The 134532-nt window shown below is 45.2% G+C and overlaps 2 protein-coding genes and 1 pseudogene across 6 annotated transcripts in view; all 3 read left to right on the forward strand.

Annotated features, from left to right (window-relative positions):
• Positions 1–6702: 6702 nt before the first annotated feature.
• Positions 6703–82632, forward strand: LCMT1 (leucine carboxyl methyltransferase 1). 4 transcript variants are annotated; one of them, XM_002755980.7, is made up of 11 exons: positions 6703–6966; positions 23653–23744; positions 26970–27091; positions 37311–37387; positions 48400–48461; positions 59700–59802; positions 66354–66474; positions 73469–73570; positions 75057–75148; positions 79151–79248; positions 82401–82632. In XM_002755980.7, exons 1-11 carry the CDS (start codon positions 6854–6856, stop codon positions 82421–82423), a joined length of 1005 nt encoding a protein of 334 aa, XP_002756026.3. In that variant the 5' UTR covers positions 6703–6853; the 3' UTR covers positions 82424–82632. The 4 variants fall into 4 exon arrangements, with proteins under 4 accessions (XP_002756026.3, XP_035123116.3, XP_009007591.3 ...); XM_035267225.3 differs by lacking the exon at positions 37311–37387 and having other exon boundaries at positions 59700–59786; XM_009009343.4 differs by lacking the exons at positions 48400–48461; positions 59700–59802.
• On the forward strand, positions 34966–36667 carry LOC100397553 (elongation factor 1-alpha 1 pseudogene; annotated as a pseudogene). Its single transcript, XR_089512.7, has one exon. The product of XR_089512.7 is annotated as an elongation factor 1-alpha 1 pseudogene (transcript).
• Positions 82633–121940: 39308 nt separating the features above from the next.
• AQP8 (aquaporin 8) overlaps positions 121941–134532 on the forward strand; it is a 13342-nt gene continuing 750 nt past the window's right edge. The window contains exons 1-5 of the mRNA XM_002755982.6: positions 121941–122051; positions 122181–122428; positions 125547–125673; positions 128720–128934; positions 131807–131941. Coding sequence (XP_002756028.2) covers positions 122040–122051; positions 122181–122428; positions 125547–125673; positions 128720–128934; positions 131807–131941 — 737 coding nt within the window. The 5' untranslated portion in view covers positions 121941–122039. The remainder of the gene's footprint in view (positions 122052–122180; positions 122429–125546; positions 125674–128719; positions 128935–131806; positions 131942–134532) is intronic.

The following is a 134532-nucleotide window of genomic DNA, read 5'->3' on the forward strand; positions in this document are numbered from 1 at the left end:
TGCCTCTCAACTTTAAGTGATTCTTGTGCCTTAGCCTTCCAAGTAGCTGGGACGACAGGCACATGCCACTATGCCTGACTAATTTTTGTATTTTTAGTACAGATGAGGTTTTGCCATGTTGCCCAGGCTGGTCTTGAACTCCTGGACTCAAGTGAATCACCTGCCTCAGTCTCCCAATGTGCTGAGGGATTACAGGCATGTGCCACCGTGCCAGGTTTGAAAATTCACTGACAAGTTCTTTTTTTTCACTGACAAGTTCTTAATAGGCATTTGTTGACTGGAATTGGTAACTGAATAATGAAATTCATAACTAAACAATTCCAAGGTAATTAAATAAACAAATGACACATACAGAAAACTCATAAGGAGAAATACAAGTATGAGGACACATTCATTTCCTCCTTAATGAAAAAACTTGAAATAGCCAGCACATTTTAAAAACATATATAAGCAACTAAGGTGGTGGCAAAAGGTGATACTCGTCATGTCGTGCATAATGACATGCATCAGAGTGCAGCACCACTTTCTGGAGAATAAATTAAATGAGAGCATTGTCATTTCAGGAAATTTGGCAATACTGTTGAAAACAAATATTTACTTCCTATAAATGTAGGAATTCTAAACTCTACAGAATTAATCGGAAAAAAATAATTAAGGATGGAACAGATATAATCATAATAATGGTGACTACCACATCAAACAGAAGGGCCAGCAAAGCCAGCTGGATGACAATTATGAGTGCAGCTGAGAAATAATCAGCACCTGATGACGGTAACAGGCAGGACGGCCACTGGGAAGCAGAGACCAAGTCAAAAGATAACCAAGGAGGCAGCACTGCCAGACCACAGTAACAGCCAGGGAAGAGAGGACAGAGGAGAAACAGGGGGACTGACAAGTGAATAGGGAGTAGCATGAGGGCATTCAATACCCGAGGGCAGGGGTCAGCATACTTATTAAGGGCCAGAGAGTAAATACTATAGGACCTGTGAGCCATAGAAATCACTATTCCAACTATGCAACCCTGTTGCTGTAGTGTGTGGCTGTGTTCCAAAAAATCTTTTTTTATAAAACAGGCAATGGGCTAGATTTACCCTACAGGCCAAAATTTGGTGGCTTATGGGCTAGAGAACAGAGGGAAACGAAGCCAATTTGAGGATGAAGTTCACGGGTTCCATTTCATTTTATTTTGAATATTTTTTATAATAAAATGAAAGAATAGAGACAAAATCTCTCTATGCTGCTCAGGCTGGTTTCGAACTCCTGGGCTCAAGTGATTGTCTTACCTATGAGTTTTAAGTTTAGCAGGCCATGTCAGCAGAGACATTCAAGATGGAGATGACAGCATCACTCTAGGGACGAAAAGATGCCAGCACTGGAGGCTTAAAACAGACGCATCAACCACAAGGTGACAGTTATGGAGCTGAGAGCGCCCAAGGAAAAGATGAGAAAAAAGAGGAGACCAAGGACATCTCTCTGTCCCAATATAAGGATGAATACCCAAAGTTACTTCAGATCACTATGGCCCTGGAAAGGTAGTAACATTACAATCTCACCTTTTAAATTCCTACTTTTAACATATATATATATGTTTGTGTGTGTGTCTGTGTTTTTAAACTCCTACTTTTAATATATGTGTGTGTGTTTAAACTACTTTTAATATATGTGTGTGTGTGTCTGTGTGTATATATGTATGTATGTGTATATATATATATAGATAGATAGATACAGATAGATAGATAAAATATATACATATGGAGAGAGAGAAAGAGAGAGGGAGAGAGAGGGGGTGTCGCTCATTGATCAGGCTAGGCTCAAACTCCTGGCCTCAAGCGATCCCTCCCATCTTGGCCTCCCAAAGTGGTAGGATTACAGGCATCAGCCACAGCACCTGGCCACTAAACTACTTTTAATGACAGCTCCTATTTTTAAAGTGGGGCTTTCATTCCCTTTTCCAAGATAAAAACAATTTAAAGTTTCAAATTTTTCTGTGAAGAAGGATATTTCCCACTGGAAAACAAAGAAGGTCCAAAAGAAAGTGCCTATCAAGTTGTCTGGGTTTTGTTTTTGTCATGAAATCTTTTATACACAAAAATCATATAGCATATACATGAGGTATAATGAATAAGTATAAAACATATGTACCCAGCCACATCCCAAGAATTAATTCATTACCAACAACACTGACAACTTTTCATACCATCAGCATTAATCCCCAAACCAGCAGTAAAGCCAGCAGCCCACAGCCAGATAAAACCTGCAGGTATGTTGTATTTGGCTAATACAGTGGGGTTTTTTTTTTTTTTTTGGTTGCCAATATTTAAATACCAAGAAACTTCACATGGAAATCAGCACTCTGGAGTATCATTAAAAATGGAAGATGCGGCTACACCACACCCACATTCACCATGGCAACAAGTGGCTAGAACCGAAGAGCAGCTCTGCCCTCTGAATGAGCAGGTACTCACCAGTTCACTGCAGTCCCCCCATTCTCTACGCAGTCCCCCCATTCTCTACTTTCCTGCAACCCCTCCCACTTTACTTATTTTACTGGCCCTTGCACTTGAGTTAGTGAACCCTGCTTATACACTATAACTGTGGTTTCCAACCTTTTGGAATATGGAAAATATTATCGTAAAAAAATTTCACAGACTCTCAATAGGTACTTTACTAAGACAGGTCCACAGTCTCTATCCACCATTTTGAAATCCAAAAAGTTCTAAAAAAAAAAAAAAAAAGTATTTTTTTTGTAACTTATGTGGCAACAAAAGTTGACCTGAGTTGACAAGAAGCTATGTATAATCTTTATGCATCCATAAACTGTGAAAATACTCCTACATTTTGGTTTGCGAATCTAATAAAAGAAAAAATAGAAAATATTCCTACATTTTGCTATAGTAACAATAATAGGTTCGATTATCGCGTGTTGTCCCAGAGCTCACAGTGAGTATTATATAACCACAACATATGTGCATTATTACTTTTAGGAAAATCTGAAACAGTCTGAATTCTGAAACTTAGCTGGCCCCAAAACTTCCAGATAAGGGACTGTGAGTCTTCTGCACTTTTACTATCTAACTTTAAGGAAAGACACACACACCAGGAAAATAGGAGTATGATTTTTTTCTTTTTTTGGGACAGACTCTTGCTCTGTCATCTAGGCTGGAGTACAGTGGTGAGAGCTTGGCCCACCGCATCCTCTGCCTCCTGGGTTCAAGTCATTCTTCCACCTCAGCCTCCAGAGGAGCTGGGACTACAGGTGCCTGCCACCACGCATGGTTCATTTTTGTATTTTTAGTAGAGATGGGATTTCACCATGTTGGCCAGGCTGGTCTCAACTCCTAACCTCAAGTGATCCACTCACCTTGGCCTCCCAAAGTGCTGGGATTAGAGGAGTAAGCCACCTTGACCAGCTAGGAGTATATTTTAAAATGGGTTTGTACTACATTAATTATTACGGCATCTCCAACAGTTGAGAAAGGGAAATAGAATGATATAGACAAAACATCCTGTTGTGTGACAAAAACTTGTAAACTACCCAATAAGGCCATGAAAGCTTAGACTGAGAAGAAGCTGCGATGACACAGGATTTCTTTCCACCCCTGCTCTATACAGAGGTTGGATAGAATCCACTCAGACTGAAGCAAAGCACATATTACCTACCTCTTCTCAGAAATACTGTTGAGAGTTCCCCTAGAAAAGGCAGAGTGAAGATCAGTGGGAGGAAAGGGACACAGTGGAGTGGGTGCAGGATACAGAATGTTATTGCTGGCAACATAAGGATAAGGTTTGCGATCATGAAATACAGGAAAGGCTGACTGGAGGAAGAGAGATGAGAGTCATTCAATGTGGCAACAGGGGACTGTTCTGGGATCAGCAGGTAGAGACACATTTTTGACTCTGAGAATTCAGTGAGGTAGTGAGTCCTCCACTCCTGGAGAAAGTCATTAGATCTCTGTAATGAGAATTTATAGCTGCTTCAGAATCAGAAACCTCGGTTTGGGTCCACAGCTCTGACATTTACTAGCTCAATAATCCCTTTCCTTTAATCTCTGCCATCATCCTCACCCTTAAGTCAGGAATAAATAACATCAGGTCTGAGGCTTGTTGTGAGAAAGGCGTGAGATAAATGTATGCAAAGCACTTACCTTTACAGCTTCACAAGCACAGATGTTTAAAGAACATTAATAAACATTCGTCCTTCCCTGGTAAAGAGGCAGCCCAGTTCCTGTACTCAAAACGACATGGGATCTACCATTTAGAAGCCCTCATTCAAGTCTTGCCTCAGCCACTTGATAGCTGTGCAATTTGGCAAGTCACATTTCCTTGTCGGTAGGTGACAACCAAGCCAGGAGGTTTAGCACAGCACTTTGTAAACTAAACCACCATAAAATTGTTGATAAGTATTACTATTAGACCTTTTAAATTAAGAGTTCAGTAAAGGGACTGGGCATGGTGGCTCATGCCTGTAATCCCAGCACTTTGGGAGCCTGAGGTGGGCAGATCACTTGAGGACAGGAGTTCCAGGCCAACATGGTGAAACCTTGTATCTACTAAAAATATTAAAATTAGCCAGGCGTGGTGGCAGGTGCCTGTAGTGCCAGCTACTTGGGAGGGTGAGGCATGAGGATTGATTGGACCTGAGAGGCAGAAGTTGCAGTGAGCCAAGATGGCACCACTGCCCTCCAGCGTGTGTGACAGAACAAGACTCCCTCTCAAAAAAAAAAAAAAAAAAAAAAAAAAAAAAAAGATTTCAGTAAAGGGAAAGATGAGCAGCTCTTCAACAAATGCAAAGAACTGAGTAGTATCAGGGTAAGGTAAAGGGAAAATAATAGGAACTGTTAAATTCTGAGTCCTTCCAGACAAGCTGTTGCCAACTGGTGACCCACAGAAGCATTTTCTTTACTTCCATGGGTGTAAGAGTGGTTGTTTAATGCAGATTTCAGGCCCTTCTTGAAAACTACAAAGGTGGACCACACTGTGCCTAGAGCCCCTTTGGTAGGTCCTGTTTTTCTACGTCCTGTGAGACCCTCCCCTGGCCCAAGTCACTGATTTTACTGGCCTGGCCCTCTAGGCATTTGGGTTTGTAACTTTGGCCTTCTAAAAACAACTATTTGGAAAAGCATTCAGACCTCCAGAGGAAACTCTGATCACTGAAGAAATCAATATCGAATGACACACTCCCCACCAGAGCCCAGGCACTATGCTCTCTTAGTTATGTTCCTCAAATTCCTTCCTTTTGACATGTTTTCCTTGTATCTTCAAGTTCCTCATCCCAGTGTATTCCTTTCTCCTGTTTGGGTTGCCACTTTTCCCAAAATACCATCTGTGTCCACTGAATTATCTGTATCTAAGGGTTTTTAAGAAATAGAAACTTATCTTTCAGGCCAGGTGTAGTGGTTCACGCCTGTAAACCCAGCATTTTGGGAGGCCGAGGAGGGCAGATCACGAGGTCAGGAGATCAAGACCATCCTGACCAACATGGTGAAACCTCATCTCTACTAAAAATACAGAAATTAGCTGGGCGTGGCGGTGCGTGCCAGTAGTCCCTGTTACTCAGGAGGCTGAGGCAGGAGAACTGCTTGAACCCGGGAGGCGGAGGCTGCAGTGAGCCGAGATCGTGCCACTGTACTCCAGCCTGGGTCTCAGAGCGAGACTCCGTCTACAAAAAAGAAAAAGAAAAAAAAGAAACAGTACCTTATCTTTTTTAAGCAGGACTATGAAAAGCACATCATGACCTTTATTGCTTGCCTTATTATTATCCATTGTCGCCACCTGCTGGTGACAGTGCCCCAGTTTACCTTAAAGAACCAGAACTCCTTCACTATGGCTTGAGTGGTGCTGACTTCAGCCATTTCTGGGGAAAGAAGTGCGACCCAGAATAATTCGGAGCCAATCCTGGGACTCTGGTCATAGTGACTGGGAGAAGAATATTCTTCTCTCACTTTTCTTTTTTTTTTTTTTTCGAGATGCAGTCTTGCTCTGTCACCCAGATTGGAGTGCAGTGGCGCGATTTCAGTTCACTGAACCTTCACTTCCCGGGTTCAAGCAGTTCTCCTGCCTCAGCCTCCTGAGTAGCCAGGACTACAGGCACCTGCCACTACGCCCAGCTAATTTTTGTATTTTTAGTGGGTGGGGGGTGGGGGGTTCACAGTGTTGGCCAGGCTGGTCTGGAACCTCTGACCTCAGGTGATCCGCCCACCTCGGCCTCCTACAATGCTGGGATTACAGGCCTGAGCCTCGCGTCCAGCCGCTTCACTACATTTGAAAAGCAATTTTGTGTGCTAAGCCCTCAGCATGGTCGCTGGCAGAGTCAGCACACAACAAAATTTTGTAAAACTGAATGACACTGAGCCCGGACTGAACGGTAACAACATACACTTGTTGCTTCTGGGTGGATTCTCTACCCTTTGCCCGAACGCTGAGGATTAGGTTAGCTTTTCCGCCCTGAGTTAATTATAGCTGTAAGATGTCGTGGCGGCAAGAAGAAACCGAGGCACCTGTGACTACACTTCCCCGAAAGCATTGCGGTACTCGGCTTCTGCGGTTTAGTTTCTTTTTCTATCGTCAAATTTCCGGTTTGTGTGGGCGGTGCCAAAATAATTATCCAATGAACAAGTTCGTAGGCTGAGAGGGCGGGATAATTGCCCAGCGAGCAACTCCTCAGAGAAGCCAATAAGCGGAGAGGTTGCTGGGGCAGCCGACGTGGGCGGCGTCACTGAGCCGCGCCAGCTGGGCCGGGGGGAGACGACCTCTCGCCTCCTGCTTTCTGCTCGTGGCTCGCGCCGTCTCTCGCCGCCTGTCGATCCCGCTTCCATGTCCCTGTGCGACACAGCATCCCGGAACCTCCACGCCCATGGCCACTAGGCAGAGGGAGTCGTCCTTCACCTCCTGCTCTTCCACCTCGAGCTGCGACGCGGACGACGAGGGTGTGCGCGGCACCTGCGAAGATGCTTCCCTGTGCAAGAGGTACCTGCCGGGTGGCTGGGTTCGGGGCCTGCATCGGGGGCTCGGGCGTAGTTGAAAGGCGGGTCTGCCTCTGAGGAGCACGCTCAGAGGCCGGCAGGGTTGCAGCCCCTGCCTCCCGCGATCCTCTGTTCCCACCTGTGAAGTGCACAGAGCAGTGCTTCGTTTAGTTAGCGAATCCTTTCTGAGCTTTTGCTGTGAGCCAGGCAGGGGGCAAGCCTGAGTACCGTGGATGGGAACAGGCCCCTGAACCAGACAGACGGAGTCTTGGCCTTCTCGAAGCTAAACGCTGCTGGAAAGGCAAACGTGAAGCAAATAGTAGCTCCAGTCTCGATGGGTTACGAGGATGAGAGGTGCAGGTTCTCTCTTTTGTAGGTTGCATTCTATAGGGAGTTGGTATGACCCCTGTTGTGCACCTGAAACTCAGGACAACGAGGGGAAATAATCCGCCCAGAGCCAGGCAATACCTGTTTGCAGAGCGAGTACCACACTTAGTCTCCACTGTTAAGTGTGTGGTGGTGGGAGTGGGGGCGCAGCCAGCAGAGGTATGTGTCAGAGAATGAGAAAACATGAGGCTTGAGTGTCCCCCATTATTCTTTCATTCAATAAAAATTATTGAGACCTTACTTTGTGCCAGGCCCTTACTTTGGGCTGGTTAGTAGGAATTCAGTGGTGGAAATACACCAAGAACAAGAGAGACATGGTGTCAGACATACTGGAAATCACAGCTTAATTGGAAAAGAGAGACAGGCAGCGAATGATTACCTATGAAATACATAATTATGATTTTTTTTGTGTTGAGTGCTGACAAATACAGCAGTGCCATTAGAGTTTGTAATTTGGTCTGTGATGTTTAAGGTGAGAAGAGGCTGGGCACGGTGGCTCACGCGTGTAATCCCAGCACTTTGGGAGGCTGAGATGGGTAGATCACGAGATCAGGAGTTTGAGACCAGCTTGGCCAACATGGTGAAACCCTGTCTCTAGTAAAAACACAAAAAATAGCTGGATGTGGTGGCAGGCATCTGTTATCCTACCTACTCAGGAGGCCGAGGCAGGAGAATCTTTTGAACTCCGGAGGCAGAGGTTGCAGTGAGCCGAGATCTCGCCATTCTATTCCAGCCTGGGTGACAGTGCAAGACTATGTCTCAAAAGAAAAAAAAAAAAAAAAAAAAGTGAGATAAAAAGGCTGTTCAGAGGAATGTGAACTGTTGAAGAACGCAAAGAATGCTTTTAAGTTGGGAGAAGGAGGCTGAGGCCATGTAGTGATTGTGGAGTGGGGAAAACCAGTGTGTTAGATTAAACCTTGCACTTTTTATAGGTTCTTGGGGACTAACCACAGCCATTCAGAGCATGGATTCTGGAGCTAGACTCTGTCAAACTGAGCTTTGCCACTTATTGGTGGTATAAAGTTGGGGAAATTACTTAATCTTTCTGTGGCTCAGTTTCCTGATCTGTAAAATGGGGGGGGGCATAGTAATAATGCATCGTAGGTGGGTGTGGACAAAAATGATATTTAATGTTAGTAGAGCACTTGGAGCAGTGTTTGGCACGTAGTCTGTGTGTTGATTGATGAAATAAATACACAAGTGTTAAAGTCTTAGAGGCAGTCCCTGGTGAAACTTGTGAATTTGAGTGGATTATACTCAGCTTTTTTACTTCTCCTCCTTTCAGTTGCTATTGGCCACAGCTATCTTGGCTCACCTTAACTTCCACCTCCCAGGTTCAAGTGATTCTCCTGCCTCAGCCTCCTGAGTAGCTGGGATTGCAGGCGTGTGCCACTATGCCCAGATAATTTTTGTATTTTTAGTAGAGACAGGGTTTCACCATGTTGGTCAGGCTGGTCTCGAACTACCTGATCTCAGGTGATCCACCTGCCTCAGCCTCCCAAAGTGCTGGGATTACAGGCATGAACTACCATGCCCAGCCTAGTCTTTTCATTTTTAAACAGTGATTATAAAGGTAACCTTCTTTTTGGGTGTCAGGATTAAATGAGATTATTGATGCAGAGGATCTGGCACAAAGTGAAACCCTCAGTAAATTATTATTGCTAGTTTTGATTCCCCTCCAGGCTGAATATCATTTGGTTAAAGTTGCTGAATGTGCAGTAGCTGTGAGTCAGGGTGGTTCCTGCTGCCCTGAGTGAGTTATGGCTATAAAATAAAATAAAAAGCCCATCAGCGTCCTGAGGCATCTGTAATTCTTTTACTTCTGTTTAGTTTGCTTCCTCCTTTCGTACAGAGTCCTTCTGGAGATAAGGAGGATGTGATCTGTCTGGAGAGTTGCTGTGCCGGTGAAATGTGGAGTGCTTCCAGCAGTGTTTGGCATACCGGAGGTGTTCAGAGTTGGTAGTTACTGTCATCATCCCCGCCCCTCATTGTCATTGAATCCTTGTCATCATTATGATCCTGGACTTGTGGTATCAATTAGAAGTTTTCCAGCTGGATATATTAGGTTTACACTAAATCCATTTGCCTCAGTAGGTATCAGTTGAGCACTTCTCATGGTACCTCACTCTCCCTCCCTTCTCTGCTCTCCTTATGATGTCCATTACTCTATGCCCCAGAGTTTTTTTCTCCCCTGTTTTGTTTACCTGTGACCCATCCATTCCACCAGCCCCTCACTGTGTCCGCTACAGTTACCACCCGATAATCAACATTTGCTTCTATTCTATTAGCCTCTCCTTAGCCATTCCCTCTCTCCCTCCCTTTGCCTTCTCCCTGACCCTTCCCCAGGGATATCCCGTTCTTGAAGCCCTCTCCCGTGGCTCCTCCTTCTCATCCCCTGTGTATCTCAGGATCAGGGGTTTGAGCTTTGTGTCCTCCCTGTGTGTGTCCCCCCATCTCATTTCATGGAGATCCTTCCCGCCCAGCTGGAGCCCTCCTGATTGCTGCTGTTTACTTTCTCTTGATCACTCACCTCATTCATGGAAGACTGGGGTGCCTGGTTCAGAGTGTCCTCTACCTCAGTTCATGACTTCACCTTAGGTGACCTCAGCATCCAAATGGAGCCTATGACCAGGGAACTCACTTTCTTGAATACCTGGTCTGCAGCGATCACCTCTTCCCATCGGATTCTGTCACCCATTCCCGCTGTGATACTCTGTGTTTTTATCCTGATGCTGCACTGCCTCACAGATGAGAGTGCAACACTCTTTAGCCCTGACCCCTCTTTCCAAGTTGCTTGGCCAGTTATTTCTATTTCCCATGCTGTGCCCATTTCTTCTTAGCACCTCAGTGGTTTTCTCTATCTTTTAGGTAATCCCGCTGCTGTTATCTCTCCATGGATTACTTGGAGTTCACCCTTCATCCCTTAGTAATTCTGTTGACAATGTGTTTATCTTCCTTACCCTTTGGTCTTAGTAGACCCAAAATGCTGGTTTAACCAAACTATCCATTTTTGCCTTGAATACAGGTGCTAGAAATTACACAGTAGAGTGGCTTGGTGCCACTATGAATTCGTGTCGGCCAACCTCACCTGTGCCCTTCACAGAACCTGACTATCCTAGTTTGTTTCTCAGATCAACTCACTCTCCCTTTCTCCGGATACTTAATTGAGACATTTTTGACTTTCTTCAGACTTCTGATTTACCCCACTCCTTCTTTAGTCTCAAGATAATGTCAGTTGTTGCTCAGCATAGAAAATGGGATCCCTCAGAATGAGACTCTCTTAACCTCCCCCAAGAAACTCTTTTTGTTTTGTTTTGAGAGGGGGTTTTGCTCTTGTCACCCAGGTCGGGTGATCTCGGCTCACTGCAACCTCCATCTCCCGGGTGCAAGCAGTTCTCCTGCCTCAACCTCCCGAGTAGCTGTGACTACAGGCACCTGCCACCACACCCAGCTAATTTTTGTATTTTTAATAGAGACAGGGTTTCACCATGTTGATCAGGCTGGTCTTGAACTCCTGACCTCAGGTGATCCACCTGCCTCCGCCTCCCAAAATCCTGGGATTACTGGCATGAGCCACTGCTCCCCGTTTTCCCCCAAGAAACTTAACCATCCTTTTGTACTGTTACAGTTGTGGATGTCCTCCAGTAAAGGCCACCAGAAACACTCTGTAGTTAAGCAAGTTGCTGTTGTTCATCTTCTCCTGATCATTCACCTCATTCATGGAAAATTGGGGTGCCTGGCCCAGAGTGTCCTCTACCTCAGTTTATTATTTACCTTAGGTGACCTCGGCATCCACATGGAACCTATGACCAGGGCACTGACTTCCTTGAACACCTGGTCTGCAGTTATTACTTACACAAGGAGGGAAACGTTACACCATGAGGAACTGTGGGGCACGTCGCTAAGAGGATATTAGACCTTTAGGATCTGTGCTTTGGCTGTGATTTGAGGGAAAGTCAAGGGATTTTCTCTGTATTAAGTACAGAAAGGAGGTGGGAAAATTCTGTCAACCAGTAGCCGAATCTTTTCTAGAAGATTTGGCTGGAGTAAGGCTAAAGCTGTAACATGTAAAGAAGCCACAGTCACTTGTATCAGCTGGGAGAAAGAGATGTCTGGTATTCCACGAGTGACACGGCGACCTTGCTTTTTTCTCTGCTTAGACAAATGACGAGGTGGTCTCGTGTAGCCTCCTGTCATCAGTGCTGCAGAGTGCCCTCGTGTGTGTGGTCTGCGTGATGGTTTATGTCCAACAGGAGAACAACATGGCCTTCCTGTGGGTGTCAGCCAGCTTCCAAGAGCCTGGCCTACAGCACCAGGCCAGCTCCTCAAGGTCACTGCTGCTCTTCTATTTTCCTCGGTGGAGGAGGTGTTAAAGAGATAAACTGGCAGTCTTAGCACTTTGAGAAGCCAAGGTGGGCAGATCCCTTGAGCTCAGGAGTTCAAAACCAGCCTGGGCAAGGTGGGAAAACGTCCTCTTTACAAAAAAAGTAATTAACTGGACGTCATGGCATGTGCCTGTAGTCCCAGCTGGCTTGGGGCTGATGTGGGAGGTCACTTGAGCCTGGGAGGTCGAGGCTGCAGTGAGCTGACGTTGCGCTACTGCACTGCAGAGTGCGTGACAAAATGAGACCCTGTCTCAAAAAACAAAAAAGAGATAAACCAGAAACTGGGGTTTGCCAGGCAGAAGACAGTAGCAGGAGCAGAGACATGGAGACTGGAGTAGAGTGGTGTATTAGGCGAACTTGACAGAGAGTGGGGAGTGGGTAGCAGGTGAGAATTTAGAAAGCTGCACGGACATGAATCATGAAGGGTCCCAGGGAGTATGGGTTTTCTCCTAAGGGATTTTAAGTGGGGAACTGATACGATCTTTGTTTGTGTTTTAGAAAAATTCCAAGCAGCTATGTGGGAGAAGGGTCAGTGACAAAAGGGGCGTGGTGCTCGCTTTTCCACGACCATAGCCCTTGCTTGGGCTCCCCTCACTCACCTGATCTGTTGCAGTGCGTTCTTATCTGCTGCCCAGGGTGATTGTCAGAATCGCAAATCTTATTCTATCACTCACCTAAAAACCTTTCGATTCCCTGTCAGCTACAGGGTCAGCATCTGCATTTTGTTCCATGACATACATACTGTACCTTTTCATGATCTGCCCACTCTAGCCTGATACCTGGCTGCCAGGCAGACATCTCCACTTGGATGTCTCAGTATTATCTCCCGTTCACTATTTCCAAAACTGCTTAATATCAGTGCCTTGTGTTCTCCCTACTATCCTCAATCTGCAGCTTAGTGAATGGTGCCATGGTTCATTGAGTTTACAAGTTAAGGCCAGGTGCAGTGGCTCATGCCTGTAATCAAAGCACTTGGGAGGCCGAGATGAGCAGATCACCTGAGGTCAGGAGTTCGAGACCAGCCTGGCCAACATGGTGAAACCTATCTCTACTAAAAATACAAAAATCATCTGGGTATGGTGGTGTGTACCTCCAATCCCAGCTACTTGGGAGGCTGAGGCAGGAGAATCGCTTGAACTGGGGGAGGTAGAGGTTGCAGTGAGCTAGGATCGTGCCACTGCACTCCAGCCTGGGCAGTTTTTATTTTTCAAAAAAAGAAAAATATTGGCATCATCTTGGAACTGCCCTTTTACTTTCCCTCTTGTGTAGTCAGTCACCCAGAGCTGTTAACTTTATCTGCTAAGTGTTTAGGGGATAAGAGAATTATTTGGCTAAGTAAGAAAAGGAATCGACCTTCCTCAACCTCTGTTTCTGCCGTCTGATCTCAGCTATGGAACTAGTCTCCCAAATGGGTCCCCCAGTCTCTCTTACCTCCCTCAAATCTGCATCTCACACTGAAGCCAGAGGTTTGTAAAAGACCCATTTGATTGTGTCACTCCCTAGCTTAATGACCTCCTGTTGCCATTAGAAAAAGACCAACATTTCTTACGTGGTCTACAGGGCCCAGCCTGCTCTGTCTACTTCCCCAGCCTCATTTCATACCACATTTCCTCCCTGCCCTCCGCCCTCCTCTCAGTTCATCGAATGTGCCCTGTTTCTTCCATCCTTGGGGCCCTGGAGCATGCCTCCTTCCCTCCCTTGCCTGATTAGTTCCACATCATTTCCTAGGTTAGTGCATTCACTCCACATTCTTTGTTGAGTGCCTGCTTCGTTTATGGAGGTCCCATTCTAGACCCTGCCAATGCAGAAGTGAGCCAAACACAGAATCCAGCTCCAGCGTTGGTTCCTGGAGCAAGTCTGGGCGGGGAACAGTCAGGAAACAAATCAGCACCATCTGTAGTGTGTGAGACAGTGGGAGATGCAGTGGGTGTGTTGGCAGGAGCTGTCATCTGAGATGGCGTGGCCAGGAAAGGCCTCAGTGAGATCAGTGCAGAGGAAAGACTTGCAGGGGCCGGGACTGAGCCCTGTAGGTATCTGGGGAAGTAGTGCCCAGCAGAGAGAATAGGAGAGTAGAAAGGCCCTGAGGCAGGAGCTGGCCTGACCTGTTCCAGGAGCAACAAGACCAGGGTGAGTGATGGGGAAGAGTGCAGGATGGATTTGGGAGACCACGGGTGCAGGAGGTGGGGGCAGATGTTGCAGGCCATGCAGGGGAGGCTCTTGTAAGGACCTGACTTTTCCTCTTAGTGGGATAGCAGCTGTTGGAGCATTTGGAACTGAAGAGCAAGGTGGCGGGGCTTGGGTTTTATCAGCATCGCTTCAGCTTCTCTTAGGAGCAGACTGCAGGGGTAAGGATGGAGGCAGGATCAGTTAGTTGGCTGTGGGGGTGTTCCCTGCAAGACAGGCTGGTGCTTGGATCAGGATAGTGGTGATGGAGGTGCTGAGGTGCATCAGATTCTGGGTGCATTTTGAAGGTAGAGCTGATGGAATGTTCTGGCAGACAGGATATTGGGTGAGACTGAGGGGCTCAAGATGACTCCAAGATTTTCAGCTTAGCTCAGATGTGGCTCACTCCAAGAGGCCTCTCTGACATCCACAGACAAGATCTAGCTTCTCTTGCGTGTTCCTATAACACCCTGTGCGTCTTCTTGGTGGTCGTTGGCCCAGTTGTAATTTAGAAAGTGCCCAGTGTTCATCTCTGCCACTGGAATAGACACAATACTGAGTACACACCATGCCTACTTTATGCCGTGTGTACAAATAAGTATTTGTCAGCTGGCCATGGTGACAGGAACTGAGCACACACATTCGAGATTGAATTTCCTGATGAATTCTTAAAATTCTGGTTTTCTGTTTTACTGTCTTTTAGTGATCTATATTCTAGAAAGCTTACCAGTACTTATAAGGCTGAAATATCATTGCAAAATGACATTTCATTGTGAACATAGAACTTAATCTCATTTTCAACTGCATGGAAAAATGTTCCCCCGTTTAGCAGGTCATGAGTCTCTCCACAAAGCTACTGTTTTCCATGGTACTTAGCCCAAGGCCTTTCCGGCACCCAGATCGCATCATCTTAGCTATGTTAGTAAGTTCGAGATTGTGATCTGAAATATTTTCAAGGCAGGTGCTGCTTTCCAGCCCCAGAGAAGGCATGCCCCTTCAGACCTGGAACATTCTGTGAAACACAAATCAGCTGTGAAACTTGTCTGTCAACAAAGTGAAATTTTATGGTTTTTGCTTTCTTTTTTCTTTCTTTTTCTTTTTCTTTTTTTTTTTTTTTTTTTTTGAGACGGAGTCTCGCTCTTGTTGCCCAGGCTGGAGTGCAATGATGTGATCTCAGCTCACCGTAACCTCTGCCTCCCAGGTTCAAGCAATTCTACTGCCTCAGCTTCCTGAGTGGTTGGGATTACAGGCACGCACCACCATGCCCACCTAATTTTGTATTTTTATTAGAGATGGGATTTCTCCATGTTGGTGAGGCTGGTTTCAAACTCCCAACCTCAGGTGATCCGCCCACCTCAGCCTCCCAAAGTGCTGGGATTACAGGCATGAACCACAGCGCCTCTAATTATACCACTGCACTCCAGCCTGAGCCACAGAGTAAGACCTCATCTCAAAAAGAAAACAAGGCTGGGTGCAGTGGCTCATGCCTGTAATCCCAGCACTTTGAGAGGCTGACGTGGGGAGATCATGAGGTCAGGAGATCGAAACCATCCTGGCCAACATGGTGAAACCCCATCTCTACTAAAAATACAAAGCTTAGCCAGGTGTGGTGGTGGGCGCCTGTAATCCCAGCTTATTGGGAGGCTGAGACAAGAGAATCACTTGAACCCAGGAGTTGGAGGTTACAGTGAGTTGAGATTGCGCCACTGCACTCCAGCCTGGCAACAGAGCAAGATTCTGTCTAAAAAAAAAATTTTTTTTAATTATTGTTTTCTCTTAAAGGGTTAATTTTTTAATGACAGAAGTGAATTCTTTTTGTCTCCGTAATGGCTGTATTAGTTTGTTCTCATATTGCTATGAAGAAATCCCTGACTGGGTAATTTATAAAGGAAAGAGGTTTAATTGACTCAGTTCCCATTGCTTGGGAGGCCTCAGGAAACTTACAGTCATGGCAGAAGGCAAAGGAGAAGTAGATACCTTCTTCAGAGGGTGGCAGGACAGACTGAGTGCAAGCAGGGGAAATGCCAGTAGCTTGTAAAACCATCAGATCTCGTGAGACTCACTATCATGGGGATGGGGGAAACAGCCCCCATCCAATTACCTTCATCTGGTCCTGCCCTTGACATGTGGGGATTATAGGGATTACAATTCAAGATGAGATTTTGGGTGAGGACACAGCCAAAGGGTATCAGTGGCCTAATAGGAGCATATTGTCGATGTCATTTCACGGAGATCTGCTTCATTATTTTTAAAGACCACACAGTGTTCTGCCACAGTATCGTACTTTGGCCACTCTTCTATTGTTCATCATTTAGGTGGCTCTGTTTTGCTCTAAAAGTAGTGTTGTGATCAGCATTTTTGCACTTTTGTGTGAATTTTCCTGTGAAACAGATTTCCAGGGAGAAGTTTCTGCAAAATGCTTCTTGAAAGGGGGTAATGTCAGTTGTACCTACCCATGGTGAATACAATGCTAATTATTGAATCGTCTCAATTTCTTTTGTTGTTTACCAGCTACTGGGTAGAAAATAGGCTGTCTCCTTAATTTCTGTCCTATAATGAGGCTGAGCATTTAAAATCTGCTCACTGTCATTGATATTTCTTATGTGAACCCTCTCTCCTGATTATTGTTTTTGTTTGATACAGTGTCTCACTCTATCGCCCAGTCTGGAAAGCAGTGGCACAGTCTTGGATTACTGCAGCCTTGTCCTCCCTGTTGGCTCAAGCAATCCTCCTGCCTCAGCCTCCCGATAGTTGGGACCACAGGCATGCACTACCATGCCTGGCTATATACATATATACAATGGTTTTTTTTTTAGAGACAGGGTCTAACTTTGTTGTACAGGCTGGTCTTGAACTCCTGGGCTCAAATGTTCTGCCTTCCTTCACCTCCCAAAGTGTTGGGATTACAGCTGCGAGCCACTGCTTCCAGCCCATGTTATTTCCTGTTGGATTGTTTGTTGTATGTTGTTTAGTTGTATTCTTGTAACTGATTTGTGAGAACTTTTGATTTCAGGCATAGTTATCCTTTGCCTCTGCTTTGGTTGTAGTATTTTCTGTTAAGCTGATGCTTGTCTCTTGTTTCAACTTGCACAGTGCATTCATAATTCAGAAATTGTAAATCTTTTCTCTTTTTTTTGAGTCAGGATCTCCCCATATTGCTTAGACTGGTCTTGAATTCCTGGGCTCAAGTGATCCTCCTGCCTCGGCCTCCTATGTAGCTGGGCTATAGGCACTTGACGCTGTGCCCAGCTTCACAAGTTGTAAATCTTTATGATGCAAAATCTGACAATGTTTACCTTTATAGGTTGTGGGTTTTGGGCAATGCTTAGATTATTTCCAAGTATTGTAACTTTTTATCATTTTTCTGGTTCTGGCTTTATGGTTGGATTGTTTTATTAGTGTGTTGTAAGGTTGCAGTGTTAATTTTATCCTACATCATTAGCCATTTGTCCCCATACCAGCTATTGAATGGTCTGTATTTCCCCATTGATTTGAGGCAACACTTGTATTATATACTAACGTCTTTTTTTTTTTTTTTTTTTGAGACAGTCTCGCTCTGTTGCCCAGGCTGGAGTGCAGTGGCTCAATATGGCTCACTACAACCTCCGCCTCCTGGTTCAAGCGATTCTCCTGCCTCAGCCTCTTGAGTAGCTGGGATTACTGACATACACCACCATGCCCAGCTACTTTTTGTATTTTTAGTAGAGAGACAGTTTCGCCGTGTTGGCCAGGCTGGTCTCCAACTCCTGACCTTGGGTGATCCACCCGCCTCAGCCTCCCAAGGTATCCTCCCAAAGTGTTGGGATTATAGGCATGAGCCACCATACCAAGCCTTATACATTAAATTTTTATTTACACTTTAACATTGCAATGTGTGTTTCTTCCTTGACTTCCTATTAAATTGCGTTCTTTTTTCTTTTTTGAGATGGAATCTTGCTCTGTCACCAGGCTGGAGTGCAGTGATGCAGTCTTGGATCACTGCAACCTCTGCCTCCCAGGTTCAAGTGATTCTCCTGCCTCAGCCTCCCGAGTAGCTGGAATTACAGGCATGAGCCACCACGCCTGGCTAATTTTTTGTATTTTTAGTAGAGATGGGGTTTTGACATGTTGGCCAGGCTGGTCTCAAACTCCTGATCACAGGTGGTCCCCCTGCCTCCGCCTCTCAAAGTGCTAGGATTACAAGCGTGAGCCGCTGTGCCTGGCCTAAGTTGCTTTCTTTCAGTCTGATGGCTCAAAATGTTGACTTCCAAAGTTACTTAGTTGTAAATTGAGTCAGCACTCCCACAGCTTGTTTCACAGGGGTAAGGATAGGTTTTTACTAGGGAACTGCAGAGTATTCTTAGTTCATTTGAGCAGCTTTGCTCCAGGAGGGAAGAAGAAAAAGAAAGAATAACAGGAAAGGATATCTGTCTCTCAAGAGTCTATTTTCTTTCATCAGGAAAGCCGTATCTTTTCAGGAAACTCTACTCAGTAGACAAGTTATTACAAAAGAGTTTAAATGTTGAAAAAATTTAAATATGTTAAAAAATTACAGTAAGCTAAGATTAACTTATTAGATACAGAAAAACTGTAAAAATTAACATAGCCTGAGTGCACATTGTTTTGAAAGCTTTAGTGTATACCACTGGGGGCGATGGCTCACGCCTCTAATCCCGGCACTTTTGGAGGCTGAGGCGGGTGGATCATGAGGTCAGGAGTTCGAGACCAGCCTGACCAATATGGAGAAAGCTTGTCTCTACTATAAGTACAAAAATTAGCTGGGCATGGTGGCTCACGCCTGTAATCCCAGCTGCTTGGGGGCTGACGCAGGAGTATCACATGAGCCCAGGAGGCGGAGGTTGCAATGAGCCAAGATCATGCCACGGCACTCCAGCCTGGGTGATAGAGACTCCGGCTCCAAAATATGTATATAAATAAAAATAGTGTATACCAACGTCCTAGGCCTTCACATTCACTCACTAGTCACTCACTCATCCACAGCAACTTCCAGCCTTGCAAGCTGCATTCATGGCAAGTGCCGTGTAGAAGGGGATAATTTTTTATCTTTTATGCCATATTTTTACTGTACCTTTTCTGTGTTTAACTATGTTTAGATATGGTACTTTTTTTTTTTTGAGACAGAGTTTTGGTCTTTTCACCCAGCCTGGAGTGCAGTGGCGTGATCTTGGCTCACTGCAACATCTGCCTCCTGGTTTCAAGCAATTCTTGTGCCTGAGCCTCCCGAATAGCTGGGATTCCAGGAACCCACCACCATGCCTGGCTAATTTTTATATTTTTAGTAGAGTCCAGATTTCATCATTTTGGCCAGGCTGGTCTTGAACACCTGACCTCAAGTGATCCATAGATGTGGTACCTTTTCTAAGTCAGCTGTGTTTAGATATGTATCACTGTGTTATAGTTGTATACATTATTCAGTACAGTGTGCTGTAGAGGTTTATAGCCTAGGAGGAATAGCCATACTGTGTAGCCTAGGTGTGTAGCGGGCTGTACCATCTAGCTTTGTGTAAGTGCACTCTATGATGTTTATGCAACAATCACCTAACAGCACATTTTTCAGAATGTGTCCTCATCTTTCAGCAACACATGCCCTACATGTACATGTACACACACACACACACACACACACACACCCATTTAGGCAACTCAAATGTCATGAGTAAAAAAACAAGTGTGTTTTAAATCCAGGTGGCTATGTTTGAATAAGTTCCCTATGTTAATAGAATTAAGTTCCACAGCTGATGGAACTGACTTAACCTTGATCTATAAAGCTGAGCCTGCCTTGTAGGGTCTTATGAGGGTTCCTATTTGTGTGTATTCATATTTTGTCAAGCATTTGGCATAATGCCTGGCGCATAGTAAGCACTTGGTGACTGTCGATGAAAGAAGTAAATGAGGCTCCAGCCTTGATCCTTAGAGGCTCGGTGAGCAGGGAGGCCCCTTCTTATCCTTTGATGCCTCAGATGAGGAAATGCTGTTCGAGGGGATTTCACACCTTTCAGAAGAAGGCCCCATTGTTCCAGCTGACCCTCAGGGAGATACGACTCAGTCAGTAAATGCTTCTTGAATGAAGCATTAGGTGGTTGGACCAGATCAGTCTTTCTGTGGGAGGAAAGCGAGGTGATTTTTGGAGGTACACATATGTTTACCATTTTCATAGTTAGCTTTTCTTTACAGTGTTGTGTTAGCGGACAATGTTAGGCAGCACCTGCGACCTAAGTATTTTTAAAAAGTGAGTGATTTAAAGACACAGTACATTGAACAGGTGGCATGTGAATGTCTTGGAAACTGAAAGCATTTATGTATTGAAAGAAGATGGGGACAATCTCCAAGGTCTTTCCAAACCTGAGATGTTTGATTCTTTGAATCTGGGCTTTAAATATGAAATCAGGATATACAAGTAGAAGTTATATACTCTGGGTTTTGTGAGCAGATACGTGTAATGGAAATTGACAGGCAGAACTAGATGCACAGTGTCATGCAGGGTACAGAGATAATGGGGCTATTAACACTTTGGTATCTGCCCTGGGCAGCCTTGTATGTGTATATATCTAACAAAATTGGGAACATCCTATACATCAATTTTGTAATCGAGTTTTTTCACCTGAAATTATAACTCCGCATTTAGTGTTCTGCAGAGAAATCTTTGTGCCCATTCTTGATGATTTTCTTAGGATTAAGTCCTAGAAATGGGATTGTGCGGTCATCGCGTGTGCATGTGTTTCAGGCCATTTAGACTTGTCGGCACAGTGCCTTGCAGTGTGATTGTGCCAGTTTAAGGTTCTGGCAGCTTCAGTGCCCTGTTCCTTATCCCTCTCCCAAGCCAAGTTAGTTTAAGTAATAGTTTTGTGGCTAATTCGTTCAGCAATTGGTCCACTTAGTTACTCTCTAGCTGATGTCCTGTAAATCCTGAAACTTGCTGCTTGTCTCCCTTCAGAACTCCCACCAGCAGTGCCGACAGCACACTCCTCCCCACTGCCCAACACTGGCTGGCAAATCTTTTCATCTTGGCCACTCCGATAGGCTGAACAGTGAGGTCCTTTGTCCTAGGGTGCATGGAAACCTGTTGCAGTGACCTGGGTTTGAGGAGAGGGAGGAGGAAAGTGTGAGGGGCACTAGGAGGTGTGAGCCGGTGGGAGCTGCTGGCTGGTGTGTTTGCACTGTGGACCCGTGCATCTCACCACTCTCTACTACTGTGCACCGCTGACCATGGACAGGTGCTCCTGAGGTCAGTCCCAGACGCCCGCCAGGCCCCGTGTCCTGAGCCTGCTTCTCCCTCCAGCCTCCTCTCCAGTATCCTACTGTTCTCCGGCCTCCATGCCTCCTGTCTGTACTGGAGGTTCTAGTGTGTTCTCTGAGCCATTCTCCCTGCTGTTTCTCCTGTCTGGAATGCCTCTTGGACACCTGACTCCCATTCTCCAGGGCTCGCCACGGCCATCGTCTTCTGAGAGAACCCTTCCCCTGTCACCATCCTCTCCACGAGTCACAGCCTTCATTCCTCATCATCTTGTCATATCTGCCTCTCTCCTTTCTCTCCTTGTTTACCACTGTACCCCCAGTGCTTAGCACTGGGCGGACACCCACATGTTCCTTGACTAAACTAGTTGTTTTGAATAGTGTGAAGAATCCGGATGTGGGAGGATAGAACCTGCTCTTTATTATCCAAGAAAGTAGTTTTGTAAGTCTCACAAGTTATGGCTTCCAGAGGGAGGCAAACTGATCAGCTTTGGGCAAGTGCCTTCCTTGTGGGAGGAGTCAAGCAGTAACTCGATGTTGTTGCATTGGTTCTTGCACTGGTTGTTAGGGTTTTCCAAATCATTTCCAAGGCCCCTTCTAATTCTTAAAACTGTGGGATGAGTAGTCGCATCTGTGGGTTGCTGGTCTACCGTTTTTGTTTCAACTGCAGGTGTGGCTTTTACCACTAGGTGACACTATATGATTTCCTTGAAAACAGTGTTTCGCAAACTGTCAACCACAGTAAGAAAATACATTTTTCATTGCACTTACACCGTCAACACACGCAAAACAAAAGTAGGCTGGGCACGATGACTCATGCCTATAATCTCAGCACCTTGGGAGGTGGAGTTTGGAGAATCACTTGAAGCCAGGAGTATCACGAATGTCTTAACCTTTAGCTTATGTAATACATCCTATTGTTTTATTTTACTTTGTTTGACATTTTGAAAAGTAATGCAGGTTTGCAAATGAATTGATTTTATTAATGGGTCATGACTGTTGAAAATCTTTTTTTTTTTAAGTATACTGTTATAAAACTATGTGGGTGGCTGGGCGTGGTGGCTCACGCCTGTAATCGCAGCACTTTGGGAGGCTGAGGCGGGCAGATCACAAGGTCAGGAGATCGAGACCATCCTGGCCAACATGGTGAAACTTCGTCTCTACTAAAAATACAAAAACATTACCTGGGCATGGTGGTGCATGCATGTAGTCCCAGCTACTCAGGAGGCTGAGGCAGGAGAATTGCTCGAACCCAGGAGGTGGAGATTGCAGTGAGCCAAGATCGTGCCACTGCACTGTGGCCTAGACGACAGTGTGAGTCTCTGTCTCAAAAAAAGACAAACAGAAAAACCCCCAAAAAACTGTGTGGGTATGCTGTTTTCCTTGGACAGTATGAACTTGTATAACAGATCATGTCCATTAGTGACTATTTTGCGTGTTTCTGTGGTGAATTGCTGCACGGAACAGCTGAACATGTGCTTCCTTGTGGGTGTCTATGGATGAGAGCGATTGTACAGAATTCAGCTCTTATTGTAGTCAGACCAGAGGTAAGCCTCAGTAGTAGATTTAAAGCTATATTATCTGCTTCTAGAAGCTCAGAGACATGACACACCATACTCTAAATTTCACCTTGCTTAGCAGACAAGAAGAAATGGGGGTATTACTCAGGGCATCATCAGATGCTTTGGGCTGCAAGTAGCAGAAGCCTGACTCAAAGTGGCTAAAAAGGTAAAGACACTTACCGTCTCAAAGTGGATGTTCAGAGCTAGAGCAGTCCACAGGCCCAGGACAGCTGAGGATGGCCCTTGGGATCCAAGTTCTTTTCATGACTCCTCAGTCATCCTAAAGTTGGTTCCACTCATGGTTGCAAGAAGGCTTCCGGTGCTTATCAGGGTTTCAGCTCCCAGGCTTGAAATACGAAGCCTGAATTCCTTGTAGTATAGACTGGGTAGAGAGAATTAAGGGTCCGTGGCATTTTCTACATTGTTTTGTTCATGCCTGCTTCGTTCATTCTTCCTAGTTCCCCCACTATGACCTTGCTAAGAAGAATGGAATGATTGGCACCTAATACAGAGTCAGGAGAAATACTTAGCTTAATCGGTGACATTTGCCAGATACTTCTCTCTCTTTTCCTCTGCGCACAGGCCTTTTCATTTAGTGGAATTAACTGACTAGCTCTGGGCAGTGAGTTTGCGGAGTGAATAAATGGCTGCACACTTGTGTGAAGCATGAAGTGACGTTGTTTGCTATGTAGGGTCCTGGGAGATGAATTAGCAATATGAGGGAAGGGAGTGAGAGGGCCCACCGTGAGAAATGTGGTGGGCAGTGTAATATGAACATAAAGATGAACGGATGGCTGAGTCTTCACACGTGTAATGGGGCATAAATGTGCAGTTAGCCTTTTGAGGTGGATGGCTGGTTTTCCTCGAGGTCCTTCACCTGGTTCCCGGGAACTTGGCAGTGGACTTTGGCCTGAACCCACTCAATCTCTACTCACCTTCCTCCTTTTTCCTCCCTTCCAGGTTTGCAGTAAGCATTGGCTACTGGCGAGACCCCTACATCCAGCACTTTGTGAGACTGTCTAAAGAGAGGAAGGCCCCCGAAATCAACAGAGGCGAGTGACCATCTCCCTCCTCAACAGCTCTTCAGCTGCCTACGATTTCAGGCGTTTATTCTTGAAGGGAGTCACAGTGTGCTCCCTTTCCAGCCATGCACAAAAGTTTTTATTTCCCCACATCCTAACTAACACAGTGTATTATAACTTGTTTACAGCCATAAAAAAGAATGAGATCATGTCCTTTGCAGGGACATGGATGAAGCTGGAAGCCATCATTCTCAGCAAACTAACAGAGGAACAGAAAACCAAACACCATGTGTTCTCACTTATAAGTGGGAGTTGAACTGTGAGAGCAGATGGACACAGGGAGGGAAACATGACACACCCGGGTCAAGGGGAGGGAGAGCATTGGGACAAATACCTAATGCATGTGGGGCTTAAAACCCAGATGACAGGTTGATAGGTGCAGCAAACCACCATGGCACATAACTGCTCGTTCTGCACATGTATTCCGGAACTTAAAGTAAAAAACCCCAAAAAACCACAATATCTACTTCCACGTTAAAAGCATAATCATTTTTGAAATTTTATTAAATTTGGTGAATTGGAAAAAACTTGTTAATCTTTGTTAATCTGCCATATGAAACATATTGTAATTTTTAAAATACTTCTCCTATTTACAGGTGATGCTGAGCATCATTTTCATGTTCGAAGCCTATTTAAATATCTTTCACTGTAAACTGTCCATATCAGGAATCACTGTTTTTCCCCAATGAAAAAAATACGTAAAGCTCTATTTTTCACACAGGTATGCCTATGCTAATTGAATAAATATGGAGAAATTGCTTTATAGTACAGGTATAATGGGGAGAGTCTCTTGAGTTTACATCAAGACTTTTCCTCTGTTTGGTTGAGGGAGAAAGGGCTCTATTTTGCCTATGGCTCATCTAGGTGTGTGGAGTAATTATGTGGATTTAATTGGGTTCTTCTATGAGGAGATATTCCAGAGGTTTTGTGTATTTTAGGCTGAGCATATCTGAGTTTTCATGCCTTTTGTCTGGGTTTATGAATCTTCCCTAAGGAGGGAAATTGAAGATTTCTGCCCATTTTCACAGCTTGAGGGTTTTAAGTCTAGAGGACATGGGTCTTTTACAGCTTCGTTGACGTTCCTCAGTGTGGGTGGGAGGGAAGGTGTTGTGAGACTTGGTAATTCTCAGATGACGGAGGGCTCAGAGTTGCTGACAGCAGTAGTCCTAGGCTTAGAAGATTTGGCTCTTAAGTTTCTTCAACACAGGGCTTGGCACAGTGGCTCACATCTGTAATCCTAGCACTTTGGGAGGCTAAGGCAGGTGGATCACTTGAGCTCAGGAGTTCAAGACCAGCCTGGACAACATGGTAAAACCCTGTCTTTATAAAAAATTTTTAAAAATTGGCCAGATGTGGTGGCATGTGCCTGTAGTTCCAGCTACTTGGGAGGCTGAGGTGGGAAGATGGCTTGAGCTCAGTCAGTCAAAGCTGCAGTTAGCCAAGATCATACCACTGCATTCCGTCCTGGGTGACAGAGCAAGACCTTGTCTCAAAAACAAACAAAAAGCCTTCAATAGATATATTTTCCTCCCCTGGCTTACAGTATGAATAGGGCTGGCCATTTAAGTATTTATTTTGAAGTTCTCACTAACAGGTAACTTGTTTCAGAACGTAGCTAGAATATGGTTTCAGAGTGTTCAGGCAGTTTCAGATGCCTGCCCCTTAGAAACTCCAGAGAGTAAAGAGAAGTCTCTATCTGGACATGCATGTGCCATGTGCAGCATTTGAATGGAAGTAGCCTGAATGTGTTAAGTCCCGGTTCCTCTTTCCCAGACAGCAGAGTATGTGGGAAAGGTAGTCATTCAGTTCCATTCTGGCTTAGCAGTGTAAAGCCTGAGAGGGAGGAGATAGAGACTTACTTTTTGTTGCCTTATTTTAGTGTTAATGACACTATTAGGCACTGCATATAATTTCCATCAAGGAAGTCAAAGGCTTTGAGACAGGAGCCTGCCTTTTTCTCAACCAGATTGAGAAATTGACCAAATGACCATATTTCTTGTGTGTGCATGGAATCTTGGCCCTAAAATTGGATCCTGTAGGTGAGTTCTATAAGAAATGCCAAGAAATTTTAAAGTGGTGTTTCTGAAAACAGGACATGCTGTTTTATTTTGCATTCCCTTCCCTGCTCTTGAGGCAGATTTCCTAATAAATGTGGCACAGACAAAGACCCCTGCCCCATGCCCTGGCAGCACCCCTCTCTTCTACCCTGGATTTGAACCTTTAGAATGCAGCCAAATTGGAGAGTACTTCCCAAATGGTGAGGACATTTTTCTCCCCAGTGTCCAATCCATCGTGCATGATAACTCTGTAAAATACAACAAAAATGATCTAGAAAAATTATACAATGTACAATTCCAAATCATTTATTAGATTGAACAGACATGAAATTTCTCTCTCAAGTTGTAATAAAGTTTCTAAATGCTATCAGATTTTGTTCTTAAGATAGTCACATACTGTTGACAGTCATGCATATACTTCAAGCAGCAGAGCTTTAGAACACAGACAGACCTTGTGGCCTTCTCTTCATTTCCCATCACCTTTTCCCCAACCCTCCACCTGAAAACTTAACAGTGGTGCGATCTTAACCTCTGCCTCCTGAGTTCAAGCAATTCTTGTGCTTCATTCTCCCAAGAAGCTGGGATTACAGTCATGCACCACCACACCCGGCTAATTTTTGTATTTTTAGTAGCAAGTCATTTTACTAGGCAGCCATTTGCAACCCCCCTTTTATGTAGAGATCCTAACCCATTCAGGGTGGAGATGAAAGGAACAGGATAACAGAGATAGCTTCCTTTGCGTTAACATTCATATGCTCAATTTCCTGACCCGTGATCTTCTTTTTCATATTATCTCACAATTTTCAGGTTTACCAGAGTCCAGAGTAGCTCTCACTATAGCCATGAAAGGCACATTTTCATGTGCCTTTTGGATCAGACGTTTCAATGTAAAACACGTATTTTTCATACATTAAACTTTAGCTAATTTTTTCAAAGGTAGTTAATTGCTTCTTGAAATATGGTTCAGATGCCTTTAACCAAAAAAAACAAAGCTGCTGTTTCTCCTATAGAGTCTGCAAAATAACCTGACACTCCAGAAGGGCGCATGCTTTCTGTTTCACTCTTCTGCTGGGGTGGGCTTCGCAGGGATAATTTCTGTCATCACTGGGTGATAGCTTGTTTCTGTGACCCCTCTCAGGATATTTTGCTCGAGTCCATGGTGTCAGTCAGCTTATGAAGGCATTTCTACGGAAGACAGAATGTCATTGTCAAATTATCAACCTTGGGGCAGGGATGGATACCACCTTCTGGAGATTAAAGGTATGTTCAGATTCCCCTCCTCTCTCCCCAAGCATTTAGATTTAATTTTTGGAAGATTTTCACCAAATTCGAAATTAAAAAAAGATATTTAAAGTTACGTAGCAAAAGCCTGTCCCCCACCCCTGACCCATCTGCCTAGATGCCCCTATGACTATCAGTCCTGTCTTATTTCATCAGGGCCTTAGCGACAGATATTTTAGGTTGTCTCTAATTGTTGTTACAAGTGGGGCTATAATAAAAATTTTTATATTTTCCTCTGCATGTGTAGAAATATATCAGGAAGAGAAATTCCACCAGTAGAATTGCTGGAGTGGAGAGCCCATGCATGCATATGTAACTTTTTCTTTTCTTTTTTTTTTTTTGAGCCAGGGTCTTGCCCTGTTACTCAGGCTGGAGAGCAAATGGCACAATTGCAGCTCATATTAGCCTCAGACTCCTGGGCTTAAGTAGTCCTCCCACTTCAGCCTCCCAAGTATTGGTCTTTGACTCTTGGGCCTAGTTTTTTTTTTTTTTTTTTTTTTTTCAAGATAGAGTCTTGCTCTGTCACCCAGGCTGGAGTGCAGTGGCGGAGTGTTGGCTCACTGCAGCCTCTGCCTCCCAAGTTTAAGCGATTCTCCTGCCTCAGCCTCCTGAGGTAGCCAGGACTACAGGTGCATGCCACCACACCTGGCTAATTTTTGTGTTTTTAGTAAAGACTGGGACGATTTCCTGACCTCACGATCCGCCTGCCTCGGCCTCCCAAAGTGCTGGGATTATAAGCGTAAGCCACTAAACCTGGCCTCCTGGACTTAGTTTTTATAGCCAAATGGTTTCCCTACAAAGTCCTCACTATGGTGGCTCATGCCTGTAATCCCAGCACTTTGGGAGGCTGAGGCAGCCATATTACTTGAGGTCAGGAGTTCAAGACCAGCCTGGCTAACATGGTAAAACCCCATCTCTATTAATAATACAGAAATTAGCCAGGTGTGATGGTGGGCACCTGTAATCTCAGCTACTTGGGAGGCTGAGGTAGGAGAATTGCTTGAACTCAGGAGGCGGAGTTTGCAGTGAGTCGAGGTCCTGCCACTGCACTCCAGCCTGGGTGACAGAGCAAGACTTCATCTCTGAAAAAAAAAAAAAGTCGGCCGGGCACGGTGGCTCAAGCCTGTAATCCCAGCACTTTGGGAGGCCGAGGCAGGTGGATCATGAGGTCAAGAGATCGAGACCATCCTGGTCAACATGGTGAAACCCTGTCTCTACTAAAAATACAAAACATTAGCTGGGCATAGTGGCGCGTGCCTGTAATCCCAGCTACTCAGGAGGCTGAGGCAGGAGAATTGCCTGAACCCAGGAGGCAGAGGTTGCGGTGAGCCGAGATCACGCCATTGCACTCCAGCCTGGGTGACAAGAGCAGAACTCCGTCCCCCCCCCAAAAAATAAAATAAATAAAATAAAAAAGTCCTCACTAATTGCATTTTCTCTTTTGTAGGTTTGTACAGATTTTGCTTGGTTCTTCTATTAGGTCCGTCATGTGACAGTAACGGGTATGTGCGTTTCTCCAGATTTTTTGCAGATGTTGACCAAGACCTGCTTATCTGTTTTGTCCCTAATCAGTTCACCTGATACGAAGGTCTTTGGTTATCAGAGCGCTCAACCTTTCTCTTAAGTGAGAAATCAGTGGCCTCAACATGATGTGGGTATTTGTTTGCCTCTGCATTCTCTTCTCAAGATAGAATCACTAACATTACGAAGTGTTTTTACATATGTGACCTCATGAATTAACATAAAAACTCTCTGAAGGTGTTTTACACAGATGAAGGAAATGGTACTGCAAGATTGTCTTCCAGAATCCTACAGTCAGAGGCTCTGGGACAGGGCGCAAGCATTGGAATCTGCCCATTAAACTCCAGATTTCTTCTTCTTTCCTCTGCACACATAGCTTCTGTGTTTATTCAGGAGGGTGACCTTCCCTTTTCTGTACTTCTGTTGTGTCTTTGTTTTTCTGTCTTTGTTGTTGTTTTTCAGACAGTCTCACTCTCTTGCCCAGGCTGGAGTGCTGTGGTGCCATCTCGGCTCACTGCAACCTCTCCCTCCTTGGGAGGGACGTATTTCTTTTAAAATAGGTCCAAGTGATTCTCTTGCCACAGCCTCCCTAGTAGCTGGGACTACAGGCGTTCACCACCACACGTGGCTAATTTTCATATTTTTAGTAGAGACACTGTGTCACCATGTTGGCCAGGCTGGTCTCGAACTCCTGGTCTCAAGTGATCCACCCACCTCGGCCTCCCAGAGTGCTGAGATTATAGGAGTGAGCTGCTGCGCCTGGCTGACCTGTTGTGTTTTTGTAATGACTTGTCCTATGCTGTGGTGTGAGGAACTGGAGCACAGTACAGTGTAAGAGAATGTGCTATGTCAGTGTTAACAGAGGCTGCTGGAGAGATCCCTCCATTGGACTTGAGACCTCTTCGACTTGTCACGCAATTCTTTTTTCTCCTGTCTTGTAGGTGGGTTAATAATTAATAAATCTGAGCTTCTTATTTCTGAACAAAGTACACTGAGGCTTATGTACCCCTTCTAAGAAAAAGGCAGTCAGTCAGTAGTGAGGAAGGAGAACTGTACAGTGTCTGAAAGTTCTTTGTGGAAATGTTTTGATTTTGGTTGATAACTATATTGAGCTAAAGGCCTTTTTTTGTTTGAAGTTTCTTTTAAAATATGTATATAGATTACATTTGTTTGCTGTTTTAGAGCAGGTGTTGCAAACTGTAGCCCAGGGCCAAATCTGGCCCACAGCCTGTTTTTGTAAATAAAGTTTTATTGGAAGACAGCCATTCCCATTTGTTTGCATATTGTGCTTCAGCAGCCATATGACAGTTATAACAGCAGAGTTGAGTAGTTACAACAGAGACCATCTGGCCTGCAAAGGCTAAAATATTTACCTTCTGGCTCTTTACAGAAGCAGTTTGCCAGTCTCTGTTTTTGAGGTATGTGCTTGTCTCTAAAAGTTTAGGGAAAATCTTGTCTGTGGGTCTTAGTGTCTCATGCACCTTCCAGCCGGGATGGTTCCCAGGTTGCAGCAGCAGAGGTTTAGCTGTGAATGAAGGGTGTGAGCTTGTTCCATATCTCAGGAGCCCAGGAGTGTACGGTTGAAGACTCCCATCTGCTGGCAGTGAGCAGGAACAGGACAAAGAAGAGTCAGTCTTGTCACAAAAAGGAATAAAGGGGCCAGGTACAGTTCATCATGCTTGTGATCCCAGGACTTTGGGAGGCTGAGGTGGATGAATTGCTTGAGCTCAGTAGTTTGAGACCAGCCTGGGAAATATGGCAAAACCCCATCTCTACAAAAGATACAAAAATTACCTGTAATCCCAGCACTTTGGGAAGCTGAGGTGGGTGGATCACGAGGTCAAGAGATCGAAATCATCCTGGTCAACATGGTGAAACCCCGTCTCTACTAAAAATACAAAAAAAAAAATTAGCTGGGCATGGTGGCGCGTGCCTGTAATCCCAGCTGCTCGGGAGGCTGAGGCAGGAGAATTGCCTGAACCCAGGAGGCGGAGGTTGCGGTGAGCCGAGATTGCGCCATTGCACTCCAGCCTGGGTAACAAGAGCGAAACTCCATCTCAAAAAAAAAAAAAAAAAAAAAGATACAAAAATTAGCAAGGCGTGGTAGTGCACACCTGTGGTCCCAGCTACTCAAGAAGCTGAGGTGGGAGGATCACCTGAGCCCCAGAGGTTGAGTCTGCAGTGAGCCGAGATTGTGCCACTGCACTGCAATCTGGGTGTCCAAGAGAGACCCTGTCCCGCCCCCCCCAAAAAAGGGAAAGGAATAAAGGGAGAGTAAAACCCTAAAGGGTTTAAGGGGCCTTAATTTTTTGGTGTCTCCAGAATTGTTCCATAGAACCAATGGATTGGATCCGTACAACCTGCTGCTCTCCATCTCCTTGTGGAGGGAAGCAGGGTCAATTTTGGCAGTCTGTGAGGTGGTCAGCCATGTTCAGTCCCCTTTGGGTCTCAGTGACGCCCAGTTCCCCTGCCCTGTGGCAGCTGATCCCAGTCTCGGTGTCGTCCATACCAGGCAGTCATATGCAGGCTATTTGGGGTGGAATATCAAAAGGGCCATCAAGAATCACAGAATAAGAAGTTGAAGTGTTGTATTGGACCAAGCACAGAAAATCAACACGAAGACAAAAGTATGCCAAATTGCAGGGTTTATTGCCAGCGACCACAGAGGACTCACGTCTCTCCAACCTGTGCCCCCATAAAAGAGGGTGACAAGACCTTTTATAACCGTGAAATCACCTTGGGGTGAGGGGAGAGGATGGGGTGAGGGGCTTCAGACATTCCGAGGGCCAGTGGATTCAAATCACCTTCTGGGCGGAGATGAGGGTGAGGGGATTCCAGACATTTCGAGGGCCAGGGGACTATTTGACATTCTGATTGTCATTTAAGGGGTTCACAGATGCTAAGATTAGCATTCGTTTACACATCGTCTGGGTAGGGGTGGGATCCATAGATTTTTATTTACTTGGCGCCAGGATGGAATTATCTGGGGGTGCTTATTCTGGTAAACAAAGGCCAGCAATTCTGGCAGTTTACAGATAAGAGAAGGTATGCAGCTTTACCTCAATTTGCATCCTGCAAATAATCTAGCAGTTTACAGAAGCCAAGGTTAGCAGTCATTGTGAGGAGAATGGAAACAGTTTTGTCAATTTATAAAATGGCATTGTACAGGTTCTAACTCTAGGCTAGCTATATCACAGAAGCATCACTTGTCACAGCCATTTTGCCCCCTTCTCAAGAAATTAGATTTCTTTCTTTCTTTTTTGAGACAGAGTCTCACTCTGTTACCCAGGCTGGAGTGCAGTGGTGTGATCTCGGCTCACTGCAACCTTCACCTCCCAGGTTCAAGTGATTCTTGTGCCTCAGCCTCCCAATTAGCTGGGATTATAAGTGCATGTCACCACGCCTGGCTAATTTTCGTATTTTTTGTAGTGACAGGGTTTCACCATGTTGGCCAGGCTGGTCTGGAACTCCTGACCTCAAGTGATCCAACTGCCTCAGCCTCCTAAAGTGCTGGGATTACAGGTGTGAGCCACCATGCCCAGCAGGAGATCTTTCTTAAGAGCTCCAGGTGTGCTTTTTGTAAGCTTTCTCCACAATGATCTCTTATTCAGAATTCTTACGAGGATCCAGCTGGCTAATGCCTGGGAAAGCTCTTTAAAAAGGAAGAAGTTCGGTAAGAGCTGGAGGATACTACGCTATCTTTCATTCATATACCTTTAATTGTTCTCATTGTCTTTTGGAATTTTAGGTAATCCTTAACTTCCCATATGCTGTGAGTAGAAGTCCTTAAAAGGTGTTGTAGAAATTGAAATTCTTAGTGAAAGTTATTTCCATGTCCCCTCTACCCATATCCTTCAAGTATTGTGAAATAGCTTCTGCATAACCCTACTTGACAGGCATGTGCTGTACCTCTAAGTGTGGTCAGCTCAGATTGGTAAGCCCAGGTCTCCTGGGATGTCCCGAGCCGTGTGTGTGTGTGTGTGTGTGTGTGTGTGTGTGTGTGTGTGAGAGAGAGAGAGAGAGAGAGAGAGAGAGAGAGACAGACAGACAGGATCTGGATCTGTTGAGTGCAGTGATACAGTTTTGGCTCACTGCAACCTCCTCCTCCCAGGCTCAAGCCGTCTTCCTACCCCAGCCTCCCGAGTAGCTGCAGGTGTATGCCACCATGCATGGATAATTTGTATTTTTTGTAGAGACAGGGTCTTGCTATGTTGCCTAGGCTGGTTTCGAACTCAGGGGCTCAAGCAGTCCTGCCTCGGCCTCCCAAGGTGCTGGGATTACAGGTGTGAGCCACTGTACTCAGCCCTCCTTTTTTGTTTTAAAAAGATAAAGCCTGGGCTGGATTCCCTGGGATTCTAGCAGAGGACGAGTCTTTATGTGGGAGGGAGCTGTATTTCTCAGCCCTGATGTTTGCTCTTAAGAGTCACTTTCCTACTAGGATATGGTTGCTGGTGATTTCTGCCCCCATCATGCTGTCCACAGGGGGTCTGCTACCCTCTCACACCCCAGGATTCATCCATCCCTCCATACCTGTGCTTCATCTCCCATTACTGTCTCCATGAGTGGTTCTCTTACCTGCCCAGTGACTCCAGTCAGAAACAAGGTGTCACCTTACCTTTCCTTTTCCTCCCTGCTGTCCTCCACCAGCGAAGCCATCACCAGGTTCTGGATGTCAGCAGTCTTCTTTGTTTTAAATCATAGTTCTGTATTTCTGGGATAAGTGGTGATGGGGAGAGGGGGAGAGGCTGGGCAGGTGGGCTGGGCTATAGAGTGCCTTGTTTCTTGCTGAGTCCTAGGGTGTGCAGAGCTGCTGAAGGCCACCTGCAGTGGATAGTGCAGTGCACAGCAGTGGGCAGCTTCAAGACACAAGAGGGGGCGCTGGGACAGTCTGGGCTGGAGGTGGTAGAGCTCAGGAGGAGTGGAGGGATTCCAGAGGCATAGCAGGGCATGTAAGTGATGGACTGGGTGGCTGGTTGGCGGGGAGGACGCGGAGAGAATACTAGGATGATAGGATGATCTGTACATGACTGGATAGGGAGGGTGTAGCTACCAAGCAAGCCAGGTGAGCCAGGGCTGTGCATGCACGTGTGTGTGTGTGTGTGTGTGTGTGTGTGTCTGTGTCTTTCATATTTGTTTGACTACAGGCCACAAGAAAAAATAAACGTTACATCTTGAGCAAGGGCCCACATCTCTGTACTTGTGTCTGCAATAATAGAAGCACACACAGTGTTGATTTGAATGCTAGAGACCTCATTTTAGGGTGCTGCTTTCTTTTGATTTCTGCCCCACTTTCCTTCTTGTCCTGGAACCTTCTTTCCAGCACGTTGTGCAGTATTCAGAACACAATATACCCTCCCTTATTGTTAGAGCTTACAGGCTCTTTGGATCCCCATGTGATAATTTTACTTAGGTCAGGCTGTCTTCTATGAGCTCCACTATCTTGATTCACTGTAGCCTCTGCCTCCTGGGTTCAAAAGATTCTCCTGTCTCAGCCTCACGAGTAGCTGGGACTACAGGTGCATGCCACCACACCCAGCTAATTTTTGTATTTTTAGTAGAGATGGGGTTTCACAAACATATTGACCAGGATGGTCTTGATCTCTTGACCTCGTGATCTGCCTGCCTCGGCCTCCCAGAGTGCTGGGATTACAGGTGTGAGCCACCGCGCCCGGGTTCTTTACTTTTCAAACAAAAATCCTGACCCAGTGAGTTTACTGACTTTCCCAAGACCTTACAGCATATAAGTGACAGAGCTGGGGTTTGAGCCCTGCCCCTCCAGCTGCAAGGGTGCCAGTTCTTTTATTTACCATACTTCACTGTCACAGAGAAAATTATATCAGAGGTTGGGTGCCTGTAATCCCAGCCACTCTGGAGGCTGAGGCAGGAGAATTGCTTGAACCTGGGAGGTGGAGGTTGCAGTCAGCCAAGATTATGCCATTGCACTCCAGCCTTGGTGACAGAGCAAGACTCCATCTCAAAAAAAAAAAAAAAGACCAGGTGCGGTGGATCACGCCTGTAATTCCAGCACTCTGGGACGCCGAGGCGGGTAGTTTGCCTGAGTTCAGGAGTTTGCAACCAGCCTGGGCAACATGTGAAACCCTGTCTCTACTAAAAAAAATACAAGAAATTAGCTGGGCATGGTAGCATGCACCTGTAGTCCCAGCTGCTTGGGAGGCTGAGGTAAGAGAATTGCTTGAACCTGGGGGAGGCGGAGGTTGCAGTGAGCCGAGATTGTACCACTGCACTCCAGCCTGGACGACAGAACGAGACTCCATCTCAAAAAAAAAAAAGAAAAACAGCTTTTTCGCAACAGGTTTGCCACCAGAACGTAGGTGTCGTGAAAACTACCCCTAAAAGCCAAAATGGGAAAGGAAAAGACTCATATCAACATTGTCGTCATTGGACACGTAGATTCGGGCAAGTCCACCACTACTGGCCATCTAATCTACAAATGTGGTGGCATTGACAAAAGAACCATTGAAAAAGGAGGCTGCTGAGATGGGAAAGGGCTCCTTCAAGGATGCCTGGGTCTTGGATAAACTGAAAGCCGAGCGTGAACGAGGTATCACCATTGATATCTCCTTGTGGAAATTCGAGACCAGCAAGTACTACGTGACTATCATTGATGCCCCAGGACATAGAGACTTCATCAAAAACATGATTACAGGGACATCTCAGGCTGACTGTGCTGTCCTGATTGTCGCTGCTGGTGTTGGTGAATTCGAAGCTGGTATCTCCAAGAACAGGCAAACCCGAGAGCATGCCCTCCTGGCTTACACACTAGGTGTGAAACAACTAATTGTTGGTGTTAACAAAATGGATTCCACTGAGCCACCCTACAGCCAGAAGAGATATGAGGAAATCGTTAAGGAAGTCAGCACTTACATTAAGAAAATTGGCTACAACCCTGACACAGTAGCATTTGTGCCAATTTCTGGCTGGAATGGTGACAACATGCTGGAGCCAAGTGCTAACATGCCTTGGTTCAAGGGTTGGAAAGTGACCCGTAAGGATGGCAATGCCAGCGGGACTACACTGCTTGAGGCTCTTGACTGCATCCTACCACCAACGCGTCCAACTGATAAGCCCTTGCGTCTGCCTCTCCAGGATGTCTATAAAATTGGTGGTATTGGTACTGTTCCTGTTGGTCGAGTGGAGACTGGTGTTCTCAAACCTGGTATGGTGGTCACCTTTGCTCCAGTCAACGTTACAACAGAAGTGAAATCTGTTGAAATGCACCATGAAGCTTTGAGTGAAGCTCTTCCTGGGGACAATGTGGGCTTCAATGTCAAGAATGTGTCTGTCAAGGATGTTCGTCATGGCAACGTTGCTGGTGACAGCAAGAACGACCCACCAATGGAAGCAGCTGGCTTCACTGCTCAGGTGATTATCCTGAACCATCCAGGCCAAATCAGTGCTGGCTATGCCCCTGTACTGGATTGCCACACGGCTCATATTGCATGCAAGTTTGCTGAGCTGAAGGAAAAGATTGATCGCCGTTCTGGCAAAAAGCTGGAAGATGGCCCTAAGTTCTTGAAGTCTGGTGATGCTGCCATCGTTGATATGGTTCCTGGCAAGCCCATGTGTGTTGAGAGCTTTTCAGACTACCCACCTCTCGGTCGCTTTGCTGTTCGTGATATGAGACAGACAGTTGCCGTGGGTGTCATCAAAGCAGTGGACAAGAAGGCTGCTGGAGCTGGCAAGGTCACCAAGTCTGCCCAGAAAGCTCAGAAGGCTAAATGAATATTATCCCTAATACCTGCCACCTCAGTCTTAATCAGTGGTGGAGGAAGAACGGTCTCAGAACTGTTTGTTTCAATTGGCCATTTAAGTTTAGTAGTAAAAGACTGGTTAATGATAACAATGCATCGTAAAACCTTCAGGAGGAAAGGAGAATGTTTTGTGGACCACTTTGGTTTTCTTTTTTGCGTGTGACAGTTTTAAGTTATTAGTTTTTAAAATCAGTACTTTTTAATGGAAACAACTTGACCAAAAATTTGTCACAGAATTTTGAGACCCATTAAAAAAGTTTAATGAGAAAAAAAAAAAAAAAGAAAAGAAAAACATATCAGAAAATAATACCCTTAGTATATGTGATGCTTTTGATACTAGCCGTTTTAAGTTACCTCATCCAAAAAATAATGCTGGTCAAAACCGACTACATTGATTTCTTGACCCTCCTAATAGATCTCAAGCTGCTTTTTGTTGTTGTTAAATCTTTTACACTTTTTAATTTTTTCATATATACAGGGTCTTGCTATATTGTTCAGGCTGGTTTCAAACTCCTGGCCTCAAGCAATCCTATTGAACTTACAGGTGTGAGCCACTGTACCTGGCCTCAAACTCTGATTTGAAAATACTGAGTATATTCTACTTCCAAAGGGCGTCTCAACTCCTCTCCACCATCCCAGCTGCTGCCTCCTACCTCAGGCTCCTCTCTGGACCTTACCTTCTTACCTGGCTGTCTCCTCTGGCCTCCTACCTTTTAACCTTCCTCTGTGTTTTCTTCCCTCCAACGTGTTCATGAATAATTTGAAAAACACATCTGCCCATATCAGCCCCCAATTGAAAATCCTTAAACACCCTATTGCTGTTAGGTGCCTAGTGCTTGGTATGTGGAAGATGATCAGCACATGTAAGAGTGAAGAAATAAACAGTATCGTGTGTTTTTCCTCAGGACGAAGATCTTCTCCCAAGTAAATATTTTGAGGTTGACTTTCCAATGATCGTCACGAGAAAGCTGCACAGCATCAAGTAAGTGTGGTGTGGCCAGAAGAACAAGAACCAGGTAGAATTCAGACCCAGCTCTCAGGAGGTGGCAGAGCTGAATGCCAGAGACTTCACTGTAGGGTGCTGCTTCTTTCACTGCGCCCCACCAACTTTTTTTTTTGCCCTTGGACTCTCATTTCAGCATGTTGTACAGTCTGCAAAATGCAATATACTTTCCCCTTTTACAGATCACAGGCTCTTTGGCTCCCCATGTAATTAAAATTAACATGAGGCCAACCAGATTTCTTAGATGGGGTTTTTATTTTGGGGGCTTATACTCAAGCACTAGGAGACAGCAGAGGCGCAAAGACTGTCTGGTTGCCTCCCTGAAGAGGCTGGCAGGGATGTTTTTATTAGTGAAGCATGGAAATTGACATCAGGGGTACGGTAGGCAGGCTGAGCTGGGCAGAACACGTGAGGGGTAGGGGATGCAGGTCCGAACATCTGGTTGCGACGATTATCTTGATTGATGGGCCATTTGGTGGTCTGGCTGGCGGCAACAAGACTCAATCAATTGTTCAGTGTTCCTTCCTGAGCTGGGACACTCCATAACCTTGGTTTCATATTTACATTTCCTAAGGCCAGTTCCTGGAATTCTTTAAGTAGAAGGCTTGGTTAAATATGAAGAAGCGACCCCATTCTATTTCTGTTCTGTCTTATTTCCCCTGAGAGATTTCACCCTCTGTATTAAGGAGAAGGGGGTGAAGGTCTCATCTTCTGAAGCTACTTCCTGCTGAACAGGGGTGTCGTCCCTGCCTAACTTCAGCGGGTGGGGAAATCTCTCACTGACTGTTCTAATGACCTGTAGGGACTGGGTTGCTCCTGGGATGGTATGGGTTGGAATCCTTGGGCCATCATTAGCTTGACTTGGAGCTGTTGAAACCTGAAAGACACAAACTTGACCAAAAGGTTAAAAACACAATACCCTGAAAGTAATAGCAATCAAATATGACCACTTGGGGTTCGAAGAAAGGTAAAACCATCTCATACTTTGTAGGTATCTTCTGATGGAGCCCCAGATGGCTTGAACAGTCGAGTTATTAAAATTATGTGGCCAGGTAGCCTGTTGGTAAACCTTTATTTTTATTTTCTTTTGGAGACAGTGTGTCACTCTGTCGCCCAGGTTGGAGAGCAGTGGTGCCATCATGGCCCACTGCAGCCTCACCTTCTGGGCTCAAGCGATCCTCCCACCTCACCCTCTCGAATAGCTGGGAGTAAAGGCACGTGCCACCAAGACCACCTAATTTTTTTTCTTTTTTTGGTATTTTTTGTAGAGATAGGGTTTTGCCATGTTGCCCAGGTTGGTCATAAATTCCTAGGCTCAAACAATCCACCCACCTTGGCCTCCCAAAGTGCTGGGATTACAGGCATGAGCTATTGTGCCCGGCCTTGGTAAATCTTTTGAATTTGCAGTTTAACCAATCCTGAACTGTTAACATAAGAACAACAGATGTGCATTATTATTACTGCGCATACCCCCCACCCCATCCCTTGTTCAGCGAGAAGACAGTCCTGGGCAAATCTGTTGTCTAAGGCAGCATTTTTGGCTAGGGAGTACAGAGAGGCTTGACGTCCTTTTATGCCTCTGCCTAAACTAGTTGCCAGTGTCTCAGGGGTTTGTATTAAGTTTCTGAAAGCTCCCTCACAGAATGGAAAGCCATCCCAAGGGTCTGCTAAGGGGCAGAGCCACCCCAAGGGGCTATTCCAACTGCTGCCAAAATTAGCCCTATTGCCCTTTTAGATTTCACATGTGATATTATGAACTGTTACTCCACTAGGACTTAAAGTACCTAACATGCATTCCTCATTGCATTGTACATTACGCACACAAGGGCACGCTAGTGCAAGTAACAGGTGAAATTGGCTGAGGGGTAGCTGTTGGTCAGATGGTAGTCTGGGTGTCCACAAAGGAACAAAATACCCCATGGGTGCACAAAGTCACACAAGGCGAGAGGAGTTCAGGTGAGTGACTAAGGTTTGGAGAGAGGTCTGACTGTTTTGGCATGGGGGAAAAGATAGCCTTCCTGAGCCCAAGTTTGATCAGGGTTTTTCTTTACTGCTAAGAGAAAACCTGGCAGGATTTCAAAGTAGGCGGTTCAACTTCTTTTTTTTCCTCTCTTTTCGATGACTGAAGTGTTTAGCAGTTCAAAGAGGTTTATACATTCAAAGGAAAGGGAGACACTTAGGTGTACCATAAAAGGTGCAGAGGGTTATTTTAGGTTTCTATACCTCCTTTGTGAAGTTGGTAGTTGAGCTTTTAGGGAATGCAAGAGGCAGTCCCTCTGAGCCTGGGGATGTTGGTAGCATACCCAGCAGCTGGACAAATTATTACCTGAAGCTGTAATGCTGGAAACGTTGACAAGAGAGAGTTTGTTTCTCATCCGAGTGGGCCCAAGCCTACCCTGTGCCCCGATGGGGAGGAGTAGGAACAAAGTAAAGAGTAGCATCTTCATACCCAGCAGGGAAAAACGAAGTCTTTACCCGAGGGAGGAGGCTGAGCAAAGCGATAGAATAATAGTAAAGCAATTAGTAGTATAAGGAAAATTACTGGACTCAAGATCTCTAAACACATTACTTGTCTGATGATGAGTTGGCTCTTTTGAATTTAAGGTCTTCCACAGGTTCTCAGGAGTAAGATGGGCCTTCTGGGTGAGTCTGGAAACATTTAGGAGAAAGGATTTCTGATCGGGAGAGGTGTACCCAGGTAGGGATTCCTTGTGACTTGGCTGTGGTTGGAGTGGCTAGGATCACCCAGTAAGCACCCTTCCATTTAGGCAAGGCTGGTCCTCCGGGGAGCCCGCCCTTCAAGTCTTTAGGAAGACTTGGTCTCCTGGATTAACTTGCAAAGGGGTTTTCCCATCCTTAGTGGGGACTGGCAGGATTTTGTTTCCATACTCTGAAATTGCCTTTTGAATCTGTCCTAAATTGATACTGTAATTTTTGATTGAATTCTTCAGGTAATAGGAGGTCAGTAGTGAGGGAAAGGCCTCTGGGAGATCATCTCAGAAGAACTAAGTCTTAGGCTGCATGAAGGGGCCCTGTGGACTCTTAAGAAGCAACAGGGAGCGTCTTAACCCAGAGCTTGGGCTCGGGCGTCTCCTGACAGCTTTGCTAGGGTTGTCTCAAGTGTATGGTTCATCTTTGTAACTCTCCCTGAGGATCAGGGGTGCCAGGATGCTGCCAGTTCATAATCTTCCTAGGGCTGCAGAGAGGCCTTGAGTCCTGTGAGTCATAAAGGAGAGCCTGTGACCACCCTGAGCGGATTTGGGGAGTCCAGATTGAGGAATTATTTCCTTTAGTGAAGATTTACAGACTTCTGCTTTTTCTGTGTGTAGGGAAAGCCTTGACCCATCTTGTAAAAGCATCCACAAACACCAGGAGATAGTTGTACCCTAGATTTGTAGGCCTTTGGGTTAATACAGCCTGCCAGTCTTCTCCCAGTTAAGCTCGCCTGTGTTGAACAAGTTTAAGTCAAGAAGGGGGAATTGGACGGGTTTGGGAATTCTATTATTCCGGGCACACAATTCACAGGCAGAGATTACTTGTTTTAAAGTTTTTCTCAGTTCCTTTCTGATGAATATTTTATGGACAATATTCCACAAAACATCTCTCCCTTAATGTGGCATCATGGAGATGCTTAAGTTTCCACTGGTCAGTTCGCAGAATAAAAATCTCGTTACCATCTGTGAACCATCCAGCACTGATTTCCTGGTATCCCTGCCTCTTAGCTTCCTCTTGCTCTTGCTGTGAGTATTGTAGGTGATTAGGAAGGTTAATAGGGTCTATCATTAAGGCCAAGACATTGCTGGGCTCCTGTAACCAGGCTGCCTGTTTTGCAGCCCTATCAGCCCTATTTCCTTTTCTAATGAGGACCAGTCCCCCGGTGACCTCTGCAGTGAATGACTGCCACCTGCCAGGGAAGTTGTGCTGCTTCCAGGAGAAGTGGGATTGGATCCTTATGTTTGCCTGGGGAATTTTTAGCTGTTAACTTTCCCTTTTCCTTCCATATGGCTGCATGGGCACGCAGCAGGAGAAACCTATACTTTGAGTTGGTGTATATATTTGCTCCCTCCCCTTCTCCCAGCTGTGGGGCTCTGTTAAGGCCACTAGTGCTACTTTTTGTGCTGTTTTGGGGAGGAAGAGCTTTAGCTTCTGTATTCTCCTTTGGGCTTACTACTGCATGTCCTGCCTTTTGGGTTTCCCTCCACAAAGCTACTGCCATCAGGATACCATTCTGCCTTTGCATTCTCAAGAGGTTTATCTCACAAGCCAGGCCTGCTGGAGTGTGTTCTTTGGGCCCTGTGCCTTGATTCTGTGAGCCCTCATCATCTGTGGTTAGGAGTGAGATTGTCATGTTTAAAGTCTGACATACCCTGAAAGTAATACCCAGGGTGTCTAATAAGAGAGCTTGATAGTTTCAGCCTCCCTGAAGTGAGCCAGTGGTGTCCCTTGGCTTCTAACCCAGTCTGAACCTAGTGGGAGTCATAGCTTCTGTATATTGTCCCTGTGTCAGCTTGGATGCTTCACTAAACAGCAGGGCAGTCGCTGCCACTGCCCTCCAGCAGCCAGGCCACTTCTGTGTAACTGGATTTACCTGTTTTGAAAAATGAGCCATTGGCTTCTGAACAGGTCCTAAAGTTAAAGACTCTCAAAGCTATTCCCAGTCTCTCACAAACATACAGGGTAAATGGTTTTTCTCAGTTGGGGAGTCCAAGGGTGAGGGCTTGACGCAGCTCAGTTTTTAGTGCTTCAAAAGATTGTTGGCATTTCTTCTCCCAGTACAAAGGCTTTCTTTCTTCCTCTTTTAGGGTCTCACATAGGGGTTTAGCTGTCAGGCCATAATTTGGAATCCAAATATGATAGAAGCCCACCATTCCCTAGAAACCCTGGAGCTGCCTTTTTGTTTGTAGGACTAGCAATGAAGTGATTGCTTTTTCCAGCCCACAGCTAGTGTTCAGGCTCCTGGGGTCAAAATGAACCCCACATATCAAACCTCCTGTAACGAAATCTGGGCCTTGGATGGGGTGACCTTGTATCACTGCTCAGCCAGGAAACTCAAGGTTTTAATGATATGAAAATCTGAATCCTGCCATGTCTGGCTGACAACAAGCCATCCACATATTTTAATAAAGTCTTGTTCTGTAGGCTTAGCTCCCTGCATTCCCAAAAAGGTGGGGACCTTCCCGGAAGCCCTGGGGAAGCACAGTTCATGTGTTATATGTGGCTTCCCTGAGTATCAGGGATTCTCCATTCAAAGCAAAAAGATACAGGGATTCAGGATGGAGAGGGCTACACAAAAGAGAGCATCCTTGAAGTCTAGTAGAGTGAAAACTGAGCATCTCCACATACCTGAGCAAGTTTGGGACCATTGCTGGCTGGAAGGGAATGACTGCTTTGTTACCCACCTTCAAGTCCTGCACAAAACCATATTCTCCATTAGGCTTTTTAACAGGGAGGATTGGAGTGTTACCTGGGGACTGGCAGGGTAATTAGCCCTTGCTATAGGAATTCATGGAGTAATGGCTGAATCCCATTCAGTGCCACAGGTTTTAGGAGGTATGGTTTCCTCCATGGGTAGTCCATCCCAGGCTTCAGTTCTGTCTTTACTGGGGGAACTTGATTAGCCTGTCCTAGGACTAAAGTGTCCCATAGGGAGGGGGTGACTTGATCCTTGCTTTCTTTGGGAATGTTTGCTGTCTCCAGTTCCTGTCTATCTAAAAGTGCTAGCAGGTGGATTCCCTGTTCTGGCTCTGCCTCTACTTGCACTCCGTCCTCTTCCAGGGAGATGGTGGCTCCCATTTTGCCTAATAAGTCTCTACTCAGCAGTGGAGTACGACATTCCAGGGCATACTGAAATGAGTGAGAAATAATCTTAGATACGGCCTCACGAGCAAGAGGGAAAGTTAGTTTTCTTACCTTAGGACACGTGTCTATTCCAGTTATCCTGCAGTTGCAATTGGAGAGGGGTGAATAGGCAGGGTCAGGACAGAGCAGGCAGCTCTGGTGTCCACAGGGAACTCAGTTTTCCTACCTGCCACGTCAGGGGTGATCCAAAGCTCCGTGGTGTGATAACGACTGGAGTATGCTGCAGTCAGAGGCAGGGTGCTGTCAGTTGGTGTGTATCAATCTCATCTGAAAGCTTGGTGAGGAGGGGAGGCTGGCCAGGGTTGCCTGCAGGCTTTCCTGTTTTAGCGTGGTCAGGGCAGCCCCTCTTCCAGTGACCTTCCGTCCTGCAAGATGCACATTGGCTCCATCCAAAGTTAGCTGTCTTTGATGGGTTGGTCTTGTGGGCCTCCTAGGATCACCCTGAGGTGGTGGATGAATTAGGGCAGCCAGAAGCTGTGCTGTCTTGGCCAATCTCCTCTTCTCATCTGCCTTCTCTGTCTAGTTCGTGTTACTGAAAACCTTAAAAGCCTCCTCTGCCAAGGTCAACAGCAAGGTCTGGGGTCTGGCCTCCAAATTTTCCTTAATTTCCTTCTAATGTCCAGAGCTGAGTGAAGGATCAAATACACGGCACATGATGCCTCCCCTCTGCTGCCTCTGGGTTTTCATGGGTGCATTTCCCAAGGGCCTTAGGGACTCGATTGAGGAAGACTGCTGGAATCTCATCCTTTCTCTGGGTAATTTTCTTGACCCTGTCATAGTGTATGGTTTTACTATACAATTTTTTCTTCCTTCAGTCAGGCAGGTAACAGAGTGGTTCCTTCTAGCTTTATTTAGATTTTCTTCATAGTCTCACTTGCATGGAGACTATGCCTGGAAATGCATGTTGGGGTTCAGTGACCACCTGACTATTGGCATATTCCTTAGCCTTTTCAGATATGCATTCCTTTTCATCAATAGTGCAAAGTGACCATAACATCCTGCCATGTCAATGAAAAGGCAAAATTTAACAAATTCATCTCTGAACTTATCAGGATCCTCTGAAAATCTACCAAAGTTTTCTTTGCATAGTCCTAGATCCACCACCGAAAAAGGAACATGCACCTTTGTCACTCCCTCATTTCCATTCGTTTTCTGAGGGGAAAACAGCTCTGGGTAAGTGGGGAAGCAAAAGAGGGTGCCAGTTTGGAGTCTGATCGGAGCGCTGTTGGGACAGCACAGGGGCTTCCCTCCCCACGAGGCCTGCTTAGGGTAGGGAAAGAGTGCCAGGGGTCTGAGCCTGGAGGTCCACTTCTTCAGGAGGAACCTGGAAATAGGAGCCACACACACCTGACAAGAACCCGCAGCTTTGGGTCCTAGTATCATTTCATACAAGCTTGTACCTCAGTATCTCTCCCCATTTCTCTGTCCATTCACAGAATAGGTCCGGCTGTAAGATAGTGTTGAAACCAGTAGATCCACTTCCACCCATGGCTATTTTTCTTGCTCTTGTGTACTAGGGCAGATTGTATTACAGAGGAAAATTAGTTTCTTTTTTTTTAATTAAAAAATGTTTTTTTTGAGATGGTCTCACTCTGTCACCCAGGCTGGAGTGCTCTGGTGCAACCACAACTCACTGCAGCCTCAACCTTTTAGGCTTAAGCTGTCCTCTCACCTTAGCCTTCCGAGCGGCTGGGACCACAGGCAGGCACCCCCACTTCCGGCTCATTTTTCCTGTTTTTTGTAGAGGTGGGGTCTTCCTGTGTTTCCCAGGCTGGCGTTTCTTTTTCTTTAAACCGTCTGATTTGAATTCCTTCCATTTAGAAATGATACCTCCCAGACGTGAGTCTCGGAAGATGCCTGGGGCATTGCCCATGACTGTACCTCCTGTGTCCGATTATCTTATTAAAGGGCTGGGGCAGGGTGCAAGCACAGGCATCAGGTGAGGAAAAGAGAGTTGAAGTGTTCCTAGCCCCACACAGTGCAACACAGGTCACACAAAAGGGCCGGCGTGGCCAGCGAAGGGAACTTCTCCCCAAAACCGAGTGCCAGCTTGGATGATTTCTTTTTTACTTGAACCTTACACCAGGTCCAGGTTCTGCTGACCAGTGTCCTGCACTAGATAGTAACCAAATGACAGTCAATAAGATGTTGAATTAAACACACAGAAAGAAAAAACAGATCAGGGCATGAGCCCCACGTGCTGTCAATTCTCCCCACACAAAGGCAGCACCCAGAGTCCGTAGGCTGGAAGACTGAACAGACACAGAAAAGTTCACAGGTTTCCCTTCCCACTGGGTGTGACAAAGGGAGGGAAAGCACTGACAGACTTGAAGATGACAGAGGCCAAAGCCAGGGCGCCCAGTAATTCTCACCAGCCGTGTCCGTCCGTCCTGCACGGTTGTCTATTCAGGTCGAGCCAATGAAGTTAAAAGTGAAAGAAGAAAAGCAGAAAGGAAGAAGAAGGAAAATGACAACAAGTAGGGGACACTAGGGAAGGGAAAGTGTTGTCTGGGGCGGCCGCAGCGAGGAGTCTCATGGAGGCTAGAGGAAAACTCACCAGTTGCTGCTGCAGTGCTGAATCAGAGGGGCTGGCTGTTCATCCCCCACAAAGGGGTCGCCTCCCTCTGGCTGCTGGCTCACAACCCTCCCCTGCGGGGAAAGAAAATGCTCCTTGTGCTCCTGCCTGGCTCACTAGAGAATCTGTTATGGTGCCAAGCAGATTTCCCAGACAGAGCTTTTATTTGGGGGCTTGTGCTTGAGCACACAAGGGAGACAGCAGGGGCACGAGGGCTCTGTGGCTGGCTCCCTGGAAAAGGCGGGAGAGACATTTTATTAGCAAAGCCTGGAAATGGACATCAGGAGAGGGGCACGTAGGCTGGGCAGGGCAAAGCATGTGAGAGGCAGGGGATGCGGGTCAGCATCTGGTGGCTGATGCTTATCTTGGTTAATGGACCACCTGGTGGGCTGGTCTGAGGCAACAAGGCTGTAATCAAGCTTGTTTAGCCCGAGGCCTGTAGGCCTCATGAAGCCCAGCATGGCTTTGAATGCGGCCCAACACAAATTCATAACATTTCTTAAAACATGAGATTTTTTTGCGACTACTTTTTTTAAAGCTTATCAGCTATTGTTAGTGTTAGTGTATTTTATGTGTGGCCCAAGACAATCTTCTCTCAGTGTGAGCCAGGGAAGCCAACAGATTGGACACCCCTGCTATAAATCAGTTACTGAGTGTTTCCGAGGGGGACACTCCACAACCTTGATTTCATGTTTAGATTTCTTAAGGCCAGTTCCTGGGATTCTTTAAGTAGAAGGCCTGGTTAAACCTTGAAGAAGGAGCCTAATCCCATTCCTGTTCTTTCTCATGACTCTCCATCTGTTCATGTGTTTCCTGGAACATTTAAAAAGTGACATCATGTTTTCATAATCTGAATTTTGATGTGTCTTTTGTTTACTACTTATTCCAAGGGCATATAGAAAGTTACCTGGCGTTGGCCAGACACAGTGGCTCATGCCTCTAATCCCAGCACTTCGGGAGGCCAAGGCTGGTGGATTGCCTGAATTCAGGAGTTCGAGAGCAGTCTGGGCAACATGGTGAAACCTCGTCTCTACTAAAAATTCAAAAATTAGCTGGGCGTAGTAGGTGCATCTATAGTCTCGGCTACTTGGGAGGCTGAGGTAGGAGAATCACTTGAGCCCAGGAGGTTGAGGCTGCAGTGAGCTATGATCATACCACTGCAGTCCAGGCTGGGTGACAGAGACAGACCCTGTCTCAAAAAAAAAAAAAGTACCTGGCTCAGAATAGATGTGCAATAAATAGTTTTTCTCGTGTATGTGAATGAATGATGAATGGAAGACTGAAGTTAGTTATTATATATGAGATATTATGGGGGCCATTCCGAGTCCAGTATTAAGGAATTTACAGAGTTGCAGATGACAAGTTTGCTAATGTGTGCTGAGAGCTTTTGTAGCCTAGGACCATTTTAAGTGCTTCCCTTGGATTGTTTCATTCAGTCCTCACAGCACACTCGTGAATTAAGTGCTGCCATTATCCCCTTTTTGCAGATAGGGAAACTGATATTTAAAGAAGTTAATTTGCCCAAAGTCACCTGTCTAAGAAAGGGTGGAGCTGAGATTCAAACTGTGACTTCAAGCTCAAGGTGAAGCATCTGAATGGTTTTAATCCTCTTTTAAATTAGTCATTTAAATAAAACCCTAATTCTTTTAAATTAGTCATTTTTAAATTAGTCCTTTTAAAAGTTGTTTAAATGAAAACCTAATTCTTATATTGAAAAAAATGTGAATAAACATTGTTTCAGCTTGTCCTTTAGAAAAGTGTGATCCTTACAAATTGGAAATAATTTTCAAGCTTTATTTTTTTCTAGATCCATGAAAATAAATTTTTACCCTTTCCTAAATATTTTATATTAAATATGCTTTTAAAGTGATAAATGACAATTCTGATGCTCTGGGAACTGCAGAGTACTGGCTGGTTAGAACTCCGAGTGGAATAAGAGTAACTGACCCCCCGGAGATGGTTTCCTGGGATGGAAAGTGTGTTGGTGTTTGGCAGTGGTTGTTGGGATGTCAATGCATATCCGATTTATCATTTTTTGCATATTCTGGATTGGGGGAGTTACCACATAAATATTACTGAACTTTAAGTTGTGTTAAGAGTCAATTCTTCTGACTGCCTGTAACAAATAACAGGTATCTTAAAAAGTTTGATTGAGAATAAGCAGCAAACTAGAGATGGCCCAAAAAAACATTGGAACATTTGAAACATTCTTGTTAGGCCATCTTTAGCTATTTCTAAGTCTAAATACTTATGATCGGTTTATGATTTGTGTCCTGATCATGAAGTATTTAGGCTTAGAAATAGTGTAATGAAGTATTTAGATTTAGAAATAGTATAATGATGTTACCTGAGACCTGTGTCCACTGAAGGTTTACTGTGTTGGCTTAAGGGTCCAAAGTAATTAAACAGAAGCCCTTTTTAGAGGGGCCCTTGAACAGTAGCAAATATATATTTGCCATTTTGGTAGTGAGTGTCTGCATTTGTGTAGTAAATGAGCTCATGAGTAAATTGAGGAGCAAATAGACTCATCTTTCTCCTCTTTCCCATCTTCCCATAGATGCAAGCCTCCCCTCTCCAGCCCCATTCTAGAACTGCATTCAGAGGACACACTTCAGATGGGCAAGTATCAACCTCATGCAAAATGGACTGTATTAGTATTTTTGCTTCCCACCCCTTTTTAAAGATGGGGTTTGTGTTGGGCGTGTGTTGTGTGTGTGGTGTTATACAATGTATTGGCAACTGAAGAATGACGAGGTTCAAAAGTTTGGAAAGATAGCTTGCTTTCTCAGTGTTGCAGCCTGTAGGGTGGCCATTCTAACAGGCTGGGAAGCACAGCCTCCTGCCAGAAGCCAACAACAGACATTCTGAAGGAGGGGCAAAGGGAGGAGGAATTTAAGCTTAGCTGGGTGGGCAAACATACGTATTTAATAAGCCATAGGAGGAGTCATGAATATTTATGAAGGGAGAATGGTATGCATGTGCAGTTGAGCTTCACACCCTATCATAGGTCCCATGTACAAAAAATTGGGTGTAGCATGATCCAAGGGTGGAGGTTTTGGCCCCCTGACATCAAAATGTGAGGCAGAGGACACAAAAACCCGCATCTGGCCAGAACCACTCCCTGGTCTGTGGTTTCTTATCAGGAAGGAATGCTGGTTGATTGTTTTGAAGTTGCCAAAGGGAGGGACAGCAGTCAGGCAGCTGGTTGGACGAGAGCAGCAGCAGAGTCTTTTGAAAGGGCTGGTTGCTATTTAGCCCTTAGGGAAGAACGACTGCAGGCAGTTAGTGAGTAAGGGGTTTAAGGAGTCATCCGACCTCCCATCCCCACAGGGCCAAGAACTCAGTTTTCAAGGTCACTCTGGGTCCTCTTGGTTCAGGAGGGTGGGGGTCTTAGGATTTTATTTTTAGTCTACATTTACACTTGTGTCAGGGTTACCACGAAGGAATTTTCAACGACTTTCTATATGACTCTTCTCAGATGTCCTTGGGTCTCTAATCTTCAGTCTTTCTGTAAAGACCTTGAATTAGTTGCCAACATTTCAAAAATAAATTTCTCATTAAAAATCTCGATTTCTGGCTGGGCATGGTAGCTCATGCCTATAATCCCAGCACTTTGGGAGGCTGAGGTGGACGGATTACCTGAGGTCCGGAGTTCGAGACCAGCCTGGCCAACATGGTGAAACCCCATCTCTAAAAAAATAAAAATTAAAAAAAAATCTCGATTTCTAGCTTTCCTTGGAAAAATCAGAAGACGTTGTAACATTAGGCCATGATTTCTACAAGGGAACATTTAAATAGTGGCTGCCTCAGTCAGAGGAGTTGCCCATCTTCCAGTTCTGTCCCCACCACTCTCTGGCATCTTACACATGACCTGCTTCACTCATTTCTGTTACCTGCTTGGCCCTGGCAGTCAATTTTTCTCCCCAGGTTTTTTCCCTCAACTTTTAGTTATGACCGTGTCTAACAATGCTTTTCTCATTTCTGAGCCTTTCAAATTATGGATAAGTCTCTACCACAATCTTGCATTGTTTTCGATTTTTGTCTGAGAGAAGTTAAAGGGGTTTATTAGTAATTCAGGTCAGAGAACGTCCAGTGAGGACGGCCTTCACCAGTGGTCACCACAGGTAACACTGTGGGCATCAGGTGACTAGATGAGCCAGGTCCTTTTATTACAACAAATAGGGACATGTGGAGAGGGAAAGTGTTGTCTGAGGCGGCGGTGGCAAGGAGTCTAGACTTTTTCTAGCCCGTTCCTTTAAATTCTTCCAACCTCTACCCAAGTTCCAAGTCTGCTTCCACATTTTCGGGTACTTACAGCCACAGTCCCACTTCTCAGCTTCTCAGTACTGGTTCTCTGGCTTACTACCTTGTTTTGTGCTTCTGTAACAGAGCACTTGGGACTGGGTACTTTATAAAGAACAGAGACTTATTACAGCTCTGGAAGCTGGGAAGTTTGAGGTTGAGGGGTCTGCATCTGGCAAGGGCCTTCTTGCTGTGTCATCCCATGGAAGAAGGTAGAAAGGCAAGAGAGCATGACTGCAAGAGAGAGGTGAAGGGGTGCAGACTCAGAACCCATTCCCACTCCCAATTCCAAGATAATGGCATTAATTCATTGGGACTTAATCACCTCTTAAGGGTCCTACCTTTCAACACTGTTGCATGAGGGATTAAGTTTCTAACACACGAACTTTAGATAAGACGCATTCAAACCATAGTACCCTATCACTGGGTATTGTGATTTTAAAAATTTTCTACCAGTCTGGCCAAGTGCCTGTAATCCCAGCACTTTGGGAGGCCGAGGTGGGTTGATCACCTTAGGTCAGGGGTTCGAGACCAGCCTGGCCAACTTGGTGAAACCCTGTCTTTACTGAAAATGCAACAATTAGCTAGGTATGGTAGCAGCTAATCCCAGCTACTCAGGAGGCTGAGGCAGGAGAATGGCTTGACCCTAAGGGGCGGAGGTTGCAGTGAGCCGAGATTATGCTGCTGCACTCCAGACTGGGTGACAGAATGAGACTCTGTCTCAAAAAAAAAAATTTTTTTTTTCCTGTTTGGTAGGTCAAAATGATGCCCTATTATTTTTAAAAAATTATATAACGTCGAATGCTATTGAGATGGAGCATCTTTCCTTTGTTTTGTTGGCCTTTGGGACATTTTGTAAATTTTTTCATTTCCTTCTTCCATTAGTTTGTAGTTTCTTTCCTTTTCAGTTTATAGGAACCCTTCCTTCATAACACAAACACATAGATGTGTTCTTTGATAAAGGTCTGTTGTCAGCTTTTTTTAATTGAACGTTTTTCTCATTCTTTTAACTTTGTGTCTCATGTGGGTAAATTTTTTAGTCTGGTTCTTTATAGTTTTTTATTTTACCATTGTGCTGAGAAGGGAGAATTTGAATAAAAATGAAATAAAAATGTGAATGAAAATTTGGGCCAACCGATAGGTGATCATAAAACTGACAAAAAATATTTGTTAAGAAATGACCTTGTTTTATCAAACCTACAAGGCTGTGACAGAATCACCATTATTTATTCATCAGTAAGAAAGAAAAAGTACCGACACTTAAGCTGACACATCACCGTTGATGCATCCTGATTTCAGAAATGTTAAAATGTGAAAGGATGCACCTTAGAATTGATGATATGTTTTTTTAAGCTAAAATCTGCCTAGGGTGAAAAATCAGAAATGTACAAATGGGCACATGAAGAGTCAAAGGTGTTTTGAAAAGGAAGACTGAGTGTGGTGTCTCACGTCTATAATCCCATTGCTTCAGGAGGCTGAGGCAGGAGCATTGCTGAGACTACCTAGTGAGACCCTGTCACCAAGACATAAAATAAAATTAGCTGGGCATGGTGCTGCATGCCTATAGTCCTAGCTACTTGGGAGGCTGAGGCGGGAGGAAACCTTTAGCTCAAGAGTTGGAGGCTGCAGAGAGCGGTGATCGCACCACAACACTTCATCCTGGGTGATAGAGTGAGACCCTTTCTCTCAAGAGTAAAAAAGGAAACTGGGTTCTGTTATCCCCTTGCTTAAAACTCCCTACTGGGTAGAACTCCCTCCTGATTTTACTTTTTTTTTTTTTGAGACAGGGTCTCACTGTTGCTCAGGCTGGAGGACAGTGGTGTGACCACAGCTCACTGCACCCTTGAACTCCTGGGCTCAAGTGATCCTTCTGCCAAAGTCTCGGGAGTATCTGGGACTACAGCTGCGTGCCGCCACACCCAGCTGATTTAAAAATTTTTTTGTAGAGACAGCGTGTCACTATGTTGCTCAGGTTGGTCTCAAACTCCTGGGGTCAAATGATCCTCCTGCCTCGACCTCTCGGTGTTGGGATTACAGGCGTGAGCCGCCAAACCTGCTCCTGATTTTCCTTTTGACCTCAGTAACTATGGTCTAGCCACACAGATTTTTTGCTGTTCTCTGTGCCAAGCATGTTCTTTCCCTCAGTCCTTTTCACTTTATCTCCCTTCTTTGCTCAGTGGGCTCCTTCTCATCTGCTCAGCTGCCACCTCCTCAAAGAGGCCCTCCCTGACTGCTAGGCTAAAGACCCCCGCCCTATGCTGCCTTATGTCACACTCTTCTTTCTCTTTGAGTTTCCTTGTTGTACTAACCACTGCCTGATATAATCGTTATTACTCATTTATTTAATGATTCACTTTCTCTCTCCCTCTTCTACCGTGTAAGCTTCCTGAGAACAGGGACTGCTTCTTTTTCACCACTGTAACCCCTGCACCTAAAGCAGTGCCGAGTGCACAGAGGTTGTTGAATGAATACTCACGTGACTGCTTGAATGTATGAAGGTGTTTGTGTTTTTGTAATCCACTTCAACTCTGGTGAAATTAGGTAGGCAGAAAGACAAAAGAACAGCAAGTGAAAGCATTTCAGATTGGAGCAGGATTTCAGCTGGGCCCTGAAAAGGAGAACTAGAGAGCAGATGCTCTCAGCCAGGGCACACTGAAAGAAGAGCTGGGAAGGCCAGTGTGGCTGGGGCTCTGGTGGCAGGAGGTGCATGCTTCAAGACTGAGGGTTTTGTAAAGCAGGCTGAGAATTTTGGGCTCCATTCTGAAGGGAGTGGGAAGCCCGTTACACATGCCCCATGACACCCTGAACTTCTCTGTAGAACTCACCACACTTGACCTTGTTCTCTCTTTCCCACTGGATTATAAGCCTCATGAAGGCAGGGGCCATGTCTTCTTGTTCATCAGTAATTCTCAGGATTTGGCTCAGTGCCCTCTAAGTGTCAGATGGGTAGTCTGACAAACTAATCCTCTGTACAGTCCAGAAATCCACCTGAGGCTGTCTCCATTTACCTCTTTTTGTTTTTTTGACTGAGAGATCCTAGAAAAATCTAAAAGATCACTTTGCAATGCTTAATAACAATGATAATTTGTCTATCACAGAAGATAACCACGAATGGGATTGATGGGGTTCATTACAGATCCAACACATGTCTCTTGAAATGCATCTGGCGGTGATGGAAGAGATTGTTAGTCATATGATACACCAGCACTTGTGTGTGTGTGTTTAACTATTGTATTACATTGTGTAAGTCTTCAGTTTTCTCATGCCTTTTCACCTCATGACCTGATCACTTCTTAAAAGTGATTAAGACCAGGCTGGGCCTGGTGGCTCAAACCTGTAATCCCAGCACTTTGGGAGTCTGAGACAGGTGGATCACCAGAGGTTGGGAGTTCAAGACCAGCCTGACCAACATGGAGAATCTATCTCTACTAAAAATACAAAATTAGCCGGGCATGGTGGTGCATGCTTGTAATCCCAGCTGCTCAGGAGGCTGAGGCAGGAGAATCACTTGAACCTAGGAGGCAGAGGGTGTGGTGAGCTGAGATCATGCCATTGCACTCCAGCCTGGGTAACAAGAGTGAAACTCTGTCTCAAAACACACATGCACATGCACAAACACACAAAAGTGATTAAGACCAACTTGGTGGCTCACACCTGTAATCCCAGTGCTCTGGGAGGCAGAGGCAGGAGGATCCCTTGAGCCCAAGAGTTCGAGACCAGCCTGGGAAACATAGGGAGATCCTGTCTATACAAATAATAAAAAATTTAGCCAGGCATGGTGGTGCACACCTGTGGTCTCAGCTGCACAGGAAGCTGAGGCAGTCTGGGAGGTTGAGGCTGCAGTGAGCCATGATCGTGTCACTTGCACTGCAACCTGGGTGACACTATGCAATCCTGTTTAAAAAAAAAAAAAAACTGATTAAGACGGCAAAGTATATGAGCTTAATGAAGCAGATAATTAAAGCCTGTATCCATTAGCTTCTGCACTGTAACAAGCTGCTGCAAAGCATGTGGTTTAAAACAACAGCTTTCTGTTTAGCTCACAATTGGCAGTTTGAGTTGGGTTCATTTGGGTGGAACTTCTCAGCGGGGCTCATTCCAGCACCTGCCTGGGTTTAATCACTTGTGATCATCTTCACAAAAGACCTCTGCTGTGTAGCATGCTTTGGACTAGGCCAGGGAGTCCCTACCTTTCTTGCTTCCCAGTAATTTGTCTCAGTAATGTTTTCATAGTACCCCTGGGCCAAAAAACCACACTCAGCAGTTCTTTTTAATTAGTTGGGTTTAAACAGCTGAAGTATTTATGTCGTAACAACTTAGTAGTCATTTGAAAAAAAGTACAGATAAAATAAAAGAAAAACTTCATTTTTATTTCATCCTTAAGTACCCAGAATTGCTTACTGAGATGCATGCTCTTTTTTTTTTTTTTTTTTTGAGATGGAGTCTTGCTCTGTCACCAGGCTGGAGCACAGTGGTGCATTCTTGGCTTGCTGCAACCTCTGTCTCCTGGGTTCAAGCCATTCTTCTGCCTCAGCCTCCCGAGTAGCTGGGACTACAGGCATGTGCCACCACACTGGGCTAATTTTTGTATTTTTAGTAGAGATGGGCTTTCACCATGTTGGTCAGGATGGTCTCCATCTCTTGACCTTGTGATCTGCCCACCTCAGCCTCCCAAAGTGCTGGGATTCCAGGCGTGAGCCACCGCACCTGGCTGAGATGCATGCTCTTTAGGGCACTTTACAACTTCACCTTGGGATCAGATTGGACACCACCCCATTCCAGTCACACTGGCACAATGCTTGCTTTTTTTTTTTTTTTTAGACAGAGTCTTGCTCTGTCTCCCAGGCTGGAGTGCAGTGTGCACTCTCAGTTCATTGCAACCTCCAGCTCCTGGTTCAAGCAGTTCTTGTGCTTTCAGCCTCCCAAGTAGCTGGGATTACAGGCGTGAGCCACTACGCCTGGCTGATTTTGTATTTTTAGTAGAAAAAGGGTTTCGCCATGTTGGCCAGGCTAGTCTCAAACTCCTGGCCTCGAGCAATTCACCTGTGTCAGCCTCCCAAAATGTTGGGATTACAGGCGTGAGCCACCATGCACCAGCTTGGTACTTGCTTCTTAACTGCAGCATCTGAACACTTAGCTTTGCAAGGATACAGAGTAATCTGATGTTGAAACTGTGATAGTCTTGAGCTAGTAGCTTAGCCTGATGGATGTTGAGTATCTCTGTGTTCCCCTGAAAAATTTAAAATATTTCTCTCTGCCCCAGTGAATTTCTCATCCCACCCCATGGTACGGCAGTACCATCACTTTACCATTGCCTTGAGTCCCAACCACAGTCTTCTAAGACTGGCATTGTTCACATTTTATGATTAAAAGTAGTCTCAAGTGATTATATGACTTTCCCAGAGTCACATGAAATTTTTTTTTTTTTAGGGTCTCACTCTCTCGCCCAGGTTGGAGTGCAGTGGTGTGATCACAGCTCACCACAGCCCAGGCTCAATCAATCCTCCCACCTCAGCCTCCCAAGTAGCTGGGACTACAGCTGTGTGCCATCATACCTGTCTGATTTTTGTATTTTTTGTAGAGATGTGGTATCGCCATGTTGCCCAGGCTGATCTTGAACTCCTGGACTCAAGCAGTCTTCCTGCCTCAGCCTCCCAAAGTGCTGTGATTACAGGCATGAGCCACGGCGCCCGGCTTACTCACATGAAATTTGACATCAGGGCTGTTTGAGACCAAAGCTCATGTTGCTGCAGATTCACTCCAAAGCAAGTTTTTATTTTGGATACTATGTTCTGGATAAAAGTCATAGCATGTTAAGTTTCCCCTATTAGAGAATAATTAGGACTATTCAAGGATTTTTAACAATTGAATGTCAACGAATGATCTTTGGGTTTTTGTAACTTTAGTGCAGGGTTTCACAACCTCGGCACTCTTGACACTTGGGTGGGATAATTCTGTAGTGTGGGACTGTTCTGTACATTGTAGAATGTTTACCAGCATCCCTGGCCTCTGCCCACTAGATGCCAGTAGCACCCTCTGGTTGTGACAAGCAAAAAATCTCCAGACATTGCCAATGTTCCTTAGTGGCAAAGTTGTCCTGTTGGAGAACACTGCTTTAATTTAATAAAGACCAAGCTGGAGGAGTTAGGATTGTCATAACTCTCTTTTCATTCTGACCGTGTAGAAATTGGTTCTTAGGTTTTAAAACCATATTATAGTGTTACATTTTCAGGGCTTTTCCTCCTCCTTAAGCCTCTTGGAAATCAATCCTCTAAAGAAGTATTGATTACAGAAAGAACTACTGGTTGCAATTCAGAGGTTTTAAATCAATGTTAATTGGCTTTCCAGACTAGGGTAATTATGGTCTTTTTTTTTTTTTTTTTTTTTAAAGAGTCTCTCTCTGTTGCCCGGGATGATGGAGTAAAGTGGTGTGATTTTGGCTCACTGCAACCTCTGCTTCCCAGGTTCAAGTGGTTCTCCTGCCTTAGCCTCCCAAGTATCTGGGATAACAGGCACCCACCATCATACTCAGCTAATTTATTTTCAACAGAGATGGGGTTTCGCCTTCTGGCCAGGCCGGTCTTAAATGCCTAAGCTCAGGTGATCCACCCACCTCGCCCTCCCAAAGTGCTAGGATTACAGAGGTGATCCACCACACCGGGCCGGTCTGTTTCTTTAGAAAGTTCTTCTATAAATATCATACAAAATGTTTTCAGTTGCCTTATATTTTTCTATAATGAAATAGAATATAGGAAAAGAAGGGATTGTGGATCTCATTTTGGCAAGCAAGTTATCTTTCCCACAAGCTCTCAGAAGCATTCCAGACAGTTAAGGATTTTACTGTTCCCATGGCCTCTTGCCAGTGCTAGATTTTATACAAATGGCCTTATTTTCCCAGCATTCTAAAGCTCCTTTGAAACTTGCTCTGAACCTCTGTCCTCCACAAATACGTTTAGTTCCCTGTGAAATAATGGTAAGGGATCTTTCAGGGACAGATAACGGACCTGTTATTTTCTCACAGCTTGAGTAGCCCCTGACTTAAGAAAAGCAGCTGAATCACGTGATGCTGGTGTGTGTTACTCAAGTCATTAAATGACTTCGTTTTATTAAAGGAATCTCAAGGTCATCTAGTCCAGTGCTTCCTATGTGGTATGCCAGTATGCCGCCACATACGGCTGGGCCACTGCAGAGAGGCAGATGAGCCTCAAGTCACTGACTCCCTTCGGCTCAGATGTACCTTGTGCACAACTTACAAGAATAATCATGATGATGTGTGATTTTTGCTTTACATGCTAATATAGATCCTAATGTGAATAAGATAGGTCTCCCCTGAACGACATGGTATTAGACTTTGTTAATATTCTGGTGTGTTATTTGTTGTTTTTTGGTCAGGAATGGAAAATCTCATTCCAAATATGCTTATTATTAATATATTTGTTATTTGCAAGAAGTTACATAGGAATTTTGAAATTGTCTTCATAATAGGGTAGACAACTGCCTTCATATTCTTTTAGTTTGGAGAGACAAGGTCTTTGTTCTGTTGCCCAGGCTGGAGTGCAGTGGCACGATCATAGCTCACTACATCCTTGAACTCCTGGCCTCAAGCCATCACACCTCAGCCTCTGGAGTAGCTGGGACTACAGGCATGTCACTGCACTGGACTAATTTTTAAAATTTTTTTGTACAGTCTTGCTACATTGCCCAGGGTGGTCTTGAACTCATTTAAGTCATCCTCCTGCTTGGGCCTCCCAAATTGCTGGGTTTATAGGCATGAACCACTGTACCCAGCCACATGCCATATTCTTTATATTACTTTTCTGACTCCTGACATCTTGGGGCAGACTTTAGGGTCCCCGCTTGCCCATTGTTGCTTTCCTGACATCAAGCAGGCTCTTAGGAAGTGTTTCTTTAGCTTATGGTATGTAGCCAAATGTGTTTGAATCAGCCAAGTGGGGTTATCAAGGTAGTAAGTGAGAACCTATTTACATGTAATAGTTTAACCTTTTCAGCACGTTTTGCTGAAGTTCTCAGAGTCAAGAGAACCTGAATTATTAGCAGTAGTACAGGTGGCTGTTGATATTTCAGCTCCTGCCATGGTTTGTACCCTTGAGGAAGTTGAGCGAACAATGTCTGGAAGTTGAGTGAATAATAAACTCAAGCAATTTTTTTTCTTTAAAACAATATGTTAACTTTTATTTTTTATTGTTATTTTTCTGAGATGGACCCACACACTGTCACCCAGGCTGGAGTATAGTGGCATGATCTCAGCTCACTGCAACCTCCAACTCCTGGGTTCAAATGATTCTCCTGCCTCAGCCTCCCGAGTAGCTGGAATTACAGGCATGTGCACTACCATGCCCAGCTAATTTTTTTATGTATTTTTAGTAGAGATGGGGTTTTGCCGTGTTGGCCAGGCTGGTTTCAAACTCCTGACCTCAGGTGATCAGCCTGCCTCCTCCTTCCAAGGTGCTGGGATTATAGGCATGAGCCACCACACCCAGCCTTAACTTTTAATTGAAAAAGTTTGAAGCGTACACATATACATTGTGGCTAGGTTGGTAAACCTCCCTGTACCCATCACTTAACTGTCTCATTTTAATTATAGCAGTGGTTCCAAGAGTGTAAGTCATCAGACTAAGCATCAGTACCCTCTGGGAACGTCCTAGAAATGTAAATTTCTACTAGTGAAAGATGTAGTGAATCAGAAACTTGGGGTAGAGCCTGTCAATCTGTGATTTAGCAAGCCACCCAGGTGATTCTGATGACAGCTGAAGCCTGAGAATCACCACAAATACCATTCCATCGTAACTCTGCTGGAGTCTTTCAAAGGAAATTCTGTCATTTTATTTGTAAATACATTAGTACATAAACAGTCTTTTTCAAAACATACTACAAATTGGTGTGACATTTAGAGAGCAGCCTGCTAATGGGTCCCCATATTTAAATAGGCTTGCCCTCTGATCTCTTAATTCCACTCAGACTATCTATTTTAAAGAAATAACTGGACAGATGCTTCATGATGTATATGCAAGGATGCTTGCAGTGCCTAGATGGGGAAAACTTAGAAATACCACGTCTCATAGTGAGGGATTGGCTAAATAAGTTATGTTTTATCCATTCAATGGAATGCTATGAAATCATTATAGAGAAGGATGCCCCTTCTAATGATGTTGTTATTTAGGAAAAGCAGTTTTCAAACCAGATATTGGGTGGTCCCATTTTCTTTTCTCTATTCAGGGTGTGTGTGTGTGTGTGTGTGTGTGTGTGTGTGTGTACATGCACGCCTGTGCACGCGTGCTATGTACATGAGAGAGGGAGAATGTGTTTTGTTGGGTACACTGACTTAAGCATGTAGGACAAAATGCTGGAATGTTACACACCAAAAGATGAATAGTTACCTTTGGAAGATATGATTACGGTTAATTTTTACCTTCCTCTTAACCTATTTTTTTTAAACAATGATGCATATATTTTTAGTAGGGAAAAACTGTAAAGCTACTGTAACTTTGGAAAAGACGTTTTCATTGAAATTATAGCCTCTGATTGCATTTGCAGATGGACACATACTGGATTCAAAGAGATATGCCATTATTGGAGCAGATCTCCGAGACCTGTCTCAACTGGAAGAGAAACTAAAGAAATGTAACATGAATACACAGTGAGATTTTTTTTTTAAAAAAAACCTCTTTTGCTTTTGTGATTTCATACTAATTACGAGATAAGGCCAGTCCGAAGTATAGCATGGTACCCATGTTCCATTTTTTATTCAGTAAATTTTATTTCATTGCTATTAAGTTTTCTGAAATGTCTTTTTTTGCGGGGGGAGACGAAGTTTCACTTTCGTTGCCCAGGCTAGAGTGCGATGGCACAATCTTGGCTCACCACAAACTCTGCCTCCCAAGTTCAAGTGATTCTCTTTCCTCAGGCTCCAGAGTAGCTGGGATTACAGGCATGCACCACCATGCCCAGCTAATATTGTATTTTTAGTAGAGATGGGGTTTCTCCATGTTGGTCAGGCTGGTCTCAAACTCCTGACCTCAGGTAATCTGCCCATCTTGACCTCTCAAAGTGCTGTGATTACAGGCATGAGCCACCACACCTGGTGTAGTTTTCTGAAATTTTTAAGTAGCACTGTTCTTTAAATATGTTTCCACATCAGAATCGTCTGTGTTACTTTGCAGAAATACTAGTGCCTAATTTCATATGAAAGTTTGAGAGAAGATAATTGTATGGATAGAAACATATTTGTAATATATAAAGAAAAGATTAGCATCCAGGATATATAAAGAACAACTGCTATTTGAAAAAATGCCTCATAGAAAAATGGGCAAAGGCTAGATGACCAGGCATCTCAAAGAAGAAACTGAATATCCTATGAAACAGATACTGGGCATCAGCAATAATCAGATTAAATTCTATTTTACTCTCACCAAGTTGGCAAAAATGTAATAGGGGACAATACCAAGTATTGGCAAAGATGTGGGGGATAGGGAATGATACACCACTGGTGGAAGTGATCTTGGTATAACCATTGTGAGGAGCAATCTGAAAGTGTCTAGTAACATTAAAAGTGTGTGTACCATATGATGTAGCAGTCCCACTTTTGTGGGTGTCTGCTTGAGAAGATCTTGCATGTGTGCATCAGGAGGATGTTCATTCTCCTCCTGTAGTTCATGAGTCTGGGAACTTAGTCCAGCTGCACAGGTTTGATTTCTGACAGGAACATCCACTAGACCATGACCTTGGATAACTTGCTTCACCTCTCTGCATCTGTTCCCTCTTCTGAAAAATGTGAATAATAGGACGGGCGTGGTGGCTCATGCCTGTAATCCCAACACTTTGGGAGGCCATGGTGGGCGGATCACCTGAGGTCAGGAGTTTGAGACCAGCCTGGCCAGCATGGTGAAGCCCCGTCTCTACTAAAATAAAAATACAAAAAATCAGCTGGGCATGGTGGCGGATGGCTGTAATCCCAGCTACTTGGGAGGCCAAGGCAGGAGAATCACTTGAACCCAAGAGACAGAGGTCGCAGTGAGCTGAGATCATGACATTGCACTCCAGCCTGGACAACAGAGTGAGACTCCATCTCAAAATGTGAATGCGAATAGAATAATAGAACCCAGCTGTAAGTGTTAGCAGTTGAGGATATTGATAACTATCAAATCTCTGAGAAATGCTATTCATTTCTGTAATTTTAATTGTTGATGATTTTCATGGTTCCTCAAAGAGAAGATAGTAATAATTCCTAATCCCAGCACTTAGAGATAACCACCTTAATAAATTTTATCCCCGAATTTGTAAATATATGTTTTTGTTTAAAATGTGATTATGCTATGCATGTAATTTTGGAACTTTTTTTTTTTTGGAGACAGGGTTCTTACTCTGTCACCCAGGCTGGAGTGCAGTGGTGTGATCTCTGCTTCCTGCAGCATGAATCTCCCAGGCCCAAGTGATCCTCCCACCTCAGCCTTCTGAGTAGCGGGAACCACAGGCATGCACCACCACACCCAGCTAATTTTTATAGAGACAAGATTTCACCTTATTGCCCAGGCTGGTTATGAGCTCCTGAGCTCAAGCAATCTGCCTGCCTTGGCCTGCCAAAGTGCTGGAATTATAGGTGTGAGCCACCGCACCCAGCCAGTTTTGAAACTTTTAAAAGAATCGGCTGGGCACGGTGGCTCATACCACCCAGGAGGAGGAGGTTGCAGTGAGCCAAGATCGCACCACGGCACTCCAGCCTGGCAACAGAGTGAGACTCTGTCTCAAAAAAAAAGAATTGAAGATACAGGTGTATATGTACACATATAATCATTCATGTGTTTATTGCTCTTCACTCATTTAGCAAATACTTGAGATTCTGTGAGGTACAGGTACTATAGAGCCATGAACAAAACAGCTTACACAATATTATGTAAGGAAAAGAGACATTAAACAGCTAATTACATTTGACTGTTAATTACTCTTGTGGTATCTGCTTTGAAGAAGTGTAGGGAAGCATCTAATAGGCTGCCTGAATCTGGGGACCATGGATAGTTTTTGTGTCAAATACAGTCCCTGAAACATCATACTTGTGAGCTGCCTAGCAGTCCATTGGGTAGGATATACCACATTGTTTTCAACCAGTTTCTTGTTGGGCACTTGATGTCACACAATTTATTTTTTCTGAGATCTCCTGCCCGTAAAAACATATGAAAATCACCCATTGGCCTTTTGGGAAAAATCACAGCCAGCTTTGAGGAACATCAATATTTAGGGGGCAAGAAGGGAGAAGAGGCCTCCGTAAAGGAGTCTGAGAATGAGGAGTAAGTGAATTGGGAAAAACCAGTCGAACTGTAGACAAAGGAGAAGAGTTTCTTCAGGCTTCACCAGTCCTGTCAGCACTGACCCTGTTCCAGACTAGTTGGGTCAAGGAGAGTCAAGAATATTGGTTCCCCCACCTTGAATTTGGGGATAAAGGAAAGAGTAGTTAAAGCAAGCCAAAAAAGTAGAGTGCACATGAGTTGCATAGAGTTAACTTGCACATAATCTGTGAACTGCCGAAGTTCTTTTTAAAAAAATTAAGGCTTTTAGGTATTTTTTTTTTTTTTTTTTTTTTTTTTTAGAAAGAGTCTCGCTGTGTTGCCAGGCACCAGGCTGGAAGTGCAGTGACGTGATCTCAGCTCACTGCAACCACCGCCTCCTGGGTTCAAGCAATTCTCCTGCCTCAGCCTCCCAAGTAGCTAGGACTACAGGCACGCACCACCACGCCCAGCTAATTTTTGTATTTTTTAGTAGAGATGGGGTTTCACCATGTTGGCCTGGATGGTCTCAATCTCCTGACCTCATGTTCCTCCCACCTTGGCCTCCCAAAGTGCTTGGGATTATAGGTGTGAGCCACTGTGCCTGGCCTTAGATACTTCTTAAGGAGTTTGTTGTTTCTCCTATTTCATAGTTTGTTGATTGCTTTGGGTCTGGTGAATCAGAGTGTATATACCAACAATGTAATTTCTTAAAGATAATTCAAGTTGTGTTCAATTTTTTTTTTTTTTGAGACAGGATCTCACTCTGTTACCTAGGCTGGAATGCAGTGGCATGATCTCGGCTTACTACAACCTCTGCCTCCCAGGTTCAAGCAATTCTCAGGAGGCTGAAACTTCCTGAGTAGTTGGGACTACAGGTGCATGCCACCATGCCCACCTAATTTTTGTGTTTTTATTGTTTTTGTTTTTGTTTTGAGTTGGAGTCTCACTCTGTCACCCAGGCTGGAGTACAGTGGCATGATCTCGGCACACTGCTGCAATCTCCACCTCTCAGGTTCAAGCAATTCTGTCTCAGCCTCCTGAGGAGCTGGGATTACAGGTGCCTGCCACCACGCCTGAGTAATTTAATTTTTGTGTTCTTAGTAGAGATGGGATTTCTCCATGTTGGCTAGGCTGGTCTCAAACTCCTGACCTCAAGTGATCTATCCACCTTGGCCTCCCAAAGTGCTGGGATTACAGGCATGAGCCATCATGCCTTGCCCTGTGTTCAATTCTTGATGGCAAAAGTTTATATAAGAAGAATTAGCTTAGGCAAAGCAGTAAGACTCCATTTCTGTAAAAAGTTTTTAAAAATTAGCTGAGCGTAGTGGAACATGCCTGTAGTCCTAGCTACTTGGGAGGCTGGGGCAGGAAGATCACTTGAGGCCAGGAGGTCAGGGTTACAGTAAGCTGTGATTGCCTCACTGTACTCAAGCCTGGGTGACAGAGCAACACGCTGTCTCTAAAGAAAAAAGAATTAGGTTCTACTAAATGAATGTCAGTATTTCTACATTATATCAGTCAGCTTTTGTTGTGTAACAGATCACCTCAAATTCAGTGGTTTAAAACAACTCACAGAATATATACTTGCTAAGGTTGCTATGAGTTGGCGGTTTGGGCTGAGCATAGCTGGATGTCCTTCTTTAGTTTGGACTGGGCTTAGCTGGACGCTTTTCTGCAGTTTGGGCTGGGCTTAGTTAGCTGGATGTTCTTCTGCAGTTTGGCGTGAGCATAGCTGGATATTCTTCTGCAGTTTGAACTGGGCTTAGCTGGATGTTCTCCCGCAGTTTGGGCTGGGCTTAGCTGGATGTTCTTCTGTAGTTTGAGCTGGGCGTTGCTGGATTTTCTTCTGTAGTTTGGGCTGGGCTTAGCTGGATGTTCTTCTGCAGTTTGGACTGGGCTTAGCTGGATGTTCTCCCGCAGTTTGGGCTGGGCTTAGCTGGATGTTCTTCTGTAGTTTGAGCTGGGCTTTGCTGGATTTTCTTCTGTAGTTTGGACTGGGCTTAGCTGGATGTTCTTCTGTAGTTTGAGCTGGGCTTTGCTGGATGTTCTTCTGTAGTTTGGGCTGGCTTAGCTGGATGTTCTTCTGTAGTTTGAGCTGGGCGTTGCTGGATTTTCTTCTGTAGTTTGGGCTGGGCTTAGCTGGATGTTCTTCTGCAGTTTGGACTGGGCTTAGCTGGATGTTCTCCCGCAGTTTGGGCTGGGCTTAGCTGGATGTTCTCCCGCAGTTTGGGCTGGGCTCAGCTGGATGTTCTGCAGTTTGGGCTGGGCTTAGCTGGATGTTCTTCTGTAGTTTGAGCTGGGCTTTGCTGGATTTTCTTCTGTAGTTTGGGCTGGCTTAGCTGGATGTTCTTCTGTAGTTTGGGCTGGGCTTAGCTGGATGCTCTTCTGCAGTTTGGACTGGGCTTAGCTGGATGTTCTCCCACAGTTTGGGCTGGGCTTAGCTGGATGTTCTCCCACAGTTTGGGCTGGGCTTAGCTGGATGATGTTCTGCAGTTTGGGCTGGGCTTAGCTAGATGTTCTTCTGCAGTTTGGCCTGAGCATAGCTGAATATTCTTCTGCAGTTTGGGCTGGGCTTAGCTGGATGTTCTCCCGCAGTTTGGACTGGGCTTAGCTGGATGTTCTTCTACAGTTTGGTCTGGGTTTAGCTGGATGTTCTGCACTTTGGTCTGGGTTTAGCCGAATGTTCTTCTGTAGTTTGGTCTGGGCTTAACTGGATGTTCTTCTGTAGTTTGCACTGGGTTTAGCTGGATGGTCTTGTAGTTTCTGCTGGGCTTAGCTGAATGTTCTCAGTTTGGGCTGGGTTTAGCTGGGTATTCTTCTGCAATTTGGACTGGGCTTAGCTGGATGTTCTTCTGCAGTTTGGGCTGGGCTTAGCTGGATGTTCTCCCGCAGTTTGGGCTGGGCTTAGCTGGATGTTCTTCTGTAGTTTGGACTGGGCTTAGCTGGATGTTCTTCTGTAGTTTGGACTGGGCTTAGCTGGATGTTCTTCTGTAGTTTGGGTTGGGCTTAGCTGGATATTCTTCTGCAGTTTGGACTGGGCTTAGCTGGATGTTCTTCCGCAGTTTGGGCTGGGCTTAGCTGGATGTTCTTCTGTAGTTTTGACTGGGCTTAGCTGGATGTTCCGCAGTTTGGGCTGGGCTTAGCTGGATGTTCTTCTGTAGTTTTGACTGGGCTTAGCTGGATGTTCCGCAGTTTGGGCTGGGCTTAGCTGGATGTTCTTCTGCAGTTTGGATTGGCCTTACTTAGCTGGAGATTCTTCTGCAGTTTGGACTGGGCTTAGCTGGATGGTTCTGCTTGGCGTGAGGTTTAGCTTATATCCTGAAGTAGTTTAATCATGTGGACAGTGGGTAGGCCAGCTACAGTCTGGCTGGCTGTCAGTGGGATGCCTTTGTCTCTTCCACTGGTCATCTCCTCCTATCGCAAGCTGGCTTGGGTTCCTTCACATAGTGGTTTCAGGTTTCCAAGTGCAGCAAGAGAGCAAGCACCAATGTGCATGTGACTTTCAAGCTTCTGCTTGCATCATGATTTTGCTGCTGTCCTGTTGACCGAAACAAAAGTTTCATGACTACCCAGATTCCAGAGGTAGAAGAATAAACATCTCTCAAATGGGAGAAGCTGCAGTGTTAAATTGGCATGGAGTGAGTGCACAGCAGGGGAGAACTTATAGCCACTTTCACAGTCCACCACACATACTGAACATGTTTTCATAGCCACACAAATCACTGCTCACTGCTCACCTTTTCACAGTAGAAAGCTTGGGTTGTGATGGTGGTCCACATGTATTCCTGCCGTGACTGGGGCTGTGCTTGCTCAGGCCTTCTTATCTCCCTGGAGCATGGACTACCCCACCAGTACTGCAACATGTATACAATTAGAGGGGCCTGACTTGATGATAACAAATTTATGTGCCTTTTTTTCTTCTCTTAAGATTGCCAACACTCCTGATAGCTGAATGTGTGCTGGTTTACATGACTCCAGAGCAGTCCGCAAACCTCCTAAAGTGGGCAGCCAACAGTTTTGAGGTGGCCATGTTCATAAACTACGAACAGGTAAAAGGAAGCATGGGAGAATTGGATTCTGTACAAGACCCCAGTGGTGGCTTCTCCATCCCAACACCCTTGGGATAACCTTCCTTAGCCTTTTCTATCTGCCTCCAGCCTCTCACATAGCTCCTTTATTCATCCACTACCAGTCAGTACTCCTGACCTCTTGACCTCCTGCACACTTTCAGCCAGAGTTATTGGAACTTCCATCTTAGCCTTTACAAAAGTTTTTCAAGTTCTTATTTTTATCATTACATGTACTATGGAATCATTGAACGTGAGGAAGGAGATTTTGGCTACCAGCATTTCAGGGTAGCAATCCAGATGCCATCTGGGACAGGCAGGTGGTGCCAGTGGAGGAAGTCAGCCAGGGGTAATAGTGTGGGGTTTGGCTACTGAACTGGAGCACCCACGTCCCATCTCATTAAGAGTGGCCACTGCCCATTTATAGCCTGTTGTTATCATGTAGGCATGTGAGCCTAGAGCTGCCGGAACTTTTTCAAAAGAAGTTGGAAATGTAGGATTTTTAAAAACAGAAAAGAAAAAGAAATAATGCCCATTCTCCAGATTGCTGGTCAGTGGCTTATCACATAATAAGCATTGATACGTGCTATTTTTATTGTTTATTGCTTTTTTTTTTAATTCATTTGTTTGAGATAGGGTCTCACTGTATCACCCGGGCTGGAGTGCAGTGGTGAGTATCATAGCTCACTGCAGCCTCGACCTCCCAGGGCTCAGGTGATCCTCCCACGTCACCCTCCCAAGTAACCAGGATCACAGGTGCACACCACCATGCCAAGCTAATTAAAAAATTTTTTTGTATAGACAGGGTTTCGCCATATTGCCTGGCTGGTCAATTTTACTCTTTTAAATCTCCTTTTCTTTTTCATTTTATCACACGTAAGAGCAGTAATGGGACTTACCCAGTATCATGTAATTATGGACAGATCTAGGGCTAGCCCTTGGTCTCTCAGCCTCCTCTCCAGGTCCCTTCCTGACCAGGTTTCTGTGCAGATGGTTCTTGATTGGTTGATTTTACATCCTTCCCTTTCTTTAATTAGGAGCGCTCCTCAGACTCTGTCTTCCCTCTTGATGGGTGGATGTAATGGAAGTGAAAGGCCTCACTGGTCTTTTCTTTAGATGTGAATAAGTCCTGGGGACCCATCTTTGCTTTCAGGATAACCACATCTGGGGAAAAACAGATTCCACCATCCATGCTTCCACGTGTTTTGAATTTGTGCTGTTTCATTTACTTTGCTTAGTTTGCGTATTCTTTTGTTGAACAAGTGTTTATTCAACATCAAGTGAGAGACAGTGGATTCAGTGAATTCTGACCAGAGATCTTGTCACTTTGGAGTAAGCCTGGGAATGTGCCAGTTTTCAAAATGTTGTCCATAGCTGTCCCTAAACTGGTTCAACCCCCACCCGCCACCCTCATCTGGTGAATAATGAACATTTAACTTAATTCAATAATTTCCTCACAGACACAAAATGATCAGCACCCTTACAACCATGTGTTAATTGCTCACATGCCTTACATTGTTTTCTTTTTCTTTTCTTTTTTTTTAAGAGACAGGGTTTTGTTCTTTCGCTGAGACTGGAATGTACTGCAGTCTTGAGCTCCCAGGCTCAAGTGATCCTCCCACCTCAGTCTCCCTAATAGCTGGGACTATAGGTGCATACCACCACTCTCTGATAATTTTTTTTTTTTTGGTAGACATGGGGTCTCACTATGGTGTCCAGGCTGGTTTCAAACTCCTGGCCTCAAGCAGTTCTCCCGCCCCAGTCTCCCAAAGCACTGAGACTACAGGTATCAGCCAACATGCTTAGCTTGTTTTCTAATTAGTAGTTTAAGATGACAGGCTACGTGTGGTGGCTCCTAGCACTTTGGGAGGCCGAGGCAGGTGGATTGCCGGAGCTCAGGAGTTTGAGACCAGCCTGGGCAACACAGTGAAACCATGTCTCGACTAAAAATACAAAAAATTAGCTGAGCGTGGCAGCATGTCCCTGTAATTCCAGCTACTCAGGAAGCTGAGTTTGTAGTGAGCCGAAATTGCTCCACTGCACTCCAGCTTGGGTGACCAAGCAAGACTCCATCTCTTAAAAAAAAAAAAAAAAAAAAAAGTGACAAAACTACATGGATGATAATTTCAATAATAATCCTCGAGATTGATCCAAGATGGCCGACCACTAACAGCTCAGGATTGTAGCTCCCAGTGAAAGCCCAGAGAACGAGACGACGCCACACTTTTAGACGAATTTTCGTCACTCACCGATCAGCTGATTCCCAGTGGAGGAGCCCCACGGGTTGCCAGCGCGACTCTTGTGGCCGCCGCAGCGGTTTTACCGGCGTCTCGGCGCAGCAGCTCTTCATGCAGAGCAAACGGGACTGCTTCCCCTACAGACCGGAGTTTGGAGCTCAGGGAAGTCAGAGCCGCTTGTTGCGGACTCAAGAGGGAAGCCAGACCAGAGATTCCCGGGCAGAAGAGCACCATCAGTCTTACCGCTGCTATTTAGGCTGCCACAGTGGGTTGCTCGGATCCCAACACTGGGAATCAATAAGTCGGACGTCGACTCAGAAAACTAATTAGAAAGGCGGTTCATCTACAATGAAGGGGAAAAAATAGCCTAAGAAGGCCGAGTATACTCAAAATCAGAACCCATCAGCAACGGAACAAGCCCTGATGGAAAAGGACTCATCAGCAACCGAACAAGCCCTGATGGAAAAGGACTCATCAGTAACGGAACAAGCCCTGATGGAAAAGGACTGTGTTCCATTATCTGAAGTAGGCTTTAAAAGGTGGATGATAAGAAACTTCTGGGAGTTAAAGGAACTTGTTCTAACCCAATGTAAAGAAACTAAGAACTTGGAAAAAAGGTTAGATGAAATGTTGAAAAGAATAGACAATATAGAGAGGAATACAAATGAACTTATGGAGTTGAAAAATACAACACGAGAACTTAGTGAAATATGTACAAGCTTAAACAGCCGAATGGATCAAGCAGAAGAAAGGGTATCAGAGGTCGAAGATCAACTTAATGAAACAAAACAACAAGACAAGAATAGAGAAAAAAGGATAAAAAGGAGTGAGCAAAGTCTCCAAGCAATATGGGACTATGTGAAAAGACCTAATATACGCTTGATTGGTGTACCTGAATGTGATGGAGAGAATGAATTCAAGCTGGAAAATACTCTCCAGGACATTATCCAGGAAAATTTTCCTAATTTAGCAAAGCAGGACACTATTCAACCCCAGGCAATACAGAGAACACCACAAAGATATTCCTCAAGAAGACCAACCCCAAGGCACATAATCGTTAGATTCACCAAGATCGAAACGAAGGAGAAAATATTAAGGGCAGCCAGAGAGAAAGATCAAGTTACCCATAAAGGTAAGCCTATTAGGCTTACAGCAGATCTCTCAACGGAAACCCTACAAGCTAGAAGAGAGTGGGGGCCAATATTCAATATACTTAATCAACAGAACTTTCAGCCCAGAATTTCATATCCTGCCAATTTAAGCTTTACATTTGAAGGAAAAATAAAATTTTTTAGGAACAAGCAAGTACTCAGAGATTTTATTACCACCAGGCCTGCTTTACAAGAACTTCTAAAAGAAGCACTATACACAGAAAGGAACAACCAGTATGACCCTTTCTAAAAATACACCAAAAAGTAAAGAGCATTAACATAAAGAAGAATTTTTATCAACAAAAGGACAAAATAGCCAGTTAATATCAAACGGCAGCAACCCTAAATTTAAATCGACCAAATCTCCCAATCAAAAGATACAGACAAAATCTAACGGTATATCCAAAGATATACATAGACTCAAAATAAAGGGTTGGAAAAAAAAAAAAAAAAACGTACCAACCAAATGGAGAGCAAAAATAAATAAATAAAAAGCAGGAGTTGCAATTTTCACATTTGACGAAATAGATTTCAAAGCTACAAGGATAAAAGGATTAATGTAATAATAAGAGATCTTAACACCCAGATACATAAGACCCATAATGAGATTTAGATTCAACGAGACAGAAAATTGATAACGATATTCGGGACTGGAACTAAGATCCAGAACAAATAAACTCAATAGAGCTCTCCATTTTAAACACACAAAATATACATTATCCACAAAATCTAACGATATATCTAAAGATATACAAAGACTCAAAACAAGGGGATGGAAAAAAACTTACCAACCAAATGGAGAGAAAAATAAATAAATAAAAAGCAGGAGTTGCAATTCTCACACTTAATAAAATAGATTTCAAAGCTACAAGGATGCAAGGGTAAAAGGATTAATGCAACAATAAGAGATCTTAACACCCAGATACATAAGACACATAATGAGATTTAGATTCAACGAGACAACATATTGATAACGTTATCCAGGACTTGAACTCAGAGCCAGAACAAATAAACACAATAGAGGTCTCCATTTTAAACACATAAAACATGCATTAACCACTTTAAACACTCAAAATATTGATCGGCCATTATTGAAACCCATTTTAGGAATGAAGTAATATTCCTTTTTCCCTCTTTTTCTTTTTTTCCCCTTAAAAAAAAAGAAAAAAAGAAAAAAAAAATAATCCTAAAGCAGTGGTAGCAGATTCTTAGATTTTGCTTACTATATAGCAGAGACTGTTGTATGAGTTTGACATATATTAACTTATTTATTTATTTATTTACTTTGAGATGGAGTCTCACTCTATCACCCAGGCTGGAGGGCACTGGCATGGTCTTGGTTCACTGCAACCTCCACCTCTCAGGTTCAAGTGATTCTCCTGCCTCAGTCTCCTGAGTAACTGGGATTACAGGTGTATGCCACCATGCCCAGCTAATTGTGTATTTTTAGTAGAGACAGGGTTTCATCATGTTGGCCAGGCTGGTCTTGAACTCCTGACCTCAAGTGATCCACCCACCTCAGCCTTCCACAGTGTTGGGATTATAGTTGTGAGTCACCTCGCCCAGCCTATTATTTAATTATCACAACAAGCCACAATGTAGATACTACTATTCTAATTTTATAGGTAACGGGAGACTGAGGCACAGAGTTACATAGTTTATACACAGCATCAAAGCTCCTAAATGTCAAATGAAGATTCAAACCCAGGCAATAAAATAATGGAATATTGCTGACAAACACTCTATCTGGAATGAATATGTGCCATGTGGTCATTAGTGCCACATACCTTTCTCTCTACCGAAATAGTATTGGTTCTTGTGTGGCAGTACTGTCATATGCACTCCAAAAATCATTTTCCATATTGTTAAAGTGATAAAAGAAATATTTTTTGAGACAGAGTCTCACTCTGTCACCCAGGCTGGAGTGTAGTGGCACAATCTCGGCTCACTGCAACCTCCACCTCCTGGGTTCAAGCGATTCTCCTGCCTCACCCTCCCGAGTAGCTGGGATTACAGGTATGTGACACTGTGCCCAGCTGATTTTTGTATTTTTAGTAGAGATGGGGTTTCACCATGTTGGCCAGGCTGGTCTTGAACTCCTGACCTTAAGTGATCTGCCTACCTTGGCCTCCCAAAGTGCTGGGATTATAGAGATGGCCACCACCCTGGCCTAAATTGGTGAATTTTTGATACTCTGTATATGAAAAAGCAATAGTGTATATGCTACAATGGTGTACACTAATATGTTTCCTGGCCTTTTTCATATGTATATTAGTTTTGGGTTTTTTAGATTCGTTTTTGTAATTCAAAAAGTAATACCATATGCAGAGTACAAAAATTAAAAATACAACACGGTAGACAAGGAAAAGTAAATCTCTCTCCTACCCCAGACTTGGTCCTAAACTGGGAAGCAAGGCTGCCACATTCCAGAATTTTTCTTTTTTTTTTATTTTTTTGAGACGGAGTTTCGCTCTTATTGCCCAGGCTGGGGTGCAATGGCACCATCTTGGCTCACTGCAACCTTTGCCTTCCAGGTTCAAGCGATTCTCCTGCTTTAGCCTCCCGAGTAGCTGGGATTACAGGCATGTGCCACCATGCCTGGCTAATTATGTAATTTTAGTAGAGATGGGGTTTTTCCATGTTGGTCAGGCTGGTCTCGAACTCCTAACCTCAGATGATTCCCCCGCCTCGGCCTCCCAAGTGCTGGGACTACAGGCACGAGCCACTGCGCCCAGCTCAGAATTTTTCTATTCTGTAGAGAGATTCTTTTTTTTCTTGAAGACAGATAGGCTAATACTATCCATATTCCTCTATACTTCACTTTTCAAGAGTTTACCCTAGAGGTAATTTCATGTCTATATCTGTCTTCCTTTTCTGTTTTCATGGCCATGTATATATATATATGTGTGTGTGTGTATTTATTTTGAGACAGAGGTTCACTCTGTCGCCCAGGCTAGAGTGCAGTGGCGTGATCTTGGCTTACTGCAACCTCCACCTTTCAGGTTCAAGCAGTTCTCCTGCCTCAACTGGAGGCTAAGAATAGCTGGGACTACAGGTGTGTGTCACCATGCCCGGCTATTTTTTTGGCTTTTTAATAGAGGCGGGGTTCACCATATTAGCCAGGATGGTCTCGATCTCCTGCCCTCATGATACGCCCACCTCGGCCTCCCAAAGTACTGGGATTACAGGTGTGAGCCAACTGTGCCCAGCAACTGTATATATTTCATTATACAAACATGCCAGAATTTATTTCTAGATTCTTCTTATTATACCTAATGCTGTGATAAACATTCTTGCATGTTAGCTACGCATGTGAGTGTGTCTGTAGCGTAGATTGCTGTTGGTGGAATTGGTGGATCACAGGTTGAGCATTTAAAATGGGTGTATCCTGCTCAGTTGCCCTTCAAGGGCTACCCAATATTATGCTCCCATCAGCATCATGCTGCTGTCTGATCCCCAGTCCTTTACCTATGCTGGGTGTGCATCATCAAACGTCAGCCTCAGCTGCTTAAAAATAGGATGATGATGTTTTATTTTGCCTATTTAAGAAACCCTCAGAGTATATCTTACCTTCTCTTTCCCTCCTAGGTGAACATGGGTGATCGGTTCGGGCAGATCATGATTGAAAACCTGCGGCGACGACAGTGTGACCTGGCGGGCGTGGAGACCTGCAAGTCATTAGAGTCACAGGTCAGAGAGCAGGGACTGGGACCCCCATTTAGACCCTTAGTCAACCAAGATATATAAAGGTCTTTCTTTGCAGATGTGATCATAGAGAAGCCCTGTTCAGTGCCTGCCAGCATAGGCTGCTGAGCCTCCATGTGGGCCGCTAGTTTATGAAGCTGGGAAGACCAAGTCCTGCTTTGCCATCTTGGTGTAGAAAATACACATTTACATTTCCTACCCCCTATTATTTTTATTTTGTATTATGCAAATTTTCAATCAAACATAAAGGTAGAGGGAATGGTAAAATAAACACATACATCCCATCACCTAACTTCAGTATGTCTTATTTTAACAGTATTATTTCCTGTATTCCCCCCACAATTTTTTTTGTTGATGCTGGAATATTTTCAGGCAAATCCCAGATAGCATATGATTTCACTCCTAAATATTCATGTGAATCACCTACCAATAAGGACTTTCTTCTCCCAGAGTGCTGATGATACCATTTCACAGATCATACCTCACAAGTTGACAACTCCTTCATAGCATTTAATGCCTAGTCCATGTTCAATTTCACCAGTTGTTTCAAAAACCTTTGTTTTCATAGCTAATGTGTTTGCTGAAATCAGGATTTAAACATTGTCCACACTTTGTAGATGATTGATATGTCCTTTAAATCTCTTTGACTCTATAGTAGTGCTTTCTCCCTTTAAAAGAGGCATTTATTTTTGCTTGAAACACCTCCCAACCCCCTCCCCTCATATAAATAGGTTCATTTTTTTTTTGGGTAAGTGCAGTGGCTCACGCCTATAATCCCAGCACTTTGGGATGCTGATGCAGGCATATCACCTGAGTTCAGGAGTTAGAGACCAGCCTGGCCAACATGGTAAAACCTCATCTCTACTAAAAATACAAAAATTAGCCAGGTGTGCACTTCTATAATCCCAGCTACTCGGGAGACTGAGGCAGTAGATTTCCCTGAATCTCTGTTGCCTGGCCAGCAGAGTGAGCCTCCATCTCAATAAATAAATAAATGAATAGGTCCATTTTTACATGTCTCTTGTCACATAACCATTAGAATGCTTTAAAAAATTGTCTTTCATAGAAAAGTTCTCCCTTTATTTCTCTTTAGAAGTACTTTAGTGAGCTTCCCCCCATTATGACAATGCTTGTTCAGCATGGGAAGTTGGAACGTAAAAAGAAGATATTAGGGGCCAGGATGGACTTTTGAGAAAGGAGTCATCTCAGAGGAGGTCTGGTGTGCGTAAGAGCATCTTGGTGCCAGGTGCACTGGCCCACACTTCTGATCCCAGCACCCTGGGAGGCTGAAGCGAGAGGATCGCTAGAGCCCAGGACGTCAAGGCTGCAGGGAGCTGTGGTCACACCACTGTACTTCAGCTTGGGCAACAGAGTGAGACCTTGTCTCTTTAAAACAAAATAGTGTCTCAGATTTGTACACCAGTGCCTGGTAGTTTTCTAGTTTTCTATTTCTCTTCATTGCACGTTTTAGAAAGAACGGCTCCTGTCGAATGGGTGGGAAACAGCATCGGCCGTCGACATGATGGAGTTGTACAGCAGGTTACCTCGAGCTGAAGTGAGCAGGTATGGAGTTGGTGAGCGTAAGCTTGATGGTCATTTATTGTGAACTCAAGGCATGATTGCCTGTATTCTTTAATGCAGAAAAACAACAATATGTGGAGATTTTATTAAAAAAAAAAAAAAAAGACTAGTCGTGGTGGCTCACACCCGTAATCCCAGCACTTTGGGAGGCATAGGTGGGCAGATCACTTGAGGTCAGGAGTTCAAGACCAGCCTGGCCAACATGGTGAAACCCCGTCTCTACTAAAAATACAAAACTTAGCTGGGCGTGGTGGCGGATGCCTATAATCCCAGCCACTCGGGAAGATGAGAAGGGGAATCGCTTGAATCCGGGTTGGGGGGATGGTGAGCCGAGATAGAGCCTCTTTACTCCAGCCTGGGCAACAGAATGAAACTCCGTCTCAAATAAATAAAAATACAAAAACGAGCTGAGTGTGGTGGCGCATACCTGTAATCCCAGCTACTAGGGAGGCTGAGGCAGGAGGATTACTTGAATCCAGGAGGTGGAGGTTACAGTGAGCTGAGTTTGCGCCACTAAATTCCAGCCTGGGTGACCGAGCAAGACTCAAAAACAAAAAAAAACCCTAACTAGACCTAATTTGAAACAAGTTAAACACTGATAGCACCTTGAAAGTAACTCATTAACTATTAGCTGAGATAGGGCTTATGCCCAAACTGATTATTTTAGTCACAACAAGCAATTACACCTGGAAAACTCCCAGAGCAACCTTGGCAGTAGAAATTTTACATAATCCCTGCTTTGGAGAGGGAGGAAAATGACGTTGCTCAAGGACGTATAAGGGCCTGGCAGATTTTTAAATGAACTTTTCTCCCCATTATAAAGGAAATCTGTGCTGTTTCTTCTACAAAGTTCCTCAAGCATTGTAAAGTGCATGAAGTATAAAGTAGTTGCCTGCTCTGTAGTCACACTTTGGAGATAGCAATTCTTATCATATTGGGGAATATTCTTTTCATAGATATTTATTGATACATAGATTTCTGTTTTTTGAATCTGTGGATTCATACTACACATACTGGTCTGTAAACCACCATCCTTTTTGAAAACAATAGATTGTATTTACTTTTACATATCAAACTATTGAGGGCTACCATATCCCATTTAAGGGTCTATAGGGCTGGGTGTGGTGGCTCATTCCTGTAATCCCGGCACTTTGGCAGTCCAAGGCAGGTGAATCACCTGAGGTTAGGAGTTCAAGACCAGCCCTGGCCAACGTGGTGAAACCCCTTCTCTACTAAAAATACAAAAATTAGCTGGGGGTAGTGGGGGGTACCTGTAATTCCAGCTACTTGGGAGGTTGAGGCAGAAAAGTCACTTAAACCTGGGAGACAGAGGTTGCAGTGAGCCGAAGTTACACCATTGCGCGCCAGCCTGGGCAATAAGAGTGAAACTGTCTCAAACAAAACAAAACCAAAAAAAGCAAAGTACATAGAATTTATATTGATATGTGGATATAGTACGTTGATAATAATTTTTAAGTAATTAAAAATGTCTGTAGCTGGGCATTCAGTCATGGTGTCTTGTTTATTCATCTTGTTTTAATTTCCCTGTTATAAACAACACTAGACAGAACATCACGGTACGTGCATCTATGTACAGCACTAGGGCGCACTTCAGCTCTTTTTTTTTTTTTAATCACTCTGTGCTTCCTGATTTGTACTTCTTGCCTTTGGAGACCTAAGATCAATAGCTTTTGGTTTCTTACATGATCACAAGAAGAATTTTTGGCTTAGCTGTTCCATATAACTTATTAACATTTAGATGTATCACTTTTTTCCAAAATATGTATATGAATAACTAGCAATGAAAGCCCGGAGGGTTTGAGAAAGTGCTGTTTACAGGTGATCAGATCGGTGCTTCCTGGATTCTTTCGGAAGCATCCTTCCCCACAGGCTGGTTTTCATTTGCTACATGTCAGGATGACTGATTTGAACATCCCTGATCTGCCTCCTGAAATGGGGGTGCTCTGGCAACTCTTAGGGGCCTGTGACTAGGATCAACCACAAGGAAAGTCTGTTGTCTCCAGGCAGTCGTTTGTCTGATATTGCCAGGACCTCCTGTAGACAGCAGTGTGTAACCCTAGCAGGGGTGGCAGGTAAGGAGATTGGAAGGTCTTTGTCTATGCCAGGCTGAATGGCCTTCCCGCTTTGTGAATGCCACATAGTTTGTATCTGCTTTTGGGGGAAACTGTGGAGTATAATAGGAAGTCTAAGACTAGCCTATTCATTGAACAAATGCCGAGTGTCTGCTGTGTGCCGGGCACTTTCTAAACACAAGTGATACAGCAATGATCAAAATAGGACAAAAGACATTCCTGCCCTTGGGAGCACTCATTATAGTGCAAACCTTCATAATTAGATTAGTAGTATCTCCTGATAGCTGTAATTGGTAATAACCATCCTGGAGCCTTCAGTATGGTGCTGGATTTTTCTAGAACTTGGTATCAGATCTGCCTTGGATGTCTTCTGGTAGAAAGACTTGGGAAACAAACACATTACGTTATGTGTAGTCATTCTTCAGATGTGGTCCTGAGGCCTGCATACCAAGACGGAAATGAATTCAGAAATACAGAAATGTGCATAAACATATGCACATGTGTTCACATCTGTGCATATGTGCACACATGTAACAGACAAGGCCTGGACACATGGCAAGACTCATGTTAGCAATGGCCGTTGTGAATAGTAGGAATATGGATTATGTTTCTTTTTTTATTTTATTCTGTATGTTTTGAAAATGCCTGACTTTTCCTCCATAGTGTGTACATATTTTGACAAACTTTTTTTTTTTTTAATAGAGATGGAGTCTTGCTGTGTTGCCCAGGCTTGTCTCAAACTCTGGGCCTTAAGCGATTCTCCCACCTTGGCCTCCCAAAACTCTGGCATTACAGGCATGAGCCACTGCTCCTGGCCAACAGAAACTTTTTAAAAAAGCGGTTTCCATATATTTGTGCATGTTTCTCTCTGTATGCATATGTTTATTTTAATTTTTTTCGAGACTGAGTCTCGCTCTGTCGTCCAGGCTGGAGTACAGTGGCACAATCTCAGTTCACTACGACCTCTGCCTCCTAAGTTCAAGCAGTTCTGCTGCCTCAGCCTCCTGAATAGCTGTGACTACAGGTGGGCATCAACACGCCAGGCTAATTTTTGTATTTTTAGTAGAGATGGGGTTTCATCATGTTGACCAGGCTGGTCTCAAACTCCTGGCCTCAAGCAATCCACCTGCCATGGCCTCCTCAAAGTCCTGGGATTACTGGTGTGAGCCACTGTACCTAACCTGTGTATATATATTTAAAAGTTTACATTTAAAAGACTTTTTGGAAAAGTCATACATGGATATAATTTTTAATAAAACTAGCATAAAGTAGTATAGAGTAAAAACAGCCTTCCTCACTACTGATCGACTACCTTCTCTCTCAAAGGACAACTACCATTTCTAGTTTCTTCTGTATTTTCCAAAAGTCTGCGTATACGAATTTGTCTCTTGCTTTTTCTTTATATAGAGAGTGGTGTACTATGCACATTATTTGCTTTTTAAATTATGCAGCTTGCTTTTTAAATTCCATGCTATGTCTTGGAGGTTATTCCATGTTAATACATATGGACCTACCCCATTTTAAAAAATGGTTGCATAGTGTCCTCTTTTGACACTATGAATCTGCTTCAGTTTACTCTGCCTGTGTCCTCCAGTTTCCACTAGTTTTTCTTATTGAAGTTTAACAGCTCTTTATATAATAAGGAACTCAGCCCCTTGTCACTTGAATTGCAAAGATATGTTTCTAATTTGTCATTTGTGGTTTGACTTCGTTTGTTATTTTTTCTTCTTTTCAGTGAAAATAAAATGGAGCCACATCATAATTATTGTTTTAGAGCCTGATTCTTTTCACTTAATCTATTGTGAACATTTTTTTATATCCATAACTATGGGCCATGATCTTCATTTTAAATGCATACACTTGCATTGTTCTATTTTAATTCTTTCCACAGGATAGAATCACTTGAATTCCTGGATGAAATGGAGCTGCTGGAGCAGCTCATGCAGCATTACTGCCTTTGCTGGGCAACCAAAGGAGGAAATGAACTTGGTGCGTGATTGTACTTTTCTTGCCTTGAGCTAGAAATAGTGAACTCTTTCTCCTTTTCTTTTCCTTTCTTTCTTTCTTCTCTTTTTCTCTTTTCTTTCTTTACTTTTTCTCTTCTCTTCTTTACTTTTTCTCTTCTCTTCTTTACTTTTTCTCTTCTTTCTTTCTTTTCCCTTCCTTCCTTCCTTTCTTTCTTTCTTTCTTTTTCTTTCTTTCTTTCTTTCTTTCTCCTTCCTTCCTTCCTTCCTTTCTTTCTTTTTCTTTCTTTCTTTCTCCTTCCTTTCTTTCTTTCTTTCTTTCTTTTTCTTTCTTTCTTTCTTTCCCCTTCCTTCCTTTCTTCCTTCCTTCCTTCCTTCCTTCCTTCCTTCCTTTCTCTTTCTTTCTTTCTTTCTCCTTCCTTCCTTCCTTCCTTTTCTTTCTTTCTCTTTCTTTCTTTCTTTCTCCTTCCTTCCTTCCTTCCTTCCTTCCTTTTTCCTTCCTTCCTTTTTCCTTCCTTCCTTCCTTCCTTCCTTCCTTCCTTCCTTCCTTCCTTCCTTCCTTTCTTTCTTTCTTTCTTTCTTTCTTTCTTTCTTTCTTTCTTTCTTTCTTTCTTTTTTTTCTCTCTCTCTCTCCCTCCCTCCCTCCCTTCTTTCTTTTCTTTCTTTCTGTCTTTCTGTCTGTCTCCCTCCCTCTCTCCTTTCTTTCATTCTCATATTGAGACAAGGTCTTGCCCTGTCACCCAGGCTGGAGTGCATCGGTGCAGTCATAGCTCACTGCAGTCTCCAATTCTTGGGCTCAAGTGATCTTCCTGCTTCTCGAGTAGCTGGCACTACAGGAGCCTGGCTGTTTTTCTGTAGAGGTCTCTCTAAGGCTGGTCTTGAACACCTGGCTTCAAGCAGTCCTCTTGCCTCAGCTTTCCAAAGCACTGGGATTACAGGCATGAGCCGCTGTGCCTGACTGGAACTTTTCTTCTTCCCAAACTGAAAGATATATTTGGAACTTTGGGCCCCAGAAAGAGCTAGATGATTGTGTACCTGAATCCATGAGCACATCCAGACAATTTGCTGTTATATCTTGTGTGTTTTTGTAGCACAAAAAGTAGGAGAACTGTTTAAATAAGCCATGTAGCCCAAACAAACAACCCTTAAGAGATCTACTGTGGAGTTCCTACAGCTGGAGGGTCAGAGACCTTGAGAGTTTAAAGTAAAAATCTCCAGAAAAATAACCACTGTTTGTCTTTTTCATCAGTTTACAATCGGGTTCACTAGATGTTAAATGCACAGATCGTTAGTCTCACAAACCCATGCCGCTGGAGGCTGAATTTTCCCTCTTCTCGTTAAAGTGAACTTCCCTGGCCATGGCCCAGTCGGGCCACGGGGAGCAAGGATGGATTCATCTGTTTTTTGTTACCTTGGTCCTGGTCCAGCTACTTTTCAGCTGCCCACTGCTGGGCTTGCTTCTCCCAATGGTTAGGCCTTGGGTGTCTCTCCAGCCTGATGGAGGCCACTTTAGATCCCAGTTCAGGCCTTTAATGGAATAGCTGCCCTTCAAGCTTCCCACAGATGTCATCCATGTGACATGTGATCACAGGCAGGCAGCTGATCCGTAACAGAACTTGACAGAGGCAAGGACCATCCCCTATGTGAAAATTCCAGGTGCATGAGACCGATAATCGGCCTCTTTGGACTTGTCATTCCACACAGATTTGCCTTAGCTATGCAGCTCAGCCCACACAGTCCTTTCACATTTGTTTGGTTTGTTTGTTTTGAGATGGAGTCTCGCTCTGTTGCTGGAGTGCTGTGGTGTGATCTCCTCTCACGGCAACCTCTGCGCCTCAGGCTCAAGTGATTGTCTTGCCTCAGCCTCCCAAGTAGCTGGGACTACAGGCATGCACCACCACACCTGGCTAATTTTTATATTTTTAGTAGAGACAGGGTTTCACCATGTTGACCAGGCTTGTCTTGAACTCCTGACCTCAAGTGATCTGCCTGACTGGGCTCTCAAAGTGCTGGGATTACAGGCGTGAGCCACCATGTCTGGCCTTCACATTTGTTTTGGATTTAAGGTCATTTATTGGTAGACTGGGTGCAGTGGCTCATGCCTGTAATTTCAGCACTTTGGGAGGCTGAGGCAGGTGGATCACCTGATGTCAGGAGTTTGAAACCAGCCTATTCAACATGGTGAAACTCCATCTTCACAAAAAGTACAAAATTTAGCCGAGCATGGTGGCACATTCCTATAGTCCCAGCTATTTGGGAGACTGAGGCAGGAGAATCTCTTGAACCTGGAAGGCGGAAGTTGCGGTGAGCTAAGACTGCAGCACTGTACTCCAGACTGGGCGACAGAGCAAGACTCTGTCTTAAAAACAAAAGTCACTTGTTGGTATATTTTCATATTATCCTCCTCTTAATTATAAAAAGCTACTTCTTAGTAGGAAACTTGAAAGCTTCTAAGAAGTGTGACAAAGAAAAGAAAATTGACCTGTATGCCTGTCACTCAGTGACCTCTTGTGATTTTCCCTTCCCCTCTATTTCTAAATATGGTTTTGTTTGTTTTTTAGAATACAGTTGAATTTTTATATTTCTGTAACTTTGATTTCAGATGTTTTCAACTTAATATAACAGTGTTTCCCCCGAAACTAAAAGTGCTTAATGAGCACAATTGTAATGGCTATAAAATTGTATTACGTCGCTATGTATGGCTGAATTGATGTAATTTTTCCATATTTTTGGAAATGTAGGTTATTTGTAATACTTCTAAGTGAACTCTAGTTCTAACAAAGGAACAATATATTGAACATTTTAATGTCAGGGATTTCTTTTGTCCCCACTGACCCCTGGCTGCTTTGGGACATCAGTGCTCGTCTGTGCTTGTGGAAGATCTGTTTCTGCCTTTGCTCAAAGTTAAGCACGTAAAGGGTAGATTTTTGGCATTAACTGCAGACAGTCTATAAACTGTTACAATGCTTTCTTAATCCCTTTATAACCACCCATAAACACAAACCTTGCCCAACCTTTTTTTTTTCCTTGCAAAATCTCATTTTATGTAACTGGGGCAGTGCTGCAGTGGTCAGTGGTGTGGCTGGTGCCCATGAGCCAGTCACTGGGGTTCCTCTAGGGGCCTCTGCTCCTGGCCACCAGAGTCTCCTAACAGAGTTTGTGTGTCTCTCCCCTCAGGGCTGAAAGAGATAACTTACTAATCTGTCGAAGGCTTATGCCGAGCCAGAAGCCGAGGCCACTTGCCATCCTGAAGGAGACCTGCGAGCTCCCTGAGTGGTGAGCAGGCCTCGCCCGAGGTCTCATCCCACACCCTGAGAAGCCTAGGTTACTACAGTGGTCGCACCTGTTCCTGTTCCTCTTCCTGTTCTGTTGGCATATCGTTGTTTAAATAAATCTCACTTGCCAGTCACCTGTGGTTGGACCTCTGCTGGCTCCCGCTGCTTATTCTGCACCCCATGGGTTGGGCAGGCCAGGGTTCACCTCTGTTAGCTAAAGCTAAAGACCCTGAGTCTGCTTTGACCTTGGCTAACTCCCCGTGAGTCAGACTGGGCCCATGACCATGAGTTTATTTTAGGATGGACCCCAAGTCTGCCTTGACCTTGGCTTACTCCCTGTGAGTCAGACTCGGCCATTTTAGGATCTACTCTGTCACGTGCTGTTCCTTGCAGCACATGATGTTGTGCCTTACACCCTTACCCCTGGCCTCCACCAGATGCTAGCCGTCTTCTCTGGCTCCTGTCTCTGCCCTGGCCACAGTGGCCTGTTTAGTTGCCTCCTTCATCTTGGGTCATGGTGGCAGGCTGAAGGATGGTCCCTAAAGTGCCCATGTCCTGATCCCCAGAAACTGTGAGTGTGTGTTACCATCTGTGGCAAAGGGGCTTTACAAATAGGATTAGGACTTTGAGATGAAGAGGTGTCCTGGGTTATCCAGGCGGGCCTGAGATGATCACAAGGGTCCTCATTAGAGGGACAGATGAGGTGTCAGAGCCAGAGGAGGAGGGGCCCAGAAGACAAGAAGTAAAGGCAACCAGGAGATATTGCCTAGGGCAAGAGCAGCAGATCCTCCCTTGGCCTCCAGCTGGAACCACCTGCCAACATCGGGCTGCCAGTGTTAGCCCAGGGAAATTGATTTCAGATTTCTCACCTCCAGAGCTGTAAGAGAATAGATCTGTGGTGATGGTGGTGGTTTGTGTGTGTGTGTGTGTGTGTGTGTGCGCGCGCGCACGCGCGCAATAAACTATTGTCCAGGCTGGAGTGCAGTGGCGTGATCTTGCCTCATTGCAACCTCCACCTCCCAGATTCAAGCAATTCTTCTGCCTCAGCCTCCTGAGTAGCTGGGAATACAGGTGCGTGCCACCACACCTGGCTAATTTTTGTACTTTTAGTAGAGATGGGGTTTCACCATGTCGGCCAGACTGATCATGAACTCCTGACCTCGAGTGATCCGCCGCCTTGGCCTCCCAAAGTGCTGGGATTATAGGTGTGAGCCACTGTGCTGACTGATCTATGGTGTTTTTAAGCCACCAAGTTTGTGGCTTAAACGTAGCCACAACTAGAGTGATGACCTCATATTTCAAAAACCTAAGACCTGTCCCACACCTGTGTGCTGATCTCCTCGAGTGATGGGTAGGCCATCAGGTCTATAGGGACTTTTTAGTTACGTGACTGGCGCTGTGAGCCTGAACTTGCACGTGCAGGGCGGCACTGCAGAAGCCCCCAGCACTCTGCTGGAGAAGTAACAGCCCCTCTTCCACCATTCAGATCCTTAAATCAGTGTCCCCTAGAGTATGGGCCGTGTACCTCCAGTGGCATGCGGTTGATGAGATGTGTCCAATACATGAATGCCTGTGATAAAATGAATAAGTTAAGTGCAGTAGGATTAGCAACAATTTATAAAAGAACAATCAGCACCATACACCATATTAAAGTTATGTAAATGTGGTCTTAGAAAATAACTGGCTGGGCACAGTGGCTCACTCCTGTAATCCCAGCTCTTTGGGAGGCCAAGGCGGGTGGATCATGAGTTCAGGAGTTCGAGACCAGCCTGGCCAACATGGTGAAACCCCATCTCTACTAAAAGTACAAAAAAAGAAGCCGAGCTTGGTGGTGAGCATCTGTAATCCCAGCTACTCAGGAGGCTGAGGCAGGAGAATTGCTTAAACTCAGGAGGCGGAGGTTGCAGTGAGCCAAGATTGAGCCATCGTACTCCAGCCTGGACGACAGCGAGACTCTGTCTTAGAGAAAAAGAAAGTAACTGTACTCACTTATTTTCACCTCAGCTGACCTCCGGTAACAGAAACCTTGGAAAAGAAAACCATGGGAAAGGGGGAACTTTGGTATATGTACAGCATTAGCAGAAACCGTGTTTACCTTTTGTTGTTTTGAGAAAGAGTCTTAAGAAAGGGTCTTGCCCTGTCTCCCAGGCTGGAGTGCAGTTGTGCAGTCATAGCTCTGTGCAGCCTCAACCTCCCTGGGCTCAAGCGATCTTCCTCAGCCTCCTGAGTAACTGAACCACCGGCATACACCACCACCCCGGCTATATTTAATTTTTTTGTAGAGACAGGGTCTCCCTATGTTGCCAGGGCTGGTCTTGGTCTCCTGGGCTCAAGTGATCCTCCCATCTGTCCTATTCCAAATTTGATACTGAAATTAGGCCAGTTAATAACCCCACAACACCCTCTACGTGCTCACGTGAAAAGAAGAGTCACACGTCTTTCACGTTAAATCAAAGCTGGAAATGATTAAGCTTAGTAAGGAAGGCATATCAAAAGCTGAGATAGGGCCGGGTGCAGTGGTTTATGCCTGTAATTCCAGCACTTTGGGAGGCCAAGGTGGGCAGATCACCTGAGGTCAGGAGTTCGAGACCAGCCCAGCCAACATGGCAAAACCTTGTCTCTACTAAAAATACAAAAATCAGCTGGGTGTGGTGACTCATGCCTGTAGTCCCAGCTACTCGGGAGGCTGAGGCAGGAGAATTGCTTGAACCTGGGAGGCAGAGGTTGCAGTGAGCCAAGATCACACCATGGTACTCCAGCCTGCGTAACAGTGAGACTCCGTCTCAAAAAAAAAAAAAAAAAAAAAAAAAAGCTAACATAGGCTGAAAGCTAGACCTCTTAGGCCAAACAGTCAAGTTGTGAATGCAAAGGAAAGGTTTTTGGAGGAAATGAAAAAGTGCGACCCAGTGAACACATGAATGAAAAGAAAGTGAAACTTTCTCCCTATCAGATTATCAGTAATAATCTGATAATTTATTATTACTGATAATCTGATAGGGAGAAAGTTTGAGTGGTCTGTATAAAAGATCAAACCAGTCACAACCTTTCCTTAAGCCAAAGCCTAATCCAGAGCAAAGCCTTAACTCTTCAGTTTGTGAAAGGCGAGAGAGGTGAGAAAGCTCCAGAAGAGAAGTTAGAAGCTAGCAGAGGTTGGTTCCTGAGGTTTAAAGAAAGAAGCTGGGCCGGACACAGTGACTCATGCCTGTAATCCCAGCACTTTGGGAGGCCAAGGCAGGCGGATCGCGAGGTGAAGAGATCAAGACCATCCTGGCCAACATGGAGAAACCCTGTCTCTACTAAAAATACAAAAATTAGCTGGTTGTGGTGGTGCATGCCTGTAGTCCCACCTACTCAGGAGGCTGAAGCAGGACAAACGCTTGAACCTGGGAGGCAGAGGTTGCAGTGAGTGGAGATTGCACCACCACACTCCACCCTGGGCAAAAAGAATGAAACTCAGTCTCAAAAAAAAAAACAAAACAAAACCGAAAAAGAAGCTGTCTCCATAATATAGAAGTGCCAGGTGGAAACATCAGGTGCTGATGTAGAAGCTGAATCAACTTGTCCAGAAGATCTAGCTAACATCATTGATGATGGAAGCTGGCTACACTAAACAGCAGATTTTCAATGTAGGCCAAACAGCTTTCTCTTGCAAGAGGATGCCATCGAGCTTCCATAGCTAGAGAGGCGAATTCAATGCCTGGCGTCAAAACTTCATAGGAGAGCCTGACGTCTTAGTGTCTGGTATAAAATGCAGCTGATGACATTAAGTCAAGATCAGTGATTATTTACCGTTCTGAAAATCCTAGGGCCCTTAAGAATTATGCCAACTATGCCGGGTGTGGTGGGTCATGTCAAGGGAGGCAGATTGCTTGGGGCCAGGAGTTCGAAACCAGCAGGACCAACATGGAGAAACCCCATCTTTACAAAAAAATGCAAAAATTAGTCAGGTGTGGCAGCACGTACCTGTAGTCCCAGCTACTTGGGAGGCTGAGGCACGAGTATTGCTTGAACCTTGGAGATGAAGGTTGCAGTGAAGCAAGATTGTGTCACTGCACTCCAGCCTGTGGGAAACAGACTCTGCAAAAAAAAAAAAAAAAAAAAAAGCACCAAATCTACTCTGTGCTAGAGAAATGGAACCGCGAAGCCTGGGTGACAGCACATCTGTTTGCATTGTGGTTTACTGAACATTTTAAGCTCATTGTTGACACCTACTACTGAGAAAGAAATTACTTTAAAAATATTACTTCTTATTAGCAATGCTCCTGGTCACAAATAACTGATAGAGATGTGCAAGGTAATGAATGCTGTTTTCATGCATGCTGACACAACATTCATTCTGCAGCCCCATGGATCAAGGAGCAATTTTGTCTTTCAAGTCTTACTATTTAGAAATACATTTTGTAAGGCTATAGCCATCATAGTGATTCCTCTCATGGATCTTGGTAAATTAAAAACCTTCTAGAAGGGATTCACCATTCTAGATGTCATTAAGAACATTAGTAGCCAGGCGCGGTGCCTCACGCCTGTAATCCCAACACTTTGGGAGACAGATCACTTGAGGTCAGGAGTTCGAGACCAGCCTGGTCAACATGGCAAAACCCCATCTCTACTAAAAATGCAAAAATTAGCCAGGTGTAGTGGTGGACTCCTGTAATCCCAGCTACTCGGGAGGCTGAGGCAGGAGAATTGCTTGATTGAACCCAGGAGGCGGAGGTTGCAGTGAGCTGAGATCATGCCATTGCGCTCCAGCCTGGGCCATAGAGCTAGACTCCCTCTCAAAAAACAACAGCAACATTAGCACTGCATGGGAGGAGGTCAAAATACCGACCTTAATGCGTTTGAATGAAGTTGATTCCAGCCCTCATGGATGACTTTGAGGCATTTAAGACTTCCGTGGAGGAAGGAATTGCAGATGTGATGGAAATAGATAACTAGAATTAGAAATAGAGCGTAAAGACGGGACTGAATTGCTGCAATTTCATGATCAAACTTTAACGGATGAGGAGTTGCTACTTATGAATGAGCAAAGAAAGTGGTTTCTTGAGATAGGATCTACTCCTGGTGAAGATGCTGTGAACCTTGTTGAAATGACAAGGGATTTAGAACGTTACACAAATTTAGTTGACAAAGCAGCAGTAAAGTTGAAAAGAATTGACTCCAATTTTGAAAGAAGTTCTGTGAATAAAATGCTGTAAAACAGCACCTCTTGCTACAGAGAAATCTTTTGGGAAAGGAAGAGTCAACTAGTGAGGCAAACTTCATTGTTGTCTGCACAGCACCTGCCAGTCTTTCAGTAACCACCACTGCGCTCAGGCAGCAACCACCAGCATCAAAGCAGGGCTCTCCCCAGCCAACAGATGATGACTTGCTGCAGGCTCAGATGATCTTTAGCATTTTTTAGGCAATAATGTATTTTTTAATGAAAGCATACACATTTTAAAAACATAATGCCATTGCACACTTAGTAGAATACAGTATAGTATAAACATAACTTTTATATGTACTGGGAAACAAAAAATTCATGACTCACTTTATTGCAATATTTACTTTATTGAGATGGTCTGGAAGTAAACCTGCAACATGTCTCTCGGGTATTCCTGTATGTGAAGTCTTTCCAAAGAACAATATTTGTTCTTTTTTTTTATTTGAGATGGAGTCTCACTCTTGTTGCTCAGGCTGGAGTACAATGATGCGATCTCGGCTCACTACAACCTCCACCTCCTGGGCTCAAGCGATTCTCCTGCCTCAGCCTCCCGAGTAGGTGGGATTATAGGCACCTGCCACCACGCCCAGCTAATTTTTGTATTTTCAGTAGAGACAGAGTTTCACCATGTTGGCCAGGCTGGTCTGGAACTCCTGACCTCTGGTGATCCGCTTGCCTTGGCCTCTCAAAGTGCTGGGATTACAGGTGTGAGCCACCACGCCCAGCCTGAATTTTTTATAGAGAAGATTATGACAGAGATAATGTTACTTCTGTGCCATTTTGGATGCCTTCTCTTTGTTTTTCTTGCACAGTTTCTCAGTCTACCTTCAATAGTATATTGAATAGAAGTAAAAAGTGGGCATCCTTGTCTTATTCCTGCTATTGGAGAAAAAGCTTTTAGTCTTTTATTGTTGAGTATGATATTAGCCACGGGTTTTTATATATGGTCAGGTTGTGTATGATGGCTCCTGCCTCTAATCCCAGAACTTTAGGAGGCTGAGGTAGGAGGATTGCTTGAGGTCAGGAGTTTGAGACAAGTCTGGGCACCAAAGGATGACCCTTTCTTTACAAAAAATAAAAAAGTTAGCTGGGCATGGTGGTGCATGCCTAGCTACTTGGAGGCTGAGGCAGGATGATAGCTTGAGCCCAGGAGTTTGAGGTTACAGTGAGCAATGATCGTGACACTGCCCTCTAGCCTGGACAGTATAGCAAGATCCTCCCTCCCTATAATAAATAGTCTTTATGATATTGAGTTAATTTCCTCCTAATTTTGTTGAGTGCTTTTTTAATCATGAAAGGATATAAATTTTCTCAAATTCTTTGTTTCTATCAATTAAGATGATTGTGTATTTTTTCCCCCTTTGGTTAATGTGGTGTATTACATTGGTTGATTTTTGTACATTGGGCCATTCCAGGAATAATTCCACTTGGTCATGGCATGTAATCCTTTTAATATGCTGCAGTTTGCTAGAATGTTTGTTGAGGACTTTTGTATCTATCTTTGTTGTTGTTGTTGTTGAGATGAGGTCTCACTCTGTTGCTCAGGCTGGAGTTGAGTGGCTTGATCATGGCTTACTGCAGCCTCCAGCTCCCTAGCTCAAGTGATCTTTCCACCTCAGCCTCTTGAGTAGCTGGGACCACAGGCGTGTTGCCACAACACTTGGCTTTTTCTTGTATCTTTTTTTTGTAGAGATGAGGTTTCACCATATTGCCCAGGCTGGTCTCAAACTCCTGGACTTAAGTAATCTGCCCACCTCAGCCTCCCAAAGTATTGGGATTACAGGTGGGAGTTACTGCACCTAGCCTAGTATCGATCTTTTTTTTTTTTTTAAGACAGAGCCTCACTCTGTTGCCCAGACTGGAGTGCAGTGACACAGTCTTGCTCACTGCAACATTCACCTCCCAGGTTCAAGCGATTCTTGTGCCTCAGCCTCCTGAGTGACTGGGATTACAGGCATGCACCACCATGCTAATTTTTGTGTTTTTAGTAGAGATGGGATTTCACCGTGTTGGCCAGGCTGGTCTTGAACTCCTGACCTCAAATGATCTACCCGCCTTGGCCTCCCAAAGTGGTGGGATTACAGGCACGAGCCACCACTCAGCTAATTTTTTGTATTTTTAGTAGAGATGGGATTTCTCCCATCTCCACCCAATGTGGAGTCATTTTGGCTGTGTTTGCTGTAGTGTGCTGAGAATCAGTTTGTTTTGTGTTTTGTTTTGCTTTGAGACAGAGTCTCACTCCGTCGCTCAGGCTGGAGTGCAATGGCACAGTCTTGGCTCACTGCAACTTCCTCCTCCCGGGTTCAAGCACTTCTCCTGCCTCAGCCTCCCAGGTAGCTGGGATTACAGGTGCCCATGACCACACCTGGCTAATTTATGTATTATTAGTAGAGATGGGGCTTCATCATGTTCACCAGGCTGGTCTTGAACTCCTGACCTCAAGTGATCTGCCTGCCTTGGCCTTCCAAAGTGCTGGGATTACAGGCATGACCCACCATGCCCAGCCGAGAATAGGTTTGTATAACATCAGAAAATTTATGAAGTTTGAAGCAGAGTCAAACGATATTTTTTTACCTTATTGTTATTTTTTGTTTTGTTTTGTTTTCTTAAGAGATGGGGTCCCATTTGTTCACCAGAGCTGGAGTGCAGTGGCATAATCACAGCTTTCTGCATCCTCAAACTCCTGACTCAAGGGATCCCATCTTAGAGGCTTTTACTCCTTTCATTTTTGGGTGGGAGGAGTGGATATCTGATCGTGAATAAAGCATCTGTTATGGGCAGGAGATATATTTGTATTTTGGTTTATTTCTTTATATCCCTCCTTGTTCTACAAGGGGAATTGAGATGGCTAATAAAACTACAGCAAAGAAAAAACCCAGTTAAATGCTTAGGAGGGTTTGAACATGAGGTTTTAAAAAAAAATGCCAGGAGTTATATTAGCCATGAATGTGCACATTTTATTGTCTCACACACACAGCTGGAAGGGAGCCACAAATCTGACTTCCCCTGAGTACTCTCAAGGATTGAGACAGGATTCGGTTTCCATAAAATTACAGCCAGCCACATGCTCAAGAGAGGCACAGCTCTTCCTGCAGGAGACCCTGGAGAAACTTCTCGCGAGCACCCTCAATGAGATCCCTGTGATTCATGTGTTTGTGGACCTGGATTTGTAGCTGCTGCCCCAGGGTCCTTGGATGCAACTGAGGACTTAATGAGGAAGTGAAATTCCATGAAGGTGATTCTATGAGGCCAAAGCAATGAGGTCTAATTATTTAGCTCTGGGAATTTAGAAAATCTGGAAGGACTGAACTGAGGGCAGTGGCTTATGCCTGTAATCCCAGCACTTTGGGAGGCCAAGGTGAGTGGATCACTTGAAGTCAGGAGTTTGAGACCAGCCTGGCCAACATGGTGAAACCCTGCATCTACTAAAAAATACAAACGTTAGCCAGGCATGGTAGCACACGCCTAAGTACTAGTCCCAGCTACTTGGGAGGTTGCAGCATGAGAATCTTTTGAACCTGGGTTGCAGAGACTGCAGTGAGCTGAGATTGGTATGAAATCCAACTCCTGGCCGGATGTAGTGTCTTATATCTGTAATCCCAGCACTTTGGGAGGCTGAGGCGGGAGGATCACTTGAGGCTAGGAGTTTAAGACCAGAGTGGGCAACATAGTGAGACCGCTGTCTCTACCAAAAACAAACCCAAATAGCTCCTCATGGTGGTATGTGTCTGTGGTCCTAGCTACTCAGGAGGCCGAGGTGGGAGGATCGCTTGAGTTCTGGAGTTCTAGGCTACAGTGAGCTATGATCACACCACTGCACTGCAGCCTGTGCAGCAGAGCTAAACCCTGTATCTGAAAAAGAAAGAATGAAAGAAATCCAGCTCCTTCCCATGGCCTACAAGACTCAAGCTTGTATAGGAAAAGGAATCTCAAAGGACAGGTTTTTCCGTGGTGCTAGGGATGAGGTGTGGTAGATTGCAAAGAACGACCTCATTGTCTTCGTTCTCCAGTAAGAGATGGAATCTCTTTCTTCTCTATTTGAAGCTGGGGTGGCCATGGGGCAATAAGAAACTTGAGCAGCACCTTGAAGGTGCTTATGCACTGGGGTTTGCCTTCTCTCATTACTCTTGGGAACTGTGCGATTCACTTCCTGTGGTCTCGTTCCTTCATCTGTTGCCCTCTTTTCACTTCACAAATGAGCATAATTCTCACTCATCCCAAATCTTTTTTTCCTTTTTCTTTTTGAAATGGAGTCTTGCTCTATTGCCCAGGCTGGAGCGCAATGGTGCGATCTCAGCTCACTTCAACCTCTGCCTCCTGGGTTCAAGTGATTCTCCTCCCTCAGCCTCCCAAGTAGCTGGGATTACAGATGTGCACCATCACGCCCAGCTAATTTTGTATATGTAGTAGAGATGGGGTGTCACCATGTTGGCCAGGCTGGTCTTGAACTCCTGACCTCAGGTGATCTGCCTGCCTCTGCCTCTCAAAGTGCTGGAATTGCAGGTGTGGGCTGTAATGGTTACTGCCGAGTTTAAAATGAGAAAACCGAGGCCTACGTATAAGAACAATCAGATGCCAATTTATTTATCTCCCAGGCGAGGTTCTGTGGTCCTAAGGAAAGGGGGCCAGAGAAGTCACGCTTGACTTCTCAAGGCAGGGGGGTTTATGGGCATTAGAAGGGGCTGGCCTAGGATGCATGGGGTGGGCTGCCATTGGGTATTGGCGGGATTTTTTCAATTTTCCTGGGTTCAGCTGTATATAGTTTAGTGCTGAGAGTGCACAGTTTAGTGCTGAGGTTCAAATGCATAGCTTGGTGCTGAGAGTGCACAGTCTAGTGCTGAATATAGACCTGGGGGCAGAATGCAGAAGTGGGAGAGGGGAGCCCGCATGGAGGAGCCAGATGCTGAGTAATGTGTTTGACTGATAAACTGTTATTAGGCATAGAGAGGGGTGGGTGTTGTTCATCCGGCTCTTAGCAAGGCTGTCGGCCTTACATGGGCTACCTCGCCCAGCTTGTGTTTCACATTTTTTAAATCAGTGTCTAAAGGTAGGAAAAACACTAAGAAAATGTGTAAATAGCCAGGTGCAGTGGCTCACACCTGTAGTCCCAGCACTTTGGGAGGCAGAGGCAGGAGGATCACCTGAGGTCAGGAGTTCGAGACCAGCCTTGCCAATGTGGTGAACACTCATCTCTACTAAAAATACAAAAATTAGCTGGATCTGGTGGCATGTGCCTGTAATCCCAGCTACTTGAGAGGCTGAGACAGGAGAATTGCCTGAACCTGGTACGTGGAGGTTCCAGTGAGCAGAGATCACACCACTTCATCCAGCTTGGGTGACAGAGTGAACCTCCATTAAAAAAAAAAAAAAAAAAGAAAAGAAACAAAGAAAATGTGTAAGTAGGCCAGGTGTGGTGGCTCACTCCTGTAATCCAAGGACTCTGGGAGGCTGAGGTGGGAGGATACCTGAGGTCAGGACTTCAAGACCAGCCTTGCCAACATTGTGAAACCCCGTCCCTACTAAAAATACATGCAAAAACTTAGCTGGGTGTGGTGGTGGGTGTCCGTAGTCCCAGCTACCTGGGAAGCTGAGGCAGGAGAATGGCTTGAATGTGGCAGGTGGAGGTTGCAGTGAGACGAGATTGCATCACTGCACTCCAGCCTGGATGACAGAGCAAGACTCTGTCTCATAAAAAAAAAAAAAGTATAAATAGCATACTAAAATTTTCTTGTACTCATGAGTTAGAATATTCAGAAATATTTTTTTAAAGCTATCTTTGTGATTTCATTTTTCTAAACATTTGGATTTTTTAGAACATTTATTTCTTTATTTTTTGAGACAGTGTTTCACTCTTGTCCAAGCTGGAGTGCAATGCCATGATCTCGGCTCACAGCAACCTCTGCCTCTCCTGGGTTCAAGTGATCCTGCCTCAGCCTTCTGAGTAGCTGAGATTACAGGCATGTGCCACCATGCCCAGCTAATTTTGTATTTTTAGTAGAGACATGGTTTCTCCATGTTGGTCAAGCTGGTCTTGAACTCCTGACCTCAGGTGATCCACCTGTCTTGGCCTCCCAAAGTGCTGGGATTACAGGTGTGAGCCACCGTGGCCGGCCAGAACATTCAATTTTAATACAATAAGGGAAGTCTAAAAAAAAAAGGTATTGAGTAGCTATGAACATTGCTATGGTATTTGCATTTTATTGTGTACCTTTAAAAGAATGATATTACTAGTTTCAACTTAAAACTATGGTGTTTATAATATACCATAAATTACATTCTTTGCAGCTACAACACACACATACAAATATATCTTTTAAAAATTTTGTGCAAAAGTGCTCATGCCATAGACACTATACTTAATCTTACTTTTTTCACCTAATAAAATATTTTGCACACCTGTAATCCCAGCACTTTGGGAAGCCGAGGTGGGCAGATCGCTCGAACCCAGAATTTCACAACCAGCCTGGGCAACATAGGTAGACCCCATCTCTACCAAAAAAAAAAACCAAAAAAACAAATATTAGCTGAGCATGGTGGTGCATGCCTGTAGTGTCAGCTACTTGGGAGGCTGAAATAAGAGGATCACCTGAGCCTGGAGAGTTATTTTTATCAGCTGCATGCGATTTCTTTATTTCAATGTAGCAGAATACATTTAACTCTTGCTGGGCGCGGTTTCTCAAGCCTGTAATCCCAGCACTTTGGGAGGCCGAGGTGGGTGGATCATGAAGTCAAGAGATCGAGACCATCCTGGTCAACATGGTGAAACCCCGTCTCTACTAAAATACAAAAAAATTTAGCTGGGCATGGTGGCACATGCCTATAATCCCAGCTACTCGGGAGGCTGAGGCAGGAGAATTGCCTGAACCCAGGAGGTTGAGGTTGCAGTGAGCCAAGATTGCGCCATTGCACTCCAGCCTGGGTAACAAGAGCGAAACTCTGTCTCAAAAAAAAAAAAAAAAACCATTTAACTCTTAATGATTATTTCAGTAATTTCAGGTTTTTATGCTTTTATGCACAATGTTACAACAGATAACCTTGAATACCTGTCACAGGAAATTTTAGCAATGGGATCGCTGTGTCAGAGAGAGGTACCTTTTACATTTTGAAAGCTGCTTTCCAAATTTTCACCCAATAAGGCCGCACTTTCCACCAATGGGGATTGCAAGTATGTTTTCCAGATCTCTCTCAGCCTGGAAAAAATCTAAAATGTCCAAGTGGTTAAAAACAAGATAGATAGATGGAGAGATAGATATTTCTTGTTTTGATTTGCATTTTTCCGTGCGTGAGGTTAAACCATAATGAGTGAGATTGAGCAACTTTTAATATTTTCATTAGCCATTTTTATTCCTTTATCAATGTCCTGCTGGATTAAAGACTGGGTTGTTTTTTTCTTAATAATGTATGCATACTCGTCAGTTAAGAAATTAATTAGACCTATATCTGTCAAATGTATGGCAAATATTTTCGTAGTTGACGTTCTGTCTTTTATCGTGTGTGTGTGTGTGTGTGTGTGTGCGTGCTTTTTTCATCTATAGCTGCTTTAGAATTTTCATAAAATCGTATCTTTAAAATAAAAAAAATTTTTTTTTGGCTGGGCACTGTGGCGTACACCTGTAATCCCAATGCTTTGGGAGGCTGAAGCGGGCAGATCACTTGAGGTCAGGAGTTGGGAGACCAGCCTTGCCAACATGACAAAACCCCATCTCTACTAAAAATACAAATATTAGCTGGGTGGGATGGTGGGCGACTGTGATCCCAGCTACTCGGGAGGCTGAGACAGGAGAATCACTTGAACCTGGACTTGGAGGTTGCAGGGAGCCGAGACTGCCCCACTGTACTCCAGCCTGGGTGACAGAGTGAGACTCTGTCTTAAAAAATAATAATAAAATAAAAAATGTTTTTGACTGGGCACAGCGATTAATACCTGTATTCTCAATGTTTTGGGAAGCTGAGGCTGGGATTACAGGTGTTAGCCACTGCTCCTGGCCCCTCATTTTTAAATTTATCCAATAATTTATTTTCATCAGTATGGAGTCTTGGACACATTTTTTTTAGATGGAGTTTTGCTCTTGTTGCCCAGGCTGGAGTGCAATGGTATGATCTCAGCTCACCACAACCTCCATCTCCTGGTTTCAAGCCATTCTCCTGCCTCAGCCCCCTGAGTAGCTGGGATTACAGGCACACGCCACCATGCCCAGCTAAATTTTTTTGTATTTTAGTAGAGATGGAGTTTCACCACATTGACCAGGATGGTCTCGATCTTTTTTCTTTTTAAATTAAAAAAAAATTTTTTTTTATTGTGTTTTAGGTTTTGGGGTACATGTGCAGAACACGAAAGATAGTTGCATAGGTACACACATGGCAGTGTGTTTTGCTGCCTTCCTCCCCTTCACCCACATCTGGCATTTCTCCCCAGGCTATCCCTCCCCAGCTCCCCCCCCGCTGTCCCTCCCCTATTTCCCCCAATAGACCCCAGTGTGTAGTACTCCCTTCCCTGTGTCCATGTGTTCTCATTGTTCATCCCCCACCTATGAGTGAGAATATGTGGTGTTTCATTTTCTGTTCTTGTGTCAGTTTGCTGAGAATGATGTTCTCCAGATTCATCCATGTCCCTACAAAGGACACGAACTCATCATTTTTGACTGCTGCATAATATTCCATGGTGTATATGTGCCACATTTTCCCAGACCAGTCTATCATCGATGGGCATTTGGGTTGGTTCCAGGTCTTTGCTATTGTAAACAGTGCTGCAATGAACATTCGTGTGCATGTGTCCTTATAGTAGAACATTTTATAGTCCTTTGGATATATACCCAGTAATGGGATTGCTGGGTCAAATGGAATTTCTATTTCTAGGTCCTTGAGGGCTCGCCACACTGTCTTCCACATGGTTGAACTAATTTACACTCCCACCGGCAGTGTAAAAGTGTTCCTATTTCTCCACATCCTCTCCAGCATCTGCTGTCTCCAGATTTTTTAATGATCGCCATTCTAACTGGCGTGAGATGGTATCTCAATGTGGTTTTGATTTGCATCTCTCTAATGAGCAGTGATGATGAGCATTTTTTCATATGTTTGTTGGCCTCATGTATGTCTTCTTTTGTAAAGTGTCTGTTCATATCCTTTGCCCACTTTTGAATGGGCTTGTTTTTTTCCTGTAAATCTGTTTGAGTTCTTTGTAAATTCTGGATATCAGCCCTTTGTCAGATGGGTAAACTGCAAACATTTTTTCCCATTCTGTTGCCGATTCACTCTAGTGACTGTTTCTTTTGCCGTGCAGAAGCTGTGGAGTTTGATTAGGTCCCATTTGTCTATTTTGGCTTTTGTTGCCAATGCTTTTGGTGTTTTGGTTGTGAAGTCCTTGCCTACTCCTATGTCCGGAATGGTTTTGCCTAGATTTTCTTCTAGGGTTTTTATGGTGCCAGGTCTTATGTTTAAGTCTTTAATCCATCTGGAGTTAATTTTAGTGTAAGGTGTCAGGAAGGGGTCCAGTTTCTGCTTTCTGCACACGGCTAGCCAGTTTTCCCAACACCATTTATTAAATAGGGAGTCCTTTCCCCATTGCTTGTTTTTGTCAGGTTTATCAAAGGTTGTATGGTTGTAGATATGCTGTGTTGCCTCCGATGCCTCTGTTCTGTTCCATTGGTCTGTATCTCTGTTTTGATACCAGTACCATGCTGTTTTGATTACTGTAGCCTTGTAGTATAGTTTGAAGTCTGGTAGTGTGATGCCTCCCGCTGTGTTCTTTTTGCTTAGGATTGACTTGGCTATGCAGGCTCTCTTTTGATTCCGTATGAAGTTCATGGTGGTTTTTTCCAGTTCTGTGAAGAAAGTCAATGGCAGCTTGATGGGGATAGTGTTGATTCTGTAAATTACTTAGGGCAGTATAGCCATTTTCATGATATTGATTCTTTCTAACCATGAACATGGAATGTTTCTCCATCTGTTTGTGTCCTCTCTTATTTCGTTGAACAGTGGTTTGTAGTTCTCCTTGAAGAGGTCCCTTACATTCCTTGTAAGTTGTATTCCTAGGTATTTTATTCTCTTTGTAGCAATTGTGAATGGCAGTTCGTTCTTGATTTGGCTCTCTTTAAGTCTGTTATTGGTGTATAGGAATGCTTGTGATTTTTGCACATTGATTTTATATCCTGAGACTTTGCTGAAGTTGCTTATCAGTTTCAGGAGTTTTTGGGCTGAGGCGATGGGGTCTTCTAGGTATACTATCATGTCGTCTGCAAATAGAGACAATTTGGCTTCATCCTTTCCTATTTGGATACCCTTTATTTCTTTTTCTTGCCTGATTGCTCTGGCTAGAACTTCCAGTACTATATTGAATAGGAGTGGTGAGAGAGGGCATCCTTGTCTAGTGCCGGATTTCAAAGGGAATGCTTCTAGTTTTTGCCCATTCAGTATGATATTGGCTGTTGGTTTGTCGTAAATAGCTTTTATTATTTTGAGATACGTTCCATCAATACTGAGTTTATTGAGGGTTTTTAGCATAAAGGGCTGTTGAATTTTGTCGAATGCCTTCTCTGCGTCAATTGAGATAATCATGTAGTTTTTGTTTTTAGTTCTGTTTATGTGGTGAATTACATTTATAGACTTGCGTATGTTGAACCAGCCTTGCATCCCTGGGATGAATCCTACTTGATCATGATGGATAAGCTTTTTGATGTGCTGTTGCAATCGGCTTGCCAATATTTTATTGAAGATTTTTGCATCTATGTTCATCGTGGATATTGGCCTGAAGTTTTCTTTTCTTGTTGAGTCTCTGCTGGGTTTTGGTATCAGGATGATGTTGGTCTCATAAAATGACTTGGGAAAGATTCCCTCTTTTTGGATTATTTGGACTAGTTTCAGAAGGAATGGTACCAGCTCCTCTTTGTGTGTCTGGTAGAATTCTGCTGTGAACCCATGTGGACCTGGGCTTTTTTTGTGTGGTAGGCTCTTAATTGCTGCCTCGACTTCAGACCTTGTTATTGGTGTATTCATAGTTTTGGCTTCCTCCTGGTTTAGGCTTGGGAGGACACAGGTGTCCAGGAATTTATCCATTTCTTCCAGGTTTACTAGTTTATGTGCATAGAGTTGTTTGTAATATTCTCTGATGATGGTTTGAATTTCTGTGGCATCTGTGGTGATTTCCCCTTTATCGTTTTTTATTGCATCTATTTGGTTATTCTCTCTTTTCTTTTTTTTTTTTTTTTATCAGATTTTGTTGATCTTTTCAAAAAACCAGCTCTTGGATTTGTTGATTTTTTGAAGGGTTTTTCATATCTTTATCTCCTTCAGTTCTGCTCTGATCTTAGTTATTTCTTGTCTTCTGCTAGGTTTTGAGTTTTTTTGATCTTGCTCCTCTAGATCTTTCAAATTTTATGATAGGGTGTCAATTTTGGATCTCTCCACTCTTCTTATATGGGCACTTATTGCTATATATTTTCCTCTGGAGACTGCTTTAAATGTGTCCCAGAGATTCTGGTATGTTGTGTCTTTGTTCTTGTTGGTTTCGAAGAACTTCTTTATTTCTGCCTTCATTTCATTGTTTATCCAATCAACATTCAAGAGCCAGTTGTTCAGTTTCCATGAAGCTGTGCGGTTCTGAGTTAGTTTCTGAATTCTGAGTTCTAAGTTGGTTACACTATGGTCTGAGAGACTGTTTGTTATGATTTCAGTTGTTTTGCATTTGCTGAGGAGTGCTTTACTTCCGATTATGTGGTCAATTTTAGAGTAGGTGTGATGTGGTGCTGAGAAGAATGTATATTCTGTGGATTTGGGGTGGAGAGTTCTGTAAATGTCTATCAGGTTTGCTTGTTCCAGGTCTGAGTTCAAGCCCTGGGTATCCTTGTTAATTTTCTGTCTGGTTGATCTGTCTAATATTGACAGTGGAGTGTTAAAGTCTCCCACTATTATTGTGTGGGAGTCTAAGTCTCTTTGCAAGTTGTTAAGAACTTGCCTTATATATCTGGGTGCTCCTGTATTGGGTCCATATATATTTAGGATCGTTAGCTCTTCTTGTTGTATCAATCCTTTTACCATTATGTAATGGCCTTGTCTCTTTTGATCTTTGTAGCTTTAAAGTCTGTTTTATCAGAGACGAGAATTGCAACTCCTGCTTTTTTTTGCTCTCCATTTGCTTGGTAAATCTTCCTCCATCCCTTTATTTTGAGCCTTTGTGTATCCTTGCATGTGAGATGGGTTTCCTGGATACAGCATACCAATGGGTTTTGGCTTTTTATCCAATTTGCCAGTCTGTGTTTTTTGATTGGTGAATTTAGCCCATTTACATTTAGGGTTAATATTGTTATGTGTGAGTTTGATCCTGCCATTTTGATGCTAGCTGGCTGTTTTGCCCGTTAGTTGATGCAGATTCTTCATTTTGTTGATGCTCTTTAGCATTTGGTATGTTTTTGGAATGGCTGATACTGGTTGTTCCTTTCTATGTATAGTGCCTCTTTCAGGAGCTCTTGTAAAGCAGGCCTGGTGGTGACAAAATCTCTGAGTACTTGCTTGTTCCTGAAGGATTTTATTTTTCCTTCACTTCTGAAGCTCAGTTTGGCTGCATATGAAATTCTGGGTTGAAAGTTCTTTTCTTTAAGGATGTTGAATATTGGCCCCCACTCTCTTCTGGCTTGTAGTGTTTCTGCCGAGAGATCTGCTGTGAGTCTGATGGGCTTCCCTTTGTGGGTGACCCGACCTTTCTCTCTGGCTGCCCTTAGCATTTTCTCCTTCATTTCAACCCTGGTGAATCTGACGATTATGTGCCTTGGGGTTGCTCTTCTTGCAGAGTATCTTTGTGGTGTTCTCTGTATTTCCTGGACTTGGATATTGGCCTGCCTTGTTAGGTTGGGGAAATTTTCCTGGATAATGTCCTGAAGAGTATTTTCCAGCTTGGATTCATTCTCTTTGTCACATTCTGGTACACCTATCAAACGTAGATTAGGTCTCTTTACATAGTCCCACATTTCTTGGAGACTTTGTTCATTCCTTTTTGCACTTTTTCCTCTAATGGTGGCTTCTTGTTTTATTTCATTGAGTTGATCTTCGACTTCTGATATCCTTTCTTCTGCTTGGTCAATTTGGCTGTTGAAAGTTGTGCATGCTTCGCGAAGTTCTCGTATTGTGTTTTTCAGCTCCTTCAATTTATTCATATTCCTCTCTAAGTTATCCATTCTTGTTATCATTTCCTCAAATCTTTTTTCAAGGTTCTTAGTTTCTTTGCATTGATTTAGAACATGTTCTTTTAGCTCACAGAAGTTTCTCATTACCCACCTTCTGAAGTCTGATTCCGTCATTTCATCACACTCATTCTCCGGCCACCTTTGTTCCCTTGCTGGTGAGGAGTTTTGGAGCTTTGTAGGAGGTGAGGTGTTCTGGTTTCAGGTGTTTTCCTCCTTTTTGTGCTGGTTTCTTCCCATCTTTGTGGATTTATCCACCTGTCATATGAGTAGTTGCTGATTTTTCGATTGGTCTCTGAGTGGAGGCCCAGATTGTTGATGATGAAGTATTTCTGTTTCTTAGTTTTTCTTCTAACAGTCTAGCCCCTCTGCTGTAAGACTGCTGAAGTCCACTCCAGGCCCTGCTTGCCTAGGGAACTCCTGTAGCAGCTGCGGAACAGTGAGGGATGCTACCAGTTTCTTCTTCTGCTATCTTTGTCCCAGAATGAAGCCCACCAAATGTCAATCTGATCAGTCCTTTTTGAGGTGACTCTTTGGATACAGGGGTCAGGGAGCTGCTTGAGGAGACGGTCTGTACTTTATAGGAGCTCAAGTGCTGAGCTGTGAGCTCCATTGTTCATTCAGGGCTGCTAGGCAAGTACGTTTAAGTCTGCTGCAGCAGAACTCATAAAACCCCTTTTTACCCTCAGATGCTCTGTCTCGGGGAGTTAGGGCTTTATTTATGAGCATCTGTTGCACTGTCCTGCCCAGCTAGGAGGCAGTTTAGTCACTAATTGCCTGCCGAGGCCCCACCCTGTTGCCATGGGCTCCGCCCTGCTGTCCTGGGCTCTGCCCTGTCTCTCTGTTATGGCGGGTTGCCTCAGCAATGGCAGGCTGGGTCAGCAATGGGAGAGTACCTCAGTAAGGGCGGAATGTCTCGGTAATGGCGGACGCCCCTCCCCCACCGAGCTGCACCATCCTGGGTTCAGCTGTGCCCGCAGTGAAACTCTCAACCCCGAGCATTTCAAATCGCCGTTTTGTTTGTCCCTGTGGGGGTGGGACCCATCGAGCCTGATCACCTGGCTCCTTGCCTCAGAGCCCTTTTGTTTGTTTGTTTGTTTTTGAGACGGAGTTTCGCTGTTGTTACCCAGGCTGGAGTGCAATGGCGCAATCTCGGCTCACTGCAACCTCTGCCTCCTGGGCTCAGGCAATTCTCCTTTCTAAGCCTCCCAAGTAGGTGGGATTACAGGCACGTGCCACCATGCCCAGCTAATTTTTTGTATTTTTAGTAGAGACAGGGTTTCACCATATTGACCTGGATGGTCTCAATCTCTTGACCTTGTGATCCACCCTCCTCGGCCTCCCAAAGTGCCAGGATTACAGGCGTGAGCCACCGCGCCCGGCCCTTGTTTTTTTTAAGTTGAATGAATGTCTCTCTCCCAGGTGTTTCAGTCGCCTGCTGAAAGGGCACTGGGATCTGTGTGATTTCCTGTGCAGTGACCCACTGCACCAGCTCACAGTTCGCTTCTCGGGAATCTCCTGGCCTGGCTCACTGTCCAAGTCCCATTTAATCAGATCAATATGCTAATCTGCCCTCCCAAATCTCAAATTATTGGTTTAACAGGGCACCCAGACCAGTGCATTTTGTGCGGAGTGCCACTGCGCTGCGGCGCCGGCCGAAGCGGCTGCGCCAGCTGAAACAGCTGTGCTGGCATCCCGTGTCTCTCCTACACCTGGGAATTTCCCCGTTCTGTGGGCAACAAAGATCCGTCTGGAAATGTGGCGTGAACTCACCCTCTGCGTCTTCACTGAGAGCTGCAATCCTGAGTTGCTTCTACAGCGCCATTTTCCTGTGACCGGTCTCAATCTCTTGACCTCGTGATCCACATGCCTCCCAAAGTGGTAGGATTATAGGCACGGACACTTATTTTATACCTTGGGTTAAAATCCACTACTGCTTTATTTTGTCATGTGTAGGTTAAAAAAAAAAAAACTATCGCTGGGTGCAAGGCTCATACCTGTAATCCTCGTTTTGGGAGGCCGAGGTGGGCAGATCACTTGAGGTCAGGAGTTTGAAACCAGCCTGGCCAACATGGTGACCAGCCTCAGCCTCCCAAAGTGCTAGGATTACAGACGTGAGCCACTGCGCCTGACCCCTTGTTCTGTATTTTCTCTCGTTCAGATGATTAGTTCTTGTCAAGCCTCTCCCCTCTCATGACTACAAAAACATCCACCTATGTTTTATTTTAGTGCTTTTATGGTCCCGCTTTTACCTTTTAACCTTTGGTTCATTTAAAATTTATTTTGAGCTACAGAAGGAGGCAAAGTTCCAACTTTGCTTTTTTTTTTTTTTTTAAATGAGGTTACCCAGTGTTCCTAACACTATGTAGGGGCCAAAGGAAAGCTTCTTTACCCTCTGAATGTTCACTGAAAATCACTGACAAGAGGCAGATCAGCAGGAGAAAAGGCATCTATAGTTATTTGATCATAGTTTAATGTGACATAGGAGCCTTCAGAATGAAGACCCAAAGATAGAGGGAAACTCCTTTTTTTTTTTTTTTTTTTGAGACAGAATCTCGCTCTGCCTCCCAGGCTGGAGTACAGTGGCACAATCTCGGCTCACTGTAACCTCTGCCTCCTAGGATCAAGTGATTCTCCTGCCTCAGCCTCCCAAGTAGCTGGAAACTACAGGCATATGCCACCATGCCTGGCTAATTTTGGTATTTTTAGTAGAGACGGCGTTTCACCGTGTTAGCCAGGATGGTATTGATCTCCTGATCTCAGGATCCGCCCGCCTTGGCCTCCCAAAGTGCTGGGATTACAGGCATGAGCTACCGGGCCCAGCCAGGGAACTCCATTTTTAAGTTTAGGTTCAACAAAGTAGACAGTCTTATAGAAATAGGATTGGAAAAAAGGGTCTGATTGACAACTAATACACTGAGTGGGGAAACCCCCCAAGGTCTGTCTGTCTGGATTCTTCTTGGCCTCTGAGCAGCCCTCATTCCTAGTTGGCGTGGAGAACAGCCCTCTCTGGAATGGGGGTCTTATGGCCTAACAGGATAGATCAAATAAATTCTGGGTCAGTTTTAACACCAAAAGGCAGAGGAAAAGGTAGAATAACATTTTTAGATTTTATGGCTGGCTTGGGGGAAAAGGGGGCCTGGTTTCTATCACCAGCCTTAGGGAGGAAGGATTCCAGTGCCTGTGACTTGCCTTGAGGGAGAAAAAGGAGCCAGAGACAGGAGGGCAAGAGGGCAGAGGAAAAACTTTTGTTTCTGAGGACTTCATTTTGGGGTGTCATTTTCTGAGCCCCAGTAACTATTTAGACATCTTCTTATTTATTTTTATTTTTATTTTTGAGACGAGGTCTGGCTGTGTCACCCAGGCTGGAGTGCAATGGTGCTATCTTGGCTCACTGCAACCTCTGCCTCCCAGGTTAAAGCGATTCTCCTGCCTGAGCCTCCCGAGTAGCTGAGACTACAGGCATGTGCCACCATGCTTGGCTAAATTTTGTATTTTTAGTACAGCCGGGGTTTCACCATGTGGGCCAGGCTGATCTGGAACTCCTGACCTTAGGTATTCTCCCACCTCGGCCTCCCAAATGTGCTGGGATTACAGGTGCGAGCCACTATGTCCAGCCTTATTTAAATATCTTTAACTCTCAACTGTAAACATCAATATAAATTTCCCTGTGAGTGTTTGAGTCTAAAAGGACTCCTTTAAAAAACCTACCAGGTATCAAAAAACTGTGCGTTTTGTTTCTTGCAAATTATTCACTCCTGGCCTTAAATGAAGAATTCTTTGAAAAAAACAAGGTATGCCTTATCTTTAATGGGAAACTACTTTACCCAATAGCAATTTGTATATCAAAGATAAAATTCTTATGATTTAGGTCAACAGGATTATTTGTATGTCCCCTAAACAGAAGGATACAATTATTTAGAATTTAGATATATAGCTTACTAATGTACATTTCTACTCTATCTGTATATATGTATAATCATGATTGTGGAAATAAAATAGTTTGCAGTGAGTTGCCAAACCAAGATAGTTGTTTTTATTTTTTTAAAAAAGATTGTAAGATGACATTCTACCATGTTTGAAGAATAAAAAAAATAACATACTAGGGCCGGGCTTGGTGGCTCACGGCTGTAATCCCAGCAATTTGGCAGGCTGAGGCGGGCAGATCACCTGAGGTCAGGAGTTCAAGAACAGCCTAGCCAATATGGTGAAACCCCGTCTCTACTAAATTAGCTGGGTGTGGTGGGGCTTGCCTGTAATCCCAGCTACTTGGGAGGCTGAGCTGGGAGAATTGCTCAAACCCAGGAGGCAGAGGTTGTGGGAAGCTGAGATTGCACCACTGCACTCCAGCCTGGGCGACAGAGTAAGACTGTGTCAAAAAAAAAAAAAAAAAAAAGAAAAAAGAAAAACCAGAAAGAGAGAGAAGAAGAGAGGAGGAAGCTGGAAGGAAGGAAGGCAGGGAGGGAGGGAGAGATGGACGGACAGAGGGAGTGAAGGAAAGAAAGATACAAAGAAAAGAAAGAAAGAAAAAGAAAACAAGAAAGAAGGAAAGAAAGAGAGGAAGGAAGGGAGAGAGAGAAAGAGAAAACTGAAGTACTGGTTGTGGAAACAGACTTACATCTCCACTGTGTGTGGTCCTGGTCCACACTCCTTTACCTCTCTGGGTCTCAGCTCCCTTGTCTGTGAAATGGGGATGATAATTATGATACCTACCTCACAGAGTTGTTGGGTGGACTAAATAAAATAAAGCCAGATCCACTGTGCCTGGGGCTACCATTGACATCCAGACCTGAGTTCTTAATTTAAATGCCTACCGCAATTCACATTGACACCTTCAATTAGGTTTCAGCTTCTGAGTGGTCTTTTTTGTTGTTGTTAACTATCATTATTTTTGAGACAGGACCTTACTCTGTTGCCCAGGCTGGAGTGCAGTCGTGCAGTCATGGCTCACTGCAGCCTCAAACTCCTGGGCTCAGGTGATCCTCCTGCCTCAGCCTCAGTCCCAAGTTGCTGGGACCACAGGCATGCACCACCATACCCAGAGCATTAAAAACAATTTTTTTGAGATGGAGTTTTGCTCTTGTTGGCCAGGCTGGAGTGCAATGGCGTGATCTTGGCTCACTGCAATCTCCCACTCCCAGGTGCAAGCAATTCTCCTGCCTCAGCCTCCCAGGTAGCTGGGATTACAGACATGTGCCATCATACCCAGCTAATTTTTTATTTTTAGTAGAGACGAGGTTTCACCATGTTGGCCAGGCTGCTGTCAGACTCCTGACCTCAAGTGATCCACCCGCCTTGGCCTCCCAAAGTGCTGGGATTATAGGCATGAGCCATTGCCCCTGCCAAAAAAAATTATTATTTTAGGGACGGGAGGGTCATGTTATGTTTCCTGAGCTGGTCTTGAACTGCTGGGCTCAAGTGATCCTTCCATCTTGGCCTCCCCCAGGCATGCCAACCTCAGCTTCTGTTTTTATTTATTTATTTATTTATCAAGCCAGCTCCTGATTACACAGAACACTTGGCCTTGTTTCTGTCCACCCCATCCATGACTCCTTATCACTGTTGGCGGTATCACCAGCCAGTATCACTTGCCTTCTTGTTCTAGCTAAGAATGTTCCTGCCCACCTATGGGTATGTCTTTGTACTTTCAGCTAGAGGCTACCAATGCAGCGCCCTCTGCATTGGGGTGATGGTTAGTGTCCCACTTAATTATCCCACTGTTTTCTTCCCATTGGCCTATGGTATCAAGGTCCTAGGGGAGCTTGTGGAAAACTAGGATACTTAATTCTCACTGGGACAAATGTCCCAAAGAGGATTACTGGGAATGCAAATGACTCCTTCTGTTTCAGAATTTCTGGAATTGTGACAAAAAGACATTGTTAACAGACAGGTTAACACCCTATCTGTTGGACCGGAGTGGAGTCATTAGTGGTGGCCACATAAACCCAAGCACAGCTTACTGGAATGTGGCTTTTGCCCTCATGTTCTGCTTTATGTGACAGTTACTGATGCACCTGACACATCTCCCTGATTTGACTGTAAAGTGCGTGCGACATTGTCAGTTAATCATCTATATTCTGATACTGAGGTGTGCCGTAAGATGACTAAAATATTGCCTTGTCCACAACCACAAGCTGGGGCTTGGGCTTCAGAAACACCAAGGACATGTCTTCTTGCTCTGGTGTGTCTGGTCCAGCATCTCCTGGGAATTCTGAACTCTATGAAGCAAACAGTATCTTGGCAGAAAAGAGAGTTCAGTAAGCAGGATCCTCTGTTTTTGAGGAAGGGACAAAAATCCAGCTCCAACTGGCTTAAGAAAGAAAAAGACCTGAAAAAGACCAGGGCTAGTTCAGGCTCAGCTGGACCCAGGGCACAATATGGATTCATCAATCTTGCTCTACCTCTTGGTTCTGGGAGTGGCTCCCTTCTCTTCTGGCCCATCCCTTCTGGTGGCGAACATGGTGGCTGGCAGCCTCAGATCTAAATCCTCATCCTCAGCAACCCTGTTGAAAGGATGGCTCAAACCTGTAATCGAAGCACTTTGGGAGACTGAGACCGGTAGAACACCTGAGGTCAGGAGTTCAAGAGAGCCTGGTCAATATGGCAAAAACATGTCTCTACTAAAAATATAAAATTAGGTGGGCACCTTTCCGTAATCCCAGCTACTTGGAGGCTGAGGCAGGAGAATCACTTGAATCTGGGAGGGGGATGTTGCAGTGAGTCGAGATTGTGCCATTGCACTCCAGCCTGGGCAACAAGAGCAAAACTCAGTCTCAAAATATTTATAAATAAATTGACAAAAATACAACAATTAGCCAGGTGCAGTGGTTGGCACCTGTAGTCCCAGCTACTCAGGAGGCTGATGCAGGAGAATTGCTTGAACACGGGAGGCAGAGTTTGCAGTGAGCCGAGATGGCACCGCTGCACTCCAGTCTAGGTGACAGAGCCAGACTCTGTCTCAAAAAAAAAAGGGGGGGGTATGTCTAACTCCCCAAAGTCTCCAGGAAAACTTCCAGATTGGCCTGACACTGACCACACGCCCATCCCTGAAGTATGGGCCGGGAGAGGGAATGTCTGATTGCTGGACCTGGGTCTGAAGTGCAAACTTTGAAGGAGTAGGGAAGATAAGGTTGGGGAGCTGAATGTTGATGGGGAAGGGGGTCTGCACTACCCAAATCATGTGAACCTAGAGTGGAGGAATGCTGACTCCCCCAAGGAGAATCAAGATGCCATCCTCCTTAAGGAAGGAGGAGTGAGATCTTGAGCAGATATTTATGCGAGATATCCATGGACCTTGGGACATAGCCAGAGAGATAGCATCAGAGAGGGAGAGGGAGAGTTAGGTGGACCATTAGGGAAGCCAACCAGTAACACGGGGAAAAAAGAGATGTTTGTAATTTTAAGAAGAAAAGTGACTTGTTTTAACAATCAAGAAATAGAGCTGGGCATGGTGGTTCATGCCTATAATCCCAGCACTTTGGGAGGCTGAGGCAGGAGGATCACTTGAGCCCAGGAGTTTGAGACTAGCTTGGGAAACATAGTGAGATCCCCATCTCTAAAAAACGTTTTAAATTAGCTGGGCATGGTGGTACATGCCTTTAGTCCTAGCTATTCAGGAGGCTGAGGTGGGAGGATTACTTGAGCCCTGGAGTTCAGACCAGCCCGGGCAACATAGGAAGACCACATCTCATATTTTAAAAAGGAGTGAGAGAGAAAAAGAAACAGTTATTACACGGATGTTCATAGCAGCATTAATCACCACAACCAAAAGGGGGAAACAACCCAAACATCCATCAACAGATAAATGGATAAACAAGGGCTGGGTGCCATTGCTTACGCCTATAATCCCAGCACTTTGGGAGGCTGAGGCAGGTGGACCACGAGGTCAGGAGTTCGAGACCAGCCTGGCCAACGTGGTGAAATCCATCTCTACTGAAAATCAAAAATTAGCTGGGTGTGGTGGTGGGCACCTGTAATCCCAGCCTCTTGGGAGGCTGAGGCAGGAGAATCACTTGAACCCAGGAGGTGGAGGTTGTAGTGAACTGAGATGGCATCACTACACTCCAGCTTGGGTGACAGAGCAAGACTCCATCTCAAAAACAAAACAACAACAACAATAACAACAAAATATGGTCTATACATACAATGGAATATTATTCTGTCATCAAAAGCAAGGACATTCTGACATACGCTGTGTTGGAAATAGATGCTAAGGGCCACAAATTAAAATCAGCACCGAGACAAAGGATCTTTCAGCAACGCAATTTTTACTTCCTGTACTGCAGGAAGGGTACTCCTGCTAGCCATCTTGCCACGAGAGTACAATGAACAAAGGAAAACACATGAATTTATTCCTTACGCATTTGGGGTCGTCCTTACTGCTGTGTCTTATCTCTGTTGGCTGGAGCCAGACCTCACAATCTAAACTAAAACCCAATTGGGTAACAACTTAAAACTTTTCTAAACAGGTAAAAGCAATGGAGAGCTGGGTGCCTGTGAGCATATCCAGCACAGATACCTTAGTTAAAGTACAAGGACATAGAAAGTGCTATGTGCATGTAAACATGGCATGTCTAACAGCTACATAGGATAGGGCTTAACAAAGTTATTACACACTTATTCTTTAACAAGAAAGGAGACTTTAAAAAGAAACTTTTTTTTTTTTTGAGACGGAGTTTCACTCTTGTTACCCAGGCTGTAGTGCAATGGTGCAATCTTGGCTCACTGCAACCTCCACCTCCTGGGTTCAGGCAATTCTCCTCCCTCAGCCTCCTGAGTAGCTGGGACTACAGGCACGCACCACCATGCCCAGCTAATTTTTTGTATTTTTTAATTTATTTTTATTTTTATTTATTTATTTATTTTTGAGACGGAGTTTCGCTCTTGTTACCCAGGCTGGAGTGCAATGGCGCAATCTTGGCTCACTGCAACCTCCACCTCCTGGGTTCAGGCAATTCTCCTGCCTCAGCCTCCCGAGTAGCTGGGATTACAGGCACACGCCACCATGCCCAGCTAATTTTTTTTATATTTTTAGTAGAGACGGGGTTTCACCATGTTGACCAGGATGGTCTCGATCTCTTGACCTCGTGATCCACCCGCCTCGGCCTCCCAAAGTGCTGGGATTACAGTCATGAGTCACCGCGCCTGGCCACTAAAAAGGAACTTTTCTATTTCCCACATGCTGCAACATAGGTGACCCTTGAGGACATTATGCTAAGTAAAATAAGCTAGACTAAGAAATGTATAAATCATGTGATTTCCCTAGAGTAGTCAAATTACTGGGGACAGAAAGTAGAACAGTGGTTCCCAGGGCCTTGTGGAGGAGGATTAGGGAGTTAACAGTACAGCGTTTCAGTTTGGGAAGATGAAAAGTTCTGGAGGTGGACAGTGGTGATGGTTGTACAACAATGTGACTGTATTTACTGTCACCCACCTGAACTTAAAAATGCTCAAAACAGTAAATTTTACATTATGTATATTTTCCCACAGTAAAAATTAAATTAAAGTTGCTATTGGGACTGAGAGGAAGGAAGCCATTTCGCCTCACACCTTGACAATGCACTTAACTCAGACTTTGCCTAGTGCAGTGCCCTGCAAACAGAAGAAATAAATAAAAATTTCCTGGATAGATCAATAAAGCAACGTGAGATGTTCTGGCCCCATCACCAAGCCAGTGATAATTTCTTTTCTTTCTTAATTTTTTTTTTTTTTTGAGAGAAAGTCTCACTCTGTTACCCAGGCTGGAGTGCAATGGTACGATCTCCGTTCACTGCAATGTCTGCCTCCCAGGTTCAAGTGATTCTCATGTCTCAGTCTCCTGAGTAGCTGGGACTACAGGTGTGTGCCACCATGACTGGCTAATTTTTGTGTTTTTTGTAGAGACAGGCTTTCACCATGTTGACCAGGCTGGTCTCGAACTCCTGACCTCAGGCTATCTGCCTGCCTCGGCCTCCCAAAGTGCTGGGATTACTGGTGTGAGCCACCATGCCTGGCCACCAGCAATAATTTCTGAGCAAATGTTAAAATCACCATCCTCTGGCCAGGTGTGGGGGCTCACGCTTGTAATTCCAACACTTTGGGAGGCTGAGGTTGGTGGATCACCTGAAGTCAGCAGTTTGAGACCAGCCTGGTCAACATGGTGAAACCCCATCTCCATGAAAAACACAAAAATGGGCCGGTCATAGTGGCACATGCCTGTGGTCCCTGCAACTTGGGAAGCGGAGGCAGGAGAATCTCTTGAACCCAGGAGGTGGAGGTTGCAGTGAGCCGAAATCACGCCACTGAACTCCAGCTTGGGTGATAGTGAGAATCCATCTCAGAAAAAAAAAAAAAAATCGTTATCCTCCACATGTCACGTTACAGCCCTGAATCCTTGAGTTCACATGGGGACCTCAGCATGGTCTCACGAAGACTTGATCATCACCATGTGTCGGCCAGCCTTCCCCAAATAGCCCAAATCCCTTTCAGTTCTCAACCATTCTTGCCCCTAGAGCACATCAGGCAATATCTTGTTCTGTCGCCAGGCTGGAGTGCAGTAGCGCCATCTCGGCTCACTGCAACCTCCACCTCCCAGGGTCAAGCATTTCTCCTGCCTCAACCTCCAAGCAGCTGGGATTACAATATTTGGTTGTTATAACTGGGGGAGCAGGGAGATTTGGTAGATAGAAGCCAGAGATGCTGCTAAACATTTCAGAATGCACGGGACAGATCCCCATGAAAAAGTTACTCAGTCCTAAATGTTGATAGTTCCCAAAGCCAAGCCCACCTGGGAGGTCCTCTCACCTGTCCAAAAGCTCAAACGCACGTGCACACACACATGCACACCCTCACCTATGTCCTCCTAGGTACCTTCCTGGTCTGTGTTAACTTTAAATGAATCACATGAAGTTTACAGCATAGAAATACACTTCTAAAATTAACTTCTTGCTCAATATCCTTTACAGCAAAGGATCACGCAATAAATTTGCATTGGATTTAATTCTGAGCCTGGGATTTTGCATGACAGGGTGGAGGCAGGAAGAGGAAGGGAAAGGGAGGGGCATTGAGATGTGGTCATAGCCCAAACAATAAGGATCAATGCCCTCTCCTGCCCAGCTGGGCCCATCTGAACCCTCCTGACCTCAACACACAGATGTAAATCACCAATCAAGTGCAACACACAAAACGGACTTTCTAGAGGTGGCGTAAGGAGGGTTAAGGGGTAAGGAAGGGAAATGCATAGTTTGAAAAAATATGTTTAATATAATCCTACAGCCAGGAACAGTGGCTCAAGCCTGTAATCCCAGAACTTTGGGAGGTCAAGGCGGGCAGATCACCTGAGGTCAGGAGTTTGAGACCAACCTGGCCAACATGGTGAAACTCCATCTCTACTAAAAATACAAAAAATTAGCCGGGTGTGGTGTAGTCCTAGCTACTTGAGAGACTGAGGCAGAAGAATCACTCAAACCCGAGAGGCAGGGTTGCCGTGAGCTGAGATCATGCCATTGCACTCCAGCCTGGGTGACAGAGCAAGATACTGTCTCAAAAAATATATATATAAATACATAAATATATATGTATACACGTATATATATATATACGTATATGAATATATATACATGTGTATATATAACCATACAGTTTTATTTTTCAAAATAAACACATATGTCAGGGCGCTGTGGTGCACGCCTGTAATCCCAGCACTTTGGGAAGCCGAGGTGGGTGAATCACGAGGTCAAGAGATCGAGACCATTCTGGCCAAGGTGGTGAAACCCCATCTCTACTAAAAATACAAAAAAATCAGCCAGGTGTGGTAGCAAGCGCCTGTAATCCCAGCTACTCAGGAGGCTGAGGCAGGAGAATCACTTGAACCCAGGAGGTGGAGGTTGCAGGGAGCGGGGATCGCACCATTGCACTCCAGAGGGAGACTCCGCCTCAATAAATAAATAAATAATAAACAATGAACACACGTTGGCCTTTCTGTGTTTCTTGAGAGATGGGTTAACTTACAGAATGTTTCAGTTTGACACTTTTTATCAGGTCAGAAGTTAAACTTTCTACTTGACTGACAAAAATTCTTTTTGTGAAGCAAAGTCAGAGAAATCAAAACAAAAGCAACGAAATTTAATTACTCTACATATTCCTCTCCTTGTTTTTAAATGTTTTATATCCAGCTTGCTTCTGGGTGGATGAGTTAGCCTAAGCACATTTTTTCTCCCTAGGTTTTTTTTTTTTTTTTTTTTGAGACAGAGTCTTGCTCTGTCTCCCAGGCTGGAGTGCAATGGTGCAATCTCGGCTCACTGCAACCTCTGCCTGCTGGTTCAAGTGATTCTTATGCTTCAGCCTCCTGAATAGCTGGGATTACAGGCACCAGCCACCTCGCCTGCTAATTTTTGTATTTTTAGTAGGGACAGCCTTTCACCACATTGGCCAAGCTGGTCTTGAACTCCTGACCTCAGGTGATCCATACACCTCGGCCTCCCAAAGTGATGGGATTACAGGCATGAGCCACCACACCCAGCCAATCCCCTTAGGTTTTAAATGTATACTGTTGCATTTAAATTTTTTTTCTGTTACATTAGATATAATAGAATTACAACATTTAACTAATGGATGACTACAGAACTTATGTTTGTAAAATCCCACTCCATTAGACCAATGCCTCGAAGTATAAGAGTGATAGTTATTCAATAGGATTCCAACAAAACATGCCCAACTGGCCAGTCTTTTCTATAATTTTTCAAAGAACAGACTACATATGGCTCTGATTAAGCAAGATGTGCATTCTAGTTCAACAGATATGTACTGAACATATACTATAAACAGCTATTAAAGTTCTATGCTAGGTGCTGTCATATGTATTTAGCTTAGTAACCAAAACAATAAAACATCTTCTACAGAATATTTTAAAACCCACAGAAATAATCCTTGGAAACAACTAGGAGCACTGCATCATGACTGGACAGGTTTTCCTTTATTTATTATTATCATTTTTTGAGATGGTGTCTCAATCTGTTACCAGGCTGGAGTGCCGTGGCACGATCTCGGCTCACTGCAATCTCTGCCTCCCACGTTCAAGCGATTCTCCTGCCTCAGCCTCCTGAGTAGCTGGGACTATAGGCATGCACCACCATGCTGGCTAATTTTTGTATTTTTAGTAGAGACAGGGTTTCACCATGTTGGCCAGGATGGTCTCGATCTCCCAACCTCGTGATCCACCCGCCTCAGCCTCCCAAAGTTCTGGGATTATAGGTGTGAGCCTCTGCATCCAGCATCCTTTATTTTTGTTTTCCTGTCTTTTCTTTAGCTTAGAGGGTCTCAAATGTAATGTTCATAAGAATTGTCAACATTAGGGCTGGCACAGTGGCTTACACCTGTAATCCCATTACTTTGGGAAGGCAAGTGGGCAGATCACTTGAGGTCAGGAGTTCAAGACCAGCCTGGCCAACATGGCAAAACCCCATCTCTACTAAAAATACAAAAAAATTAGCCAGGTGTGGTGGCACATGCCTGTAGTCCCAGCTACTCCAGAGGCTGAGGCAGGAGAATCACTCGAACCTGGGAGACAAAGGTTGCAGTGAGCCAAGATCATGCCACTGCACTTCAGCCTGGGTGACAGAGTGAGACTCCATCTCCCTTGATCATCTCTTATTGATCATTTGGATTTTTTCTTCTGTAGAGTTATTTAATTTGGATGTAGAGAAAAAGGATACAAGAGATAGAAAAAGAAAACTGAGTGCTAAGCTCTTAGTAGGTTCTCAAAAAATGAGAGTCATTTTTATTGTTCAAAACATGCAGATGAAGAGAAGCCTGGATCCTTGCTGATGAGACTTAGGGGAGTTCTTCCTTAGCTCAAGGAATTTCTGGCTGTAAAGAATTCTGAAATAGCCAATATAACTGGTTACTTGTGACTCAAAAGACATTGAACACCTTGACCCTGACACTGCAGGGAAGAAAAGAAAGAGCTGGTGACTTCTATGAGGAAGGAAGTTGCTCAGGTGCAAACTAATCTTGCAATTTGAGAAGACAGAAAGGTGAACACTAGACTTAACACCCTGAGCTCCAAGTGGAGCTCATTTGCACAGCACCCACCCCAAAATTGTGCAAGGAAGTGAGACCCCCATCTCTACAAATTAAAAATTAAAAAGCTGGCCAGCCTTGGTAGCATGTACCTTTAGTCCCATTTGAATACAGTTGCAAATCTACTTACATAGAAAGAAAGCATTTTCAGGAGAGAATGACAGGTTCTGCTTTCAGTGTCTGTGGCTGTCCACAGAGCACAGCCTAAATGATCAAGTCTCTGCATTATAAGTGGTGTCCAGTTTTGAGAAGAAATTATTAAGCTGAAACCCAGTATCTCTGGAATTTTGGGGATGATGTATCCACAGGAAGTGTTCTCTTCTGTAAGTACTTGAAATAGAAGAACATACATTCTTTAATTCAGAGGCCCCCAAACGTTCTTGGTTCACTTCGTGCAGAGGCCCCCCCGGCCAAAAATACCCAATAGTTTTTATTTATTAAGGAGTTAGATTCAAAATACTTAAAAAGTTCTTACGTTCTAACAGCTTAGTAGTCATTTGAAAAAAAACCCACAGGTACAAAAAAAATTCACATATATTGTACATACAGACAATAATACACATACACTGAATAGACACATACATTGAAACACATATTTTATTTATATTTGTATTCCATTCTTAAATAATTATGTAACCTCCCAGCAACAGAGACTGTACCTCAAAAAAAAAAAAAATGACGATTGTAGAACCTAAGACCAGTGCTTGAGATATTTTGCGGCCCTGCACTTGATGGATCAGCTGGCACTACCCAGACGGATTAACTGGCTCGTCTGATCTTGTGGCCCCCACCCGGGAACTGACTCAGCGCTGCAAAATATCTCAAGCACTCTGTTGCCCAGGCTGGAGTGCAATGGCGTGATCTTGGCTCACTGCAACTGCCACTTCCCAGGTCCAAACAATTCTCTTGCCTTAACCTCCCGAGTAGTTGAGACCACAGGTGTGTGCCACGACGCCTGGCTAATTTTTGTACTTTTACTAGAGACAGGGTTTCACCATGTTGTCTAGGCTGGTCTTGAACTTCTAACCTCATGTGATTTGCCTGCCTTGGCTTCCCAAAGTGCTTACAGGCATGAGCCACTATGTTGGGCCTATATATATGGTCCAAGATGGCTGCCACAGCACAGCATTGTATCTGGCACAACAGTGCGGCCATCAAGGCAAGAATAAAGGGAAAGGTGAGATGCCAGGGTAAAATAAGACCTGCTTCTACACTCCATCTGGACCTGGTGGGGGATGGCAGACTGAAAAAGATGCAGAGAGATCTCGCCAACCAAACAGGGATAAACATTAGAAGCCTTGGTCATGTCAAGAAAACCTGGGATTGGAAAACCAGGAAGTTTGCGAGCCAAAGAATTTTTTAGGAAGACAGTATCTCCTTAGCCCACCGGGTTTCTCAGTGATTTCGAGAAACCAGTATATTGTATATGAGGACATCAGCACATATTCCAAAACTCTCATGTAGTGGAAATATGTTGTTTCGCCTAAATGGCTTTCAGGTTTTTCCCGGAAGCCACTAGTTTTGGAGCTATGGAATCAAACCTTACCTTGAATGAGGGAAGGGTGGGTCTAGAAGACTAAAATGTGTTGGCCCAGGCATCAGGAAGGATGTAATATCTGATCTGAGATCTGAATAAGGAGTAGAAGTTGACCAGGAGGGCAAACAAAGACTCCAAACAGAGAGACCGGCATGGACAGGGCCAGGTGAGGGAACGTGGCTTGTCTGATAAATTGTTTGGGTTCATGTGGAGATGATTCAGGGGCTAGGAATTGAAGCCTCTGTGGCTAGCTAAGAGAGTCTGGTTTTGTCTTGAAACCACGGGAGACACTGAATCATTTAATTCACCGAGAAAACTCAACTAGAACCATGGTCTCTAGGAAAGCAGCAATTTTTACTGTGTGGCAGAAATTGCTTGAAATCCATAAAATGCCTTTCTTTTTCCTCCTGGGCACATGGCTAGACTACAATTCCCAGGCTCAACTGCAGTCAGGTGAAGCCATGTGACTGAGTTTGAGCTCATCATACATAGATGAGAGGGGGATTTAGTATTTCTAGGCCCAGACCATAACAATCTCCTGCACAGCCCTCCACATTCTCTTTTTTTCATTTTGCTGGAGAAGATCTGAGGACCTAGATGGGGCAGCTCCAAGATGAAAGTAGCCTGGATCCCCGAGTCACCATTTGGAGACGAGCCTGCCATGGACTATTATGTGAGCAAAGAATCCTTTTACTTTTTTGAGTTGGAGTCTCACTCTGTGGCCCTGGCTGGAGTGCAGTGGTGTGACCTCAATTCACTGCAACCTCTGCCTCCCAGATTCAAGCGATTCTCCTGCCTCAGCCTCCTGAGTAGCTGGGATTACAGGTGCTCACCACCGCTCCCAGCTAATTTTTGTATTTTTAGTAGAGATGGGGTTTCACCATTTTGGCCAGGCTGGTCTTGAACTTCTGACCTCAGATGATCCGCCAGCCTCGCCCTTCCAAAGTGCTGGGATTACAGGTGTGAGTCCCCGCGCCCGGCCAGATTATATTTTTAACATGTGAAGATGTTGAAATGTTGGGGTTATTTGGTAGGGCAGTTAGCCGGCTCTGACTAGTAGAGACCATAGTAAGAGCTACTATTTATTGGGTACTTGCTCTGAATTGGTTGCTGTGCCAAGCGCATTGTCTTATTTCACACAGCAACCCTATGAGGATGGGTACCACCATTAGCTCATGTTCATAGAAGAGGAAACAGGCTGAGAGAATGCACAGCAGAGGGACAGAGCACTTGGATTCTCAAACCTAGACTCAAGTGCAGGCTCCCAGTGTTAAAGGAATGGATGACAGGTGAGGCCAGGAGACCGGAAGAGGATATCACCATAGCAACACCAGCAAGGGGCTCCTGCCTGTGCAATGGGGAACATCATGGGTTATTATTAAGTATTAATTGAGAGAATATGTTGGAGTATTCAGTGCAGGGCCTAGCACCTGGCAGGTGTATAATGAGGGTTGGTTAGTTTTTTTTGTTGTTGCTTTCTTTTTTTTTTTTTTTTTTGACGGAGGGTCTCAATCTGTTGCCCAGGCTGGAGTGCAGTGGAATGGTACAAACGCAGCTCCTGCAGCCTCAGCCTCCTGGGCTCAAGTGAGTCTCCCACCTCAGTCTCCTGAGTAGCTGGGACTACAGATGGCTGCCATCACACCTGGTTAATTTTAAATTTTTTCGTAGAGACAGGCTCCTCCTATGTAGTCTGGGCTCGTTTTGAACTCCTGGCCTTAAGCCATCCTCCCGCCTTGGCCTCCCAAAGTGCTGGGATTACAGGTGAGAGCAACTGCGCCCAGCCTAGTTTGTCTTTGTTCAAGGGACTAAGCAAGAACGGATGAAGGCGTGGGTGAAAACAAGAGAGAATTATTCTGGAAGCAGCACTGGCACGACTTGAGCAAGTAATGAGGGGGATGGGGAAGCCTTGGGTTAGACTGTCTTATGTTGCTATTTACAGGGACGCGGAAGGAAGGGTATAAGAAACCTCTTGTACTAGGTGCTGTGGGATATGCGGGACATGGAGGAGGGAGAGAATAGGGCTGACGATAGCCTTCCTAGAGGTACAGATGTCCAGCAGAGACCCTCTATTCCTGGGCCTCTCGCTGACATGGGCTGTCAACAAACTGTCCGCTCTTGTCTAGATGTATCCACTTCTGCCTGAAGCAGATACTTGTTCTTTTTTTGAGACGGAGTTTCACTCTTGTTACCCAGGCTGGAGTGCAATGGCGCGATCTCGGCTCACCGCAACCTCCGCCTCCTGGGTTCAGGCAATTCTCCTGCCTTAGCCTCCTGAGTAGCTGGGATTACAGGCACGCGCCACCAGGTCAAGCTAATTTTTTGTATTTTTAGTAGAGACGGGGTTTCACCATGTTGACCAGGATGGTCTCAATATCTTGACCTCGTGATCCACCCGCCTCGGCCTCCCAAAGTGCTGGGATTACAGGCGTGAGCCATGATACTTTTTATGTACACAAGCCTGGGTGAGTTCTTAAGCTTCTTTGTGCCTCGTTTTTATCATCTGATGATAGTGATAATAAATGATAGGACTTCTCTCATAGGGGGTTATGAATATATATAGCGTTTATTATGGTGTCAGAGACGTAGTGAGTAGTTGAGAAATGTCAGAAATGATCACTAAAATTCTTTTAGCTCTAGCATTACTTCTCTGTCAGTGCATGCAAACACTCAGAGACAGAGCTACGAGCACGGAGCAGAATCTTTGCCTGTCTTGTTCACTGCTACATCTCCAGCCAGCTCTTAGAACTGTGACTGGCTTGCAGCAGATATTTAAGTGTTTGTTGAATGAATGAATGAATAAGGAACTCATTTCATCTTTTTTCCTTTCTTCTTCCTCTCTCCCTTCCTTCCTCCCTCCTCTTTTCCTTTCTTTCCTCCCTTGTTTCCATCCATCCATCCACCCACCCGGGTATCCATCCATCCACCCACCATCCATCCATCCACTTACCCATTGATTCATCCATCCACCCATCCATCCACTTATTCATCCATCCATCCATCCATCCATCCATGCACCCACCTATGTATCCATCCATCCACCCACCCACCATCCACCATCCATCCATCCACCCATCCATCCACTTACCCATTGATTCATCCATGTATCCATCCATCCACCCACACACCCATGTATCCATCCATTCACCCTCCATCCACCCACCATCTATCCATCCATCCATCCACTTATCTAACCATCTATCCATCCATCCATCCATCCATCCATCCATCCATCCATCCATCCATCCACTTACCCATTGATTCATCCATCCACCCATTCATCCACTTATCCATCCATCCATCCATTCATCCATCCATCCCTCTTAGAAAGGCAGTAGAGTGTAGTGGGTTAGCTCACAAGTATTTTTTTTTCCCAACTGTGGCAAAATACATAAAATAAAATATGCAATTTTAACCTTTTTTTTTTTTAATGGAATCTCGCCCTGTCACCCAGGCTGGAGCTTAGTGGTGCAATCTCAGCTCACTGCAACCTATGCTTCCCAGGTTCAAGCGATTCTCCTGTCTCAGCCTCCCAAGTAGCTGGGATTATAGGCCCGCGCCACCACACCCAGCTAATTTTTCTATTTTTAGTAGAGATAGGGTTTCACCATGTTGGCCAGACTGGTGTCAAACTTCTGAAATCAAGTGATCTGCCCACCTTCGTCTCCCAAAGTGCTGGGATTACAGGTGCGAGCCACTGCGCCTGGTCAGTTTGAACTGTTTTTAAGTGTGCAGTTCAGTGTCATTAAGTACCTTCACATTGTTGTGAGACTGTATCATCCATCTCCAGAACTTTCCTCCCGAACAGGAAATCCGCACCCACTAAACACAAACTCTTCATCCTTCCTTCCCCTCAGGCCCTGGAAACCACCATTCTGCTTCTGTCTCTATGAATGTGACTAATCTATGTAATTCATACAGATGGAATTAGATACAGTATTTATCCTTTTGTGACAGCCCACAGTTTCTGTGATCATATAAGCTGTATAATCCTGGGAAAGTCTACCTTCCTGACACTCCACTTCCTCATCTGTGAAATAGCTGTAAGAGTAGTACCTACTTCACAGGGTGGCAGTGAGGTTTAAAAGAGATAATAGAAGCCACTTAGCCCCAGTGCCTGGCACATAGAATGTGTTCACTATTAGCTATTAGTTACAGCTAAGCGTGTATTGTAAATTAGTGGACACTGGTATTGTGTGTCTAGCACTGTCCTGAGCACTTCACCCATATTAGCTCATTTAAACTTCCCAACGACCCTATGACATGGGTGCAACCACTAACATCCACACCTAACAGATGAGAAAACAAAGGGCCAGAGAGACCAAGTCATGTGCCCAAAGGTTACAAGGCTAGTTTACAGCAGAGCTGGGGCTGAACTCCCGGCAGCCTGTTTCCGAAGTCCATGGGTCTTGCCGCTGCATTGCATCACTTGTTGCTAGTCTCCGCTGCCTGGCTCAGTGAAGGATCATCATCTATACACTCAGTCCTGGCTCAGGGCCTGCACCCTGTCAGGGTGACTGCAGGTGTTTGAGGCCATGGGAATCGGTGGAAAATAATTGAAGATGAGTTTGCTGTTTCTTTCTTTCTTTCTTTTTTTTTTTTGTTGAGAGAGGATCTCACTCTATCGTCCAGGCTGGAGTGCTATCTCGGCTCACTGCAACCTCTGCCTCCCGGGTTCAAGTGATTCTCATACCTCATGCTCCTGAGTAGCTGGGATTACAGGCAAACACCAACATGCCCAGCTAATTCAATCCTCCCTCCCTCCCTTCCTTCCTCCCTCCCTCTCTCCCTCCCTCCCTTTTCCTTCCTTCCTTCCTTGCTTGCTTTCTCTCTTTCTTCCTCTCTTTCTTTCTTTTGGCAGAGTCTTGCTTTATCGCCCAGCCTGGAGTGTAGTTGCACAATCTCGGCCCACTGCAACCTCCGCCTCCTGGGTGCAAGTGATTTTCCTGCCTCGGCCCTCCAAGTATCTGGGATTACCGGCCTGCACCACCACGCCTGGCTAATTTTTTGTGTTTTTAGTAGAGACAGGGTTTCACCACGTTGGCTAAGATGGTTTAGAACTCCTCACCTCAAGTGATGCACCTGGCTTGGACTCCCAAAGTTCTGGGATTACAGGTGTGAGTCACCGCACCTGGCTGAGTTTGCTGTTTCTTAACATGTGAGCTTCCAACCTGATGGGGTCCACTTACATGTGCTGGTCTGCTTTGGACTGTGGGGAGCTGGGGTGCTGGTCCCATCTCCCACTTTCTATGGCATGGAGTGTGCTCCCAGATGATGCAGCCAAGCGGGGGTGTTTTTCCCTCATTCGAAAAAAGTTTAGCAATCTCTGACTCCCTCACCCTGCCCTGTTGAGATTTTAAAAAAGTTTCCTCTTCTGAGCCTCAGAGCCGCCTCCTACTTGAGCTTTATGGCTTTCTCTGCACGTGCATTGAGCCTCTGCAGCCCTTTAAAAGGGGCAGATCCTGTAGTGTGATCAGCAGGTCCTGTCCCTAGGAGATAAGAGCGTCTCAGACGGCAGGTGCGGATTTCCCAGCAGCTCAGGCAAGAGCCTGAGGCTTGTGCCGTCCGATCCCAATGTCCGGAGAGGTGAGCCTTCTTTCTCTCCAGGCTGGCAGAGCAAGGGGGGCTGTGAATTAATTCAAGTTTGGGGGCCAGGCCCTTCTAAATCTGGGCTATCCTCCACCGGTGTCCGCTGTCCCTTTTTCCCTATGGCAGAGAGCCATGTGCGAGCTTGAATTTGGCAATGACAAGGCCAGGGAGCCAAGCATGGGAGGCAGATGGCAAGCGTCCTGGTACGAACGCTTGGTGCAGCCTTGCCTGGTTGAACTGCTGGGCTCTGCCCTCTTCATCTTCATCGGGTGCCTGTCGGTCATCGAGAACGGGACGGACATTGGGGTGCTGCAGCCCGCCCTGGCCCACGGGCTGGCTTTGGGGCTCATGATTGCCACGCTGGGGAATATCAGGTGAGACTGGCTCCGAGCATTCAGCCTGGTGCTGACTAGGGCACTGGGGGTGGAAAAGTGGTTGTCAAGGACCCCTGGGTGCATACCTATTCAGGATTTGAAGGAGCACTGTGGTTAACTATGGGGTTGGGAGTCAGACTGTCTGGGGTCAACTCCGGACCCCGAAGCCTGTGAGCTCGTGACTTTGGGCAAGTCACTCTCTTTTTGAGTAGCTGGATCACAGGTGTGCACCACTGTACGCAGCTGATTTTTAAATTTTGTTGTAGAGATGGGGTCTCACTGTGCCCAGGCTAGTCTTGAACTCCTGGTCTCAAGTGATCCTCCTGCCTTGGCTTCCCAAAGTGCTGGGATTACAAGTGTGAGCCACCATGCCTGGCTGGCAAGTCACTCTAAACCCCAAATTCCCCATCTATAAAGTGGGAATAGTAGCTTGCTTACTTATTTATTTATTTGAGATGAAGTCTCTCTCTGTTCTCTCTGTCACCCAGGCTGGAGTGCAATGGCGCCATCTCAGCTCACTGCAACCTCTGCCTCCTGGGTTCAAGTGATTCTCTTGCTTCAGCCCCCCCGAGTAGCTGGGCCTACAGGCACACATCACCACGACCAGCTAATTTTTGTATTTTTAGTAGAGACAGGGTTTCACCATGTTGGCCAGGATGGTCTCAATCTCTTGACCTTGTGATCTGCCCGCCTCGGCCTCCCAAAGTGCTGGGATTACAGACGTGAGTCACCGCGCCCGGCCAGTAGCATACTTTTAAATGATTTTCTTTTTTCAAACGAACATGTTTATATTGCTAACCATGTACCAGGCACTAGTCTAATTACTTTATAGATATTAGTCATTTAATCCTCATAAAAGCCTTGTGGGTCCTATTATTAGCCCCATTTTGCAGCTGCAAAAGACAAAGGCTGTGTAGTCTGTCCAAGTTTAGAGGGGCAGGAAGTGGCAGAGCGGGAGTCAAGAACAAGCTGTCTGCCTACAGCGCTCAAATCCAAGAACCTCATGGGGGAGGCATGAGAATTAAATGAGGTAGAGCACCTGGCACACTCCAGACACTCAATAGGTGTTGGTTGCTGTGTGATTGTTACCGATAGAAGGGGGTTTTAGGGAAGGCAGAAATGTACAGAAGACCTGAGCCAAGTTTTCCCACCTGGGTGTACGGGGATCTGCAGTGGTCCCGGCTTGTCAAGAGGTGATCGGGAAGGAGGGGCAGGGAAAGGGACAGGCTCTCTGGCTTAGCTCTCATCTGCGTAGGGCCTCCACAGGGAGATCTGCTAGTTCCCACCCAGGAGAGCCAGCCATCACGACGGAGGTCTTGAACGGGGCGCCTGGCAGGGTGATCTGGGACATGGTTGGTCTGTATTAAATCTCACTCAAAAAGTAGATCCGAATGAGGAAACGGAAATACTGTTTCTCAGAAAACCAGAATGGAAAAGAGCTTTAACATCTCTTTATGCCAGTGCGGTGTCTCACACCTGTAATCCCAGCACTCTGGGAGGCTGAGGCAGGTGAATCACCTGAGGCCAGGAGTTTGAGACTAGCCTGGCCAACAGGGTGGAGCCCTGTCTCTACTGAAGATACAAAAATTAGCCGGTCATGGTGGCAGGCACCTGTAGTCCGAGCTCCTTGGGAGACTGAGGCAGGAGAATCACTTGAACTGGGAGGGGGAGGTTGCAGTGAGCCGAGATCATGTCACTGCACTCCAGCCTGGGTGACAGTGAGACTCCATCTCAAGAAACAAAACAAAAAGCAGAAAACCACATCTCTTTAGACATCCAAGGGAGGTTGCAAGTGAAACAAAAAGCACATGATCTTCCCTTTGGACGGATCTGAGATTGAATGGAACCCTTATCACTTCTCAGCTGGGTGACCACAGCAAGTTGCTAGAGCTCTGTGTGCAGGGGTACAAATGTGAGCAATAATAATAGCTGATAGTTACTGACTGCCAAGTACATAGATAGTACTATGGGCTCTACACATACTAATTCTTTATATCTTTGCAATAATAGCTTTGTCAGGCGGAGATCCTTGATGTACAGAGAGGTTATGTAACTTGGCCAAGGTCACACAGCTCTACAGTGGCAGAATTGGGTCTTGAACCCAAGCCAGGGTTCTCAATGCCATTTCCAGCCTGAACTCCAAATCGGCATTTTACACCCATCACACTTTCAGACCACAAGTAGGGTTTTCATTGGCTGAGCAGTTCAACCGATCGATCAGAAGCTCTGATTCAGGGCCAGGCTGCTCATGAAGGGAGGCCTGGGCCAGGCGTGGTGGCCCATGCCTATAACCCCAGCACTTTCGGAAGCCGAGGTGGGTGGATCACTTGAGGTTAAGAGTTTGAGACCATCCTGGTCAACATGGTGAAACCCTGTCTCTATTAAAAATACAAAAAATGAGCTGGGCATGGTGGCGCATGCCTATAATCCCAGCTACTCAGGAGGCTGAGGCAGGAGAATTGCCTGAACCCAGGAGGTGGAGGTTGCAGTGAGCCGAGATTGCGCCATTGCACTCCAGCCTGGGTAACAAGAACGAAACTCCATCTTAAAAAAAAAAATACAAAAATAAACTGGGAGTGGTGGCACGTGCCTGTAGTCCCCAGCTACTTGGGAGGCTGAGCCAGGAGAATTGCTTGAACTCAAAACGTGGAGGTTGCAGTGAGCTGAGATCACGCCCCTGCACTCCAGTCTGGGTGACAGAGCAAGGCTCTGTCTCATAAAAACAAACAAATCATAAGGGGAGGCCTGGATACAGCTTTGGGCTACTAACTTGGAGCCTTGGTGTCTCAATCTGAATTGTGGCCACATCTCCAGAGGGCTGGAGGGAGGCTCGGAGGGAGCCAGGGAGGAGTTAAGGGATGGTCTTCCTACATGATCCTCCTCCAGGGCCATCCTGGGGGCTGGGCTTAGGGCTTAGAGCCTGCCTTTTATCTCTTACCCCTCACCTGGCATCTCAGGGAAAATGGAAGCAATCTGGTGCCTCTTTGTATGTGAGCTGGGCCCTAGACTGACTCTCACCCTGTGAGGCCAGCCTGGTGGGCTGGCTGGGACACGTCTCAAGCGCCAGTGATGTTGTCAGCCCTGGGCTCATGACTTCCTCTGCTCTTGTGGATTATAGTGGTGGACACTTCAACCCAGCGGTGTCCCTGGCAGTCATGCTGATCGGAGGCCTCAACCTGGTGATGCTCCTCCCATACTGGGTATCACAGCTCCTCGGGGGGCTGCTCGGGGCTGCCTTGGCCAAGGTGGGTGACCCCCAGGGGCTGGGCTTGCAGCTTCCTCTCTGACGGGGCTGCTGGAGGTGCACGTGTGTGTGTGTGTGTGTGTGTGTGTGTGTGTGTGTGTGTGGAGGGGAGCAGTGGGGAGTGGGGAAATGCCCAACCCTTTGCTTGTTTCTGCCAGTGGAATTGGTGGACGCTTTTCTTCTCTCTTTCTTACTTACCGCATTTTATTTTATTCTTTATTTATTTGTTTTTTTGAGACGGAGTCTCACTCTGTCACCCAGGCTGGAGTGCAGTGGTGTGATCTCGGCTCACTGCAGCCTCTGCCTCTCAGGCTCAAGCAATCCTCCTGCTTCAGCCTCCCAAGTAATTGGGATTACAGGCACCTGCCACCAGGCCCGGCTAATTTTTGTATTTTTAGTTGAGAGGGGGTTTCATCATGTTGGTCAGGCTGGTCTCGAACTCCTGAGCTCAAGTGATCTGCCTGCCTCGGCCTTCCAAAGTGCTGGGATTACAGGCATGAGCCACTACGCCCGATCTCTCTTTTTTATTTTAGAGATGGGGTCTCACTCTGTTGTCCAGGCTGGAGCAGGGTGGTGGTACAATTACAGCTCACTGCAGGTTTAACCTACTGGGCTCGAGTGATCCTTCTGCCTCAGCCTCCCGAGTAGCTGGGACTATAGATGTGTGTCACCACATCCAGCTTACTTCTAAAATGTTTTTGTAGAGGTGAGCTATCACTATGTTGACCAGATTGGTCTCCAATTCTTGACCTCAAGTGAGTCCTGCCTTGGCCTCCCAAAGTGCTGGGATTACAGGCATGAACCACTGTGCTTGGCCAGTCACAGAGTTTTCATAGCCCTATGCATAAATCCATGGATAGACTTCCTCACTCCATCTGTTGGTTTGCTTTGCCTTTTCCTTTCCCTCCCTCCCTCCATTCCTTCCTTCCTTCCTGCCTTCCTTCTCTTTCCTCCTTTCTTTCTTTTCTTTTTTTCTTCCTTTCTCTCTTTCTTTCTTCCTTTCTTTCTCTTTCTCTCTCTTTCTTCGCTCATCCTCCCTCCCTCCCTCCCTCCCTCCCTCCCTCCCTCTCTCTCTCCCTTCCTCCCTCTCTCTCTCTCTCTGTCTCTCTCTCTCTCTCTCTGTCTCTCTCTCTCCTGTTTGCCCTTAAGTCTCAGTTCAGCCAGGGACCCTTCAGCTCTTGCAGATGTGGGCCTTGCTCGGCACGTGTGTGGGATGGATGGGAGAGCTCAGCCGTAAGTGCTGACGCACTGCACTTTGTTCTCAAGCCTCGCTTTGCTGTCACCCCCTGCCCTGGTCTCTCCATGCCTCGATGTGAGAGCCACAGCCTGTTACCCAGTCTGTGGAACGTGCCTGGGACCTTCCTGCTCTGCTTCTTTATGAAAAGCAGTGGCCAGACTCTAGCTTAAGCCCTGCCACTTAAAACCTGCCAAACGTGGTTCTGACAGTTTCGGAGCAGCAGGGTTCTGAACCTAAATGCATTCTTCCTGCCAAGTGCTTTATACATGTTCTCTTATTCATCTCCCAGTAATTTTACGAGAAACCACAGACAGTCCATAGAGAGCACTTACCTTGTGCCAGGCACGGCAGCAGCCTCGTCTGTGAGCTAGGAGCTGTCGGTATCATCCCTATTTTACAGATGAGAAACGAGTCACAGAGAAGCAGGTAACTTGTTCAGGTTCAGACGTGCTTGGAAGCAACATGGCCCCATTGCGTCCAGGGTCCAGAAACTTGTGCACTGCCCTGGCTTTTCCTCTGGGGACTGCGATAGTCCTGAGGCCGATTGCCTGCAGAAATAACTGAGCTCAGGTTTCAGGACTCTCAGGTACATGCCCCTTCCAAGGTCCTATGGGGACCTAGCGATGAGTTCACCTGACCATATGTGTTTGCAAAGTTTGTAAGATTAAGGTATTTTTAGTTGCGCGTGGTGGCTGATGCTTGTAATTCAGCGTTTTGGGAGGCGGAGGCGGGAGGATCACTTGAGCCTAGGAGTTTGAGACCAGCCTGGGCAACACAGTGAGACCCTCCATCTCTACAGAAAATGAAAAAGAAATACAGTGGGCATGGTGGCATGTGCCTGTGGACTCAGCTACATGAGAGGCTGAGGTCGGAGGACCACTTGAGCCCAGGAGGTCGAGACTGCAGTGAGCTATGATCATGCCAGTGCCCTCCAGCATGGGTGACAGCAAGACCCTGTCTCAAAAAAAAAAAAAAGTAAGCCAGTGTATGTTCTTTTTCTCAAAGAGGGTCATCTAAGTTATGTAACATTTAGACCTGTGACTTGGAGCCCTGACTAGGTTATCCCATTTTCCTTCCTTCCTTCCTTCCTTCCCTCCCTCCCTCTTCCTTCCTTCCTTCCTTCCTTCCTTCCTTCCTTCCTTCCTTCCTTCCTTCCTTCCTTCCTTCCTTCCTTCCCTCCCTCCCTCTCTCCCTCCCTCCTTCCTTCTTTTCTTTTCTTTCTTTATTTCTTCTTTCTTTCCTTCTTTCCTTCTTTCTTCCTCCCTCCCTCCCTCCCTCCCTCCCTCCCTCCCTCCCTCCCTTCCTTCCTTCCTTCCTTCCTTCTTCCTTCCTCGGAGCCTTGCTCTGTTGCTCAGGCTGGAGTGCAGTGATGCAATCTCACCTCATTGCAACCTTGGCTTCCAGAGTTCAAGTGATTCTCGTGCCTCAGCCTCCTGAGCAGCTGGCATTACAGGTACCTGCCACCATACCCTGCTAATTTTTGTGTTTTTAGTGGAGATGGGGTTTCACCATGTCGGCAAGGCTGGTCTTTAACTCTTGGGCTCAAGTGATCCACCCGCCTTGGCCCCCCAAAGTGCTGGGGTTGCTGGCATGAGCCACTACACCTAGCCCCATTCTCATTTTTCAGCCGAGCAAAGTGAGGCCCAGAGAGGTTCAGTAGCTCACACAGTAAATCTGGCAGAGCTGGGATATGGATCCAGGCGTATCTGACTGAAACTGGGCCTAACGCTTCACTGGCCCTTAAGGTGGGAGGGTGTGCATTTTTAGGCCCTCTCCCTCAGTTTCCAGGCTGAGCAGCTTCTCTGTGCAGGCGGTGAGTCCCGAGGAGAGGTTCTGGAATGCATCTGGGGCGGCCTTTGTGACAGTGCAGGAGCAGGGGCAGGTGGCAGGGGCCTTGGTGGCAGAGATCATCCTGACGACGCTGCTGGCCCTGGCTGTATGCATGGGTGCCATCAATGAGAAGACAAAGGGCCCTCTGGCCCCGTTCTCCATCGGCTTCGCCGTCACCGTGGATATCCTGGCCGGGTGAGTGTCCCTTGGCAGTGGGGTGACCATGCCTGGATCTACGCTGTCCAGCTCTGGAGGAGTTCAGGCCTGAGAGCCACAGATTCAGTTGCTATTACGGGCCAGGGAGGTGCTGCAAATGGGGAGGTGGGTTGGCATCAGGCAGACAATAGGGAGTGGTGGGGACTGCGGTGTCAGGGGTGCTCCAGCCAATTCAGTTCTTTTCAATGATTGCTGTGTGGGAACATGGGTCTGGGGTTATGCTTCTTCTGACTTCATTCAAGGGAAGTCAGAAATTTAAATCTGCATGTGATGTTTTCCAATTTTGGTAGTGAAAACATAACATTTCTGTGTACGGTGTTCATTTGGTTGGCAGGGAGCCAGGTTTCAGCCTCAGGCCTTCAGGCTTACAAAGAGCATCTGTAGCTGTTGTCTAATTTATTTTGAGTCTCTCAGAAGGCTTTGGAAGGGATTAACTAGACAAGATTGGGGTGATGGCTCCCGTTTTATTTCTTTTTTCTTTTCTTTTTTTTTTATTTTTTTGAGATGAAGTCTCACTCTGTTGCCCAGGCTTGGAGTACAGTGGTGTGATCTCGGCTCACTACAACCTCCCCCTCCTGGGTTCAAATTTTTCCTGCCTCAGCCCCCTGAGTAGCTGGGATTACAGGCACGTGCCACCACGCTCGGCTAATTTTTGTATTTTTAGTAGAGACGGGGTTTCACCATGTTGGCCAGGCTGGTCTTAAACTCCTGACCTCGTGATCTGCCTGCCTCGGCCTCCCAAAGTGTTGGGATTACAGACATGAGCCACTGCACCCAGCGATGTCTCCTGTTATACAGGTGAGGAAACTGAGGCTCAGAGGGACAGAAGTGACTTATTATTATTTTTTTTTTGAGGCGGAGTTTCACTCTTGCAGGCTGGAGTGCAATGGCGCTCACCGCAACCTCTGCCTCCTGGGTTCAGGCAATTCTCCTGCCTCAGCCTCCTGAGTAGCTGGGATTACAGGCACGCGCCACCATGCCCAGCTAATTTTTTGTATCTTTAGTAGAGACGGGGTTTCACCACGTTGACCAGGATGGTCTCGATCTGTTGACTTCGTGATCTAACCGCCTCGGCCTCCCAAAGTGCTGGGATTACAGGTGTGAGCCACCATGCCCAGCCCAGAAGTGACTTATTTAAGGCCATCGGGCAGTGGCAAACTAAGTGACAAATTTGGGACAAGAAGATTAATGAGCCCTTTCCTTTTTATTCTTCTTGTAGAGATGGGGGTCACGCTATGTTGCCCAGGCTGGTCTTGAACTCCTGGCCTTAAGCTTCTCCCCCTCCCCTGACACCATGTTGGCCTCAAAGTGCTGGGATTACAGGAATGAGCCACAGTGCTTGGGCCAGAGAGTCTCTCCCCTTTGTTTTGGACACAGGACCAAGTCTAACCTTTCCCCTGGGTCAGCTCTCCCTCAACTTTGGGAGGCATAGCTGGGGCAGGCTGGGGCAGCCTGGGGCATGTCTGTAAAGCAGCGGCCATGCTTTGCTTCCCCCTAGTGGCCTTTGATTTACTTACAAGCCTTTTGACTTCGAAGCTGGACACAGGGTGGGGATGAGGTCTACAGGACCCCAGCTTGAGGGAATGGGGCAGAGATAGGGCCCCGGAAGGAGAGAGAGAGACCTGGGGAAGAGTCTCCCTGTAGGAGATTCTGGGCCTTAAGCTTGTGGTGCAACAAGGGCCTCCTCTGGGCCAGCTAGATTAGTTAATGCTTTTTGCACATTAATTATATTCAAGATGTGGGCTCCATTTGCTTTTTCTCATTCGCTCTTGACAACAACCTATGGGATAGTCGCTTTCACCTCAGTTGAACACAGAGAGGTTCAATGAAGGTTCCCATAACTAGAACTATCTGGGCTGGGGTTTTCTTTATTTATATGTTTTTAAATTTTTATGGGTGACCCTAGTAGGTGTATATGTTTCTGGGTTACATGAAATATTTTGATACAGGCTTGCAATGCACGATTATCACGTCAGGGTAATAGGGTATTCATCTTCTCAAGTATTTATTCTTTGTGTCACAAACAATCCACTTATACTCTTCTTTATTTTATTTTTAATTTTTGAGACAGAGTCTTGCTCTGTCACCCAGGCTGGAGTGCAGTGGGGTGATCATGGCTCACTGCAACCTCCAACCCCTGGGTACAAGCAATTCTCCTGCCTCAGCCTCCCCAGTAGCTGGGATTACAGGTACGTGGCACCACACCCAGCTAATTTTTTTATCTTTAGTAGAAACGGGGGTTCACCACGTTGGCCAGGCTGGTCACGTACTCCTGACCTCAAATGATCTGCCTGTCTCGGCCTTCTAAAATGCTGGGACTGCAGGCGTGAGCCACCATGCCTGGCTGAGGTCACATGAAATGATTTGATACAGGTGTGCAACGTGTAATGACCATGCCACAGTAGACGGGGCCTTCATCCTCTCAAGCATTTATTCTCTGGGTCACAAACAGTCCAATTATACACTTTTCATTATTTTATAGTGTGTGGGCCGGGTTTTGAGTCTAGGTCAGCTTGACTCGAAAAGGGTTGAAACTGATTGACTTTGCTTTGTAGAGTTTGGAGCAGACGTAGATCGGCTTCTCTTCCTGCCATCACCACGCAAGCATTTTTGCTGGGCATTCTAGAAGAGTTTGTGGGGAGTCCCTGACCGCACAACAGGGAGCCACGCCTGGTGCTTCCTGGTGCTAGCAGCCTCTCTACCTTCTTTAGGATCTACCCAGGAGCCCATGATGCGGGAGTTTAGAGAGAGTTTCTGGGTGGCGTGTGACTAGGCCTGGTTGGGGACCTGTGTGTGAGGTGAGGTGGGGCCTGGCTGGGATCCTGGTGACCGGCTGCCTGGGTGTTTGCAGGGGCACTGTGTCTGGAGGCTGCATGAATCCTGCCCGTGCTTTTGGACCTGCGGTGGTGGCCAGCCACTGGGACTTCCACTGGATCTACTGGCTGGGCCCGCTCCTGGGTGGCCTGCTTGTTGGACTGCTCATTAGGTAGGAGGGTGACACAGGGTAATCGGCCCATTGGATGGGCACTTGGCAACATCTCCCGGAGAGTCCAGGGCTGGAGGGCTAGGCTGTCACTTGGGTTTGGGAGAGGAAAGAGGAAGCCTCTTCAGAGGCAAAGAAAATGCCTCCATCTAGGAGCTTTGGTTGCAAGAGACAGATCTATTTCAAAACAGCATATATATAAAAAGGAATTTGCTCACATCATCAAAAACTTCACAGGTAGCAGTGGCTTCAGGGGTGTTCAAATGTCTTTAGGACTTGATCTTTCTCCTTTTTTTCCTTTTGAGACAGAGTCTCCCTCTGTTGGCCAGGCTGGAGTGCAGTGCTGTGATCTTGGCTCACTGCAACCATCACCTCCTGGATTCAAGCAATTCTCTTGCTTCAGCCTCCAAGTAGCTGGGATTACAGGTGCCTGCCACAAAGCCTGGATTTCTTTTTTTTTGGTATTTTTAGTAGAGATGGGGTTTCATCATGTTGGTCAGGCTGGTCTCGAACTCCTGACCTTGTGATCCTCCTGCCTAGGCCACCCAAAGTGCTGGGATTATACACATGAGCCACCACGCCCTGCCTTAGTCTTTCTTTCTCACAGGCTCTGTTTTCCCCTGTGTGGATTTCATGCTTAGACTCTCCAATGGAGGTAAAGATGCTTACCAGCCACTCAAGGCTTGTATCTTAGCAGCTTGATAACTCTAGAGGAAATAGAACAACAAGCGCTAGCAAAAAGCCAGGGTCTGATGATGTTCACTGGTTTGAACTGGCCCACTGTGTGTAGGTTATTTGCCCATTTCAGAATCAATCACTGAGCCATGGGGGTCAGGCACTTTTTTTTTTTTTTTTTGAGACAGAGTCTCACTTTGTCATCCGGGCTGAAGTGTAGTGGCTCAATCTTGGCTCACTGCAACCTCTGCCTCCTGGGTTCAAGCAATTCTCCTGCCTCAGCCTCCTGAGTAGCTGGGATTACAGGTACACGTAATCCCATGCCTGCCTAATTTTTGTATTTTGGTAGAGACAGGGTTTCACCATTTTGGCCAGGCTGGTCTTGAACTCCTGACCTCAAGTGATCTGCCCACCTCAGCCTCCCAGAGTGCGGGGATTACCTGCATGAGCCACTGAGCCTGGCCGATCAGGGACTCGTATTGTCTATGTCTGGAGCATGAGCCTAAGCCTGAAGTCGGGGTGAGGTCAGCCTTACCCAAACACTGCCAATAGGACTGAGAGTAGGGGAGGAGTGTTCCCTGTGGGGGTACTGTACAACTCCAGGAGATCCCATTTACGTGGGGAAGTCATGTAAATGGTACCCCCATGAGCATGCACGTCAGAAGACGCCATTCACAAGAAATACAATGTGAACAGTACTTCACGGGGTGCAGCAGTGGATAAGAAGGTTGCTATTGCCAGAAGGTAAGTGTAATCCATGGGGAAAAGTCTAGAGTTCCTCTGCATCCCGCTTGGCCTCTTCTCCGTGGGCTCTCTTTTCATGTCCCATTCCTTCTGGACTCTGAACTCCAGGAGTCCAAGGATCACTGTCTGGGTTTAGTGAAAGAAGTTGGGACAACCTTGCACTGTGTGGGCAAGGACAGGCACTGTTCCAGGCCAATCTAGGCTACTCGCTCCACCGCTCACCAGCGGTCCTGGGGTCTGCAGGACCCAGCCTGTAGTTCAGTGAAAAGCATCACTATTTTCTTGAGATGAAATCTCGCTCTGTCGCCCAGGTTGGAGTGCAGTGGCACAATCTCAGCTCACTGCAGCCTCTGCCTCCCGGGTTCAAGCTATTCTCCTGCCTCAGCCTCCTGAGTAGCTGGGACTACAGGTGTGTGCTATCATGCCCAGCTAATTTTTGTATTTTTGGTTTTGTTTTTTGAGACCAAGTCTTGCTGGAGTGCAGTGGCATGATTTTGGTTCATTGCAACCTCCCGCTCCTGGGTTCAAGAGATTCTCCTGCCTCAGCCCCCCGAGCAGCTGGGACTATAGGCGCCTGCCACCACACCCAGCTAATTTTTATATTTTTAGTAGAGATGGGGTTTCACCATGTTGACTAGGCTGGTCTTGAACTCCTGACCTCATGTGATCTACCTGCCTGGGCCGCCCAAAGTGCTAGGATTATAGGCATGAGCCACCGCGCCCAGCCAATTTTTGTAATTTTTTTTAGAGATGGGGTTTCACCATGTTGGCCAGGCTGGTCTCCAGCTCCTGACCTCAAGTGATCTGCCTCCCAAAGTGTTGCACTATAGGTGTGAACCACTGTGCCCGGCCATCACTATTCATTTTTTCCTGGGCTTTGAGAGTGGCAGCAATGAGGATCTGTCTTCAGGAAAAGTGTTAGAAACCAAGCAGGACCCAGGCATGTGGCTCATACCTGTAATGCCAGTACTTTCGGAGGCTGAGGCAGGTGGATCACTTGAGGTCAGAAGGTGGAGAACAGACTGGTCGACATGGTAAAACCCCATCTATACTAAACATACAAAAATCAGCTGGGTGTAGTGGTGTCTATCTGCAGTCCCAGCTACTCGGGGGGCTCAGGTACAAGAATTGCTTGAATCCAGGAGGTGGAGGCTGCAGTGAGCTGAGATCATGCC

Source organism: Callithrix jacchus, chromosome 12 (assembly GCF_049354715.1).
Source record: "Callithrix jacchus isolate 240 chromosome 12, calJac240_pri, whole genome shotgun sequence".
NCBI lineage: Eukaryota > Metazoa > Chordata > Mammalia > Primates > Cebidae > Callithrix > Callithrix jacchus.

Bases quoted from the DNA above. Each gene is read 5' to 3' on its own strand.
- LCMT1 (XM_002755980.7), top strand. From the start codon at position 6,854: ATGGCCACTAGGCAGAGGGAGTCGTCCTTCACCTCCTGCTCTTCCACC. The intron at 66,475-73,468 runs GTAAAAGGAAGC...TTTCCCTCCTAG, and splicing joins TGTTCATAAACTACGAACAG to GTGAACATGGGTGATCGGTT. The intron at 79,249-82,400 runs GTGCGTGATTGT...CTCTCCCCTCAG, and splicing joins CAAAGGAGGAAATGAACTTG to GGCTGAAAGAGATAACTTAC.